Genomic DNA, 144,179 nt, shown 5'->3' with positions numbered 1-144,179 from the left:
TTAAAGGAATGGATGAAAAAACGAATGAATGAATGAGGAGTCTAGAAGTCATGTGGTAGGGTGGAAAGAGTTCAATAATTAAAGAAATTAAAAGACATGAATTGCTCACCCTACTTTACAAAATTATCATATGCATAATCTTGGTGAAGATATTTATAATTTCAGACCTCATTTTCCTCATATATAAAATCTGCGTCACCGAGATATGTGAAAAGCATTTTACCAACAAGAAAATAATGGAGGCCGTGTTACCCATTTAATTGTGATCTCTGGAGTAGCTCTTGAGCTTTTACTGTTCTCTGACTGTACCCCTCACCAATCTGCAGACTTCAAGGACAAGCCTACTAGTCTCCTGCACTCCTGGTTAGCTACCTGCTATGGAGTGATGCTCAGATAATAAAATTCAGAACAAACACCTGAAAAATATGGATACTGCTGAAGCCCAAGTTCTCTTCTCCAACCCCTCCCCCTTTGTTCATTCTACTGTCAGATCATATTAAAATAATCCTAAGGGAAAAAAAAATCAACACAAACAAAAAAGCCATCTGAGCAAGCAGTAAATGTACGCAGATTATGTTAAAATATATTAAATGTGTATTGCCTTTTTCATGAATGTTGCCAGAGCTATTTTGGGGCTTGATTCAAATCCAACCTCTGAGACGTTAAGGTTTTTAAAATGCAGTTTACAAGAGAAGAGAATTTGATTTTGTATAGTATACTTCATCCTTTGGGTTTCTAAACATTTATTTAGTTATTTATTTTTCTCTCTTTTGGTTGTGTCAGGTCTTAGTTGCAGGCACATGGGATCTTCGTTGAGGCATGCAGGAGCTTTTTCTTGTGGCATGCAGGCTCTTCGTTTCGCCACTCGGGCTACTCTCTAGTTGTGGCGTGTGGGTTTTCTCTCTCTAGTTGTGGTGCGTGGGCTCCAGAGCTCGTGGGCTCTGTAGTTTGCAGCACGTGGGCTCTCTAGTTGAGTCCTGTGAGCTCAGTAGTTGTGGCGCAGGGGCTTAGTTGCCCTGTGGCCTGTGGGATCTTAGATCCCTGACTAGGGATTGAACCTACGTCCCCTGCATTGGAAGGGGAATTCTTTACCCCTGGACCACCAGGTAAGTCCCTATCCTCTGGGTTTCTAAAAGAGCATCACAAAGCAACATGTTAGATCCTTGCCTTGTGGGAAGTGCAGTCAGAGCCAAGAGGCTTTGTGACTCCATTGGTGGGTCATGTTGAGCTCTGATCAGCTGACTATCTTACAAGGTGGCAATGGCATGTCTTGCTAGGGTTCAGACTACAGAGAGGGCCCAAAAGTGGGAAGTCAATTCACAGCAGTGGTGCAAAGTGGAGTTTTGAGATGAAATCAGACAAAGACAAGAGGAAAAAGCTGTGGAGATGAGAAATGACAAATATCCTAAGAGTAACACAGTGAACTGACTCATCTCTGCTGAGGGTTCTGCTGTTGTTCTACATGGATAGGCCAGAATCCATCAGCTCTTCAGATCTAGCTGTGACCTAAACAATGCAATTAACTCATCATAAACACTTGCCCAGCTCTTCGCCTGGTCCCAAACATTTAGTCAGGACATTTCTCACATAGATTTGACATTATGTCCCCCTCTTTCGTAACCCCTCACTGATCCTACAGTTAATTCCTTTTTTCATACCTTCGGTGCTTCTCTCCTGAAATATTTCACTGGTTCTTTTAATGGTCTTCTTGCCCCCAAATCTACAAAACTCAAGTCATTTGATTATGTGACTCATGCCACTTTCCAGTACCCATAGTTGACTGTATCTTCCAACAATCCTTTGGAGTAGGTATTATCATTCCCATTTTATGCTTGAGGGACTCACTCATGAAGTTTTGAATGAAAGGGGAAAATCTATTCACCCTGTGTGTGCTTCCACTGTATTTTTTCCATATTATTGTTACTACATTGTTTTATGTTCTATCCATCCAAATGTCCATCTTCTTTTTTTTTAAAACAAAGTTTGCAAGCAAGTTTAGTGTTATTTATTTATTTATTGGCCATGCCACGTGGCTTGAGGGATCTCAGTTCCTTGACCAGGGATTGAACCTGGGCCACGGCACTGAAAGCCCAGAATGCTAACCACCAGACCACCAGCGAACTCCCAAAACGTCCATCTTCTAAATAAGAACATAAACTCCTTAGGGACTGGGTCTTATTCATCTTTATATCTCTGGTGCCTAGAACACAGTGAATGCTATTTAAAATTTTGAATGACTATGTAAAAACATGCATGAATGAATGAATTAAAATCAATAGTGTTGGTGGTTCTATAGTCCTTTAAAGGGCAGGAGAGTGGATGTGCATTATTTCCTGTAGTATGTTTTATAAAATTTTAGTTTAATGAGATAATCTATGGCAAACTAAAAGCTCTTGAGTCCAACAAGATTGTAAAATTTGAAGAATCTCCTCCAGAATATTCTCAAATCGAATCCAAGAAGTCACAAAGCAGAGACATTAAAAACATTTTTTTGTTGGGACTTCCCTGCTGGCCCAGTGGTTAAGACTTCATGCTTCCAATGCAGGGGCACGGGTTTGATCCCTGATTCCGCATGCTGCATGGCCAAAAAAAATTTTTTTTGTTGAATGAAAGGTTTTCCAAGTTCACTGGACTACAGATACCTCCTTCTCTTCTTCCTCCTCTTTCTTTTCTCCCTCCTGCCTTCGCCTTCTCCTTCTTCTCCTTTCCTTTTTACATAAGAGGAATTAACATCCCTCCAAAATAATCACTATACAAATATAAACTAAGAATCATAGGCCCAAAATGATACGTCTTCTGAGTACTTTAGATACTGTCTGTAGGCAGAGACCTCTCCAGGAGGTATCTTCAAACTGAGATTCCATATGTCTAGACAGAAGACACCTCAGTGGTTCAGAGGTTTGGTCTTGTGACAGCCCTACTCTGAATCATTTGTCATGTTCTTGAGAGTCTAATATAAGCTTTGATAGCGTACCTTTTTCCAATGGTTGGAAGATTCCAGAGAATGTTAAAAACAACAGAGCTGAAGGATTAGGTATGCAGGTGAGGCACAGTCTTGGTAGCTGCATCAAACACTAGGAATGTTTTATTGGAGAAGAGAGGCATGCACAAAGCTCTGTGCATTTTCTAGTCTGAACAAAACTGAAGAAATCACAAGTCAGTTCTCAGCACTGACTCACAGTCCCTAAAATGGTGAGGATGGAAAATCACTGCTCTGAGTAGAAACAAAATGAAATATTTCTGAACACCTTTCCCTGACAGGTTTAAAAAAGCAAAGGAAGCAAAGGAAGGGGGTTGCTGGCTGTGAAAAGTCTTGGATGAATGTATTGAGAGCAGTTATTTTAGTGGTGCTGGTGATAAAAATTAAATGGGGACCTTATGGGAGATGTATGTTTCATAGGAATGTGTTGGGACAAATGCAGGTTTTTAGAGGCACTCTCAGAAGCTGGGCAAAGGTGGCAAAAAATACAAAGTCAGAAGAGGGACAGGGTGAGAGGAGGAGGGAGACCAGAAAAGACACACTTTGCAAAAGCAGAGGAGATCACATTTAAGGATATCTGGGACAGACAGCCTGTAAAATACTCAATTCTAGCAAAACAAGGGGGCAGGAGTTAGATAAGAAGGAGGAATCAAGGGAAGGAGAAAGAAAGAAGAAAGACAAAAGGAGGAAGAGGGATAGAGAGGAGAGAATTCAGAAAGAACATAAGGTAGAGAGGAGAGAGAGGAAGGCATGAGTGTGTATCACTGCAAATTAATAAGACACTGCTTAATAAAACTGCAGAGACCCTAGGGGGTCACACGAACCTGGGTTAGGAATCAACCTCTGCTATTTAGTAATTGTAGACCTTAAACAAATACATAAATTCTCTGAATATTTGTTTCTCTTTTTTTTGAAATGGGGATAGGAATATCTATCTCACTGAGTCATTTTATTATTTAAATTAAATAATGTTCATGAACGGTCTAGTACCAAGCCTACTGTATTGTTAGCATTCACGCATAGTTACTTTAAAAAAATTAGTAACATAAGTATCTAGGCAAAAAGTGGAGAAGGTCCATTTCCTTACCATAATGAGTTCTAGGCATATATGTTAGCTTATATTATGATTATTTTTAGTAAAATAATGTCATCATTAATTATTTCAGACAAAGATAATCAATCTTTTGCCTTGTGCCTGTGTGTATGATATTCTGTGGAACCTTAATCCTGTTGGTAGTTCATGAAGAGGCTCATTGATTATATCATCTTTAACTAAATCTGAGTAATGGTTTCAAGAAACAGAAAAACATTCTGACTAGCCTTGGCCAAGGGGATTGTAAGTATGATGGAGGGTTGGGCAGGGAACTGAAGTTCAACAAGGGCTGCTAGGTCTCTCAATGGTCCAGAACCAGACACTAAGAGGACCTCCAGACAGAGCAGGTTTTACTCTGGGTGGGCACAGTTTCTCACTGTGTCTGCTTTTCTTTAAACACACCAACCCTCTCTACCTCCAGATGCAAGTGGACTGAACTCTACTGCTCTGTCTTGGAGATGGCCATAGTTCCCTAATGTTTATAAGCACCATTCACAAAAGAGTCCCAGTTTGATGGTGTCCCAATTTCCTACCTTCAGGACAGAGAATATGATCTTCCCAGCAAGAAGAAGGAAACTTGCATCATTTAAAAAACTTGCATCATTTAAAAAACTCCATTAAAAAGTGGAGGGCGTAGGGAAAAGTTCTTGGGAATGAGTCAGATCTCTGAAAAAAAACTGTTTGCTCTGAGTTTTTGGTGCGTCATTATACCTATTTGTGTATTAAAGACATCCAAGCATCTACACAGAAATCTGTTCAGCATTGTTTAACTCAGCCTTTATGAAACTTCTTTTACGCACAGCCTTTTATTAACATGAGAACAAATGATGGAGCTGTACGGGATTTCACAGGACATGTGGGATTTTAGAGCCAAGCGGTAGGAGGAATAGAAACCTTAAACATAGATGGGCCATAATGATCAGTGGTTCTACGTGGTCCCATTTCACAAGTGAGGAGAAGTGAGACTCAGAGAATGAAAATATCCTAGGTCGCATAGCTAGCGGGTGGCAAACTGGTACCCAATTCTCTGAATCCCCAGTTTAGTACTGTTCTTTCACAGCCTGCTGATCCCCAAGGGCTGCCATTGTTGACGTATTATCAGTTAATCTATGAAGCTGGCTGCCACCTGAACCCCTAACCCATTAAGCCCTCAGGATTGGCATGTTGAGATTGGATTTTTAAAGAGGAGCCAATGGAAAAAAATCACATTTAATTCACTTGGCTGGGGCACAGCTATTCTATGAAGTGAAGGATGCCTGGAGAATGAACCCAGTACGATGCTCTTCCAGACTACAATGTCTTCAGCTACCCTATTCATGAAAACATTTTTAATTTCTCTGAGACAAGTTGGTAGCAATTATCAATCACCAGTGATGTTTTATTGGATGGATTCAGAGATGAGCAAGTGAAAAGTACTAGAATGTGGCTGAACTCACTACCCAGACCACCCTCTTCTCCCAATCAGCCCACCCCTATATATAAACATTTCAATATCCTGGCTTCTTAATTTTGTTGTGAGTTTTGATCATAAATCTTTAAATAAATATGCTTCAAGATAAGCCAGTAAAAGGCAATTAGATGTTTCATTTGCAGCCAAAGTATAGTTATTTTGCAGAATTTGGCTGTTTAGCAGAAGACGTTTTGAGATATAAGATTAAGATAACAAAGAAATTAGTCTGTACATGCTCAGTTACTTCATGTGATGCTTTGCCTGGATCCTGCTACCTTCAACTTTTCTTTACTCTGTTGCATGATTTGGCTCTCAAAAATACATGCTTGACCACATAAAAAGTATTGGGACCATCTAGCCTCATTGTAGAAGGGCTCATGAATGTTATTTCAGTCATTTGTAAGACTAAACAGAAAGTTGGTTTTACTGGGATCTAGCTCTGATATGTCTTGCTTTTAGTAATTGGGCTTCTGCTTTATTTTTCTGATTGGATGTCCATCTTATATTTAAATTTGAATAATTCAATTACATTTTTGCTCTTATGTGCCTGAGTCCCAGCTTGTATAACATGCCAGGTAGTGGTGTGGTTCTGCCATTGGAATTAGACACTTGGATTTGAATCTTATACTAATATTTGCTAGCTTTGTGACCTTGGGCAAGTTACACAACCTAACCTAGACTCAAGTTTTCTTTTTTGAACAACGGGGCTGATTATTTCTACCTTAGAGAAGTTAAAGATAGATGTTTCATATAAAGCACTGTTGTTCTCTCTATATATTTAAAGATGCTAATTACTCATTTCTGTACTATTTTAGGTCTTTGAAATTGGATATTTGTTCACCTTTTTTCCCTCTTTTTCCTCATCATCATACTCCACCTATTCTTTGGTACACCTGTCTACCACCTCCACCTAGACCTCCTGTACCACAGGGCCACAGATCCTCTGGAAATGGGTTATTTATTCTCCATACTCACTGATATTTGCCCTCCACTTCCTTTCAGTGGAATCAGTCTGTGTCTGCTGACTCCACTGACGATGTCTAAATTTCCAACCTTAAAACCTTCCAATCTGATGGTACCACACAAACCATATGCCATTGTCTGAGAATATAGAAACTGGTTGTCTCATAAAACATATACCAAAATTTTAAGAAAACAGAATTGATAAATATAATGTTTATATTATCTGTGATCCATTTTCAAAATACAGTTACATATTCAAATCAGGCAATTTATACCTTCTATTCAAGTTTTTCAGCAATTAAATTATTTGAAAAATTCTCCCATGATAAGATCAGGGAGCAGATGCAGGTGCTATACAAGTCACTTCAACAAGTCTTTGAAATAAACAATAAACAGGCAAAATATATGTGGTTGAGAAGTCCAAGATGAAGGTGCTGGCAGATGTGGTGTTTTGTGAGGACCAGCTTCCTGGTTCGCAGATGACTGTCTTTTCCCTGTAACCTTACATGGCACATGGGAGAAAGGATCTCCTTGGAGTCTTTTTTATAAGGGTACTAAGCTCTTTCATAAAGGCTCTGCCCTTATGACCTAAATCACTTCCCAAAGGCCTTACCTTAAAAATACCATCACATTGGGGATTTAGTTTCAACATAAGAATTTTGGGGGGACACAAACAATTGTTCTACAGCATTGTGGAAGTAGTTAACCTCAGGATTGCAAATTAAAGCATTCCCGTTTTGATGAAAACAGGTTACTTTCAAATGCAATCTGAATGGTGTGGTCAACGAAAAATAAAAAAGAAATAGTATAAGACTTTTCAATTTCATACCTATGGGATGGTAGAGGAATGATGCTGGAGGAATGGTAGAATATAAAATAATAATTATTAATTAATGACAGGATACAAGAAAGGAGAATGGCTAAAGATTTTGACCCAGAAGCCTATGATGAGGAGATGAATTTTGTATATGTGATTGAGGACACTATCATACCATGAAGGCATCAATCTCCAAAATAAAGCCAATACACAACTGGTATGGTATTGAGTGCTAGAAATATGAAAAGGAGTCAGTATTTGCCTTCATTTTCATAAAGCCTACAGTCTAATGAAGAAGACAAAAATTCAGTTGAAGTAGGAGTGAAGGCAGAGGGATCACAGAGGTCAGAGAAACGTGCACTGATAGTAAAGAGGAGGAATCATATCTGGCACACACGATAAGATATGGGAGAGGGTAAATGTCACTGAAGAAAAACAATAAAGGATCAATAGTCATCTTCATAAGATGGCAAGAGGATACTCCAAGAACAGGGGACAATTTTAAGGATAAAGGAAACTTCGGTGAAGATGATAAAACCGAACAAACAAAAAGTCCAATTTTCACTAATTTACAAAAGGCTCTATTGTTCCCAGAGCTTTATTCAAACTATTTGAAACTAACTTCTAGATCAATGCTATGGTAGCAATCCAAGACATGGTGTGGGTTGAAAATATAAATTGCCTCAATAAATGCTGGGGTGGGAGGGGTGAAAACATAGGTTATTAAGGGAAACCATGTCTCTGGAACATAATAGGCAAGGTATTCATGGAGTCAGCTGAGGTCATGGGTACTTTACCCAAATGATCTCACTTAATCCTCACAACAGTCCCATGGCAGATGTGGAAGCTGAACTAAGAAACAAAATAATTCACTCAGAGTTAAGAAATTAATACTAATCAATGGTGAGAGCCAGTCCAGGTCTGTTGGACTCCAAGGTATTTTTCCTGTACAATGATATTCCCATGATGTCCCCTAAAATAACTGGAAATATTGAATGAGGGAGAGAGAGCGGGTGCAGAAGGACATAGAGATGAGAGGGAAAGAGAAAACAAGTGATCTTTATTATGGTGTGTATCCTGTAGTTAATTTTTGTAATATTCCTTTTTAGTGTCAGTCCCTCACATCCAGTTGAGCCTCCCAGAGGGAAATGCAACTCATATTTTTGTTGAGCCTCATGAGGCCTGGCATGTGGCAATATTCAATATATTGATAAAATAAGTAATTAATAAAATAAGTGTAAAGATGTGTATAAATGTGTTATCAGAATTTCTACATATTTTTGACTTGGAATTAAAAATTGTGTCCCTAAAAAAACAAAGAGAGAGAAATCATGTCTATTTTGGAGAATGACCTTTTGAAATATACATCAATAAAGATAGACATGTCATTTTACAAACTATTTCTCAATGTGCCTTGTGGATAATGCCTGGGACATTATAGAAAGATTGGATGTTGTCATAATACGGAGGTTGGCCTTTCACTCCTGGAAGAACTAGTCAGTTATGGTTCCTAATGTGAATTTTTCATCACTGAGCTGAGACTATAATCTTTGATCCACTGAATATTATTCATTAACATACTTCAAGTATTTGATCAACATTGAACAATGCCTGAATGCAAGTCTGAAGTCTTTGAGAATCCATTCTCAGGACACAAGTCCTTCAAGAATAATACAGCTTTCATCCATACCACTCCTCTTATATTGGTCCTTCAGTGTCACCATGACCTCCACTTTGGGAAATCTAATGAATGAGACTGGAGCAAAACTGTTTGACCTATCAGCATAATTTGACACAGGGGATCGCTCCTCCCTTTTTGATACACGCTCTTCACTTCTCTTCCCGAACATCATACTCTTCTGGTTTCTTCCATGCTCACGGACTCCTTAGTCCTTCTTAGTCCCCTTGGCTAGCTCCGCTTCATCGCACTGACTACTTACGTTCAGTGTATTTCCAGGCTTAGTATTAAATATCTTCTTTGTATCTATTCACTTCCACATGACTTTGAATACCATGTATACTTCATAACTCTCAAAGTCATCCATTTAATTCTGAAAATTAGATTTATGTCTAATAATGTCTACTGAACGTTTCCTTAACTTGATAACAGTCATCACAAACATGAAAATCCAAAACTGAACTCTTGATCTACTGCTTTTCTACCTCCAAAACTATTCCATTTAGAGGCTTTCTTGTCTCAGTTAATGGTAACTCTATCCCTACCTTCTCAGACCAGAAATCCTGGAGTCATTTTGAGTCTTCTCTTCCTTTCAAACCTCATTTCCAATTTGGTAGCTAATTCTGTTGGTCTTACATTTGAGGTTATATCCAGAATTTAATCACTCCTCACTACCTCTACTGCTACTCTTATGATTCAAGCCACTCTTATCTCTCACCTGGACTATTACAATAGCCTCGTAACTACTTTTTCTCTTTCTACCCTTACCACCCTTCTCCCCTCAATGCTAAACACGGAATCCAGATTAGTTTTATTCAAATGTAATTCAGATAATGTCACCCCTTTGCTCAAATCCTTCCAACAATTGAGTCTTCATGTCATTAAGAGTGTAATGGCCTACAAGACTCCAGGTGACCTGAGATTCAAACCTCTCTGATCTCAACTCATTTTCCTTACCAGCCACAATGACCTCCTTGATGTTCATTAAACATCAAGGAACATGTATATCCTGATACACTGAACTTGTTCCCTTTGCCTGGAATATTCTTCTGGATATGTCACACATACTACCTTGATATATTTGCTTAAATCTCACCTCCTCTTTGGTGCCTACCTTGGCCACCATATTTTAAGTTGTATTCATTACTCCCTGAACTCTCCATTCTTATTCCCTACTTTATTTTTTTCTATGGTATTTTTTACCTTCTAATACATTATATACTCTAGTCTATTCTTTTTATTATGGGCCTCCCAATAAAATGCAAATTCTATGAGGACAAAGACTTTGCTTTTTGTACTGTATACCCTGTGCTTAAAACTGTTATTGTAACATCCATAGTGGGAGCTCAATAAATGTTTGTTGAATGAATGAATGAATAATAGATCCTAAAGTTACAGAGTGTGCTAGAGGCAGAAGTAATCTTAGGAATTATCTAAGGTAATTTACTTACATTTTTTTACAGATGAAGAATCTGAATCTTTGAGAAATAAACCGACTCATCTGAAATAGGAAATAGTTCTCCTAGTATATAGTTCAGATTATCATTTTTCTTGCCGTGACTACAGAGTCAGGTACACTGCTTGGCTTGAAGCAAGTGCTCAGTGAGTCTCTTTTGAATGAATGGGTCCAGGGTTCTTTCACTACACCATACTAACAGCCTTAACTTGTAATTAGGTGGATCTATGGGAAGTAGTTGGGTGCAATAGATTACTTCCAAAGTTTATTTCAACTATAAATTTCTATTGGATGGGCATTCTAAATAACTTGCTAGTTATTATATAATCATACTTTCTTCTCTCCCCCATACTTCTCCTTACTCCCTTTCCAATAGTTGTGCACAACTTCCACCTCCTCTCCTGAAAAGGAATATAAAAATATCTCTCTTTGGACTGTAGAATAAATACCTTCTAAATAAAGTACGAAAATTATGCATTCCTAGGTACCTGGACCAGATTATTGGCCATGGGTGGCATGATTTGGGAGAATTTGAGGTGATTTTAGTTAGCTCATATTTATATACTATTTTAATTCCTAAAATCCCATCTTTAACAAATTATCACATTCTCTTCTTCTTAAGCTTCTCTTTTTAATGCAAAGAAAAAGAAGTTCATTCACTCTTTCATTCAACACATTTTAAAATATCTAATGGTCTTTGTGTGATAACATTGACCATAACAGACACAGCATTGTCTTCATGAAGTTTACAGCCCAGAGAAAGGCAGATATTAATAAAATAATTACACAAAACATTACTAATTTAAAACTGTGGTAAGTGACTTAGTGAAAATTACAGGTTGCCATGAGAATATAGAACTACTCTAGGAGTGAAATGGGTCATGAAAAAGCCACAATGAAGCTAAGACATGAAAGATAAAGAACATTAACTAGGTTTTTTTTTTAACATCTTTATTGGACTATAGTTGCTTTGCAATGGTGTGTTAGTTTCTGCTTTATAACAAAGTGAATCAGTTATACATATACATAGATCCCCATATCACCTCCCTCTTGCGTCTCCCTCCCACCCTCCCTATCCCACCCCTCTAGGTGGTCACAAAGCACCGAACTGATCTCCCTGTGCTATGTGGCTGCTTCCCACTAGCTATCTATTTTACATTTGGTAGTGTGTATATGTCCATGCCACTCTCTCACTTCGTCCCAGCTTACCCTTCCCCCTCCCCGTGTCATCAAGTCCATTCTCTACGTCTGCGACATTATTCCTGTCCTGCCCCTTGGTTCTTCAGAACCTTTTTCTTATTTTTGTTAGATTCCATGTATATGTGATAGCCTACAGTATTCATTTTTCTCATTCTGACTTACTTCACTCTGTATGGCAGACTCTAGGTCCATCCACCTCACTACAATAACTCAGTTTCGTTCCTTTTTATGGCTGAGTAATATTCCATTGTATATATGTGCCACGTCTTCTTTATCCATTCATCTGATGATGGGCACTTAGGTTGTTTCCATGTCCTGGCTACTGTAAATAGAGCTGCAATGAACATTTTGGTACATGACTCTTTTTGAATTATGGTTTTCTCAGGGTATATGCCCAGTAGTGGGATTGCTGGGTCATATGGTAGTTCTATTTTTACTTTTTCAAGGAACCTCCATACTGTTCCCTGTGGTGGCTGTATCAATTTACATTGCCATCAACAGTGCAAGAGGGTTCCTTTTTATCTACACCCTCTCCAGCATTTACTATTTGTAGACTTTTTGATGAGGGCCATTCTGATTAGTGTGAGGTGATACCTCATTGTAGTTTTGATTTGCATTTCTCTAATGATTAGTGATGCTGAGCATCCTTTCATGTGTTTGTTGGCAATCTGTATATCTTCTATGGAGAAATGTCTGTTTAGGACTTCTGCCCATTTTTGGATTGGGTTGTTTGTTTTTCTGATATTAAGCTGAATGAGCTGCTTCTACATTTCGGAGATTAATCATTGTCAGTTGCTTTGTTTGCAAATATTTTCTCCCTTTCAGAGGGTTGTCTTTCATCTTGTTTATGGTTTCATTTGCTGTGTAAAAGCTTTTAAGTTTCATTAGGTCCCATTTGTTTATTTTTGTTTTTATTTCCATTTCTCTAGGAGGTGGGTGAAAAAGGATCTTGCTGTGATTTATGTCATGGAGTGTTCTGACTATGTTTTCCTCTAACAGTATTATAGTGTCTGGCGTTATATTTAGATCTTTATTCCATTTTGAGTTTATTTTTGTGTATGTTTTTTGGGAGTGTTCTAATTTCATACTTTTACTTGTATATGTCCAATTTTCCCAGCACCATTTATTGAAGAGGCTGTCTTTTCTCCATTGTATATTCTTGCCTCATTTATCAAAGATAACATGACCATACGTGCGTGTTTTTTTCTCTGGGCTTTCTATCCTGTTCCATTGATCTATATATCGCTTTTGCGCCAGTACCATACTGTCTTGATTACTGTAGCTTTGTAGTATAATCTGAAGTCACGGAGCCTGATTCCTCCAGCTCTGTTTTTCTTTCTCAAGATTGCTTTGGCTATTTGGAGTCTTTTGTGTTTCCATACAAATTGTGTAATTTTTTGTTCTAGTTCTGTGAAAAATGCCATTGATAGTTTGATAGGGATTGCATTGAATGTGTAGATTGCTTTGGGTAATATAGTCATTTTCACAATGTTGATGCTTCTAATCCAAGAACATGGTAATCTCTCCATCTGTTTGTGTTGTCTTTAATTTCTTTCATCAGTGTCCTATAGTTCTCTGCATACAGTTCTATGGTCTCTTTAGGTAGGTTTATTCCTGGGTATTTTATTCTTTTTGTTGCAATGGTAAATGGGAGTGTTTCCTTAATTTCTCTTTCAGATTTTTCATCATTCATGTATAGGAATGCAAGAGATTTCTGTGCATTAATTTTGTATCCTGCTACTTTACCAAATTCATTGATTAGCTCTAGTAGTTTTCTGGTAGAATCTTTAGGATTCTCTATGTATAGTATCAGTCATCTGCAAACAGTGATGGTTTTACTTCTTTTCTGATTTGAATTCCTTTCATTTCTTTTTCTTCTCTGATTGCTGTGGCTAAAACTTCCAAAAGTATGTTGAATAATAGCGGTGAGAGTGGGCAATCTTGTCTTGTTCCTGATCTTAGTGGAAATGGTTTCAGTTTTTCACCATTGACAACGATGTTGGCTGTGGGTTTGTCATATGGCCTTTATTATGTTGAGGTAAGTTCTCTCTACACCTACTTTCTGGAGGGTTTTTATCATAAATCGGTATTGAATTTTGTCAAAAGCTTTTTCTGCATCTATTGATATGATCATATGGTTTCTCTCCTTCAATTTGTTAATATGGTTTAACACATTGATTGATTTGCGTGTATTGAAGAATCCTTACATTTCAGGGATAAACCCCCACTTGATCATGGTGCATGATCCTTTTAATGTGCTGTTGGATTCTGTTTGCTACTATTTTGTTGAAGATTTTTGCATCTATGTTTATCAGTGATATTGGCCTGTAGCTCTTTTTTGTGACATCTTTGTCTGGTTTTGGTATCAGGGTGATGGTGGCCCTGTAGAATGAGTTTGGGAGTGTTCCTCCCTCTGCTATATTTTGCACGAGTTTGAAAAGGATAGGTGCTAGTTCTTCTTGAAATGTTTCTTAGAATTTGCCTGTGAAGCCATCTGGTCCAGGGCTTTTGTTTGTTTCAAAATTTTTATCAGGTTCAATTTCAGTGCTTGTGATTGGTCTATTTATATTTTCTATTGCTTCCTGGTTCAGTCTCGGAAGGTTGTGCTTTTCTAAGATTCGCCTGTTTCTTCCAAGATGTCCATTTTATTGGTTTACAGTTGCTTGTAGTAATCTCTCATGATCCTTTGTATTTCTGCAGTGTCAGTTGTTACTTCTACTTTTTCATTTCTAATTTTGTTGATTTGAGTCTTCTCCCTTTTTTTCTTGATGAGTCTGGCTAATGGTTTATCAATTTTGTTTATCTTCTCAAAGAACCAGCTTTTAGTTTTATTGATCTTTGCTATTGTTTCTTTCATTTCTTATTCATTTATTTGTGATCTGATCTTTATGATTTCTCTCCTTCTGCTAACTTTGGGTTTTTTTTGTTCTTCTTTCTCTAATTGCTTTAGGTGTAAGATTAGGTTGTTTATTTGAGATGTTTCTTGTTTCTTGAAGTGGGATTGTATTGCTATAAACTTCCCTCTAAGAACTGCTTTTGCTGCATCCCATAGATTTTGGGTTGTCGTGTTTTCATTGTTATTTGTTTCTAGGTATTTTTTGATTTCTTATTTGATTTCTTCAGTGATCTCTTGGTTTTTAAGTAGTGTATTGTGTAGCCTCCATGTGTTTGTATTTTTTTACAGATTTTTTCCTGTAATTGATTTGTAGTCTCATAGCGTTGTGGTCAGAAAAGATACTTGATATGATTTCAATTTTCTTAAATTTACCAAGGCTAGATTTGTGACCCAAGATATGATCTATCCTGGAGCAAGTTCCATGAGCACTTGAGAAGAAAGTGTATTCTGTTGTTTTTGGATGGAATGTCCTATAAATATCAATTAAGTCCATCTTGTTTAATGTGTCATTTAAAGCTTGTTTTTCCTTATTTATTTTCATTTTGGATGATCTGTTGATTGGTGAAAGTGGGGTGTTAAAGTCTCCTAGTATGATTGTGTTACTGTCAATTTCCCCTTCTATGGCTGTTATCACTGGCCTTATGTATTGAGGTGCTCCTATGTTGTAAATATTTACAATTATTATATGTTCTTCTTGGCTTGATCCCTTGATCATTATGTTGTGTCCTTCTTTGTCCCTTGTAATATTTTTTATTTTAAAGTCTATTTCGTCTGATATGAGAATTGTTACTCCAGCTTTCTTTTGATTTCCTTTTGCATGGAGTATCTTTTTCGATCCCCTAACTTTCAGTGTGTATGTGTCCCTAGGTCTGAAGTGCATCTGTTGTAGACAGCATATATACAGCTCTTGTTTTTGTATCCATTTAGCCAGTCTATGTCTTTTGGTTTGAGCATTTTATCCATTTTCATTTAATGTAATTATTGATATGTATGTTCCTATTACCATATTCCTAATTGTTTTGGGTTTGTTATTGTAGGTCTTTTCCTTCTCTTGTGTTTCCTTCCTAGAGAAGTCCCTTTAGCATTTGTTGTAAAGCTGGTTTGGTGGTACTGTATTCTCTTAGCTTTTGCTTGTTGTAAAGGTTTTAATTTCTCTGTTGAATCTGAATGAGATCCTTGCTGGGTAGAGTAATACTGGTTGTAAGTTTTTCTCTTTCATCACTTTAAATATGTCCTGCCACTCCCTTCTGGCTTGCAGACTTTCTGCTGAAAGATCACCTGTTAACCTCATGAGGATTCCCTTGTGTGTTATTTGTTATTTAGGAATCCGCTCTTCTCGTGCACCCAGAAACAATGGTCTCTTGACTGTTAGGCAGTTCCAGACTTTTTCCTGGACTCCCGCCTGGCTAGCTGTGGCGCACTAGCCCCCTTCATGCTATGTTCACGCAGCCAACCCCCATCCTCTCCCTGGGGTCTGACGTCCAAAGCTCGAGCCTCAGCTCCCAGTCCCCGCCCATCCCAGCGGGTGAGCAGACAAGCCTCTCGGGCTGGTGAGTGCTGGTCGGCACCGATCCTCTGTGCGAGAATCTCTCCGCTTTGCCCTCTGCACTCCTGTTGCTGTTCTCTCCTCCGTGGCTCTGAAGCTTCCCCCCCCCGCCCATCCCCCATCTCCTCCCGCGAAGGGGCTTCCTAGTGTGTGGAAACTTTTCCTCCTTCACAGCTCCCTCCCACTGGTGCAGGTCCTGTCTCTATCCTTTTGTCTCCAGTTTTCCTTTTTTCTTTTGCCCTACACAGTTACGTGGGTAGTTTCTTGCCTTTTGGGATGTCTGAGGTGCTCTGCCAGTGTTCAGTAGGTGTTCTGTAGGAGTTGTTCCACATGTAGATGTACTTTTGATGCATTTGTGGGGAGGATGGTGATCTCCACGTCTTACTCCTCAGCCATCTTGAAAGTCCTCCCAACTAGGAAGTTTTTAGGAGTGGGAAATTCTTCCAGGTGGAGGTGGACACCTATGCAAATATTCTGAAGGTAAGTGATGGGGAGGTGACAGCTTGGCTCAAATGAAAACCAATTACCAATTTTTTGGAAAAGAACAGAAGAGATTGAAGACAAGGTTGCATATGTAACACGGTCTAGATTTTCACTCTTTAAGAGTAATGGGGAGGTTTTGAGATGGCAAAGAGTTGGTCTTCCAAATTAAATTATGTACATGAATATTTAAGTGATTTAGGTTTTCAGATAGAAAGACTTGTAAACAAGATGAGTTGTTAGTGGCTAAAATGAGAAACTGTTTTTGAACATTGATTTTATCTGCTTCAAAATTTCCCCAGATACCATTCCAAGTCTGTGTATACACTGGTATTTTTTAGCATTGCCACAACATATGCACTCATCTTATGACTTTTTTTCCCTCCTTTTATAGAATCTCAGTTTAAACAGATTTCCCTGTCATTGTTTTCCAGAAAGGCCTCCTAGTGTTTGAGCTTAAAAAAATGAGTTCAATCTTAGTTCAGCTTGAGGTTTCTGCACTAGTTCAAGTCAGGTCTTGATTTGCCTGAACCAGTTTCTTTTCCTTGGGCAATATTAGTCTTGCCTCGATCTGTTCTTTAGATGAAATAGAGTTGATAGTTTCAATTTCACAAGAACTCATATTAGAAGCTATTTCTCTTTTAAATAATAACAGAATTCCAGGCAAAGATGGTCAGGCGGCAAAGTTTCATACAGCTGTGAATGATAGGCTAGTACTGGAATTGATTCAAATGTTTAATTATTCGTTGGGAGAAGGTTGTCTGGAGGCTTCACAGAATAAGAGACTTTATTGATTTTTATTATTCAGGGAAGGTAATAATTTTGATATAAAAAAAACAAGCTCCAATTCCTCTGTTAAGCAATAATGACAAAATGTTTGTCCAAATAATGCTAGCAACTGAGAAATCGAAGGGTCCAAAGAGACCCTCTTCTTTATTTCATGTCATCAATCTTGTGGTCTCCAAACCTGCAGGGAGTGTCCCAGTAACACAGGTTGCACTGAAGTTGTTGTTTTTTTTTTTTGCGGTACACAGGCCTCTCACTGTTGTGGCCTCTCCCGTTGCGGAGCACAGGCTCCAGACGCGCAGGCTCAGTGGCCATGGCTCACGGGCCTAGCCGCTCCGTGGCATGTGGGATCTTCCCAGACCGGGGCACGAACCCGTGTCCCCTGCATTGGCAGGCAGACTCTCAACCACTGCGCCATCAGGGAAGCCCTGAAGTTATTTTTGAAGTTGAGAAAAGATACACCAATTTCTTTTTTTTTTTTTGTATTTATGTCAGTATCAGACTAATATCTTTGACAGAGTACACTGTAATAACAAGCCCAGTAACTTCAGACATCAGTCTATATTTTTAAGGACTCTTGTGGTCCTATAGCAAAGGTAGGTCATAACCATATGAGGTCCAAGGTACGAAAAGATTAATATATATTATATATTGCGAGTGAACAAAAGCAAACTGAATTTACAGAGGGATTAAGAATAGATAAAAGATGAAACAATAATGTAACGAATAATCCAAAGTACTCAGAGGCAGCCTCATGTAAAGAAAAGAACATTTGCTGAGTGAATTGAGAACACCTAAGTTTTAGGTCTACTCCTGCTTCTAAATAGCAACGTATTTTTGGGAAAACTACTTTGTCTTTTCAGGTTTCAGTTTCGGCAACTGTAAAATGGAGTCAATAAAAAAAAAAAAATGTCTGAAGCCCTGTCCCAGATCTATGATTTTACAAAGATCATTGAGAAAATGATGGGAGGGTTTGGGAGCTATGACTGTAATTGGCTAGAGGGAAATTGGAAGAGTAATGAAAAAGGAAACATCAGTATATTTCCCAGTAATAAGAGGAGAAGGAAGTGAAATGAGGGAATCAGAAGGCTAACTAGGAGGATGGATGGAGTTTGCAGTTATACAAGAATTAAGGTTGATTTACACATTTACACATTGATGCAGTATGGCTAGAAGTCTAAAGAAAAGGCATCAGCAGAATAGGTGTCTTTCTGCTTTCCTCTCATGAGTTTTCAATCAGATTTGTACACCATATATTCTTCCCCCCACTCCATATTTATGGAACATTAAATACAGGACAATGTGCCAAGTCCTTATCCCATGTAATCTTGAAACATAAGTATTAATATCCTCACTTTATACATGGATATGTGAAATGCTAAGGAATTAAACTTGTGATAGAGCTGAAATGTCAATGCATATGCCATGAACAAATCCATAACTCTTTCCAGAACCAGGCAAGGACTACTTTATCCCCCCTTGCTGGTCTGTACCCATGGGAAATGCTATGGACCATCTAGATCACTGGCTACTTTAGGCATGCAATCAGGAAGTCTTCAGTGAAAGATATATAAATCTGCATCGGATAATAGCTGAGATCATAAGAAACATTTAAGCAACTTTATCTTATACTGTACCCATTGATTTCTTAAATAAATTTTCCTATGCTAACTTTCCTGTGAAGGTTATAGGAAACTGATAGTGGAAAACCCCCAAAGGAGACTTTCTTAATAATAAAGGGGGGGGCATGAGTTAATGATCTTCATTGCAGATATGGTAGTGGGACTGGAAGAGAGGTGAGATATAGGGCATACAGGTTAAAGATGATTGAACGGAATTTAGTGGTTGATTGGATAAGAACAAATGAGGGAGAGGGAAAGTCAACAGGATTTTTTGACTTGGAAAGTGGGAAAGATAGTACTTATAAACAGGAGGAATTCAGTGGTGTAGGGAGAGATCCTTTCCTTTACTACCCATTCTGCCTTATAAGCTGTTCATGCTTACATGCTAGTTTCAGCTCGTGATGATACATATGTCACCACTTTTCACTTTTCTGAATAAATCGAGTCCAGTCCTGCTCCAGACCACATTCCTGGCTTGGCCTGATTCGCAAGCTCATTGAACCCAGAGAGTTACCCTAAAGCCTCACTTTCCTTTACTTGTTTAAAAATGCAAGCAAAGGAGGTTATCCACTGACAATTGAGTTGGGTCTGTACCTGTCAGAGTGAAATAGAGGTTGGCAATTATCCCAGAAATGTCTTTGTAGACCATCAGCCTAAAAAAAGTAGACCCTTAAATTTTACTTAAGTAATTTGAGTAAAATAAGATTTTTACTCACATGATTTAAGCCTTTGCAGCACACTTAAGAATGCATTTCCCCCTGTTCTTTAGTTTTCTGTATATTATAAGAGATAATCTCTTCTGTGAGGGCTTTCACAGACTACTTCCTGAGACTATCAGTCTTTAATCACTTGAGACTAGGCAAGTGTGAACAAGTTTAGTCATTTCTCCAAGGTTTCAGAGGATGTTCCCGGACTCCAAGTATTAGAATACGACCTTGCCTCCCAAGAAAGTGACTAGAATTCCCTGTAGTTAATATTGATACATTACATAAGAAAAGCACCTGGCTCTGTTCATTCCTTATTATTCTGAAGAGTGACAATGCCCAAGGATTGAAAAAAAGACTCCCATTATCATTGGACATTGACATGACGTCAAGGACTTATAGTAGGTAACAGTTTAAAGGAAGAGGAAAGGGAATAAGGAAAATCATAATAATATGGGTTCATGTGATTTGGGAGAATGAAAACAGTTTAAATTATTAAACTGTCAAGTTGTCAGGATAGAGACAAACTCAAGTCTGGAGCTGAATCCCTTTGTGGCCCTTGCCCAGAGAGTGGAGAGCACGGAAGGAAGGGGGGAAAGAGGTGGTTTTAAAATTCAAATGCTTCCTGTCCTGAGTGTGCCTTTCTATCATAATTCCCCAAAAGTCTGATAGCTAGTCTGTCTCTTTGAATTATAGATGTATTTACTTATTCTGAGAGCAGTCCTCAGGGAGAAGAACTATACAAGATTGGAAGCATGTTCTGGAAGAGAAGAGGAAAGGAAGACATCATGGCAGTGAAGAACGTTAGAAAAAAAAAAAAAAAAAAAAAAAGGTTGTTTTTTAGGTTGGCTTCTTCTCCAGAATGAGGAAAGAAGTATTCCTTTAAATGCCATGGGTTTATGACATACAGCCCCAAAGTTATACTCCCACACCAGTACATGTTATAAAATGCATTTTGAAAACCTTGGAAACTAAAACCTAGCCACAGTAGGAGGCTTATTTAAGACCACAAAGCAGTCTATACAATAGGAAATATAGATGTATATATACTAATTCATATATATATATATATACACACATATATATATATATACATATAATATGTGTAGATAGATGGATACCTAGATATCTTTATACTGATATATTGTATAATAGCACTTTCAGGGAACAGGACAGAGCTCTAACCACCAAACTGCTACCATGACAGCCTCCCCTACCACAAAGTATTTGTGATTCTGAAGACTTTTTCTGTGTGTTGGGAGTTGGAATACATGTATATCTGGAGAATCATCTTGAGAATTTGTGAAAAACTTTCTCCCTTCCAATCAAATAAGAGAAAAAGAGAGGATGGGGAGAAAAAGTAATTTGATTTTTAGAGTGACACCAAGATCATGGCAATGTGGTCTTTGTACCTTGTTTAAAACTTACTGTGAATGATCCTTTCTCTAAACCTTGTCATGTTTTTCCTCTTGGAATGATCTCTCCTCTCTTATTTGCCTGACCAATTGCCCCACCTAAAATGAATGAATGAATGAGTAAAGCAGTTAATGTTGTGAAATTATTTGCCATATTTGAGTATCATGTCTTAAGTGACTAAGAAACACAACATATAAACTAAATATCAGGCATTATAGAATTTTTTTTTTACCTTGACAAAGCTGTTTCAAAAAGGAAGGCACATCTCTTGTGTGTGTGTGTATGTGTGTGTGTGTTTTTCCTGGAACATTTCCCCACGTTAACACAGCAAACATATGGGCACATCTCATTGTATATGAACACCCATTCAACACACGAATGTTAAGTCTTGAAACTGACATAAGTGTTAGTGAGTTTATGTCTATGGGTCTGAGTTTCTATATTTCTCTTCACAGTTTTCATAGCAATAGATTTGCACCAGGATAATCAGATCATCTCCCTTTTTATTCTTTGATTGTTTGCTGTATGCTGCTTTTCATCCTTGTGTTATCTCTTGATGGTGGAAATGTAATTACCTGTCTTGTATTATTGTCAAATTGTAGTCACAAAAGTTTTATCAAACTGCAGCCTCAACCACTGAAGTTTTAACATGAGAATAATTTTTTTTCAACTAGAGGTGGTTGGCTCTCTTTTTGATTTATTTATATAATATTTTCTAGCTTTACTGAGATATAACTGACCTATAACGTATAGGTTTAATTAAGGTGTACAGCCTGATGAGCTGATATATGTATATATTGGGAAATGATGACCACAATAAGGTTGGTTAATATATCCATCACCTCAAATAGTTACAGTTTTTGGTTTGTGAGTGGTGAGAACTTTCAACATCTAGTCTCTTAGTAACTTTCAAATATACAATATAGTATTGTTACTATGGCTACTAGATTGTATGTAACATCCCCAGAACGTATTCATCTTATACCTGCAAGTTTATACCCTTGGACCTTGGACAACTTTCACCCATTTACCACCTCCCCCTTACACACATGCACTGGGAAACCACCAACCTGATCTCTATTTTTGTGTTTGGTTTTTTTAGATTCCACAATTAAGTGAGATCAGACAGTGTTTGTCTTTCTCTGTCTGACTTATTTCACTTGGCATAATGACCTCAAGATGCGCTCATGTTGTTATACAGGGAAGGATTCCCTTCTTTTTAGGGCTGAATAATAACCCATTGTATGTATCTTATATACATACAATGGATATAGATAGATATATGTTGTTTTCCCAGTTTTGTTTAGTTGACTGTGTGTTCTTGTAGTTCACTGAACTCCTTTAATAGAATTATTCTGAATTCTTTGTCAGACAGTTCATAGATCTCCATTTCTTTAGCGTCACTGGTGTCATCTTTGCCTGATTCTTCATGATCTTTGATTCCTTGCATTGGTAATCTGTACATTTGAGTAAGCAGTCACTTCTTCAAGATTATACAGGTTTGCTTCAGCAGGGAAAGACCTTCAAAAGTCAGCTCAACTTGAGGTACTGCACAGGTCAGCTGTTGGCCTCCATGGGCAGGCAGTATCCCTATTTGGTCAAGGCCACTGCTCAGGCTCTGAGGTCAGCGGTAGGCTGGACTCCGCAGCGAGGCTGGTTTCTGAGGCTGCCCAGGGTCACTGTTCAGGCTCCCTGCTTATGCAGGGCCAGTGGCTGCACTTAACACTTGGGCAGGGCTGCTGACTGCTGTGGGATGGGCTCTGTGGGTGTCCACGTTCTCTGGCCAGGCTCCCTGGTCAGGCAGGACTGAATGCTGTACTAAGCAATCGAACAGGGCTGTGAATTAGCTTCTTTGCCCAGGCAGGGCCATAGAACAGGCTCCATGGCTTGTATATCTTGTTGGCTAAGGACCCAAGATGGCAAAACTGCCAACTGAGCTCCCTGGTTAGACAGAACTTCCAGGTCATCCCTGCAGGTGGGCAGAGCTGCTGACAAGGATCTCTGCTTGGTTGCTGCTATAAGCAGGAATGCCATCTGCCAAGATCTGAGCACTGGTTGCTGTAAGACCTGACCCTCTGCTCTGCCTCTATCTGATCCCCAGTGGTCATGTCCTACAGATTCCCCTAGTGATCCCTGTGAGGTGAGACGGTGGGTTTCCTGAGAAGTGTCCCACAATGCTGGGGGAGCTGGATGTCCACCTTAGTCTCTCTTTTTTCCCACTGGAGAAACCATAAGCCCAGAGGGGCCCTCTCAATGTGGTGCTCTTCCAGCTGAGGAAGGGACAATGCTGTCAGTGTAGCTGTTCCTCTTACCCTTCTAATGTGGTCCTTCTAAGTCTCTGTGGTCCAGGAGGTGCTCCAGATTTACCCCCCAATTCTGAGATTTTCACAGTGGTGTCTTGTCTATGGATAATTGCTAGTTGCCCTTCTTGGGAAGGGGACCAAAGTCAGGAAAAACCTATGTTGCCATCTTGATGACATCACTCCAGATCTCTTTTTAAAAATAATATTCTCTCTCCCTCCTTTCCTTGTCTCTATCACTTTGATTCATTTTTTCTGTGTTTTTTACTCTCTTTATCTCTTATTCCTTCTGTGACCTTTTCTGTTTCTCCTCATCTATTCTCAATACATTTTTCTTTTATTGTCTTTTGTATAAGACGTAAGAATTATAGCTAGTTTTTTTTTCACTTGTTTGTCTCTTTCTAATACATACAGACACTTTGAAAGACAATATTTTGCATCTGAAAACCAAGCCCAACACCTTCCAATGATTAGTTTCCAATAAGTGTTGATTAAATGGCATCCCTGAGGTCAGAAGATCAAATTAGGCAACTAGTTCTGATAGTGTGTGAAATTTTTGAGCTGTTGTCCAGCTCATATTACTCTGAGCTGGTCATGCAAAATTATCTTCAATCCATTGCAAACATAATTTTTTAAGTTTTGGCATTTGCACATGGTTTTCCCTGTCTCTGGAATACCCCACTTTCAGTTTTCACCACACCTCCAGCTTTGCCTGTCTAATTCCCATCCTTTCCTAAGGTTTCAAAATAGATGTTATCTTTTCCAGACAGTCTTCTCCACTTTGTCTAAATCCTCATTACAGTAAAAAAAAAACAACCTGCTTGGTGCTCATATAATATTCTGAACCTTTATCATCACAGTCTGTGAACAAAACACTGTGCTATTATGTTCTTTTCACTTGTCCTTATTTCCTATAAGGGAGTAAACTTCCTGTAAATGTGTGTGTCAAAGAGGTGGTGGTGACTGTATTTGTTTGCTCACAAAATAAGTCAAAAATGTATCACACATTTGGCCTATAGAAAGTTTAACTATATCTGCAAAACACATGAATGATTGTTAAATTACCAATGGTTGTGAATAGGTTACCTCTCTATCTGAAAATATACATCAGACCAGATGCAAAATGATCTCTCTGATTGTTCTACTCTCATTCATCTGCCTTCAGATGAGATTTCTTGTATTAATAAAGTATTATTTAGTTAGTCCATAGAGATTATACATAAGCCTGGATATACTTATGGAAGTGAGTCCTGCATGCGAGTATCATCTGTCAGGTACATATTTTTGAAAAAGAATTAAGAACTGTTAGATTACACAATGTGGTGGAAGTGTTTGATAGACATTGAAATCTCTATACATGGACAGGAATGTGGTTAGTGCTATATGTTGTGAGGCCAAGTGACTAAGATTTTCTAAAATGTGGCTGGGAAGCACAGATTTTCTAAAATGTGGCTGAGGTTTTAGGGCTGATACATAGAATATTCCTAAATAAAGGCTTCATACAATTTATAAAACTGCCTATTATTACTGAAATTTTAATGCTTACCCTACAGAGGACTGCCAACCATATATATATATATACATATATATATATATACACACACACACACATATATAATATATGGGAACTGACACTTATAAGCATACAGGTATTATTTTTTGATATTTTAGATAAAGATTGACCACATCATTTTTGCTATTCAATCTCACTTAATTCAAAGACTATGACTGATTTAATTAAAATCACCCAAGACATTTTTTAAAAAAGCACTACTGATAAGAAAAGCTTAATTCAGGTAATAATGTGGCCTCCAAGTGCAGAGAAATAGAAAAAGGATGAGAGAGAGAGAATAATTCATTAACATATGAATGGATAAAATAATCCATCCACATTTGTATGTCCAGTGGAATGAGGAAAGGGATGGATATTGGTGAAGAAATGAACTGTGAGGTAAATTCCGATGTTCATTTATCCTTTGCCTTGATGCTAATGATCGGTTCTATAATGTCAGAATCCGCCTGACATTACAATTAGTGAGTCAAGGTATGGGTATTCTTTACCTCCCAGGACTGCCTTTCAAATCTACAACTTTTAAATCCTTGTTGCTTCTTTATTAGTTTAAATACTACTTCTACTGTTGAATATTTTCCTTACTCTGCAAAAGAAAAAAATAGTTGTTCTCTTCTCTGTGGTTCCATAGTACTTTCCACTATTACTATAGCATTTTCATGTTTCATTCTTTTCTAAAAAATTATTCAATCTATCCTGCTGGACTCTGAAGGTAAGGTTTAAATGCACAATTGAAAAAGGATGAGCAATTTATATTCTAAATCTGTTTATTGATAATTGAATGATTCAACTTTGTTCTACCCCTATCAGACTCTTGATAGATTAAGGCCCTGGGCAGATAATGTTCATTTGGATTGGGAGAGAGAAAAGAAAAATGATGGAGGTAAAAGAGAAAGAAATTAATACTTATTGAGATAATAATATAAACCATCACACTCTGGGGGTGTCTTGTATATCTCTTCTGTTTATATTTTCTGACAGCCTTATAAAATTATTTTATTATTCTTGTTTTACAGACGAGAAGAACAAATAAAGGCAAGTTTCAGGGGCTTGGGGGATGTGATAAGGATAAGCTGATGGAGAATGGGAAAGTGAGAAATAACAGGAGAGGGAGTGAGGGGAAAATAAAAAAGGAGGATATTGAAAACAAAATTTTCATGCAAATAGGCACCAGCACATGTATTGCTGCAAAATAAAATATAAATAGCTACAGGAGAGGACTCCAATGATTAAGGTATCTGAAGCATATTTCAAAAGCTCCATTCCTTGACCACATGGCAGGCAAAAATCAATTTTGTATAAGCTAGAGGATGGATTGCAAATTGGCTGTCCACTAGTTGAATCCAGACCACTGTGGCCTACACCTTGCTCTAAAAGTTTAGATGTTTCAAATAAAACTTCAGTTGTTGGGTTTTCTTGAAGATGCAGCAATACCAGCCCACATTTCCATATGGTAACAATCACCTCGATAAGAGTATATTTGCCCCTTTAGATAAGGCATGCACTCTTCTGTTTGTCAATATCTTTACTAAACTTGAATAATTATTTATGTTGCTTGTGTGACTCCTAGGAGATTCTGAGTTTCCATTGGCTTCAAAATATACCTTTCAGGAATTAGGAGGATATTTGAATACCTGTGCATCACAGCCTGTAAGAGATATTGAGTGGGGGAGGTAAAGATAATTAAAATGTATGGTTCTCTCACGGAATCAGAGTTCAGCAGGCTAGATTGAATAATTTTTTAAAAAACAATGACATATGAAAACACTACAGTGAGTTAGTAGGAAGTGCTATGGAACCACAGATGAGAGAAATTGATTTTCCTTTTGCAGAAGAAGGAAAATATTCAACAGTAGAAACAGCATTTGAATTAGTAAAGAAGGAACAGGGATTTTAAAGTTGTAGAAAGACATTCTAGGGAGGAAATAGCAAACACAAGGCATATATGCAAATATATGGCACATATAAGAAAATATATAGCATAGGTAGCATGTACAGGCATGAAAAAATACACTATGTTGAGGGGGAAAATTGTAATAGAATGTGGCTATAGTATTAAGTTAAAATTGAGGGGAAGAAGTAATGATAAATAAGTCAATAAATGGAGATGAAACAAAGACTTCAAAGGTCCTTAAAGGTCATACTAACTCATTTAGACATTATTCTCTAAGCGGTAGTAGCCAATGGAAGGATTTGGGGGGATTGTATTGATTTAAAAACTGTATTGGAAGGATTTGATTTTTGGAAGTGAGACATGAGTGAGATAAGAGGCAATCATAATTTCTACCAAGGTTGGCAATGGTTAAAACAGAGAATACAGATTTAACAGTCATTTCTCAATTAATCTAACACAAATTAATTCATTGTAATATTAATCAATCCAATATAACATATATCGATCATACCATATGTGTCAGAAATCATGGTGGATACTGGTATTAGAATTCTGAGTAAGCCCCATGCCACATCCATCACCATGTTGCTGAGACTCTAGTACAAAACCCAATAGAAGCAATGGGAACAGTTGAGACTGAGAAATGAGGAAGGTAAACAAACAAGCTTCCTTTAAAATTTAAATACTATTGAGGTCCTTTTAAGCACTCTAAAATCATACCTCTCTAACTCCATTGTTCTCCCAATTGAGGCCTAAGAAAATTAATGAAATATTGCATGGTTGGTTTAATAGTCTCAAGACTTGATGGGAAATACAATCTCAGATGTGGCCTGTGATTAGTCCGAGAACTGTTCAATTCAATTTTTCTGCTACAGTTTTTCTTGCTTCCAATTTTTACCTCCAAATAGAACAAATAGAAAGGCGTGTGAATATACATGTATATATGATCTTATGTATGATTTTCATGGCAATTTTGCCTTTATGTTGTATTTTGTTATCTAGTCTTATAATAATGTAATGGTTTTCCAAAACTGATGCCTTAGCTTGGAGAGCAGTGCTTTGCTGTGTTTTTAGCACTTTTTTTTTTTTTTTTTTTTTTGCTCTTTATAGGCAAGAAATGTATAGGGGGATAAAGAAAGAAAAGAAAATAGAGTTTTAGCTTTTCATCAGTGATTACTCTTTGACCATATTTTCTTGGTAACTAGACATATGTCTCAAATCCCTGCCTTTGCAGTGTCTTCCTTACTACTTCTTTATTCTTGGAAGAAAAGCTTTAAGGAAATGAAGACTGGATATGTTGGATGAAAGTTTCTGCTCTTTCAGCAAATTCTAATGCTATTTTGCTCCGAGCTTTGTGGATGGAAAATAACAGAAATAGTAGTGACTCATTATCACCTGGGTGTCAGGTAGGACTGGGTTTCAGGAGCCTCTATACTTTCAGCTACATGATCCTAGCAAGCCACTTCTCATCTGTAGAGGGCAGTTGCCTCAGATGAGCTGAAGGAGGAGGTTGGATGATCTGTAAGGCAGCTCTGGGTTCATGTATAAGAATAATTTGAGAATTATATGGCATGTGGTTACACCCCTTTGCCAGAAAGGATCAAAAATCCCCAAGCCATTGTGTAAACAGGAAGATTCTCTCCAAAAGACCCTGTTAAGAAATCATTAGCTGGTTATCTAGGTTAAAATGATTACTTATCCCTAGTTTATATTAATAAATTCTTCTTTTAAAGTGTACATATCTTGGGACTTCCCTGGTGGTCCAATGGGTAAGACTCCGTGCTCCCAATGTAGGGGCCCAATGTTCCCTGGCCGGAGAACTAGATCCCACAAGCATGCCTCAACTGAGTCCGCGTGCTGCAACTAAGAAGTATGTGTGCGGCAACGCAGATCCCGCATGACGCAACTAAGACCCAGTGCAGCCAAAATAAATAATAAATAAATAAATTAATTAATTAATTTAAAAGAAAGAATTGACTGAAATCCCAATTTTTCTTAAAAAAATGTACATATCTCGGGAATAACTGTCAGGGGGCTTTTAGTAATTCTCTCTTTAATTACATTTTCTTCTGATTACTGCTATAAAGCATAAGGATCCCTGGCTCCATAACTTTCTATGCCTCAGTTTTCTAGTTTGTAAAATGGAATTGATAATAGTATTCGTTGTGAAGACTGAATGGGTTAATTTATGAAAAACGTCCAGACCAGTGCCTGGCACATGTAACTGTTTGCTAGTAGAGTTATCATCCCAAAGCATAACATGCCAAGGGAAAGTGCCAATGCCATATGATCAGTTTGAGGTGCACAGTGGAGAGTGGTGGTCAGTAATGGGTTGTAGGCTGGGAGATAAATTCACTGATGGTCAAACTAGGATTTTGAAAGGTGATTCTTAGGGAGGGCAGAGATTGGATAAAGTAAGTAAAAGGAATTCAGACGATGCTGAATGAAATTAGCAACAGCCAGTCTTCCATTGTCTTCCATCAGTCCAGATAGCCACTACCAGCGAGCACGGCCAGAACCTAAAGATCAACAACAGCTGGATGAGCTAAGAGTCCCTCAAAGTTTAGCTTGAGGAATGTCTTTCTGCTCTAACTTAAAATGTTTTGCCTACTCAGAGTCTATGTCTCCTCCTAGATCAGTTTTTCAATTACTCTTTTCTGTCATGTAAACTCCTGACTACTTCAGAAAACGTGAATCTTTTCTTCTTTTTAAAATTTCAAGGCGTACCCAGTAGAATAAAATTCAGTAAAAAGTTATCAGCTATGGCCATTGTCTTTTGTGCAAACGTCTCCTGCAATGAAGAATAAATATAACCTGAGAATTGGATTTGGGTAAAGTTACATATTTATCAATATGATACCTAAACCTTAAGGAATTGGCCCATGTCCTCTAACTGGTAAATTCCAGAGCTTGGGTTTAAATATAGATATCTGGCACAAAAATCCATCCTGCCTCTTAAAATATGTAGGTACTGTTTGTAAAAAAGTTGCCTGAAGATTAGAATAAACCTGGGTGTTAGTTAGAAACATAAATTCTTGACTTGGACCTGGTGAGTCAGAATTTTTGTAGAGACACCTGGTTACCTACTTAGTGAACAGGCATTTCCATGTGGTTCTTATTATCAAAGAGGTTTGGAAATAGTGGGTGAAGTGGTGGGGAAGGAAAGGATGAACATTGCCATTCATTGAAAGGGACCTCGACATGCCAGATATATCTGCCTCCGTGTCCAAATAAGCACATTGTGAAAAAAAATATGTTTAAGTAACGATAAAAAGTATAATAAACCACTCCTAGGAGGGCAAAACACAAAGTGAGTCATAGAAATGACAGAGCCCGTATATATATAAGACAGTCTTGGGAGGCTAAAGTCTCAGCAGACATTGGGGGTTTCCTGGATCTCTGTGAGGTGGTCAACCACTTCCAGGAGACATAGCTCCTCTCTAGGGAGGTACAAGGCTTTGAACATCAGGGGTACAACTGCAATAATGCTTCCAAAGAAGAGTGTATACAAATGTATCCCAAGATAGTTTTCCAAGCTGATGATGGGGGTTGAAGGGAAGAGAGAAAGTCATTTCCAGGCCAATAATCACCATTGCACAGCCGCTGTGAGCTCTGTGAATCACTGAGCACATATCAAGGAATAGCTGTCATGTGTCACTAACTGATTCTCACTGCGGATGGACTCCAGGGTACTCAGGATCTATTTTGGGGAGGCCACAAGCAGCAAAAGCCTGCTGGTGCCACTGTAAGGAAATCTCAGCCACTCTTGAAAATACAGGAAAATAAAACCTTAAGTCCCAGCACATTTTCCCCTGCTTATGATTCACATTGCCTGTATTTCTTCTCCTCCATTCCCCATTCCCACTCTCTCCTCTCTCTGCTCTCTTCTTAGGCAACACCATCATTTTTCCTCTCACCTAAGTCTCTGGGCAATGCATGCAACTTGGAGTGTTCCATATACTCAGAAAGAAAAGAATAAAACAAGAGTTAGTACACATATTGTATGTTTTTTTGTCAGTCCAGTGGCATAAAACCCTCCCAGATGCAATCATTTCCCATTTTTTCCCATTTCCCAGCTGGATGTTGATATCCAGGGCTACCTTGGAAAACTTCTACTGAAGTTGGAAAATCCTCCCATAGCTATAGTTCTAGCGGTAGGCAGAATAATAGCACTTCTTTCCTTTCCCTTCAAAGACTTCATGTCCTAATCCCTGGAGTCTGTGAATATGTTAACTTCCATGGCATATGGACTTCACACACGTGATTATATTAAGGATTTTGGGATTGAGAGATGTTCCTGTATCATCTGAGTGAGCTCAGGGTAATTATAAGCATCCTTATAGGAGGGAGGAGAGTCAGAGTATAAAAAGGAGATATGACAACAGAAACAGAGGTTAGAGTGAGAGTGGACTCACTCATACAGGTCCATGAGCCAAGGAATGTGGACAGCCTCTAGGAACTAGCAAAGGCAAGGGAATAGACTATTCTCCAGTGCCCTCAAAAATAATGCAGTCCTGTGGACTTATTTTAGACTTTCAGCCTCCAGAAGATTTGTAAGAGAACACACGTATGTTGCTTTAAGACACTAAATTTTGGTAATTTATTAGAGAGAGCAGCAACAGAAAACCAATACAGCCCCAATGACAAAGAATACTCATATTGATTCAACGTGTGAGTAAGAAATAAACTTGTACTGTTTATTTATTCACTGGAATGTTGGTGTATGCTTTTAAGAGTGGGTCATGTCATTGTAAATATTGTAAACTGTAGACATTACACTTCATGATATCCTGAGAAGTTAAATGTTCACCAAATTGAAAAAAAAAAAAATGTTCACCAAATTGGATATTACTCAGTCTGGCTCCATTCTTATCTTCCCTGATCCTCCATTTTCTTCCCACTTTCTCGTAGTTTCAAGTTCAACTAACTCTTATGTCCTCTTCCAATGCCTTTTACAACTATGTCAAGTTAGAATAAGTTTTGCTAAAGTATTTAAAACAGGCATGCACTTTCTTCTATGCAAAATAAATAAAGTGGATAAATATGGTAAAACAAATGGAGCATCTCAACACGGAATTACCAAAGAGACAATTTTAAAATGCAATTATCTGTGGTGCATCTGTACAAACACCCTCATTACCATTTTTCCAAGTTTCAACTTTTCCTTCTGGTGGACCACTTTTTCTTTTTTAACATCTTTATTGGAGTATAATTGCTTTACAATGGTGTGTTAGTTTCTGCTTTATAACAAAGTGAATCAGCTATACATATACATATATCCCCATATCCCCTCCCTCTTGTGTCTCCCTCCCACCCTCCCTATCCCACCCCTGTAGGTGGTCACAAAGCACCGAGTTGATCTCCCTGTGCTATGTCCCTGCTTCCCACTAGCTATCTAGTTTACATTTGGTAGTGTATATATGTCCATGCCACTCTCACTTCGTCCCAGCTTACCCTTCCCCCTCCCCGTGTCCTCAAGTCCATTCTCTACATCTGCATCTTTATTCCTGTCCTGCCCCTAAGTTCTTCAGAACCATTTTTTTTTTTTTTAGGTTCCATATATATGTGTTAGCATACGGTATTTGTTTTTCTCTTTCTGACTTACTTCACTCTGTATGACAGACTCTAGGTCCATCTACTTCACTACAAATAACTCAATTTTGTTTCTTTTTATGGCTGAGTAATATTCCATTGTATATATGTGCCACATCTTCTTTATCCATTCATCCGATGATGGACACTTAGATTGCTTCCATGTCCTGGCTATTGTAAATAGTGCTGCAATGAACATTGTGGTACATGACTGTTTTTGAATTATGGTTTTCTCAGGGTATATGCCCATCAGCTGGATTGCTGGGTTGTATGGTAGTTCTATTTTTAGTTTTTTAAGGAACCTCCATACTGTTCTCCATAGTGCGTGTATCAATTTACACTCCCACCAACAGTGCAAGAGGGTTCCCTTTTCTCCACAGGCTCTCCAGCATTTATTGTTTGTAGATTTTTTGATGATGTGGTGGCCCACTTTTATCAGGCTTTTGAAGAGGTTTTGCTGGAGGCTGGGGTGGAGTTTAGGCAAGCCAATTGAAATTCTTTATATGCCAATATCATCTCTCTAAGCTGTTTGGTTCTGTATGAATATGGAGATAGAGGGGCTCATTGCAGAAGCCAGAATGCATTTTCAAAGGGTTTTACAATTGTTCCTATCCACCCCTTCACATTCTATTTTTATCTTACCTTCTGTATCTGTGCCAGTCAATGTAGGTTGGAAGCAATATATACCAAGGCTCTACGTAACAGCAGAGTTGCATGATATGAAAAGCCAAGGTGCCTGAGTCCCCAAGGAACTGCTTAAAGATGAAATACCTGAGGCAGAACCCACATTTGAATATTTGCTAGAGTGAGAACTAAGCTTTCATTATGTCAAGTCACCAAGTTTTGGAGTTGTATATTTTAGTAGTTGTCCTGCTCTTCCACACACAGGTGGGGAAAAACTGTATAGAGAATTGTTTGTATGGTCTAACTTTGTCATTGTAATATACAGGATGATCAAAGTGAAGTGACTTTCCCAAGGTCACATATATGACACCTGCCAAGCCAAGAATTTCCAAGTCTCTTGACTTCATTCAGATGCTTCACCCACATACCCAATATTTGATTCCCTCATATAACAATTTTCCATCATTCCCAGCCCTGAAGCAGCCAGAGAAATGTCTTCAAGCCTAGCTCACATAGCAATCTCTGTTGCATTGATTTTCTAGGAGATTTATGGCATTGACCTGATCTCAATGAAGAAACTAAATCCAATTCACTAAGGAATTACAAGCCTGTCTGATCAATAATCTATTTATCTCCTTCACTTTGCCATCTTTAGACACTCCAAACTTGTCATAGGAAATTGAAGGCATTTAAAAAATATAATTATGCAGCCTCAGGAAAGGTCTCCAACATCTCTGAAGATTTTCAATTGCCTTTGAGGAAATACTACCCTGGTTTGGGTAATAAAGATCACATTCTGGTCACCATCCAAGTATCTAGCCTGGGCTTATTAATAGAAATACAGTGTCAGGATAATAGGGTACATATAATTGCAGCCTTTTCCACACTGGTGCTATTGTATTTGGGATATTGGGTTCAGTTCTGGGAGCCTGGTTTTAGAATCACCTGACTGAACTGATGCATATCCAAAGGAAAGCAACCCAAGTGATAACGGGAGTAAACTATTTTGAAATATGAGGAATATTTGAAGATGTTGGATATTCTGTTGATGTAGAAACAAACTGAGGAAACTTGAAAGACAACCTTAAACAATCAAAGGCTGGTACATAAGAAAAGGAGCTTATTCCATATATACCCAGATAGCAGACATAGAACATACTCAGACAATTTAGCTAGGATATTTTTGTTTGGTATAAGAACAACCTTTCTTATAATTGTAGTTCTCATAAAATAAAATTCCCTTTCATGGTAGTAGCCATCTGTATGCCATAGGAGAAATGTAAACCAAATAATCATCTCTCTGGAGTGGACTATGGATTTAAAATGGGAAGCAGTAGGATTAGGGCGAGCACACCAGATGCTGCTCCCCTCTGGCACATTGATGCAGCATCTAATCCTGCCTGTTGCTACATCCTCATTTACATTAGCCCACTTATCCTTGCTCTTTTCTTCCTGATTCTTGGATTTCTGGATACATACTATTGCTGTGAGATGGACTTCTGATCTCTTAAGAGCAGTGATGCTTGAGATCCCTCTCTTGGGCTCTTTGATCTATGATAGCTGGATCTGTTTTTTCCCATAGCTGTAAGCATGGGTCTACATGACATGTGTGTCCTGAATTCTTGAGTAAAAATGTATATGTCCTCCCTCCAAATTATGTAAACTTAGTGTAGTGGTTGATACAAAAATATGAAAATAAACATGAGGTATTATATTTATTCTACAAAGGTTTTACCTTCATACTTAGTTCCTTCTTATTGCACACCATTTCTGTTATCTGTCGTTGTCACTTTCTTGACTAATAAGAGTATCATCTTGGGCTTCCCTGGTGGCGCAGTGGTTAAGAATCCGCCTGCCAATGCAGGGGACATGGGTTCGATCCCTGGTCCGGGAAGATCCCACATGCCATGGAGTAACTAAGCCCGTCGCCACAACTACTGAGCCTGTGCTCTAGAGCCCGCAAGCCACAACTACTGAGCCCACGTGCTGCAACTACTGGCCTAGAGCCAGTGTTCCGCAACAAGAGAAGCTACCGCAATGAGAAGCCCTTGCACCACAATGAAGAGTAGCCCCAGCTCACTGCAACTAGAGAAAGCCCACATGCAGCAGTGAAGACCCAACAGAGCCAAAAAAAAAAAAAAAAAAAAGTATCACCTTTACTGCTAGATTAGCCATCCTAGAAACTAACTTGGATCAGTTAAGTCAGCTACTCAAAACTATTTAAATCCATATCCTATCTGATCCCAGTTTTTCCTACCACTCCTCCTCTTGATATACCCATTTCTTGTACTTATCATTCTGTACTTACCAGGTCCTAAAGCAGTGGTTTTCATATTTGATGAAACATTAGAAGCACACGGAGAGCTTATAAACCACAGATTTCTGGGGCACATCCTAGAATTTCTGATTCAGCAGGTCTGGGGTAGGGACCAAGAATTTGCACTTCTAATGACTTTCCTGTGGATGCCAAGGTTACTGTTTTAGAGAGGATCAACTGGTCTAGACTGTAAATGTCTGGTATATAGGGCCTATGATATCTATTAATAAGATTTCAATGTTAGTTCATAGCACCATTAGCATTTTGAGCTATGTAATTCTCCATCTGGAGGGGGGATTGTCTTATGTATTATAGACAGTTTAACAAGATCCCTAGTCTTTGCCTACTAGATTCCAGGAGCACCCCTCTCCAACTGTGATAACCAAAATATCATCATACATTGGCAGATGCCACCCTTCCCCCAGTTGAGGACCACTGGATTAGAGGATACAGAAATACGTGATTCTCTTTGTTGTCAGTTTTCACCCTAAGAAAGTTATACTCACAAAGATAACATCAAGTAAGAATAATATTTTGTTAAAGCAAGTGTTTATGCCATATTCATTCCAACATGGGGCTCCTGCAGATCCAGTTGAAGCCCACAGGGTTCCACCTCACTGCAAGTCAATTACTAGATCTTGAAACTTTACCATGATATGACTAGCTTCATGGTACAGGAATCTAAGCTATGGTCAGTCCACTTATGTGGTGTTGGTATAATTGGGCACAACCTGCTTGCCTGGGCCCCCAGACGGAATTCTCTGTCCTTTCAAATAACACCAATTGCACAAATTTGGGAGGGCAGTAGAAGACACAAGCATAAAAAGGAGCATAACAGTTTAATACACAGCAATTCTGTCTAGCTGTAAACACGGTCCTATGTGTTTCTTGCGATCTGACAGATTTCTACTTCCTCTCCTTGGAAAAGAATGAAAAACAGGTAGACAAAGAGATGGTGAATGCTTCCTTCTCTGATGTCCCCTTCCCCAATGTTTTATACGAACAGATGTTCTGTGTTTGGTGAATAAACAACTGAATGAACAAACACAAATAAATGAACGCTACGGAGGAAGCCTGTATAACGTTATCTTGAGAGTGACGGTCAAATTGAAAATCCTGTTTTTCTATGAACATACTGTCTGACTTCTCAGAAATGCGTCACAATTTGCTTAAATACAAATAAAAGATTGAAAACTGACTTCCTATAGGTACTTAAATTATGAATGTGTGCCAGGCTCTGCGTTAACTATCTTCTCATTTAGCTTTACAAAAGCCCTATGAAATTAGTATTAATGCCTGTGTTTCACTATGAGAAGAACAAAGCTCAAAGAGGTGGAGACTTGCCTGAGGCTGAGCGACGGGTTGACAGCAGGAACAAAATCTGGGCCAGCATTTTCTGGTGCCAGTTGGTTGTTTCACCCACCATGAAGTCCTCTGCGATCAACGCCACTGAGCAATACACACTTTCCCACATGGCTGGGCTCCCTCCACTCTGACAATGCTTTACTGAGTTAGCTCCAGCTCTGATGATGACAGCATTTGTGCTTCTTGATTCAGGCTTAGATCGACAGTCCTCCTTTTCCCAATGAAGTCTCTAGAAAACACAAGTACTGCCAGTGCCTTGAAACGCATCAAAAGATGTGAAACCCCAAATTCTACAGGTCTGGAAAGTTCAAAGTGTGATTCAAAATCACTAATAACAATAGCTGGGACTTACTTATCGAGCACTCCCCACCCTCCAGGCACACCCCCAAGACTTTTATGTCAATAATTCCTTGTGATCCTGGGGACAAGTCTGTAAGGCAGGCACTGTCACAAACCCTATTTCAAATGAGGATACCAAAGTTCTGTGTGGTGATACTATCTTCATTTTACAAAGGCTCAGGGTAGGTGAGTCACTTATTCAAGGTCAGAGACAGAACTCAAACCCAAGTCTTCTGATCCCTATTCTTACAACTATTTCTACCACAGCACAGTAAAAAAGAGTAGAATCAGGCTACTTGTTGACTTCTGTTTCCACCACCTCTCTTCATGGGGTGACACAATCTAGGGTATACAGATGAGGCACACTGTGAGCCCTCAGGGGTTAACGATAGTGAATATAGACCTAAAAAGTGCAGGCTTTTAAGTCAGTTCTGTGGGCTCAAATCCCAGCTCCAATTTATTACCTATAAAACCTTCAGAAAGCTGCTTTCTGTCTTCAAGCTTCAGTTTCCTCATTTGAAATGTAAGAAAAATGTGACCTCCTTCATCAGGTCACTATAAGAATTAAATCAGGGCTTCCCTGGTAGTGCAGTGGTTGAGAGTCCGCCTGCCGATGCAGGGGATACGGGTTCGTGCCCCGGTCTGGGAAGATCCCATATGCCGCGGAGCGGCTGGGCCCATGAGCCATGGCCGCTGAGCCTGTGCGTCCAGAGCCTGTGCTCTGCAAGGGAGAGGTCACAACAGTGAGAGGCCCGCGTACCGCAAAAGAAAAAAAAATAATTAAATCATTTGCCCAGCTGAACACACAGTAAGTGTTCAAAGTTGAATTGATCACTACTCTAGTACCCACATCTCTGCAAAGAGAACTGAAAATATTCAAAAAGTTGATATGAACTAACATACTTTCAATTCTAAGAGCTACCAGGAGGGATGTCTCATGATGAGCTTATATGATTAAAACATTTTAGCCCTAAAGTATTCTCTTTCCCCTCTTTAGATAAGAAAACCACGGCTCAGATACAGAAAATGACTTGCTTAATCTTTTATTGCAAACTAGTAACATTAGGGATTTCAGTTCTGTCCTTCTGCTTGCTTCCCGTTTGGTATAAGTATGATCAGTGAAGACTTCGTGGATCTTAAAAAGATGTAGAAACCCCTGAGTACAAAGATATGTGACTCTATATAAAGAACGGCCAAACATGTAAAGACCTACAGTTAAGGTGTCCTTTCTAATTTTTTTTCCTACCTCCAATCCTCTACATAGATGAAATCTATGCCAAGAGAAAAATATGTATTATATCATTTAATTCTCAATGCACCCCTGTGAGGAGGGTATTACCTCTATTTTAAAGATTGAAAAAGTGAGTCCCAGGTATATTAAAGCACTTGGCCAAGATTTTGCAGTGAATAACTTTCAGAGCCTGGATTCTGTCTCTCTAAAATTCATGCCTTTTCTGTGTTAGGATTTCTTTCACACTACAGAGTCTGCTCAAATTTTCTGTTGTACCTGCTTTCCTAGGCCAACTATACCATCTCTTTTTTCTCCCTCTTTCTACAGGGGTCCTTAGCTATGTCATATTTTAATATTGTAAAGAAACCCTGGAGAATTGACAACTAGCCAGAGAGAGAGATATTGGACCCTTTCTTCCAACAACTTTATTTTTTTTTCTTTAACTTCTAATAATGTTTACCACAGAGGCCTGTTCATTAGGTTGCTGTTATAGGCAGTGGCACATATGGGAGAGACTAACTTTGCTCTGGAAGAAACAATTGGAAAATATATAACAGCATATTTGGAGCTGCACAGAAAGACTGCAATTCACAATGTCCCATATGTTCTCAAGTATGTTCCCATGGACATCTTTGATGTTGGAATGCTAATGCAATATATGTCCCAGCTTAGATCAAATTGTTCATGCATTACAACTGTGTTGTGAAAAATAATATATCATGTTCATGAAAATTAATATATCCTGTTCCTAAAATGTAATTGCTATTGTTCATTCAGATACATGCTAGGTACTTATTGTGGTTCCTTTAGATACAAGTTTTGATGGGTCCCTAGTAACTAGAAGACAAAGTGGGTATAGAGGGAATATACCTCAACATAATAAAGGCCATATGAGGCAAGCCCACAGCTAACATCATACTCAGTAATGAAAAGATGAAAACTTTTCCTCTGAGAACAAGACAAGGATGCTCACTATCTCCACTTTTATTCAACATGATATTGGAAATCCTAGCCACAGCAATCAGGCAAGAAAAAGGAATAAAAGGCATCCAAATTGGAAAGGAAGAAGCAAAGCTGTCATTATTTGCAGATGACATGATACTATATATAGAAAATCCTGGAGACTCCAAGAAAAAACTCTTAGAACTAATCAATTAATTCATCAAAGTCACAGGATACAAAATCTATATACAGAAATCTGTGGTGTTTCTATGCACTAAACAGACTATCAGAAATAGAAACTAAGAAAATAATTTCATTTAAAATTGTATCAAAAAGAATAAAATAACTAGGAATAAATTTAACCAAGGAGGTGAAAGACCTATACACTGAAAACTATAAGATACTGATGAAAGAAACTGAAGAAGACACAAATGAATGAAAAGGTATTCTGTGTTCAGGGATTGGAAGAATTAATATTGTTAAAATTTCCATACTACCCAAAGCAATCTACAAATTCAATGCAATCCCTATCAAAATTCCAATGGTATATTTCACAGAACTAGAAAAAATAATTCTAAAATTTGTACGAAACCACAAAAAATCCCAAATAGCCAAAATAATCTTAAGAAAGAACAAAACTAGAGGCATCATGCACCCTGATTTCAAACTATACTATAAAACTATAATAATCAAAACAGTATGGTACTGGCACAAAAACATACACACAGATCAATTGAACAGAATTGACAGCACAGGAATAAATCCACACATATGTGGACAATTAATCTATGACAAAGAAGCAAAGAACATACAATCGAGAAAAAAATAGTCTCTTATATAAACAGTGTTGGGAAAACTGGACAGCCATTTGCAAAAGAATGAAACTAGACCACTATCTTATACCATACACAAATATTAACTCAAAATCGATTAAAGACTTGAATACAAGACCTGAAGCAATATTATTCCTAGAAGAAAACTTAGGTGGTAAACTCACTGACATCTGTCTTATGAATATTGTTTTGGAACTGACTCCAATGGCAAGGGAAACAAAGGCAAAAATAAACAAATGGGACTACATCAAAATAAGAAGTTTCTGCTCTGCACAGTGAAGAAAACCATCATCAAAACTAAAAGACAATGTACTGAAATGGAGAAAATATTCGGAAATCATATATCCAATAAGGAGTTAATATCCAAGATGTATAAAGAACTCATACAACTCAACCACAACAGTTGTTAAAAATGGGCAGAGGATCTGAGTAGGCATTTTTCCAAAGAAGACATGCAGATAGCAAATAGGCATATGAAAAGATGTTCAATGTCTCTAATTATCAAGGAAAGGCAAATAAAACTACAATGAGATATCCCTCACACCTATTAGAATAACTATTACCCAAAAGACAAGAAACAACAAATGTTGGAGAGGATGTAGAGTACAGGAAACACTCATACACTGTTGGTAGGACTGTAAATTGGTATAGCCTCTATGGAAAACAGTATGGAGATTCCTCAAAAAATTAAGAATAGAACTACCATATGACCCAGCTATTCCACTTCTGGATATTTATTTGAAGAACACAAAAACACTAATTTGAAAAGATATATGCACCCCTATGTTTATTTCAGAACTATTTACAATAGCCAAGATATGGAAACAACCTAAGTGTCCATCAATGGATGAATGGATAAAGAAATTGATATAATTTCCTAAGGCTGCCATAACAAATTACCAAAAATTTGGTGGTTTGAAATGACAAGAATTAATTTTTTCATAGTTTTGGAGGCCAGAAGTCTGAAATCAAGGGGTCAGCAGGGTTGGTTTCTTTGGAAGCTCTGAGGAAGAATCCATTCCATGCCTCTTTCCTAGCTTTGGGTGGCTACTAGTAAGCCTTGGCATTCCTTGCCTTATAGACCCATCACTGTAATCTCTACCTCCATTCCCACATGGCCTTCTCCCCTGCCTGTGTCCCCAGGTCTTAAATCACCCTCTGTTTTTCTTTTATAAGGACACTTGTCATTGGATTTCAGACAAGCATAATCTCATTCCAAGATCCTTAAATTAATTATATCTTCAAAGACCCTTTTCCAAATAAGGACACATTCACTAGTTTGGGGTGTATATATCTTCTATTGGAGGGAGGGCTACAATTCAGCTGTATCATTTATCAGGAAATGGACGAGAAGCTAAAATTCTAGTGGGTATAATTTTGGAAAAATTATAGTGGATGTTCATCAAATAACGATCTATTGGTTAAATTCTCTTTTAATGGCTTGGAACCAAATCCTTCCATTCTTTTTGGCCCAAGTTTTATAATGCTATGAAATTATAACTATGCTTTCCTCTTAAAATTAAATTTTTTCTTTTATTTTCTTGATATTTATTTATTTTATTATTTATTTCTACACAGACTTTTGTAAGGTTCTGCAAAATTACAATTTTAGTGGAAGAAATTATGTCTGTTTTTAAAGTGCTCATGAACTGAGGAATCAGACTTGTAACATGTACTATACTTATAACTGGAAATTGGACACCTATTTTCCAAAGTTTTCTCATTCATCCAAAACAACTGCTGGGCATCAAAGACACTGTAAGCATGCACCAAATGACATTACCAGTCTTCTGCTTCAGTCTTCCCTATCACAACCTATAATCCAGTTGAATGGGGTGACTTGAAATACAGTTGACCCTTGAATAACAGGGGGTTATGGGCACTGACCGCCACACCGTCAAAAATCCACATATAATTTTCCAGTCAGCCCTCTGTTTTCATGCTTCCACTTCCGCAGATTCAACCAACTGTTGATTGTGTAGTATTGTAGCATGTATTTATTGAGAAAAATATGCATGGACCCACACAGTTCAAACCTGTGTTGTTCAAGGGTTAACTGTATTCTAATTAAGTCTAACAGCGTCCAACACCTGTGCCTTTTCACAAACTGTTCCTTTTGGGTACCATTACCCTCACCAAGTTCTATTCCCTGGGTAAATCTTTTTTTATTGCAGAGATATTATTGGCTTCCTATTCAAAGTCATCCCCTTACTTCCTAAAATAACCCCAGTTTGTGGTTCAGTAAATACCATACTCAACATCACCATGGAGAGTGAATCATGATGGGTTTAAGCTAATACAGCTGTCCCATAACCCTTAATAGTTATTAGTTTAAATATGGCCTTATGCTTGGTTCTGGCCAAGAAGACCATAGAAGAGGTTTGTTGGAGAAGCTTCTGGGAAAAAAAAAGTTTCATTGCTCTTAAAAAGAAATGCATGAAGGGACTTCCCTTGTGGCACAGTGGTTAAGAATCTGCCTGCCAATGCAGGGGACATGGGTTCGATCCCTGGTCTGGGAAGATTCCACATGCGCCCATGTGCTGCAACTACTGAGCCTGCACTCTAGAGCCCGCAAGCTGCAACTACTGAGCCCATGTGCTGCAACTACTGAAGCCTGTGTGCCTAGAGCCTGTGCTCCACAACAAGAGAAGCCACCGCAATGAGAAGCCCGTGCACCACAACAAAGAGTAGCCCTCGCTTGCCGCAACTAGAGAAAGCCCACATGCTGTAACAAAGACCCGATGCAGCCAAGAAAAAAAGAAACACATGAAAAGGACAATCCCTTTTCTGTCTTAGGGAGTGGTGAATCAATATGACCACTGGAACAACTGCAAACAACTTGCATCCACGAGGGAAATTTTATAAGGGGACAAGTTTACATGTTGTATGTGGTCAAGGAGAAAGATGTTAAAAAACATGAGTCTTTGATAATTTGTTGAGCCACTGAATTTAATAACCAAGCCCTATCTTAAACACTTTGTAAGTGGGAAAAAAGTCCCAGTTACTTTGAATTAGGTCTTTAGTTACTTAAAATCTATAACATATCCTTCTGTATATGATATTATTATCATATGTATTCATCTTATATATTGATAAAATTATCAAAGTCTAGTTCTAATTCTACTTCTCCTTTAAAGAGTTCTCTGCCCCTCCAAATTTAGAAATTAAAATCTATAGTCCTATATTGAATTTTTACCCAGATATTCCTGTACCCAGGTCTGGGTTCTTAAGCACTAAGTATTACATTTATCAAATTACTTCCTTTCAGCTCCAAATACAGCCTTCTTCACTTGGCTTTGTGGTGTTGGAGCTGGTCTCTGTAAACATTCTTCTTTCTGCAGAGTTCTATATTCTTCAGAGTTCTCTTTACCCCTCTTAGCATTAATCCCTATTTACTTGTTAATAAATATTTATATTGAAAGTTTCCCATTCAACTTACAGATGTATTTTGTCTCTTGACTGGACCCCTGATCAATACACGATGTCTGAAGTGATAGTGATGAGTACCTACTTTCTATAATGGGTTGCTCTTTCATTCAACTTAATAGGTAATAGCCTTAGTTATAATATTGGTGATTAGGTGATAAACAAGCAGACCTAGTCCCTGCCCAGTGACTGAACAGTCAAATTATTCTTCCATTTAATCAATAGTTGAGTGCCTGTTGTGTACTAGGCACTGTTCCAGGTGCTGGAGATAGAATGGTGAAAAAGGACGTCAGGTTTACCAATCTAGTGGAATTTACAATAAATAGACAACTAAATATATGCTCTAAAATAATGAAATTTTTTTAAAGTATAAAAAAAGAAAATTATGAAAGAAGAGATCTGGGTACTATAACAGATAATATCATGGGGAGTGTAGATGAGGAAAGGTCTCTGTTATGGATTGAAGTGTGTCCCCTCCAAATTCAGGTATTGAAGACTTACCCCCAAATGTGACAATATTTGGTGATAGGATCTTTAAAGAGGCAATTAAATTTAAATGAGATGATAAGAGGGGGGCCCTAATCCAATATAATTGGTTTCTTCATAAGAAGAGGAAGAAATAACAGGGATGCACAAACATAATAAAGGCTCTATGAGGATGCTGAGAGAAGGAGTGAAGCTGGGCTAAGTCTCTCCATCTGCAAGCTAAGGAGATAAATTTCAGGAGAAACCAACCATACCAGCACCTTGATCTTGACCTTCTGTACTCCAAAACTGCAAGAAAATAAATTTCTCTTGTTGAAGGCACCCAGGCTATGGTATTTTGCTATGACAGCCCTAGCTGACTATTACAACCTCTATAAAGATCAGAAAAGACATTTATGAAGAAGAGACATTGAAGCTGAGGTTTGAAGAATGGGTAGAATTTAGTTAAGTAAGGAGGTGGGGAAGAAGATTCTAAATAAAGCAAAGAAAATGTGCAAAGGCACTGAGAAAGGAAGACACTTTCTTTTTTCTTGGATTTAAAAGACACACGGAGAAAAATGAGTATGGGGAATGGTGTCATGAGGTGGGGTTGAAGAGTGGGTAGGTTCCAGGTCAATCCAGGCATGGTAGGTCATGGTGAGAAGTTGAGAATTTACTATAAATGCAGTGAGAAACCACTGGAAATTTCCAAGAAAGTTGATTACCACGATCTGACAAAGTGATGTTCTTTGAAAATCACTCTGGCTATTTTTGTGGTGAATGGATTGAAAGAAGTAAGAACTGAAAAAGTGAAATCCGTTAGAAGGTTACTGGAGTAGCCTTGGAGGGAGTAGTATAAGGGGAGGGGAAAATGTTTAGTACATATGTCTAGAATAAATATGGGCTCAATTCTTAAATAAAAAGCATATAAGCATAATTATGTAATGTGGGCTGAATATATAACCAAGAGGATGGGCAACAGGATCAAGATTGACATCACCGAGAGGTCATCAGGAAGACAGAGAGAGCAGCTTGTTCACACTCTATGGAAGTCAGTCTCTACACCCCAGGGACATTCAGGCAGGCTTTGCTCTGTTTCTCCTCTGCAATCACTGGGTTCCCCACAGGAGAGACACTGCTTAATACAACTGCCTTCCCCTTACTCATGATTGTTTGTGGTTCTGATTAAATAGCCTCCTGGCAGGAGGAAGTCCTTTCTGGGAAGGTCAGTGAGAGGTTTGCCATTTCCCAGAAAAACCTGGCAGTCATTAGGCCCTGCTAATAGTAGCTGATGAGTTAATCGTCCTCCCTAACAAGCCCTCCTCCAAGAGGCAGAAATAAACACTGGCAGGGGGTTGCATAAAAGTTGCCAAGGGCTCTGCTCCAGCCCTCCCAGGTCAGCAAGAGACATGCAATTGGCTGTTCCTCCTTAGGGTGAATGTGCTGGTCAAGGTCAGCAAGTTCAAGATGGTGAGGGGGACAATTTAAAAGCAAACGGAAAGCCATAGTTTTCTCTCTACATGGTACAAGTGCCCCTTGGCAAAAATCACTCCTGCCCTGTCATTTAAGCATCAGGCTTTCCCCCTTGTGCACTCTCCTGGTAACTGGCATCTACAACAGAGAGTGGCAGCTGTGGGCCCAGATCAGGTCTTCTGACCCACTTTGCTGAGCCTGGCCTCTACTGCCCCCTTTTGGTGAACACACAGCATGTTCTCTGCTCAGGACCACATTATTTATTTCAAGTTTGCTTTTAGGTCTCGACTTGACAAATGGACAAATACTATTTACTTTCTGGTTTCCTGAGTCTAAGGGACCCTCTTTCTAAAAGGGATTGCTCTCATTCACAGAAGGATAAAATGTTAAGAGTAGGTAGTGAACTTCCTTAAAGTTCATTCTAATACAAAAATTTCAAATACACAACTTCTGTGAATATCATCTTTGTCACTTTCTGTGCCCATAAAAAGCATCTCTAATTAATCATACTATACTTTCTTGCTGATCCCAGACATGGTCTCAGTTCTTTTGTTTTCACCATTAATCTTTTTTTTGAATTAGATCTGAGATAAAACCTATACATTGCTTAGTTACTACCTTAATTTTACAGATAAGAAGGAGAGACCAAGAGAAGTGATAAGAATTTGATAAGAAAGTGCTCCCAAAGGAGAGCTCTTTCCATTCGAAATCACTGTATCCTTTAGAAAAGGGAGTCCTTGTAGAGCATTTTTTATGGCCCAGATTCTAAGGCCGTATTTTCAGTCATCATGGCTTATCGTGGTATTATGGACTGAATAATGTCCCCTGCAAATTCATACGTTGAAGCCCTAACTCCTAATGTAAGTGTATTTGAAAATAGGGTCTATAAGGATGTAGTAAAGGTTAATTAACATCACAAGGGTGAAGCCCTAATCCAATAAGACTGATGTCTTTCTAAGAAGAGGGAGAGACACCAGGCACATGTGCATAGAGTGAAAAGGCCATGTGAGGACACAGCAAGAAGGTAGATAGATCACTTCCCTCTGCAAGCCAGGAAGATCACTCTCATCAGAGACCTACCTCAACAGCACCTTGATCTTGGACTCCTGGCCTCCAGAATTATAGCAGAATAGTCTGTTGTTTAAGCCACCCAGTCAGTGGGATTTTTTTATGGCAGTCTGAGATGTCTAATACAGGTGGTCACTCATTTACTCAAACATTTATTTTTTATCTAACATAGTACATGGTAGAATCCTCAAATGGGAAAATTTTTCTTTCTATATTTCTCCCAGTGGAATAACTCTGGGTCAAAGGATTTGTGCAGGGTGCTGGTGGACAACATTTACAGTTGTTCTGAAGGAAACCATTGGTAGACACAGACAACTGGGAGCAGAAGGGAACCTAGAGATCACGTATTTCAACCCTCTTACCCTTTAGATAAAACCTCAGAGATTTCTCCACAGGTCCTAGTCATCAGTACTGGAACTGAGGCTACAACACAGTTGTCTGATTCCATACAGAAAAAGCCCTGTGATCTCACACTTTCTTTATCGCACATAGCAAATCAAACAGATGAATTTATCGGTCGTTTGAAGTCATCCACCGTACTCAGTGCTTTATGAACAGCATCTCAAACCACCACTAAAATCTTGTGAGAAAGATTATTCTCCTTTCCCAACAAGAAAAGTGAGACAAAGAGTTTCTATAACTGGCTAAGGTGATTACCTGTGCTCATTTACATGAAGCCCCCTCTCCTTCCTGGGCACAGGGAAAACTTGTCAGGCTCTTCGCTTTTTGGCAGGGTCATTCCATTAATTTTGAACAATGAACTGTGAACAGAAATAACACGTCTAGGTTGAGACATTGAAAATCCATGCAAAACCTCTGAGCTCACTTTTCCTCTTGCAACAGCAATTTATGGAAACCTCTTACTGCAATGATGAAGCCACCAGATAGAATCTGCTGGGGTCACCAGTCGCTTCTTGTGAGGGAGCTGCCCTGGAGCTTCCTGGGCCCACTACTATTAGTTGTCACTGATATACAGGGTTTGTTTATTCCCGTAGCATAGCTTACGCCATCCTGATTAATATAAACTACAAAGCAAGTATATCCATTTAAAAACAAAATCTTGCTGGGTTATTTTCTCTCTGCTATATTGGAATTACATCTTAGCTCTGCCAATTAGGCTACTTCTAAATAATCTCTGAGCCTCATTTTTTCCCCAAATGTGAAAGGCTTACAGTGCCACCTACTTAAGACAGTCGTTGCAAAATTAATCGAGAAAATGTATGTGAAGTATGAGAAACACAGTAGATGCTCAAATTTTACTTTGCTCTTTCCCCAGCTTCATTACCCTGTTGAAACAAATCTGTCTCTTCCCCTGGACACATTACACTTTTCAGGGGTCACTATTTCCGGGGTTACATGATCAAATGTACTGAGGGACCAGGTAGTTCCAATAAATCAGTAATTTAAACTGGATATGGTGAACTAGAGAGCCCTAGATCCTTTCAGAATGGGCTACTACTGCTCACAGGCCGCTCATGGTTGCTGGATAGGATTTTAAGGCCCGTGTAAGGGAGATACCCAAAATCCTGACTTTCTTATGAGATCTACTTTTATTTTAATTTAGGAAATTACTGATTTTTATCTTTAAACTTGGGAAGTTTGCAACAGAATTCAAATCAAATACACATATCTGTAGGCCACGCAGGCCTACTAGCCAATGGTTTTAAACCTCTGGATGTCATTTCTAATGTTAATTTTCTAAATCTAGAATGAATCATGTCCCTTGAATGCTGGGCTTCCCAACTAGAGAGTGAGTCCTTGGAGGAGAGGGACTCATCCTTTCATTTCTATGACGCCCCCTGCCCATAGTTTAATAATGAACCTGAAACAAAGTAGAATGAAGGGCTGAACTGGGTTAAATTCATAATGCCTTATAAATGGTAGACTTTTGGAAGTAAGAGTTTTGATTTAAGCAAATTAGAAATCATCTTTTCCAAACTGAGAAAATAGTTGTATCAAGTTGCTCATCCCAACAAAAAGCTAAGAATTACCCCTACTGAGGTTTCAATTAAACTGTACCCCATCCCTTTCTCCATTCTGATGTCAGAGGGCAGAGGCATAGCCTGCCTTATAACACAAGATAAAATTCAAAGGGACATTGGAGAGCTAGTCCCATGTTCTCAACTGAAAAAGCACGGTTCCCTGAGGGCATGTAAGAGAATCCCTAAAGAGATGGTAGGGTCAGGAAACATGCACTCTAAAATATCTATTACTTAAAATTGTCTTCAGACACAATCCTTAATTAAAATGTAAAGTAATATTAAAGGAGGATGTTGAATTTGAATGCAAGGGGTCTAATAATAATAATAAATCATATAAATTTCCGTTCGTAGAAAGCCACCATGTGCCAAGCACAATCCTAAGTGCTTTATCGACATTATCTCATTTAACCCATAATGCCTTCTGAGGTCTGTAATGGTACTTTATTCATTTTAAGATGAAGAAACTGAGGCTCAGGAAGGTTAAATAAATCTTGAAAAATGCTTAAGAGGAAGTGTTAACTCTATCCAGTTCTGAAGGCCACAATTTAATCAAGAGTGCTTTTCTGTTATAATTAGAGACCTCTACTCACACCCCTCTCTTCCAGAACAATCTCTCAGTAGGAGTCCTATGAGGGGCATTAATAAAAACTATTCACTTCACATGGAGGCTTCACAGACAGCTCTTAGTGATATAGCCTTAGGCTGATATAACATTTTCCTTCCCTAAGTTCTCGAAGCCCTTCTAGCATTAATACTACTATATTTTCATATCATCACCCCAATTTCAGATGGCCAAATTCAAGTATGGGGCAGTTAAGTATCTTTTCCATAATGTAATTCATTTAAGTACTACCAAATAATTAAAATATAGGCTCTTATTCTACTAAATATTAAATGGATGTTTGGTACAAGTTAATTATTCTATCCATGACTGTTTTCTTGTCTGAAAAATGGGCCCCTATGTCATAAGATTGCTTTGATGATTAAATGACATAAGAAAAGCAAAGCCATTTACTAATAGATGCTATTGGCATTTGGTACATAGTAGGTGCCCCCAAAATGCTAATTATTATTATGGTTTTAAAATTTTTACCAATATTATAATTACCTGAGTATTTTAGCATCTATTCCTGAATGCCAGCAACTCTTAAATATTGACATATATCTAACAAATATTGCAGATGATCAGTTATAGGGTCAGAGAGAGAAAAATGATTATTCTTTAAGGGTGTGGAGTTATACAATGAGGACATTACATTTTGAGTTTAGGAAAGTATTGTTAAAGATTCTGTAAGATGCTCACCCATTAACGTTATCCCTGCCTTATGTTGTCTTTGAGTCATTTTACAACCCTGCAAGTTGTAGAAAACTGACAGTAATACAAATAATTTTTATTTATAGAAACGGAAATTATACAATGGAATGCAATGGATTATCACTCTATGGATATTGAACATTTTTGCAAATTTAAAATTTAAAAGTTCATTTGTAAATTGATTTCAGCATTTCTTATCTGATTATAATGTGTGAAACTTTTGAGTTTTCCTTTGAACCAGTTGTGACATCTTACGGTACCCTAATTAATTAATGAATTAAATAAAATAAATAATGTGTTCATTTTATATTTGTATGAGAGGTGTAATTTTATCTTTTAAAAAATATGTATTTTTTGATAAGAGTCAAAAACTATGTGTTCAAGGACATACATACTTCATAATTTATCGCAGTCTAACCTTAAGCAATCATTTGATTTATCATCCTGTGCGTTTCCTCTTCAGTAAAGTGATTTTAAAAATCTATATCTATATCATCCTTCTCTCTTCATAGGGTAATTCTGAGATTCTAATGAAAAAAATGAACATAAAAGTGACTTAAAACTGTCGATTTCTACACAAATGCCAGGGATTCGAACTACTCTATTCAGTGAGTGGTACGGTAAAGGCAGAGAGTGTAAGTGGCTCGTTGTCAGCAATTTGTTGGCGATAGAAATGCAGCCAGGCTGGTTGCTGTCTAGTCTAGTATCCTTACTGCATCACTATGTTTCCCTCTAAAGACCACAGTATATTAACATGAAACAAGAGGAAGCTGGTAGCAAAATGATTATGCATATTATCAACAACAACAATAATTCCAATAAACAGTCCACTAGGATAAGGCCTGCAAGTGAAATGGATTTCCTTTGCAAATGATCCATCGCAACCTCAAAAGCAACCACTTCCTTCTACATAGCTCAGGCCCACAGAGAGCCCTGATGGAAAAGCCAATTCCTTCCAAAGGAATGAAGATGCTGAATTCAGAGCTCACACATGCAATTTTCAAGTTTAAAAAAGCTCACCTTATCTCCTGTTTCTCTTCAACTTACCAGCTTGGAGCTGCTAAATTTAGTGAAACAATTTTCCCAGAGGAGGAAACTTCTGGAGCCAGGAGAAACTTTAATATCATAATACCCAGCCCCTTTGGGATGCATATAACCTTCACCTTCATCAGCTCAGCCTTCATCGGAGATGATGTTTATATCAGATCCTTTAACATTTTTTTTCTGTTTTTGGCCAGATACATCACACTATAGATTCATATTGAGTTTAACGTTGGGTAGGGGTCTCAGTTCCTAAACCAGATGAGGTATTGTGCAGGGTCACAATTAGACTACTGCATCTCACAACTGAACTTCTATACAAAACAGAAATAGACCCACAGACATAGAAAACAAACTTATGGTTAGCAAAAGGGAAAAGAGGGGGAGGGATAAATTAGGAGTTTGGGATTAACATATACACCCTACTGTATATAAAATAGATAACCAACAAGGACCATACAGGGAACTATACTCAATATTTTGTAATAACCTATAAGGGAAAAGAATCTGAAAAGAATAATATATATATATTATATTATATTTTATATATTATATTAACTTACATATATAAATGAGTCACTTTGCTGTACACCTGAAAGTAACATAACACTGTAAATCAACTATACTTAAAAAAAAAGACTACTGCAACTCAATCATGGAGAAAGCAAAATTATCTCAATGCTTGCTCCCTGTTTTTTTTTTTTTTTTTGCAGTACACGGGCCTCTCACCGCTGTGGCCTCTCCCGTTGTGGAGCACAGGCTCTGGACGCACAGGCCCAGCGGCCATGGCCCATGGGCCCAGTCGCCCCACGGCATGCGGGATCCTCCCGGACCGGGGCACGAACCCGCGTCCCCTGCACTGGCAGGCGGACTCTCAACCACTGTGCCACCAGGGAAGCCCTTGCTTAAGGGCTTGTTTAAGCCTGACTTAATTTAATTTTACAGTTATATTGATCTAACATCAGTAACTTTTCACCAGCAGTGAAGTCATGGGAGGAGAGAGAAATAGAGACAGAGAAGGGAGTGGGGAAAGAGGGATGGGGGAAGGAAAGAAACAGAAAGAAAAGAAAAGAAATACATCACCTGGCCTAAAGAGCTCACTTAGATAACTAGCTGAGTAAGGACGCTGGGAAGTCAGGACCCCTTCCTGGTCTATAGTTTCCCCACTGAACCAAAAGGACCCTCAGAAGTATGGCTCCGAAGTTCTAATCTAGACCATGAAATGACTATTGCTCGCAGGAATGCACTTCACAGAGTATCAAAATGCAGAGGCATTCTCCACAAGCACCATCGGAGAGGGATATTTACTACCTCTGGGTGTGGGAAGAGACCAAAGCTCTACAGAACTCACCGAATGCTAAATGGCTCACTGAAGCTCCGGGTAGGCCTCCTTCCCGGCTGCTAATTTATCAACCCCGAATTACCCTTTACATCACGTGACTATGTGCATAAAGCAACATGCTATGTGGAGTGAAAAATCGAGCTGCATTTAGGGAGCTTTTTACAGTGGAGTTAAAGGGCTGCTCTGCATCTATTTCCGGGAAATATTCAAGAGCCCCACAGGAGCACAGTGGAGGGATGCAATTGAGAGGAGGAACCCACCTCGACTTCCACTGAATTCAATTTTGTGCATGCTCTGGAGTTAAGACATTGACACGCTGAAGTGAGGCTCAAGGGTCAAAATTCACAGAATGAGACTAGAAATGCTATCCTCCTCCTCTTCCGCTCTAGGAAACCTCTTTTCCTTCAGCTTCCCTATCTTTGCCAACGGCATTATCACTCCAGGCAACCACCTGGCTGACTATAAACTCAACCCTTTTCCCTCTGTCTCTTCAGTGGCAACAATGTTGTGGATTATTTAATCCTAATGCCTTTCCTTCCCATGCCCAACTTTTCACTGCCAACACCCACCTAACTTCCACATAACAAGTATTTCCTTGCACTCTAGGAGACAGGCACTAATACCTCACCGGTTTATGAACACGTCGTTTATAACTTGCCGAGTTCCTCCAGCTTAATCCAGTTCTCTCTGATCCAAGTGCCTTGATAAACACATCAATCTGCTGCCCTCTGCTGTAGGATCCTCCTTCATCATATTAGTCAAAATAATTCCTCCTTCCTCTGTTCCTCTTTACTGCGTTTCAGATTTCTTAAATGTCAGTGTGGGTACAAACCTCCCGAGGATCTGATTAAAGTATCGATTCTGATTCAGTAGGTCTGGGGCGCAGCCTGAGAATCTGCATTTGTAACGAAGCCCCTGCCCCAGGTGTTTGCTGCTGCTGCTGCACCAGAGCAAGGCTCTAGACAAAGTTCATTTTGTCTGATATCTGTAATCTTTGGGTGACTTCCACTGTTTCATGGAAACAATCAGGGTTCATTTCACTGGAATGTTTAATTAAACTATTAATTATCATACACATAGTTATCACACACTGATTTTTATTGTATATATTTGAATATTAATTATCACCTGCCAAATATGTTTACTGAACCAAGAAAATAGTGTTCTACAATTGTGTACCCCCAAAATACCTTGTATAGGATTTTCTATTTATTAGTCACCCAGGAAACTTTGCTGAATTAATAAATTATGAAGTTATATAGGTAAGAGGTTGCTAGTGACAGGAAGGTGATGAGGTTTTAGATAGAGATGGTCCTGACACATATCCTGGTCCCTATGATCTATCCTCTGAAGGAAACTGTAGATTTCTTTCAAAGCATAAGCAGTTATTGGAAAAAATGTCCCAAGCACCAGTGAAGCAGAGAGGCGGTATTCAAATAGAAAGGACATATGATTAAGATTCTAGTGACCTGACATGTGGTCTTAGCTGTGCTTCTAATTCCCTGTATGATTATCAGAGCATCACTTAAGCTCTCGGGGCCTCCTTTTCCTCATCTGGCAAATGCTGAGTTTGGGCTGCATTAGGTCTCATCCAGCTCAAACCATCCATGAGCCTCCAGTATCCCTTGCTGTGGGAATAGGATGAGAGGAACATTGTCAGGGCCAGAGTGCAGTATGGTGGTTCATTCTGTCTCTTTCATTCTCCAAAATGGTAAAAAGGGCATCCTGTGCTCTGGGCATCAAGGCGGCTGCAATTGCTGTGCTCTTTTTGGACTTAATCTGTCACAGCTGCCTGTAAACTGCGGCTGAGTGGTGGGTAAAGGGGGCTGCTTGAACAAGCTCCATCAGCGATCAATTTACTATCCTACAGCTATTCAAGATTGCACCTCATTTACTCAAAGAATGAACTGTTGCAAGACAAAATCTCTGCTGACATGACTGAAGTAGGTCATGTTTCCACTGTTTCTCAAGCAGCGGGTGTTGTTGGATTCCCAGGCCCTACAGGGGCTGCACTAGAGGAGGGGTGTGGATGATTCATGGTGCTTGGCGCCTAGGGAAATTATTCCAGGCGCTCAGCAAGGCCTGATTGGGATAAAGAGCCTCTTGATCAAGGCCAAATGAGGGTCAATGATTTATAGTCAAAAGATTCCTAACCGTTGTAACTAAATGCTATCATTTGTGAATTGAGAAAGCAATCTCCTTTTATTTTTCTCAAGACACATAGCAGTGCTGCAGTATTTAGCACAGTACTTAGTACACAAAGAGTGTATGTTGAATGGATGGATGTAGCAAATATCAAATAAGCCTTAAGCTAGGCATTCTGTATACTAATATGTTGGTTATCTATCGCTACTTAGCAAACCACCCCCAAACTCAGTGGCTTAAAACAACCATTTTAAACCTCTCACAACTGTGGGTTGAGTGGATTCAGCTGGGTGGTTCTTTTGTTCACGGGGTCTGGTCAAGTGGAGACTTAGCAGGGCTGGAATGGCTAAGAAGGCTCACTCACATGGAGCTGCCTATTGACCGTATATATACACAAAACGATATATTGACTTATGGGGAAAAATGCACTGAATTATGTAAAAGAGGCATAGAGATGGGACTGGCTATATGTGTAGGTTACTCTAGTGGGTTCATATCTTCTTTTTTCCCTCTGGGCTTCTTCTTCAGGTGGTTTCTCCTATGATAACAACAGTGACTGTTGTAATTCCAGACCCATATCCTCATTCTGAATCACTCCAAACAGTAATTTACACTATAGGCTGTGTATTAGAATCACCTGTGGTTCTTTTAAAAATAAAAGTTCTTAGGTTAGAAGCTAAATGTGCACTCTAAACCCACACACACAGTGATTCTAATGCACACTCACAGGGTAGAACTACTGACAGAGAAAAATATATGAAAAACCTGTGTACAGACATTCACCTTCACTCATAATTAGAGGTATATACATTGAAACTATTTCTTACCTATTAGATGGACATAAGTATGATAACACATTCTATTGGCCAGGCTGTGGGCAAGCTGATACTCTCATACATTGCTGATCGGAATGCAGGTTGGTACAATCATTTTTGGATGGGAATTTGGCAGTATCTAATAAAGATTCATTTATTGTTTGACCCAGTAATCCTGCAATAGAAATTTACTCTGATTTTTATCTTCCAGATATACAAAAATATGTAGATATACATTGAAGCATTGTCTGTAATTTTAAAATATTGGTAATAACAACATAAAAAGTCATATAGTAGAGTGGCTGCATAAACTCTGGCACATCTACAAGTAGAGTGCTATAATGTACAGCTGAAAAAGAATTGAGGACAATCTGCATGGACTGATATGAAAATATTGCCAGATATATTGTCATTTAAAGAAAGCAAAAGGCAAAAATAAAAAATCTGTAGAAGCTCCCTTTGTGTAAGAAAGAAGAAATAAGAATATACAAGTTTCTGCTCAACCATACATAAAGAATCAGAGGACGGAGAACTTAGAAACTACTACTGAGATTGGTTACCAGTGGGCTTGAGTGGGAGTTGGGTGAACAGAATGTGGGTGTAGTAGCACTTTTCTAGCGATAGCTTTGTGTATAGTTTCACCTTTGGTACCGGATTCATGTATCACATAATCAAAAACTATTAACAAGGATGGGGAAGAAGGATGAACCAGAATACAAACAGAAACAAAAGCTCCTTACTGAATTTGAAATGAATAGTATAACCACGCTGAAAGGGAAAAAGTAACTAACCCAACTATTTTTTGAACACTGTAGCCGAAGATGATCAGGTGATTTTAACATACAAGCAGGACTGTGAGCTACTGACCTAGGAAAAAATAGTACATCTTCCAATAATTTTCACAAAAAGAATATATTTCTTTCTTGAAATCAACCTTTTCCCCATTCCCCATGTCTCTTTATTTCTCACTGACCAAGTTAGATCAGTGGTCATTCCTGAGCTATTAGTCAGGGAGATGGCATGTCTTAATCCACTCAAGCTATTCAGGCTCATCTCAGAAACCAGAGGTGGGGTCAAATCCCACCCAAAAGGCATGAGTGCTAATGAAATAAAGATGATCCCTCCCAAATTATGGGTGAACATCATTTAGGAAAAAGAAGAAAAAATGGCGAAATATATTTACTGATGAAAAGGGGAGGAAATTGACACATCCAGCCAAGAATTGTGCACACTGAGGGGCAGGGATGTAATGAAGTCTGGTCCAGGAGGCAACACATGCTATTTTAAATGAATGACAGTAAACAAAGGATGGAATTCAGGAGAAGAGTCAGCTTTGGAGGTTCTAACTTTGAGTAAAGAAGGTGCTTGGTAATTACATTAAACACAAAATGGAAACAAAGGCAGGAAATTTTCAGAGACCCAGAAAACTAAAAACGGTCCCACTAAAATCAATAGGATGGGGTCCCACTAAATTCAATAGGATGGGTTAAGTCCCAGGGATCTCATTTTAAACAATCTTCTAAGGAGATTCAGATGTAGGTGGTCTGACCACCACACTTTAAGAAACCATTGCACTGGAGAAAACATGATGACATTTACCTAGTTGGTTTCAAGCACTGAAAAGAAAATAAGAATCAACTGACAAAATTCAGGTTCAGATATGAACCTGACCACTGGGCCTGGCTAATATTATCTATCCCAATGTTAATCATATCTAGTATAAAAAAATGCACCCATTACTGTACACTTTCCATGAGTTATGTCATTTAAATCTCACATCTGGAAGAAAACTTCAGTGTTAACATGTTTAGTTAACATGTTTAGTGTTATCTCAGTAAGTGGAAGACTTGGGGGTTCTGCCTGCCTGTAGAAACAGAGTTTCACCACTATGCTATATGCTACTTCCTTAAGAGAAGAAGGTATAGAGGTAATAGCAGAATCAGAGGTAACTCAAGTCTAAAAAATTTGGGATTGTAGAGTTTTGCAGAGATCCTGACTGGAATCAGTCTTAGTTTCACAGATGAGTGGAAGTAGGGATGGTGGTAAAGACTTACCTTACAGGAAAAAAGTTAAGCAATTACAAAAGTAGAGAGAGTCCTGGATAAGACGCTGAAAACACAGGTAACAAAAGGTTAAGTAATCAAATGGGACTACATCAAACTAAAGAGCTTCTGCATAGCAAAGGAAACAATCAATAAATTAAAAAGGCAACATACAGGGCTTCCGTGGTGGCGCAGTGGTTGAGAGTCCGCCTGCCAGTGCAGGGGACACGGGTTCGTGCCCAGGTCCGGGAAGATCCCACATGCCGCGGAGCGGCTGGGCCCGTGAGCCATGGCCGCTGAGCCTGCGCGTCCGGAGCCTGTGCTCCACAACGGGAGAGACCACAACAGTGAGAGGCCCGCATACCGCAAAAATAAAAAAAAATAAAATAAAATAAAAATAAAAAAAGGCAACATACAGAATGGGAGAAAATATTTACAAACCATGTATCTGATAAGGGATTAATATCCAAAATATATAAAGAACTCATACAACTCAATAGCAAAAAAGCAAATAATCCAGTCAAAGAATGGGCAAAGGACCTGAATAGACTTTTTTCTGAAGATGACAATAGGTACATGAAAATATGCTCAACACCGATAATCATCACGGAAATGCAAATCAAAACCGCAGGGAGATATATCATCTCATACCTGTTAAGATGGCCATTATCAAAAAGACAAGAGATAGCAAATGTTAGCAAGGATACAGAAAAGAGGGAACTTTTATACACCATTGGTGGGAATGTAAAATTATATAGCCATTATGGAAAACAGTATGGAGGTCCTCAAACAATTAAAACTTGAACTACCATATAATCCAGTAATCCCACTCTTCGGTATATATCCGAAAGAATTTAAATCGGTATCTTTAAGAGATATCTGCACACCTAATGTTCATACAGCATTATTCACAATAGCCAAGATATGAAAACAACCTAATTGTCCTTGGATGGATTAACTAATAAAGAAAATGTTACAGACACACAGACATACACACACACACACAGGAATATTATTGCATATTATTCAGCCATAAAAAAAGAAGAAAATTCTGCCATTTACTACAAGATGGATGAACAACATAAATGAATCTGGAGGGAACTACACTAAGTGAAATAAATCATACAGAGAAAGACACATACTGTATGGTAGCACATATATGTGGAATCTAAAAAAAAAAAAAGTTGATTTCATAGAAATGGGGAATGGAATGGTGGTTGCCAGAGACTGGGAAAGGGGGAACCAGGGTGATTTAGGTCAAAAGGCACAAATTTTCAGTTATAAGAAGAATAAGTTCTGAGGATCTAAGTACAGCATGGTGACTATAGTCAATAATACAGGATTGTATACTTGAAAGTTGTTGAGAGTAGATCTTAAGCATTCTCACCACACACACATACACACAAGAGTTAACAAATGTTAACTGTGTGAGGTGATAGATGTGTTAATTATCTTGATCTTGGTAATCATTCTACAATGTATATGCACATCAACTCATCAAATCATCATGTTGTGCACTTTCAGTGTATACAATTATATTTGTCAATTACTCCTCAACAAGGTTTTAAAAAAGGGAAGAGTACTATATCCCCAAAGCATTTTTTTTTGGCTGTACTCTTTTTATTTTGATGGTTCTAAATCTCTAAGATGTGGAAGAAGCACATTCGGTGCACATTGAAGATACAAATTTCCACGTGCTTCTCCAGAGATTCTGGTGTAGTAGTCTGGGGTAGGAAGCTGTATTTTAAATAGATTCTCAGGGCATTCTCTTATCTCTATTTGAGAAACTGCACTAGATTCTAGCCTCTCTCTCGCAGCAGTTTTTTAAAAACATATAGTTGATATACAACATTATGTTAGTTTCAGGTCATTTTAGAACAAAGAATGGGCCTTCAAATTCTGGTTTTATCACAGGTATCTCATGATGTTGAGCATGTTGATTGATATTTCTGGTCCTCAAACTTTCCCATTTATGAACTAAGAGGGCCAGCCTATGTACTTTACAGAGAAATGTGGAGAAATAGGAGATGTGAAACTGACTCATGGTTTTCAAAGAAAACAAAATTAAAGCCACCCAAGATAGAAACCCATCAATTCATAACCCTACTGAATTAGAGCACCTCTAAATTGATAATTTCATATACAATAGAAAACATTCTTATAGCTTATAAATAAAAGGTATATTTCAAAATAAGAAAAATGTTTTAAATGCAACATAATCAAGGGCAGGCATTTTTTTGTATAAGACACTGTATAGGGCTTCCCTGGTGGCGCAGTGGTTGAGAGTCCGCCTGCCGATGCAGGGAATACAGGTTCGTGCGCCGGTCCGGGAGGATCCCACATGCAGTGGAGCGGCTCGGCCAGTGAGCCATGGCCGCTGAGCCTGCGTGTCCGGAGGCTATGCTCTGCAGGGGGAGAGGCTGCAGCAGTGAGTAGGCCTGCGTACCGCAAAAAAAAAAAAAAAAAAAAAAAAAAAAAAAAGACACTGTATAGAAAATTTTAGAAACGATTCATTTGAAAATGTTCACAGGCTGCCATTTTATTTCAAGATAAAACACTGATCCAAAAATTGGTTACGAGAAATATTTTGAAAGCATGTCAGCAATGCTAAAATTAGCTCATGCCTGGTCAACCTCTTTTTTTTTTTTTTTTTTTTTTGCTGTACACGGGCCTCTCACTGTTGTGGCCTCTCCCGTTGCAGAGCACAGGTTGCAGACGTGCAGGCTCAGCGGCCATGGCTCACGGGCCCAGCTGCTCCGCGGCATGTGGGATCTTCCCAGACCGGGGCACGAACCTGCATCCCCTGCATCGGCAGGCGGACTCTCAACCACTGCGCCACCAGGGAAGCCCTGGTCAACCTCTTTTAAATGTCTATGTGGAAACATCACCCAGAATGAGAGAAGACTCCCTCTGGTCTTTCCTTAGTGCCATTAACCCTGTACCTCCTCTTACGTAAAATAATATAGTCAGATCCCAGAGGAAGAAAAAGTAGAGTTGCAACCCAGATTCTCAACACAGACAAATGAGCAAACAACCGTTAACAGTACCCACTCCACCCTAAATATCTACCTCTTCCTCCAGAAGCTTCTGAGTGTCTAGCTAAATTTCTACATGGCAGAATAACAGAAATCAGTGTGTACAAATGTGCCCACTGAAGTGACAGAACAAACATCCCATCTTTACTGACATCACTACCAAGTACTGAGTGTCTAGGTCCTATAATATTCAGCATACACACATTATTCTATTTAATCCAAAATTAGCTCTGTCTCTTATTATATTTCTGGTTTCCTTGGCTACCAATCAGTAACTTCTGTCCTTAGCTATGCTGTTGCTGATACCTAGAGAATTTCTGGTCTCCTAGCACTGGCGTTAGCCTCATATAACTTGACTTTTACCCTCAAAAAAATCTAAGGTGAAGAAAAAAGCAGATATGTAAATTAACTGGTGTGATACATATATATATATATATATATATATATAACATCTTTATTGGAGTATAACTGCTTTACAATGTTGTGTTAGTTTCTGCTGTATAAGAAAGTGAATCTGCTATATGTATACATATATCCCAATATCCCCACCCTCTTGCATCTCCATCCCAACCTCCCTATCCCACCACTCTAGGTGGTCACAAAGCATGAGCTGATCTCCCTGTGCTATGTGGCTTCTTCCCACTAGCTATTTTACAATTGGCAGTGTATATATGTCAATGCCACTCTCTCACTTTGTCTCAGCTTAGACTTCCCCCTCCCCGTGCCCTCAAGTCCATTCTCTATGTCTGCGTCTTTATTCCTGTCCTGCCCCAGAGTTCTTCAGAACCATTTTTTTTTTTAGATTCCATATATATGTGTTAGCATACGGTATTTGTTTTTCTCTTTCTGATTTACTTCACTCTGCATGACAGACTCTAGGTCCATTCACCTCACTACAATAACTCAATTTCATTTCTTTTTATGGCTGAGTAATATTCCATTGTATATATGTGCCACATCGTCTTTATCCAGTCATCTGTTGATGGACACTTAGGTTGCTTCCATGTCCTGGGTATTGTACATAGTGCTGCAATGAACATTGTGGTACATGACTCTTTTTGAATGATGGTTTTCTCAGGGTATATGCCCAGTAGTGGGATTGCTGGGTCATATGGTAGTTCTATTTGTAGTTTTTTAAGGAACCTCCACACAGTTCTCCATAATGGCTGTATCAATTTACATTCCCACCAACAGTGCAAGAGGGTTCCCTTTTCTCCACACCCTCTCCAGCATTTATTGTTTCTAGATTTTTTGATGATGGCCATTCTGAACTGGTGTGAGGTGAAACCTCATTGTAGTTTTGATTTGCATTTCTCTAATAATTAGTGATGCTGAGCAGCTTTTCATGTGCTTCTTGGCCACCTGTATGTCTTCTTTGGAGAAATGTCTATTTAGGTCTTCTGTCCATTTTTGGATTAGGTTTTTTGTTTTTTTGATATTGAGCTGCATGAACTGCTTGTATACTTCGGAGATTAATCCTTTGTCAGCTGCTTCACTTGCAAATATTTTCTCCCATTCTGAAGGTTGTCTTTTCATCTTGCGTACGTTTTCCTTTGATGTGCAAAAGCTTTTAAGTTTCATTAGGTCCCATTTGTTTATTTTTGTTTTTATTTCCATTTCTCTTGGAGGTGGGTCAAAAAGGATCTTGCTGTGATTTATGTCATAGAGTGTTCTGCCTATGTTTTCCTCTAAGAGTTTTATAGTGTCTGGCCTTACATTTAGGTCTTTATTCCATTTTGAGTTTATTTTTTTGTATGGTGTTAGGGAGTGTTCTCATTTCATTCTTTTACATGTAGCTGTCCAGTTTTCCCAGCACCACTTATTGAAGAGGCTGTCTTTTCTCCATTGTATATTCTTGACTCCTTTATCAAAGATAAGATGACCATATGTGTGTGGGTTTTACTCTGGGCTTTCTATCCTGTTCCATTGATCTATATTTATGTTTTTGTGCCCATACCGTACTGTCTTGATTACTGTAGCTTTGTATTATAGTCTGAAGTCAGGAAGCCTGATTCCTCCAGCTCCGTTTTTCTTTCTCAAGATTCTTTGGCTATTTGGGATCATTTGTGTTTCCATACAAATTGTGAAATTTTTTGTTCTAGTTCTGTGAAAAATGCCATTGGTAGTTTGATAGGGATTGCATTGAATCTGTAGATTGCTTTGTGTAGTATAGTCATTTTCACAATGTTGATTCTTCCAACAAAAGAACATGGTATATCTCTCCATCTGTTTGTATCATATTTAATTTCTTTCATCAGTGTCTTACAGTTTTCTGCATACAGGTCTTTTGTCTCCTAAGGCAGGCTTATTCCTAGGTATTTTTTTCTTTTTGTTGTTATAGTAAATGGGAGTGTTTCCTTAATTTCTCTTTCATATTTTTTGTTGTTACTGTATAGGAATGCAAGAGATTTCTGTGCATTCATTTTGTATCCTGCTACTTTACCAAATTCATTGATTAGCTCTAGTAGTTTTCTGGTGGCATCTTTAGGATTCTCTATGTATAGTATCATGTCATCTGCAAACAGTGACAGTTTTACTTCTTCTTTTCCATTTTGGATTCCTTTTATTTCTTTTTCTTCTCTGATTACTGGGGCTAAAACTTCCAAAACTATGTTGAATAACAGTGGTGAGAGTGGGCAACCTTGTCTTGTTCCTGATCTTGGTGGAAATGGTTTAAGTTTTTCACCCTTGACAACGATGTTGGCTGTGGGTTTGTCATATATGGCCTTTATTATGTTGAGGTAAGTTCCCTGTATGCCTACTTTCTGGAGGGTTTTTATCATAAATGGGTGTTGAATTTTGTCAAAAGCTTTTTCTGCATCTATTGAGATGATCATATGGTTTTTCTCCTTCAATTTGTTAATATGGTGTATCACCTTGATTGATTTGCGTGTATTGAAGAATCCTTGCATTCCTGAGATAAACCTCACTTGACCATGTTGTATCATCCTTTTAATGTGCTGTTGGATTCTGTTTGCTACTATTTTTTTTTTTTTTTTTTTTTGCGGTACGCAGGCCTCTCACATTGCAGAGCACAGGCTCTGGACGTGCAGGCTCAGCAGCCATGGCTCACGGGCCCAGCCGCTCCACGACATGTGGGATCTTCCTGGACCGGGGCACGAACCCATGTCCCCTGCATCGGCAGGCAGACTCTCAACCACTGTGCCACCAGGGAAGCCCTTGCTACTATTTTGTTGAGGATTTCTGCATCTATGTTCATCAGTGATATTGGCTTGTAGTTTTCTTTTTTTTTGACATCTTTGTCTGGCTTTGGTATCCAGGTGATGGTGGCCTCATAGCATTAGTTTGGGAGTGTTCCTCCCTCTGCTATGTATTTGGAAGAGTTTGAGAAGGATAGGTGTTAGTTCTTCTCTAAATGTTTGATAGAATTCGCCTGTGAAGCCATCTGGCCCAGGGCTTTTGTTTGCTGGAAGATTTTTAATCACAGTTTCAATTTCAGTGCTTGTGATTGGTCTGTTTATATTTTCTATTACTTCCTGGTTTAGTTTCAGAAGGTTGTGCTTTTCTAAGAATTTGTCCATTTCTTCCAGGCTGTCCATTTTATTGGCATATAATTGCTTGTAGTAATCTCTCATGATCCTTTGCATTCCTGCAGTGTCAGTTTTTACTTCTCCTTTTTCCTTTCTAATTCTGTTGATTTGAATCTTCTCCCTTTTTTTCTTGATGAGTCTGGCTCATGGTTTATCAATTTTGTTTATCTTCTCAAAGAACCAGGTTTTAGTTTTATTGATCTTTGCTATTGTTTCCTTCATTTCTTTTTCATTTTTTTCTGATCTGATTTTTATTTCTTTCCTTCTGCTAACTTTGGGGGTCTTTTTGTTCTTCTTTCTCTAATCGCTTTAGGTGTAAGGTCAGTTGTTTATTTGAGAGTTTTCTTGTTTCCTGAGGTAGGATTTTATTACTATAAACTCCCTCTTAGAACTGCTTTTGCTGCATCCCATAGGTTTTGGGTCATCGTGTTTTCATTGTCATTTTTTTCTCGGTATTTTTTGATTTCCTCTTTGATTTTTTCATCAATCTCCTAGTTATTTAGTAGCGTATTGTTTAGCCTCCATGTGTTTGTATTTTTTACAGTTTTTTTTTCCTGTAATTGATATCTAGTTTCATAGCATTGTGGTTGGAAAAGATACTTGATATGATTTCAGTTTTCTTAAATTTACCAAGGCTTGATTTGGGACCCAAGATATGATCTATCCTGGAGAATGTTCCATGAGCACTTAAGAAGACAGTGTATTCTGTTGTGTTTGGATGGAATGTCCTATAAGTATTGATTAAGTCCATCTTGTTTAATGTGTCATTTAAAGTTTGTGTTTCCTTATTTATTTTCATTTTGGATGATCTGTCCATTGGTGGAAGTGGGGTATTAACGTCCCCTACTAGTATTGTGTTACTGTCATTTCCCCTTTTATGGCTGTTGGCATTATTTGCCTTATGTATTGAGGTGCTCCTATGTTGGGTGCATAAGTATTTACAATAGTTATATCTTCTTTTTGGATTGATCCCTTGATCATTATATAGTGTCCTTCTTTGTCTCTTTTAATAGTTTTTATTTTAAAGTCTATTTTGTCTGATAATGAGAATTGCTACTCCAGCTTTCTTTTGGTTTCCATTTGCATGGAATATCTTTTTCCATCCCTTCACTTTCAGTCTGTATGTGTCCCTAGGTCTGAAGTGGGTCTATTGTAGACAGCATATATATGGGTCTTGTTTTTGTATCCATTCAGCCAGTCTGTATCTTTTGGTTGGAGCATTTAAACCATTTACATTTAAGGTAATTATCAATATGTATGTTCCTATTACCATTTTCCTAATTGTTTTGGGTTTGTTTTTGTAGGTCTTTTCCTTCTCTTGTGTTTCCTGCCTGGAGAAGTTCCTTTAGCATTTCTTTTAAAGCTAGTTTGGTGGTGCTGAATTCTCTTAGCTTTTGCTTGTCTTTAAAGGTTTTAACTTCTCCATCAAATCCGAATGAGATCCTTGCTGGGTAGAGTAATCTTGGTTGTCGGTTTTTCCCTTTCATCACTTTAAATGTGTCCTCCTACACCCTTCTGGCTCGCAGAGTTTCTGCTGAAAGATCAGCTGTTAACCTTATGGGGATTCCCTTGGATGTTATTTTTCCCTTGCTGCTTTTAACATTTTTTGTTTGTACTTAATTTTTTATAGTTTGATTCATGCCTGTCTTGGCATGTTTCTCCTTGGATGTATCCTGTACGGGACTCTCTGTGCTTCCTGAACTTCACTGACTATTTTCTTTCCCATATTAGGGAAGTTTTCAACTATAATCTCTTCAAATATTTTCTCAGTCCATTTTTCTTTTTCCTCTTCTTCTTCTGGGACCCCTATAATTTGAATGTTGGTACGTGCAATGTTGTCCCAGAGTCTCTGAGACTGTCCTCAAGTCTTTTCATTCTTTTTCCTTTATTCTGCTCTGTGGTAGTTATTTCCACTATTTTATCTTCCAGGTCACTTATCTGTTCTTCTGCCTCAGTTATTCTGCTATTGATTCCTTCTAGAGAATTTTTAATTTCATTTATTGTGTTGTTCATCATTGCTTGTTTGCTCTTTAGTTCTTCTAGGTCCTTGTTAAATGTTTCTTGTATTTTCTCCATTCTATTTCCAAGATTTTGGATCATCTTTACTATCATTCCTCTGAGTTATTTTTCAGGTATACTGCCTATTTCCTCTTCATCTGTTTGGTCTGGTGGGTTTTTACCTTGCTCCTTCATCTGCTGTGTGTTTCTCTGTCTTCTCATTTTGTTTAGCTTACTGTGTTTGGTTTCTCCTTTTTGCAGGCTGCAGGTTCCTGGTTCCTGATGTTATTGGTGTCTGACCCCAGTGGGTAAGGTTGGCTCAGTGGGTTGTGTAGGCTTCCTGGTGGAGGGTACTTTTGCCTGTGTTCTGGTGGATGAGGCTGGATCTTGTCTTTCTTGTGGGCAGGACCACGTCTGGTGGTGTGTTTTGGGGTGTCTGTGAACTTATCATGATTTTAGGCAGCCTCTCTCCTAATGGGTGGGGCTGTGTTTCTGTCTGCAAGTTGTTTGGCATGGGGTGCCCAGCCCTGGAGCTTGCTGGTCGTTGAGTCGAGCTGAGTCTTAGCATTGAGATCGAGATCTCTGGGAGAGCTCTTGCTGATTGATATCACATGGGGCCGGGAGGGCTCTGGTGGTCCAATGTCCTGATCTTAGCTCTCCCACCTCAGAGGCTCAAGCCTGACCCCTGGCCAGAGCACCAAGACCCCGTCAGCCACACGGCTTTTGGGACGTCTGAGGTCTTCTGTCAGCATTCAGTAGGTGATCTGTGGGAGTCGTTCCACATGTAGATGTGTTTTTGATGTATCTGTGGGGACGAAGGTGGTCTCCACTTCTTACTCCTCCGCCATCTTGAAGGTCCTCCTAAAGATATTTTAGACATGCCCATCCTTTGGGGCCACCAACGTAGGTGAAAGTTAAGGTGGAGTCTGAGTACCTGAAATCGGGCAGGGCGGGGTCATGGCAGGGCCAGGTGTGCTCAAGGCGTGGGGGTGGTGTCATGCATTTTGATATGGGACACAAAAGAAGATTCAATGTGTCATAGGAACTCAGGAGAAGTTGCAACTTGCTTTACAAGTTAGAAGAAGCTTCACAGAGGAAAGTTTATAAAGAATGACTCCTGTCCAAAAATACCTTCTCCACCGATGCCTGAAATTCCAACATCATTCACTCAGCTGTGCACAGCAACCTGGAAAGAGTTTTAAGCAGGAGATCTTTAGTAGATATCTCCTCTCCTGCCTCCACCTCCTTCCCACTTTCCCATCTCCACCTCTTCATCTCACCACTTCTCAGGCTTAGCAGAAACCAGTGTGCACTTAGCAGATTTCTAGCACTGGCCACAGTTCCATTTCTATCAAATACAATATTGTTTTCTAGGGATGATACGACAATCACTTATCATGCTGGTTGTGACAGTGGCCCCCTCTTAAGCTACTGGTGAGAAAATTTGGGGTCACTCCATTATCGAGTCATTGATTTTGAAATTCAGTTTCTTCTCTGGACATCTATTTTCATGGAGAGGAAAGTTGTTTAAGAAATACAGAAGGGCTTCAGCCCTTCTTTTTTCTTGTAGCACTCCCCACCACACACTTCTTTTTTTTTTCCCAGGCAGATGGTAATTTGTATAGTAGCTGATATAAAAGCAGCTTAACAGATGAAATCTATGGTCAAAGCCTGTGGACATCATCGAGGAGTTAATGAAATTTCTGTGCTTGGAACAGATTATTAGGCAACAGCTGAGATTGGAAAAAAGATTAAGCTACTGAATTGCTGGCAGAACCAGAGGAAGGAGTCTAAAGTCAGCATTCATCATGCCTCATAGAAGATGAACAATTCGGGAAATAGAATTGGGTGATTTGTTCTGAGCTATGAAGGCACTGTGCCTTGTCCTTCTCCGACCTAAATGGGTGGACATTGTTTCTCTTGCCCAGTGCATTCCATCACTCCCCCTGCTCAAAACCCTCCATAAGCACCCAGTCCTCATGCACTCATAACCTAGCATTCTGGAACCTCCAGGAGCCTCCCTGAAACCCCTTTCCACAGTATATCTATCTCATTGCTTTGCTACATAAAGTATCATTTTGGGGTCATCAGGCTGCTTTTACACAAGACGTTTTGCATAGACATTCACTGTGCTTTACTCACTGATCTCTATTTCCATATCTTTGTTTACACTGTTGCCTCATCTAGAAACAATCCCTCCACACGTTATATTTAGCTACAAGATAAATAGTAAAATTGGGATTTTGCCTTAATTATAATAGGTAGAATTGTAAGAGTGCTTGCCTATGTGCTGCACTGCGGATGCTTGTGTGGAAACAAAGAAGACTCAGAAATGTTTTCTGCTCACAAGGAAACTAGAGTCTTAGAAGAACAATGACATAATCAGAAAAAGTCACTTTTCAGTGAACTCTTATGGTGTCTTAATAGCTTCCATTTATTGAGTGTTTACTAGGTGCCAAGCATTGTAGTAAATGACTTCCATGAACCATCATTTTTGTCACAAATGTTTTGTTAGGTAGGGCTGTAATTATTCCCACTTTACAGATGAGTAGATGCTCAGAAAGGTTGAGTAACTTGCCCAAAGTCAGTAAATAGCTAAGTAGAGATGCAAAGTGGAGTCTCTGACACCAAAATATGTATTCTTTCCACCATATTGTGCTGAGGACTAATTTAGGTTTAGTGTACAGAATGAACTAGAGATGAGAGTAAGACTAAAAAAGGAGTGCAGAGTTAAACTAAAATCCTATAACATTCTGAGTAAGAGTTAATGAGAATATAGATATGGGGGTGGCCTTTAGAATGGGGAAAAGTGACTAATATGCTAAAATAGACTCTTTAAGGATTATTGACTGCTTGGGTGCAGGGTGCAAAGAGAGAGCTGTCAGAGATAACACTAAGATCCAGTGAGAGTACAGTCTGTATCTCTGGGTTCTGCATCCACAAATTCAACCAACCAAGGATCAAAAATATTCAGAAGAAAAAAATTCCAGAATGTTCCAAAAAGCAAAATTAGAATTTGCCACAGCCAGCAACTATTTACATAGCATTTACATTATATTTACAACTATTTACATAGCATTTACATTGTATTAGGTATAAGTAATCTAGAGATGATTTAAAGTAAATGGGAGGATTGCATAAGTTATATGCAAATACTACATCATTTTATATAAGGGACTTTAGCATCTGTGGATTTTGATATCCATGGAGGTCCTGGAACCAGTCCCCCATGGATACCGAATGGTGACTGTATATGCAGAGAAAGGAAAATCTCTTTGGAAGAAATGGTTTCCCTGTAACATAAACCCATTGGCCCAAACTTTCCTCTGGATAAAAGTCCTTCCTAGTCACTAAAAGAACAGTAATACCCACAAGAGTCTTTAATTCTTTAAGCTAATAAGCATCAGTCACCCTTCTTGTTTGTCACAGGTCAGGACTCTCCCGTCTCTTACTCCCACAAGACTTCTGCTTCTTCTCTAAGGCACAGGTAAGAAAGAATCAGAAGAGATTCAGAGGGAATGGTTCCTCTTCTTTCAATTCCAGCCACAGTGGAGTAAAGCCAAGTGGCCTGCACTTGATTGTTCATTTAACTTGTTTGTGCAGTAAAATGCTCTGGATGCAGATTAACTTCCCCCGCTCAATACTATCTAATTGATTCACCTCCCTTGAAGCAGAAGCTTGCAAGGCTTTTGATAAATAGATTGAAAGGCTTTCTTTGCTTCATAACTGCCTCCATAAGCCATACCTCAACTAGGACAAAGAATTCTAGGTACCCTCCATTTTTAAAAAAAGCATCAGCATTGGGGTTGGGGGAATAAGCAACTCCTCCTCCACTAGAGGTGCACTCATTTTATTGGGTAACTATAAAGGTTACGGGAGAGCTATTCCAGAGACAGTGCAGGGGATCACTGTGTGTTGAGCAGAGTATGGGCCAGACACTGTGTTTGTAAAGCGTACAGTATCTTGTATATCCATCAGGAGAATCTTATGAGATGCGTATTGCAATTCAAACTCTGGGGCTATAAAAACTGATGCACCGAGAAGTTAAGTAACTGGCCTGTGACAGCACAGTTAGAAAAGGCTAGAGCTAAAATTCTCCCTCCTTGTCAACACAGAGTTCCAGTACATTCCTCCTCTAAAAGAAATGAAACCCAACAGTTGTTAAATCAGGGAATTTAAAACTGAGAACAATGTCAAAAACAAATTGTGACAGGATGAATGCTGAACAGCCAAACTCAACTGCTCCTTCTCTGCTAAGAAATAGAAGCAGCTGAGGGAAGGGGGGAAAACCCTCTCTCCGGGGGTATGTGACAAAGAGGCACTGAAGTGTGAGATGTGGAAATGGAAGGGGTCTTTGATCACTGCACAAAGCAGTTATGCTCACAAGAAAGGATGCTGGAGCAATCAGCTGCTGTCCCTGGTCCCAGGATCAGGCAGCGGCCTCAGGGCCTGTCTCCAGTACAAAGGCAAACACCAGATTTCCTCTCCGAACCTGACTGTGTACCTCCTATTTGATCACCAAATGGATGTACCTCCTGCAAAGAGAAAAGGCATCTTGTAGACTTTGCTCACAGTTGTTCTGCTCATTCTCAGGTCCATTTTCCATCTTTTCCTGCTGTGTTTCTTCCATAGTTGTGTGTATACTCAAATGCACATGTTGTACTGCACTAACTCACAGGCCATTATACACATGAGTGTGTACTGAGAAAGTTGCATACATTGGGAATCTCCCCTTCATTCTTTCTGCCATTTATCAACACTCATTCATCAGTACTACTGGATACCCAATGCACTGTTATATGCAGTCTAAAACATGGCCTTCACCTTCAAGATGTTCACAGACTAGTGTGGACTGAAAAAAATGCACAACCTAAAAGTTGAGAATTCTGTTTTATTCGGTGGACAAAACTGAGGACTTAAGCCTAGAAGACAGCCTCTCAGATAGCTCTGAGGCACTGCTCCCAAGAGGTAAGGGAGGAACCAGGATACATAGGCGTTTTGCAACAAAAACCAGGTAGTTGGAACATCAAAAGATTACTGTTAATTAAAGAAAACCAGACATCTTAAGTTAATGAATTTAGCTCTTTTCTATGTATGGGAAGATGCAAGAGTCTGGGCTCATTGAAATCACTCCTTTGATATGCACCTTAACTGTCTAGGGCCAGGTTTTGTTCTTTCCCAACCTGAATCCCCTCAGGGTGCACAGTCTGGTGGCTGCAGTGGCTGATGGCTTGATGGCCACAACATCCTTTGTCTACTGATATGGCAGGTGACATTCTTAGTTCACACTAGTAAGAGAAGATGTGAAAATATCGGCTACGATGTTGTATAATATTGGGGATGAGTGTGGTATTTTAGATGGTCTAAAGAAGGAGGATCCACAGTGAGTGATAGAATTAGAAGAAAAAATAACTTTAGTAATGATAACATTTACAGGGCATTTGATTCTTTCTAGGCATTGCTATCAAACACTTTCCAGGCCTTGGCAATAGAATGGTGAACAAGTCAGACTAGACTCCTGCTCTGATGGGGTGGGGGAGACACACAGTAAACAGGCACTCAAATATATAAGATAATGTCCGATAGCAATTCAGGCTACAAGGGAAATAAAACAGGACAATGTGGCATTGAGTTGCTCAGGAATGAGAACACTGAATGATGCGGTCAGAGAAGCTCCCCTGAAAGGTTGATATTCTAGTTAAGATTTAAATAAGAAAAGGAGGCAGAGTAAAATTGACTGTCGCATCGAAAAGTCATGAGAAAAGACCTCGGGCCAAAAATATCTCATAATGATGCCTTAGATCCCACTATTGTTCATTGACTTCATGTGGCAGACAGGAAAATTCAACTTTCAGATCTCCTACTGCAGGATGGCTTAGCAGAATGATGTCCCCAGCTACTGCCCTATGGATCCGCCATGCTTCCCACGGACAGATCCTAGCCAGTGACTGAGCACAATAAGGGTATTATACAAGGTCCATGCTAGTGAGACAGGGACTAATCAGACGGATGACCATGGCTCAAGGTCTTCCTCTTGACCTGGATAAATCTTTCCTGGAACCATGCTGCAATGTGAAACCCCTGCCACTCCAGTCTTCCTTTCTTTTCTTTCTCTTTCCTGAGGAATCAGACCTGTATCACCGTCTGAAGGCTCTGTTGTTTCCTGCTCCCTTCCCCAGTAAACCTCTTAATCATTCCTTCTAGGCTTCTACTTCTCAGTAGACGCCCAAAACCACAGCTATGAGTAGGAGTTACCCAGTAGATATTCTGCCTTGGGAGAAACAAACTAGAAAAAGACAAGGTAAGTGTTAAAGACTGCAGTATAATGTGTACAAATGAATAGTAATATGTATTTAGATAAAAAGAATAAAAGTACCAGGGGAGAAGAATGATTGTGGGATCAAGAGACTAAGTAAGAAGTAAAATCCAGAATCAGGCAGCCCATGGTTAGAAACTAGGCGGAGGTGAGAGGCTCACAATAGCGTCTTGAGCTCAGAATTCAGTGGAAGACTTGGGTGCCAGAGACTGACTTTGTTAAGGTCAACTTCCCTAATGAATTGAAAGTGTTACTCTGAATATGCTGCTTAAGTACATGAGAACTGGAAAAAAATTCTGCCTAACATTTCTTGTACTCTCATTTTCAGCATGAAGTTCTCCTGCAACATCTTTTAGCCCACATCCCTTATTTTGCAGCGTAAACTCAGTGAGATCCTAAATCTCCTTTAGTCTTTCCCTCAATTGATGCATGGGGTTTAGGCAACTCTAATAGTTGGCTGATGATTGATGCTCAATACATAAGACTTAAAAGACACTGTAGGTACTGATAGGTTGAGTAATGCCAAAATCTAGAAAACGATTCGAATTTAAAGGTGGAGGTTGCATGTCATAACATAAAGTCTCCAAAGTAAAAGACAATCCAAGATTGCACTGACAAGCCTTTTAAAAATTATTATCTTCTGGTAATCTTCCCTCTGGGGAACAACAACAGATGTAGGTTGTTTTGGTAATGGTGGTGAGGTAAGAGGTCAGGGAGAGGGAGCTGTATGGAAGAAGGGCTTTATTATGTATATAAGGCTTAGTCACAATATATTTTTGGACCAAACTGCAAGTTGTCCAGAGCAGGGGTCCCCAACCCCCGGGCCACGGACTGGTACCAGTCTGTGGCCTGTTAGGAACCTGGGCCGCACAGCAGGAGGTTGAGTGGTGGGCGAGTGAGCAAAGCTTCATGTGCCGCTCCCCCTCGCTCCCATAGCTCCCCACTGCTCCCCATCGCTCCCCACCGCTCCCATCGCTCCCCACCACTCCCCATAGCTCCCATCGCTCCCCACTGCTCCCCATCACTCCCATCGCTCCCCACCACTCCCCATCGCTCCCCACCACTCCCCATCGCTCCCATTGCTCCCCATCACTCCCATCGCTCCCCACTGAACCCCACCACTCCCCATCACTCCCCATCGTTCCCCACCACTCCCCATCGCTCCCAATCGCTCGCATTACTGCCTGAACCATCCCCTCACCACCCCCGGCCATGGAAAAATTGTCTTCCATGAAACTGGTCCCTGGTGCCAAAAAGGTTGTGAATCGCTGGTCCAGAGTCTTGCTTCATGATGTCATGGTCATAATGACATGACTAAAATAACCTAATATTCTGACAACCAGAATAGTTTCGTCTTTTCTGAAGGATCAAGGGACTGCAATTATGAGGGGTGGGGCTAGGTTCTGACATCAGTAATTGACATGATAATGGGGGAAAAAAAAAACTGAGGACAAAATGAAAACTCACCAGGCAGGCAGGTATTCCATGAAAAGTATGTTGAGAAGACACAGGAAGATAACTGAATTCAGGCCTCAGTTAAGAAGTGATGTACAGAGATCCAGGTAGCCGGTTCACACCAGGGATGAGATCCTGCAGAATCAAAAATGAGATACTTATTTTCTAAGGCAAGCCCTTTGAATATCCTAGTATATGATACACTATAGAGAAGTTGTAATTACAATGACAATTTCAAACATATTACAAGGTTATGTGATAATAATTAAAGAAGAAAATTAAAACAAAAATATAAGTTAGTAAATAAAAAAGAAACATAAGAGAGCAATAAGTGAGTAAAAGTGATAGAAATGTCATGCACACATGAAAATTACCAGATCGCGATTAACTGAGAAACGGATACAGCTAAAGACACTCTCTAAACTCCAAGTAAAGGATAAGGCAACAGTCACCAATAACAATAACAAGACATCGCTTATGCAATGTCTCTAAAGTGCATACAGAGTTGACAACGATAAAGAACATCCCAACAATAATGGAGGCTGGGTGAACATAGGTGGAATAAATAAGAGTATTATATACTCATTGGCTTCTAACTCTCGTGACATAAAAACCTAAGACAGAAGTTGTGTACCATATTAACAGAATAAGAAAGGAGGACTTTTCCTAGAAAAGAGATATAGTGGTTGGAACTTATGAAGTTGTTGAGAGAAAAGGGTTAATGGTAATTAGAAGTAAAGGGTGAAAAGCCTTCCACCCCATTTTATATCTTCCAGGTAGTTATTTCATTTTTGTATTATTCCCTTTCCCATTGAAAACCAATTGTTGGGAATATCTTTCTTGATGGGTATAATTATGTAACTGTTCTGGAAAGTTTCTCTACCTCTTTCTCATAAATACTGAAAAGAATGAGAATTTCCCCTCAGTCCCATATGGCTACCATTTTTCTGATTTTTTCCTTGAGGCTTTATTCTTGTCTGTTATGTTCCAAAGACTCTCCCTGAAGCACTGGTCCCTCTTAAGCAGTCCAACTTTCCTTCATGATTTATAGTGGGAGCTTTTGTTTCTCTATAAAAATGTACCCCACAGCACACTGGTGTACAGCAAGCCCATCCCAGGTGAATCACCAGATGCTGATTTCAAATTCCTTTTGGCTACAACCATAGAGAAAGATCACGAGGTGATGCTTGTCTGACGGAGCTCAGGGCAGAGAGGTTTGTGCAATGCTCACCTCTTGCTACCAGTAAGAGGTAAGAAGTGCAATAAAGCAGCAGACCAGCAAAAGAGAATGATCAGGCATTTACTGAAACATTTGAGTATTAAGTCTCAAGATTGTAAGAAAGTTCTACAGAGCTGTAAAGTTCTCCTCAAATAGCAAAACAGTGCCAAAGGGTGACCAGGTGAATGGTGTAATAACTGTGGATGCTTTTACAGAAAGAATCTGTGAGTCATTGTTATGCCACGGTAGTGATGATGTTGTAATTGTTGCTGACTTGTTTAGTGTTGTTTTGAGTTCTTTTGTGCCTTCAAGTGAGACAACAGAAATTCTAGTATCTGAATGTGTGCTGCCAACCACAAATGTTTCTCACCACTGCTGTGTAGATTTGACCAGACTTGTGTGTTCATCACGACTGTCATTCATGTAAGCAGGAAGGTGCATGCATGGCTGAGTGTCTGCAAATGACATTTTCTGACTGGGGAAACTAGAAAATGAGAAAATTGAGTATGTTATCACCATTAGAGGCTTTGTGGGCTAGAGGCTGCAATACACCATTTACGTAATTGAAAAGAATTCTGAGAATATGCCCAAATCACTGGGAGAGAGCCCTGGGACCAAATGGCAGAATCTGCTTTGATGATAAGATGGCAAGTGGTGGCAATTGTGCTGTGTGCTTACCATGGACTAAATGTTTCTAAGAGAACTTCCATTTATTCCAATGCTTCTATGACCTTCCCACAAACTTATACAACCAGGTGGCCCTTAAATTAGACTATGATATTCATAGTATCACCATGAGAAACTGCAAATTTCATTCTACCTCATTCTGTAATATGTCCTCCCCTCAGTCTTGTTTCCAGACAATAGCTCAGTGTGAATTTTTGGTTCTAGCCAGACTGACCTCCTTCACATTGGCAATACCATCCTTCATACACTTAAGACACCATGCTAAGACATTACATAAATCATCACTAATCCTCAAAACAGCACATGTATAGATATTATGTTATTATCACAATTTTATAAGCAAAAAAACTGAGATACAAAGAAGTTATGTAATACAGCAAAGGTCACACGGATAATTCAAGTCACAAAACTTGAATTCAAAATGGTATAGTCCGAAGCCTGGACTTTTTCCTTTTCACTAGCCCATGAGTCTCTCCTCCCAAAGATCTTGTTTTCAAAAAGATAATAGGTTTGTTTGTACATTTTGATTTAATTTTGGATTCCTAACCATTTTCCTCAGGAGTTTCCAGAGAAATAATAGTTTTCCAGGTCTTGGGAATGGTGGGGCTTGGGTGATTGAGTAAGGGCCCCAGTCTAAAAGACACTGGGGAATTGAGCAGTTTATTCAGTTCCCCTGTAATTATGAGGGTATAAGGCAGAGGCCTAGTTACTGGAATTAGTATAAGGTTAAGGATCACTCAGTTGCAAGAAAGTATTCTAGGTAGAATAATTTATGCATATATATGAAGAAAAAATATCACAGCCTACACAGGGTTGACTATGTTTACCATGGCAGGGAGCAGGGATGCCTTCTGCTAAGGTATGTATGTAATGTTAGGACAACAGTAGAGTGAACTGGTGTCTGTGTTTGATGCTTTAATCCTGTGGAAAAAAAAAAAGGCCAGACAACCATGTTTCGCATTTTGTTGAAAACATTTTGCAAACCTCCAGATAAAGAACATGGTGATAAAGAGACTTATTTTGCGGTTTGTTTTCTTGGAAGAAGATAGTGAAAGATGGGAGAAGACGGAGATACTTAGAAAGAGGGATTCGAGCAGAAGCATCATGACAATTGAGTCCCTGAAAAGATGGGAAAGCCAGAACAGGCCTCCGGGGGAAGTTTCTGGAGCTTTTCCAACACCATTCCTTTCTCTAGCCATCAAGTGATGGATATTTGTTGAACATGACACCTGGCTGCTCTGCATTATGGATCTGAATGGAGAGACAAAAGAGAGAGCTAATTGTTTTCCATGCATTCAAGTTTAATTTGGGCTCTGATGGGACTGGGAATCATTTCCTTCTGCACAGGCAGCTCCTGACAGCAGGTGACTGTGTAGAGGAAAGGGATTATTACAGAAGCCACTCAGGTCACGTTGGCATCAACATAGCAGTTGCGGAGGATGTACTGGGAAATGTCGACCCTGATGTCAACAGTGACCCATTCAAGATGAAAAGCACTCAGCAGGATGTGGTGCATCAGGGCTTAGCCAACATGGAAAAGCTGGTTTCAGAACTGGTAGAAGAAGGTCACAAATAAAATCATCTCTAAGGAAGAAAAAAAGTAACTTTTATTGAGCAACTTTTATGTGGCATAGGAGCATGGAGCCATTGACTATAAGTTCTTTCAACACTCATAATTATCATTCCTGCTTTACACCCTTTTACAACGGTGGAAGTTAAGGTCGAGTAGTGATAAGGGGCTTTTCCCAAGTTTACACAATTAGTAATGACTAAAGTCAGGCATCCGACTCAATTCTGTTCCACCCCCAGGTCCATATTCCATTCCTTGTCCTCTCAGTTCCCTACCCCAATCCCTAACACATCCCATCCTTTCTGCCCTCTACAGTAATCATAAAGATCTACTGTCACTTACAGAGAAAAAAATGAGTAAGTGTGAGTTTGGTGTGAGTAAGTTATCAATGTCATTTATTTGTAGATATTAATTAATTTTGTAATAATTTAATAATTCAATTTGAATTTAAATTTTGGATTCAATTTATCACATATTTGCACAGCAGCACTGGTAAATAAGACAGGTCCCTTCTCTAATAGCTAACAACCTACGATATGTGTTATAATCATGGATTTGTGGAACATCCATAGGCAATGCCTTGTCCAACCCTTTTCCCCAAAATTGAAATGGTCTCCTCCAATATGAACTAATATATACTAGTTTAAAACTAATCTGGTAATATACAAAAGTCTCAAATCGTAATTTGGCCATTATGACTCTCAAAAGTCCTACTAAAGCAGTGCCTGTCAGTGACGATTTTTATCAGATTGTGCTTATTCATTTAAAAAAGGTAGCTATCTCACTAACGTGTGCAGCACCCCCAATGGAACAGTTTGATGCGTCAATCAAGTAGGTAAGTGTTTAGCTTTAAGTCCAAACGCTTATTGGTACATCTGTCTCCACATTCCTTTCAGTGTCTTGAGTGTTCGTCTATAAGGAAGAAGAATGCAGCCCAAATGATTTCTCTCTTTCTCTGAAGTACAACAGGGAATCCTGCTAAACTCCTTCTCCATCGTCATGCCTAGGCTACTTCGCTCCCTAACCTGGGTCCTTGTTTTTAATCCTTGCTCCCCTTTCAACTAATCTCTTTACAGAAGAACAAATATTATATTTAAGTATTTTTCCTTGTAAAACAAAAGATTCAAAAAAACCACAAAACAAATATAGAGGTTAATGGATTATTGTAAGACAAACGCACTTGAAACCATTACCAAGGACAAAAGTAGAATTTCGCCATCCAGCTCAGAAGTCCCTCTCTGCGTCTGGCTGTTTCTAACTCAAATATCTCACTGAACCAAAAGCAGCCACTCTCCTGACTTTTATAGTAATCTTTTGTGTGTGTGTGTGTGTGTGTGTGTTTAATGTTTTGTCATCAGATTTCCTTGATTAGTGTTGCCTATAATCTATAACCACAATGACCACTTCTTCCCTTTCTTTCTCTTACAATTTATCTGTTGAATAGCCCAAAGACTTTAACTTGTAGAGTTTCCCACAGCTTGGCTTTTGTTTATTACACATCCATGGTACAGGTCACCCATTCTTTCACCCTTCACTTTGGCAGCTGGATCCAGAGCCCAGGTCACACTCATGTTCAATCTCTTTGGCAAAACTAGCAGTGGTGGTGTGTGCTTTCGTCAGGAGACACATCACTCCTGCTATTTCTCTTTTTGAGAAGTTCTCAGCTGTTTCAGCTCAGTGTCTGGATCCATTAATTCATTAGGAGTTGCCAAATGTTGATATTCAAATTCTTTCTTTTCTGTCTTTATTGAACAGTTGGTGTACTTTTGTAAAGAGATGCTTGCTTGTCTACTGTGTGGTTAGCCAGTGGTAGAGTTCGTAGGGGACCTGTAGAGACAGGTAGGATAAACATTTGAATTTTTCCCTTTAATTACCAGTTTTCTAGATAAAGATTTGGTGCCCTATTATGGCCAAATGTGACCAATTACATTTTGTCGTTGTTTTGTTTTGCTTTAAATGTCATCCAGAACTCATGGATTTAAACGTATTTGATAGTTTTCAATTAACTGCACTTACTATTCATTTTGAAGCTCAGTTGCCTCTTGTTTGGCAGTGAGGTCCTCCTTTTGATGAGTCTTGAGCCTATTTGACATGCCTTCAGTGATCTTTGACTGCTTCCTAGATACCCGGAATGGCAAGATATTCTAGGTTCATCTTGAACATTTCCTGCCCCAGACCTGGTCGTAGCCATTTCTCCAAGAAGTCTTGCTATATGTTTTTTGTTGTTGTTGTTTTTCTTTAAATGAAATGTGATATTTCAAGTACATTCTCTGAGCTCATCACTACTGGTCTGGTCATTGGTAATGTCTTTTCTTTAGACAGAACTTGAAGAAAAAAAAGGTATAGGTATAGACATAAAGATGTCGATATATATAGACATAGATGTAGAAAAATGCTGCTGGTAATTTCAAGTCTAATTTAGAACTATAGGCCTTTTTGTTTGAGTGCTTGTTTCTTTGTAAAAGTGCTACTTCCTCTGTGTAACATCTGCATCACTCCTCTTGCACAGCAAGAATCGTGGTCTTTGAGGATACATAAAATAATATAATTAAAATAATTCATATACTTTCATTTACTTATCCCACATTATCTACACAATGTTCTTAGAATAACAATACTAATACCACCACCACTAAGGGTAAAAAAAGTCACATTTTTTTCCCTCGTTATCTCCACCTCCCCAATTTTTATTTTTATTTTTTTATTATTATTATTTTTTTTGCGGTACGTGGGCCCCTCACTGTTGTGGCCTCTCCCGCTGTGGAGCACAGGCTCCAGACACGCAGGCTCAGCGGCCATGGCTCACGGGCCCAGCCGCTCCACGGCATGTGGGATCCTCCTGGACCGGGGCACGAACCCGTGTCCCCTGCATCGGCAGGCGGACTCTCAACCACTGTGCCACCAGGGAAGCCCCACCTCCTCAATTTTTAGTTATTTATTTTTTAATTTTTAAAAATTGTTTTCCCAAATAAAATTTATTACCTAATAGTATACATATATAAAATTATTTTCAGGTTTAAACAATTGTTTTTTCTTTATTATTTTTCACAATAGATCTTCGTTGGTTATCTATTTTAAGTATAGCAGTGTGCACATGCAATTCGAAACTCCCAATCTATCCCTCCCCTCCTGCCCTTCCCCCCTGGAAACCATAAGCTCATTCTCTAAGTCTGTGAGCATAACAATTCTTATTTTTATGCTCTCATTATCTGAGCATATAGCTATTGCATACTATATCCATTGTTCTAGACCTCATATAATTTTAAGTCTATAAGTAACTATAGTTGACTCTTGAATAAAGTGGGGGTAATGGGGGCCAACCCTCTGCACAGTTGAAAATCTTAGAGTTAGCCCTCCCTTACTTGAGCTCTGCATCTGTGGATTCAACCAACCATGGATCGTGTAATTCTACAGTATTTACTAATGAAAAAAATCCACATATAAGTGGACCTACACAGTTGAAAACCATATTGTTCAAAGGCCAACTGTATATGTTTTATGTTCTACACCAGTAATATCAATGTGTTTCCAATTATTTTGTCTTCAGAAGTTCATTCTCTAGCAGATTCTTTAAGAAGAGCTCATCAGAACAGTATTTCCTTGATTCTTGCATGTTGATAACAGTTCACACTCTTTAGAGTCAATTTTGCTGGATAACAATTCTTAGCTCACTTTTTCTATCTTCAAATATGAAATACGATACTCTATTTTCTTCTGACATAAAGCATTGTTGTTGGAAGTCTGAAGATGACTTTTCTTTTTCCCTTATAAGTCACTTGATATCTTTGCCTAGATGTTCAAAGGATTTTTCTTATTGAAAGTCTAGTAATTTTATATGTCTTCGTATGGTCTTCTTGGGTCAATATCCTCAAGTATGTAATTGCTAGTGAATAATTCAGTGCTGATTACCTGCTCAAGCTCTGTTAGTCTTGCCATAGACTCCTTGTCTTCATCTGACCAAAATCCCTTCAACTGCCGTTCTCAAACTGACATGCTGTATTTCTTCTAAGGAATATCTTTTGACTGTTTTGGGTTTTGATTCTTTGTTGTTTGCCTCTGTTTTCTGCCACACAGATGTTGATATTACACAGGTCCTATGGATTCTGGCAATTTGCTTGTAGTTTTGTGTTCCTGGAAATATCCTGTCACCTACTTTTGTTGTAAATATAATCCAGTGGTTTTTGGTTTCCCTATCTAGTTTCTTTGTTTTAGATGATGATTGAGAGAGAATACAAGACTATGCTACTACTACCATCTTTTTAGAACCCTCCGAAGTAATTTTTTAACACTAAACAAATTATGTAAATTTTTGTCTAACACCCTCCTATGACTTCCCAATTCATTTATAATAAAATTACAATTTATTAACCTAGCCTATAAATTATTATATGTCCACTATTTACCCTCCCAGCCTTATCTATTTCACTCTCCTTCCTTAGTAGGTTCTGGGACTTTCTCCTCTAGACACTTTGCATTCTCCTTGTATGTTCTTCCTTCTGATTTTCATGGTTGCTTCTCTCATTTTATTAAAATTTCAGCTTACATTTCTAAAAGATCCTCTCAATCCTTACAACCTAAAGAAGACACCGTAAGTCACCATCTGTGACATTACCTACAGTAATCATTTACTTAGCACTTAACCACTAACTAATATTGTTTTACTTTACGTATTCATTTCTGTGTCAATTCAAGAGTCAGCAAACTATAGCCTGAAAGTCATATCTGGCTGGCCACTAGGTTTTATACATAAAGCTTTATTGGAACCCAGCCATTTATTTTTTCTCTATGACTGCTTCTGCACTTTATAATAGTTGCATGAGAGAACATATGGCTATCAAAGCATAAAATATTTACTGTCCGGTCATTTACAGAAAAAAGTTTTCCAACCTTCTTGTTAGTTCATTGTTTATTTCCTCCCACTAGAATGTAAGTTCCATAGTAACTTGAGTGTTGCCAGTATTTTCACTACTTTATCCTCATCAAGATTAGTAGCTAGCATATGGTAAGTAATCTCTAAATATTTGTGAATGACTAAACCCTGATCTTACATTGTCAGTATCATTTTTAGGCTATCAGATAGTCGTGTTTTTTTTTAATAGGTTATTAATACCTTAGTGATGATTGTAATTCAATTCATCACCCAAATAGCCAGATGACAAAATTGAAACTAGACCCTTCAAGGCAATGATTCTAAGAAGGGAATTTACATTTTGGCAGTGATTAGCAAATACACAAATATATACATGTTTGAGAGCACACCAGCTCTGAATACAAGATAACTATCTACAACTCCGTTTTACTCCTAACTGGTTATGTGTGTTGGTTACTTCACTCCTCTGTGTCTCTATTTATTAATCTGTAAAACAGAGTTAATGAAATATCTACATTAAAGAATTATAATGAATATTAAATAGGAAGAGTGTCCAGCCCATAGTAAGAATTCCACATATATTAGAAGATGATGGAGAGAATGAGATGATGATGATCATGATTGTGATCATGATGACAACTATGGTAAAAAAAAAAAAAAAGGAGGTTGAGGAGGGGGAAGGGAAGAAAACAGAAGAGGAGAAAGAGAAATTGATAATGTGGGTAAAAATAAACTCAATAAATTCAACTTATTGAGCTTATACTATGTTTCAGGCACTATGATCTCTGGTTTCCATAGACTGCATAATTTAACTCTTCCAAGAGCCTTTTGAGGAGAGCACATGAATATTCCAATATTACAAATGAGGAAACCATACCTTAGGCTAAATTATGTGGAAAGGGCCTCCAAAGCCTTAGTTCTTGACCTATGTAGACTTCTTCTTCCATATCTAAATATATCCCTAAAGATCTATCCACTTCTTGTTTAAAATGTGACAGGCATAGGTTTTTGCCAGCAGGAGTCTTCCACCTAACCTTCCCAACACAGTTTAAAAATGCCCAGTTTCATGTTTTGCCATCTGAAAATACTGCTTTGAATTCCAAAATCATCCTTGTCTCCTTCCCTGGAAATTCTCATTTAGTCTCCCAACCATAGCCAGCTGTCAGAAGAAATGAACTGGAGAGAGTGATTTCCACTGAGGTGCTCATAATGAAACCTGTTTAAGTGCTATTAATTCTCTGCTCAGATATAAGCTCTTGTAAGTTTGGATTTTGTAACTCCAAACTTGTTGGCATAGGAAAGGTGCCAACCTAGTGGCAGAGAACATCAATTCAGTTGCTCTGTAGTAAAAAGAATATTGACTGCTCAGAGCCAGGAATAGCTGTAATCTCCCTTCTCTCAGGACTCCCAACTCCTGCCTTGCACTTGGTAAAGTGAGGAAGTTCATTAGTAGTAATAGCAGTAGGAGTATTAGAAGTGGTAGTAATAGAAGTGTTGGTAGTAACAGAAGTAGTAATAGTAGTAGAAGTTGTGATATGAATTGACTACTTAGATGCCAGGAAGTGCGCTAAGCACATTACATCATGATCTAATTATCCTTCACAGTCATTTTATGAGAAAGTGATATACTAACCCTATTTTATAAATAGAAACATGGAGTTAAGACTAATTAAAAGACTCATCTAAGGTCACATTGTTATTAAATCACTGGGCCTGACCCCATATTAAATGTTGTCAGATTCTGAATCTTTTTTTTTAATCATTATGCAATATTTTCTTAGAAATTCATACAAACATACAGTCATTTCTAATGTCATATTCTAATCTGAAGTGTAGCTAACACCCCATTTTACAGATGGGAGAATTTAGAATCATCAAGAGTGTGTGTTTTTTCCCACAACCCATCAGCACCATGATATTTGTTTTATGCTGTACACCCAAATACTCACATTATAGATCAGAATGTCTATCGTTTGATCAAAGACCCCACCATAAGCTATTACTCACCCCATACACACACCCAAATCACTGACCAAATCTGTTAAACAGTGTGTTGGTAAATAATTCATAACTGGTTCTTTGGCATGGGGGTAGGGTGGAGTGGGCCCTGATTTCTCACATTTACCAATTTGCGTGTTGTAAATATTCCCACTATAGCTAATTTTATGTCATTGATGTGACATTATCCGAACAGAGTCACAAGGAGGTGCTAACAATAGGCTTGTGTACATTGGTATAAGCAATATGTATCCTCCTCCTCCTCACCATCTTCTCTCCTTTCTATCATACACCCATATTCTTAGAATGTAAGAATCTTTACTTGTAGGTTTAACCTAGAAAATACTCCAAGCCCACACTCAGTGAAGACACCTATGTGAAATATACTGTGATGCATGCTCATAAAGGAGTACTTGCAGCACGTTTCCCACCTCCTAGATGCTGTATCTTTTTAAACACCAATAAGAAAACTGGTACTTGCATTTGTAATGGATTGAATGTTTGTGTCCCCCTAAAGTTCCTATGTTGAAACCATAACCCTCAGAGGACCTGTATTTGGAGATGGGGCCTCTAAGGAGGTAACTAAGGTTAAATGAGGTCATAAAGATGGAGTCCTGATCCAATAGGATTAGTGTCCTTATTAGAAGAGACACCAGAGCTCGCTCACGTGCCCTCTCTCTCCATGCACATACTTGAGGAAAGGCATGTGAGGACACAGCGAGAACGCAGCTGTCTACAAGTCAGAAAGAGAGCTCTTGCCGGGAATGGAATTTACCAGCACCTTGACCATTGGCTTCAAGTCTCCAGAACTGTGAGGAAATAAATGTCTGTTGTTTCAGTCACCCAATCTGTGGTATTTTGTTATGGAAGCTCTAGCAGACAAATACAACATCTGACAACATCATTATGTGATCAAACAAGTCTCTTATTTCCTTTGAGACACATGTCAAAGAAAGGATTGAACTAAAATATTTACAGGATGTTTTCTTGATTTAATTTTCATGATCTTGTGTTTCTTGGTTGCCATTTGCCTTTTCTAGTTCTGGTCTTTTTAGGGAGAGTTGGGCTTCTAATACAAATGCTCCAAGCTGTCTTGAGTCCTAATAACAATATGCTAGAGTAATCATAATTACGTTATTTTAAATATAGAGTGAAACATTTATAAATGCAAAAATAAATTCCTAAGAGGGTCATAATACCTGGTCTCTGATAAGGGAGACTGGAGTTGGAACTTCCCACTGTTGGTTGTGGACCTGTATCAGGGCAGGTGCATTATAATCACCTGGGATAACTTATTAAAATATAGATTCTGTGGTGAACTACACAACTACAAACCTAAAAAGTTTATGAGGTCATTTTTCATTATTAGTGTGAAACAGCTATACAGTAGCAATAGCATAAAGTTGGGGAGTATAAACAGAAACTGACAATGGACATAGAGTTAGGAGAGCTATGTTATAGTTTGAGCTCACAACCAAATAGTTCATAATCTTGGCTAAGCCATTTCCTTTCTCTGGGTCTCAATTTCCCCATCTGTAAAATCAATGAGCTGAGTTAGATGATCTTTAATCTACCATCTATCCCTAAACACTTTAACTACCTTGTGATTAATATAAGGATATTAGACACTTTTTCAATGTGAAGGTGAAAAATAGTTTAGCAGGGCATGGATTAGTGGAGATGTTTCAAGCACAACAAATCATAGCATATTGACAACCGTGTCTTCTAGCTAATCTTAAATCTGGCCTGGGCTTAATATCCACTAACCTTTCTGTTCAAAGAGAATATCTGGGCTCATGCATTATTCCCACCCTGAATCCTATAACAAGATACCCTCTTGTTTGCATGAGTAAAAAGTCAATTGAGAAGTCAAGTGAGGTGACTTTCAGTGTATGATCCAGCACCCCAATGGACTTCTCTTATTTCATGGTAAGAGCCTTTAAGAAATTCTCTAGATTTGGGGGGATGTTATATATGTTTGTCAAGCGTTTCCAAAAGGTTAAGAAATGTCTCTTTATTAAAAGAACTCAGTACAATGACTGGCACATTGTAAGCAGTCAGTGAACTTTTGTAAATGCAGTGGATGAATCTTTCTTTGTTGTTAATTTTACTACTCCCAAGAACTATATAATTCCTGGAACCATAAGGAGAGGCATGGGTAGAATGGAAGTACCATAGAATCTCTCAGGTTTGTCGTAAAACTCAAATAAGGAGATGACGTTTTGCAAACTATAAAACCTTGGTTAAATAAAATTTAGGTGATGTGGTTACATATGTTTTCCTCTGAGAATGTTCTCCCTTTCTTCTTTACCTTGCTAGACAATGGTCAGAATTTAGTACCTAAAAATATTAATAGCTTGAAACATTGATTGCAATGCTGAGCAAGTGAATATTAGAAGCTCAATACCTTGAAAAAAAGAAAATTAAATAAATTTTCATCAAGGTGCAATGGTTTAGACCAGCTGAGCTCTAAAGACATAAATTCAAGTATGAAATCTAGCCAAGCAATGTCAGGAGGTGAATCAAAGCATCATAAGCAGAGAGCATGAGGACTTCACCCCAAACAGTCTTTTATTCAGGGTTGAGAGGCTACATGCTCATAAGTGGATGTTTGTGTGTGTGTTTACATTTTCCAACTCCATACAGTATTTGTATAGCTCTTTGAAATAAAGTGCTGTTTACAGAGAAAAGAAAATTCTCTTCTGAGAAATTTATTTGAAATTAGGACTTCTATCTTTATAATTACTTTACAGGTATTGACACTTTTTGCTCCTGCAGAAGTCTGTATACCATTGACTATTTCTATAAATCAATGGAAAATAGATTTTGCCAATGTTGAGTACAGAGCATGTCTTGTGTTTGTGTGGTTAAGTCTTTGATCACAGATATAATCTTAGATTATTAATTCATACACTATTGAAGAAAAAAAAAAACTAGGGTAAGCAGTTTTCCTCAAATTCATTACCAACGAGATAAGGGCTCCTCAGGCTCTAATAGGTCTTTGAGCCTCTTCACTCCTACTGAGTGTTGTAACTGCTTTTATTTCCACAAGGTTTCACTGGCTTCCTTGAAATCCCCTGGAGCCTAGTCATGATTGTGTGGGATAATGGGATAACCAGGAGTTCATAAGCCTTGCTGTTTTTTGTCAGATAGCTGGGTTAACTGAGTCCTTTCTGAATGTGCTCAGTTACCTCGAAACTGAGCAGCTTGGATAAGGTTGGAAGTTACAAACACTGGTATGAGGACTGACTATATCAAAATCACCTTTAAAATTGTCTTTAAAATATAGACTCCACTAAATGAATTATCATATCCTGGCTTGAATCCTGGAACAGAAAAAGAACATTAATGGAAAAACTGGTGAAATCTGAATAAAGTCTATAGTTTAGTTAATAGCAATACACCAGTCTTAATTTCTTAGTTTTGTAAACTGTACCATGGTTATATAAAATTAGGAGAAGCTGAGGTGAAGGGTATAGGAGTACACTCTAAACTAGCTACACAACATTTTTGTAGACCTAAAATTATGAAAAAAATAAGTTTATTAAAAATACAGAATCCATATTCCTATATCAAAATGAGTATGGGGCTTCTCTGGTGGTGCAGTGGTTGAGAGTCCGCCTGCCGATGCAGGGGACACGAGTTCATGTCCCGGTCCGGGAAGATCCCACATGCCGGGGAGCGGCTAGGCCCGTGAGCCATGGCCGCTGAGCCTGCGCGTCCCGAGCCTGTGCTCCGCAACGGGAGAGGCCACAACAGTGAGAGGCCCGTGTACCGCAAAAAACAAACAAACAAAAAAACGAGTATGAAGCCGAAGAATCTATTTTTGAAAAAAAAAAAACCCCAAAAAACCTTATGTAACTAAGTACAGCCAGAGATAGGACTCATGGATGGGAGATGGAGGAGCCCTCCCAATCCTAAAGAATGCTATTAATTCACAGGTCACCTGGATCAGGTGTTTGTATGATCTACGCCACTGGAAGTGAACTTTGGCCTTGCGTTAGAATCTCAGGGGAGAATTTTCAAACTCTAGATTCCATGACTCCCTAAATCTATTAAATCACAATCTCAGGGGGTGGGACCCTGGTCTATATAGTTTCCTAAAAATATCCCTAAGTAATTCTGACATACAAGCAGAATTGACAGTTACTAAAATGCAAGTTTCATTTAAGGGATAAAAAGAAGATTCAGACAATCAACTACTATAGTAACAGCAATGCCCATGAATGCAAGTACATAAACAGCTGCAACTAGAAAGTGAGTAAAGTGTAACTCTCTATTTCCAGAATATCTCAAGTTCTCTGGGATTCTGTGGAAATACTTTTATTTAATACCCACATAAAAATGGCTCAGACTGTTGGAATTCCAGCATCTCTTTCATCACTCCCAACAATATTTCTATGATTTGTTTTGGGTTGTGGTGATGAGGAAGTTTGTGGTGGGCTGTGCTACTACCAGCTTCTTCAAGGACAAGTTTTGACCCTCATTCCTAGCACCTGTATGTTCAGGATCAAGATCAGGGAACCCAAATAAGTAGTCACACTTGGTGCACAAAGGGCTCAATATTTTTGTGTATAATCTGGGTGAAGCAAAGCAATTCAATTCTATTTCCCTTACTCTCATATACTGGCTTTGCCCAAGTCTGCAAATGGAATTTACCCCAGTACTTATGTTGGCCTCTGTTCCTTTGTGGGTGCTGATGGCTTCATGTATGCTAAAGGTTTATGCTTTCCCTTTTAAATCAGAGGAAATAATTCCACCCATCTTTCAAAGCTTCATTAAATTCCTACTCTGTCTGTTAGACATTTCCTGGCATCCCCCTTCTTCCTCTTGTCCAAACTGCAGCATTATATGTGGTACTACGTAATTAAGCAATTAAGTACACTCTGACATGTTGTTGTTCTCTGCCCTTACACTTGTGCCAGGAGGCAGTGAGACATGGTGGAGAGACGGAAATCATCGTAGCCATTTAAAACCAGGTAAATGCAATCTGTACCTGAGCCTTTTGTTGTCCTCCTGATAATTGAGAGATACTAACACTTATTTAAAAATGCTATTGTTTAAATAGTAAAGCACATATAAAAGTGTCTAGTGTATGATTCGGGGCTACTCAATAATTATCAGTTTTTAATTTATTTATTTCCTCATTTATATTTCTTCACTCAGTGCTGCATAAGTGCTAAATTTATAATAGTACCTAATATCTGTGGAAAACTTTACAGCTCCTAAACTCATAAAGCAATCTGGTGAAATATGTATCCAAGCTCCATTTTAAAAATGGGAAAGGTGGTGAGGTCCTAAAAGGTTAAAGTACCTTCCACAGGCCACAACATTGATGGGGAAGTCTGCTAACACAGCCTGGACCTTGTGGCTCCAATGCCAGGACTCCCTCCAGGGTATTACATTAAATATTTTGTAAATTGATTAAAATAATTCATTCATCCAAAAGTAAAGGATTACCATCTATGTGCCAACACCTCAGCTAAGCATTCAGGATATAGTAATGAATGAGACCAACATAATCTGTGTCCTCGTGGAATTTAGAGACCAGCAACTGGGACAATGACTCATCAAGTTTAGAGCAAACGGACCATCTGTTTTGATGCCGAACTCTTTCTTGCTAACTCCTATACTGTGGAGCATTATTATAAGAGTGATGGGTTAACTAGAGGCAGCCACACTTCTAATATCTGTGGCCCTCCTAATCAGTAATACACACTGACAGTATTGATGGCAGGACTAAAATGAACTCACTCTTCTGTCCATCAAACCTGCAATCTTGTCCTCATTAGCACATGTCAGAAACTTCCAGAAGCTAAGCACTATAACAAGAAAGATTGCTACAATTATTAGAAATAATAATCATTAGTGTAGCCTCTTCTTTACAAGAGAGAAAGACAGAGAGAAAGACCTTCTTGTACAGAGAGAAAGACCTTCTCTCACATAGTCTTACCGTTCCCTTGGGCAAAAGTGCATCCCGACCTAGAAATGTCCTCACTTGTGCTTGGTGTCTTGTCACAATAGGGCTCTAAAAGACCCTCAGCAATGGGTGTCATGAACAGCCTGTCTCTACTGCCATAGTATTCGGCTATTGGTTGTGTTTGTGTTGAAACGACTTTCAGATGGAGGTATGAATCTGCCTCTCCTCAACCCTATGTATGCCCCAGATTGGGGACATTTGCTCTTCCACTGAGAGTCATGGCTAATGTGAAGCCACAGAGCCAGCTTTCCACCACTCTGCTAGTCCAAGATTCAGTAATTCTAATATAGGATTTCTCTAGATACCTACCTTCAAGCACTTGCTACTTCTCTCATTGGCACATTTTCCCTAGCTTCCACCAGCTTAGAGCTGTATATGTTCTGGGAGCAGGATGTTTATGGAAATACTCCCTACCTTTAAAAAACACTAACACTTTATCCAAATTTTGTCCTTTTTATAACCTAGCTTTTTTTTTCTTTCTTTCCCTTAAAGAGGAGTGTCCCTCAGGACGTTTAGTCTACCATGTTGCTGTAAGACAAGAGCTGGGCAAATCCCCTGCCCTCTTAGGGTCTCAGTAACCCCAAGAGGAAAATTATAGGATTTAATGGTATCTCATATTTCCGAGATTATTTGACTAATAGTAAAAATGGAAGAAGTAATGATGAAAACACAGTTTAGCAGTTACGGTAAGAAAATAAATTTTGATAATTTAGAAGTTGCCTCAGGGAATAGAAGATACCCTGGAGATCATTCTCAATAATTTTTTTGCACTGTTGCTCTGGTTAATTAAAGGACTTTACCATGTTTTGCTGTATGTGATTCATCTCCTCTATGCGCGCTTTTCAATTTGAGTTTACGTGTAGTGGCTTGTCTGTGAATTAATCCTACAATTACCATATAAAGAAAAACAAACACACACACAAACAAAAATAGCTAGCAATGATTGTAATAGTGTACCAGCCTCAATTTTCATTTTACAAGGCTTGAATTCTTAAAATTTTTGATTCCCAGTACTGCTTAGACTCTAAAAGTATATCCCATATCTATGTACATGTCTATGACTGATTTTGTAAATTGGTCCAGTTTGACCAAATAGTTTAAGATGAAAGCTTAAGAATTTAAGATAGACACAGGGTTCAACTCTTAAGCCATTATGGAATATTGGGTGTTTTTTGGTTAAATTTGCCATCAAGTGGTGATTGTGTACCTATCAGAGACAGAAAGAAAACATAATCTAGGTTGGGGTTGGGGTACACTCTTGAAACCAAATATTACAGAAAGTGGATTAAGAATAATTAGGTGGGCCCATCACGAGACACTAAGCAGCAATAAAACCTGTTTACCCAGCTGAGTCAGTGCCATAACAGAATAGTCCCCGGAGATCAATGAGCATAACCGTTTAATCAGCCCACTTGGAGTCATGTCACATGAATGGGCCCTGCACAGCAGGTGTGCTCACACCATGCTGAGATGGAGCAAAGTAATCATTTTGTATACCATTGGGCTCTTTCCATCAGTGTTTCCCCATAATGCCCATTCTGGCCAGTGAGGCTCAGGGAACCAGGAATCATGTGTGAGACACCGACAGGTGGAGACTGAGCCCACCCAGTAGAGGGGGTCCTCAGGTGCCACGGATGGCACCATTCTGTTGACCCAACCTGCATTAAAAATGCAATTGGGATGGAAGCTGAATAAGTACAATGATTTGTATTCCTAGCCCATTTCTCACTTTTGACTTGCAAACCTGCACCCTAGAACCTTATATGAGACACAGATAAAATTAAACTAATACTCTTCTGTCCCATACCTGGTTTTGCTCCTGCATTCCCTGGCACAGCAAATGACAGGCCCATCCACCTTGTTTCAGATCTAACCTCTACCCTTTTCTTCACTATGTAAGCTTCAGGAGGAAAGGGAATCCATCTATTCTATGTACATCTTACCTCAGGAAATCTAAGGAAATATTCATGGAATGAATGATTAATCAGGATCCAAAAAATGAATGCAATATACATTTTCATTAAGAAAAAAAAAAGTTGAATCAGAAAAGACAAGCATCTGGGTTTTATCTGATAGAAATTACTCAAACCAAAGAAGAAATAAGCCTCTTCTGTCAATGTATTAGTTTCCTATTGCTGCTGTAATAAATTACCACAAACTTAGTGGCTGAAGACAACATGTTTTATTATCTCATACTTCTGGAGGTCAGAAATCTGAAATGAGTTTCACTGGGCTAAGTGCAAAGCGTTGGCAGGGCTGCATTCCTTTCTGGAGTCTCTGAGGGAGAATCCATTTGATTGCTTTCTGGCTTCTAGAGGACACCCACATCCTGTGGCCCGTGACACTCTTCCACCTTCAAAGCCAGCAATGGACAGTCAAGCCTTTCCATGCTGCCGTCTCTCTGGCTGTGTTCCTTCCGACTCCCTCATCCCCCATTTAAGGATCCTTGTGATTACATTGAGCCCACTGGAATAATCCAGGATAATCTTTTTACCTCAGGGTCAACTGATCAGCAACCTTAATTGCAACTGTAATCAAAATCTCCCTTTGCCATAACATAGTCACACATTCTGGAGATGAGGAGAGGGACATAGTTTGTACGGCCATTTTTCTGACTACCAGAGCAGAACAGACTGATAAACACAAATTTCACAGTGTCATATGAGAAGAAATTATCCTGATCATGAAATGGCTTGATGAAATCCGTGTCCTCCATAAGCCCTCCTCCCATCTTGGCATGTTGAAGTGAAACCCACTCTTCGAGGGTTACCTTAAATGCCACCTCCTCTGTGACTGGCCTTGTGGGTATCTGTGTCTTCCTCCTTGAATTTCCACTGGATTTTATTTATATAGCGAGTCACTTTAAATCTTGTATAATGGATAGATCTACTTGCATAATGTATCTTTTCTCATTGAATGTAAGCTTCTAGAAGGCAAAATTTATTTCTGAACCAATATTAATATGCAATTTCTTCATAACACTCATGATTTTGGGAAGACACTCCACTTCCTGGGGTCTCAGTTTCCCCATAAATTTGTCAAATTTCCTCACAACAAACATTAAGCACAAGCACACATGGCTCATGGGGGCTGCTCAATGAATGTTATCTCTCTTCCCCACATATGTGTGTGATAAGCTGACATATATTTTTGTGAGGAAATATTCTAGGACAAGGAGTTTGCACCTATACATTTTTTCCTAAATGACTGTGAGCTCTGCATGTGCAGGGACCCCCTTCTATGTTCATTGCCATGTTTCTGGTCCCCAAGTTCCACTTAACAATAAATATTTGCTGAAATAATGAATAATTCTTAGTACAATAGATAAGAACATTTCTCTGTCTTCCAGGGGTGTGTTCTCCTAACTATATATCTTGTCACAGATTTTCCTGGTTCATCTGACTCAGTCCATATTCCTAAACCATCCACTCCCATATACAAAATAAACCCTGACGAAGTTAAAAATCTTTGCTTAGCTAAAGCTTTTGACTTTTTCAATCTGCTTTCCTCCTGCTGCCACTACCCCTCCCTGCAGACATCCACTTTTCTCCCCTTATGGGAAGGAAAAGACAAAAAAGAAGTGTAATTCCTAAAATGAATAATTGATATTTCTTCAGAGCAATCTACCCTATTCTACTTGTTCTCTTAATTTACTCAGTTTATACCATCTGATGACAGAAGCCCATTGTTTTGCTGAAACATTAACTTCACAAAGTCATTTCACTCCCATCTGCAGCACTAAAATTAATGATTCCCTCTGCAACATCTGTTTAATTAACTATCGGCACCATAGAAGAGGCATCCAAATACCCCAGCGACTAAATCAGGCTCAAATTAGGGAAATACAATGTTAAATTGTATCAGGGAGAAGCCGAGTTTATCCTTCCAAGCACTGGCATTCATTAGCTAGAAGCCAACCCATGCATCTTCATAATGAAGTAGTGTCAACAGTGCTTGGCTGTACAGTTCTCATTTAGGGGCTGCACAGGTCTCTCCTGTCATGCTCACTTTGGGGAGTTCGAAAGACGGTCTTAGAGAGCCCCAGAGGTAGCACATCATTCCATCATCTTTGTTCCTGGGAAGAGCCATGGAGCTTCAACTGGGCATGTGCAGGCTGAGGGATTCTGGGAAACAGTGGTAATGGAGACATCTGTGAGTCATTTCTGTTAGTAGGGGTCCACCTTCCCTGAATCATTTTAGTAATATTTGCATACTTATTTGCATTGATCTACATAAGCAGGAAACTTGTCTGGCCTCTTCAGATGCACTGGACAATCTCTATAGTTCATAAATTTGAGAGATCTTTGTTGAACAAAGATCTGCAAAGAACCTACTATGTTCAAAGCATTGTACTAGGCACCAGAGAAAGGCAAATTAGAGACACATCCCGCTCACCAATAATTTGCACCAGATAGAATACACTCTAACCATTAGCATAAACCTGTGTGTTCTCATCTGTGCATATAGAAATAATAGCAACTAGAACTGCTCTAGTTGTGGGAGTTAGAGTGAACTGGATATCATCCCTACCCTCACACAGTTTGTAAGTTTGTGTACCCACACACACACCAACTGGAGTACCAATTTGAATACAAAGAATAAAGCAAGCAATGTATCAGGAGAAACAGCGATCAACAATTATAACTGTACAGAAGGGGTGGACAGTCCTATTTAATTTTGGGAGTGGTGTAAAAGAAAGAGTCCAAGGAGCAGATGTCCCATTAGCTGGTTTTTTGAAGGATGATAGGATTTGCATATTTAGCTAAATGGAGAAAAGGCAATTTAGAGGTACAGCAAGACAGAAAACTGTTGCAGAATCCGGGAGCAGTGAGTCATCTAGTTCTGTGGATGGCTTTAAAGGATGCCTGCAGAGAAAAACCTTTACTTTCTATTGCCCTCCTAGTCTCTGGCCCAAAGCTGGCGTTAAGAAATGAGAGCTCCCTGGGCAGTAGTGAAGGAGATCCTTACTGAGCTACAGGTGCCTGCTCTCTTTGTTCTTTGAGTTTGCCACACTGTGCGGACATGAGCACCTGGTCTCCCTACCTGAGCCTGTCATTTTGAACAATCATCTGACTGACTGGGCTTCTCTCTCAGACTGTGGCCACCACCATGCCTCACTTTAGCTTTACACTAAACTTTGACTTTAAGCACAGACTAACTAGTTGGTTCTTGACACTCATTTTCAGGATCTCCCTGACTATAATTAACATGTAAATCTCTCTCAAGTTATAGTATTCAGATTTAGATGCAATTATGTCCATGCTGTTCAACCAACACCAAAGACTATGTATGATAAACACTACTTAAACATTGATTAATTCAGTCTGGGTTCATTTTGTACACCAGAGGAAGACTCACTGAAAGCAGAACTTGAAGTGTGGATGGGGAAAAAGTCTTCTTGGCCAACTACCAAGCCGGGGTCAGAAGCAAACAAGGTCAGTGAAGGAGAGATTGCGACAGCTGGAAATTGAAGTTCAGGCTCTAACACCCTCTGGAAACATACCAGTCCATTGCACAGATTACCCAAGATGCAGGCATGTGTTTGACTCGACACCTGCAAGACACAAATCTGATGGCTGATTCAACAAATTTTCCACTTTGTAGGGTTTTTTTGTTGCTATGGTGACAAATGTGGTGTGAAATTGCAAGTTGGCAAACTGTACAGTGAGGGAGCTCCTGAAAGCAAGGGCCCGGCAAAGCCAAAGACGTGAGAGGAGCTGAGGAAACAGAACAGGGTCAGAATGGACCAAGAAATCATTGAGCTTCCCCACAGGAGCATCCTCACGACTTTCCCTTCCATGACTGCTGCTAAGTCTGCAGATCTAAGCGGCCATGTGAGACAGAATATTAGATGCCAGATGCGCACATCTGTTAGTTGTCACATGCACGAAAGGAAGGAGGTCATGTAAAGTTCTAAGTTTATTTTTTAAAGAATTTCTGAAGTCTGGCAACTTGTAGCAATGAAAAAGTCCTAATGAATTAACATCATTATATCAGTGTTGTTGCCTAGTTGTTGCCTGCAGGGGACAAGAGATCTTTTTCCTCCCTCCTTTTTTTGTTCTCTTGCTCTACAAACCATTGTGACTCATTGACTCAATAAATACATATTTAAATACATATTCTACCTAAATTGGTCAAGAAGCAGGGATCTTTGGTGGAAAGGCAACCGGGCTGTAATGTAACATCAACAGACCTGGACTCCAGTTCTGCTTCTTCTGCTTAGTCATAGAATGTATTTGAGCAGCTGATCTAAGACTCAAGTTTTTTTGTTTCATTTTAATCTGAAAAATGGTGGTAAAAAAAGTACTTACTTCATAAGGTTATTCTCATTATCAAAAGATATAAGGGTCATAATGCACTTAGTACAGTGTTTGTCATAAGGTAAGTACTCAATACATTTTAGTTATAAGGTTAGGATCAGCTAACTTCTAGTATGTGGGGTATGGGCATTCACTTTTTTTTTTTTAAGTGAAAATTAAGCCTCATTGTGATTAATGGGAAAAGAGTAAAAAGGGACTTTTTTTTTTTTTTTTTTTTACTTCTCATATGTAATGACAATGACTAACTGAACCTGTCTGGGGGTCTGACCCCAAAGTTGGGATGCCCCAGAATTGGTGATTCAGGCACAGATGATGAAAGCAAGTCCAGAGTGACAAACAAAAATAATCTCCAGCTTGGACAGTGATGGGACACAGGAGGGCAATCTAGAAAACATGTTAACATCAAGACCTAGGAGAATATTCAGGCAGGAAAACAGATGGAGCGTAACCTTGGAGACTCCAGAAGGCTTCCTTAGAGATCCAGATATGGAGGCAAATATTTGACATCAGGCTATCTGTCTACAGGAAAGTTTCAGAGCAAGTTCAGAGCAGGGTCCAGAGCAAGTTTCTAGACCTGGATACAGAAATTACAAAAGAAAGACATGACCTAACAGTGACAAATATGAATCTAGAGCAAAAAGGTAAGTACGGGGGAAAGGCATATTGCAACAGATTCTAAAAGGGAATAAATGTCTAACTGTTGGAAATATTCCAGAAATGTTAAAAATACATTTGATCAGGAGCTTAAACAATGAAATAAAAGCCATAGTTCTATTTTTATGAATTTGTGAAATACAGAAAAAAAAATAATCAAAGTAGAAAACCAAAACATAGAAAAACTATGAGTGTAATAATTGCAGTCTTAATATTTATCTACCACATCCAAGTACCTGTGTTTGTTTCCTTTCATACTGGAGGGGTCTTTGTGGGGATTACAAAGCAATGACTATAATTTTGAGCATGTAAAAGACTGGTCTCAGAAGCCCATGTTTGGATCTTCATTGCATGGTTTGAGAATGAGGTGTTTTGGTTTCATTTGTGTTCTGGTCACTTGTATTGTTTCCCCCATAGCAAGAAATGGGGTCCCATAGAGGACCTTAATTATTGGTTTGTCAGTATTTGTGTAGGGAGGCTAGGGAGAGACAATGACAGAGAAAGACCACTGAGAAGCGGGAAGAACTCTGACACAAGTCCAAATATTCCTACTAGAGAGATTTTAGCCAGAAGATGAGGAGGTACTGGGTTCTCATATCAAACTAAACTAAAGCACTGAATATAATGGATAACCTTAAAGAAGGTGGTTATCATCATAAGGCTTAAAAGTTGGTTTAGAAACAAACATTTGGGTCATTTGCATTTAAGATCAAGAACACAATTATCTTGAGCTATTGCTATAGGCAAGGTTTTCTGAGAAAACTTATAGATAATAGAACTAAATTTTACTTAAAATATGCTCACTCAATACTTGCTAATTAATAATGAATGCAAAATGAATGATTTTTTTTTGTATTAGCCTGCTCTTTAGACTAAATGGACACAAAGATACATTACAATCACTTCCAATTTGTATCTTAATTGCAGTTTCAATCATTTCAGCAGCTGAAACTACATACAGGAGAAGCAAAATGAACCAGTGAGATTTCACACCTTTTCTGTGATTGACAAGGTGTTCTGATATGGAGATGTGAAGATATTTAGTATGTGTTCTGTACATTGGTTTCATATAAATTTCCCATTTAAACTGCACTATTACCTTATCTAGTAGGCATTATTTTCTCTATTTTACAGATGGGAAAACAGAGCATGACTCCAATGTTACTTGGCTGCTAAATGGAAGTGCCAAATTTATGTTAATCCCTATCCTTTGCTCTTATTTAGTACGCAAGGCTATCTGAAATGATAAAGTACTAAATGACTGAGATTACTAAGTAACTGAATGACCCTAAAATTGGGTTTTTTTGGTTTTAAAAATTGTTTAATAAAATTATTAGAATTTTCCCATACCAACACTAGACTAGGAATTCAGATAACTGATCTGCTGTCAAAACTGAGGACCTCTGGGCTTCCCTGGTGGCGCAGTGGTTGAGAGTCTGCCTGACGATGCAGGGGACACGGGTTTGTGCCCCGGTCCGGGAGGATCCCACATGCCACGGAGCGGCTAGGTCCATGAGCCATGGCCGCTGAGCCTGCCCGTCCCAAGCCTGTGCTCCGCAACGGGAGAGGCCACAACAGTGAGAGGCCTGCGTACGGCAAAAAAAAAAAAAACAAAAAGAAACTGAGGACCTCTGATAAATATAACAATCTCCACTGACCACACAGTTTCCCTATAAATCAGGACATGAGCTAGATAAATTCTAAGGCACAATCTTTGGTTTACAAGAAATAAGTACTTTGTAGACCTTGAGAAGCATCCTTTCCCCTGAAGGAACTCTGAGTTGAATTTGAAGCCATTTTGTGTGGGTCAATTTATGAAACCATAGATTACTCACATTCTGGTACTTGAAAGCCATTTGGCTGGTAATTGAACTACTCCATACATCTGCATCTCATGTCTTGCCATGATGTGTGTATTTTTTAAGGCTAGGCATCTTGTCAGCACTTCTCTTCCCTCTTATGGAATTTTGGGATTAATACACAGATGCCTGTTCAATGAAATCTTGACTGTTCAATGGGCTATTTTTTGGAGTTTCATTAATCATGCTTTGCTTACTAAAAACTACATTTAACATAATAAAATGGGAGCTATCTCATAATCCAGACTTCAGATATTCTAATTGGCCTTCTGTATTTGTCTGTTTGGGCTGCTATAACAAAGAGACCATAGATCTGGTGGCTTAAATTACAAAAATTTATTTTTCATAGTTCTGGAGTTGGGAAGTTCAAGATCAAGGCACTGTTAGATTTGGTGGCTAGTGAGGGCCTGCCTCCTGGCTCATGGACATCTCTCTGTGTCCTCACATGGTAGAAGGGGGCAAGAGAGCTCTCTGGGCTGTCTCTGATAAGGGCACTAATCCCATTCACGAAGGCTCCACCCTCATGACTTAATCATCTCCCAAAGATTCTACCTCCAAATAACATCACATTGGCTTCAAAGCATGAATCTGAAGGGCACACAGACATTCAGTCTATAGCACTTTCCTATAGATTATATGAATCAGCAAGAGCCATAAACCTGACTATATTTTTAATTATTCCAAAGTTCACCAAGCTATGCATGAGTTCGTCTATACCAGGGATGACGAATATGTGGTACACTGGCATTCTCTCTCATCTGTTGCTGAAGTGGTTATTTTTAATCAATCATAGTACAGACACATTACCACACTATTAGACCTCAATAAAGAACCACAAGATTCTCCCTATCTATTGATTAAAGATGGTACATAAACTGAACTGTACTTACCTTTTCTAGGCTTTCAGAAAAAAAATGTTAATAACCCACATCAGACCAGGGCCACGATATTGGACCAGAAACTCTTTTTTTCTTAGGGGTCAATATCAATAAGCATTAAGAATCAGAGGGCATCAGCCTCTCATCTCTTCCGAAGAACTGTATGAAATATGGGGGAAGTCAAAGTGAAGAATGTACAGGAGCTGGGTAGCTGTCCATAGCTTGATATTTGCTATTGGTCTCGTTTAAGCCGTTAGGAGCATTTTTCTTTCTGGTGGGAATTATAAACCTGGCACATACCAGGAGAGTCATAAAATCCCCTCTGGTATCTTTAATCAGTCATGACTAGTATATCTACCATACATTCTCCAAGTTTAAAATAGAATAAAGTCACGTAATAATCTTTCTCCCAGCAGCCAGACTGCCTTTCAGCACAATGACCCACACTCTATGGCTGTATTAACAGATACGATCTCTTCTTTAATGGAGCTCAGCCATGGGGATTAGCTACCTGTAATGCAGTTTGGGCTGTCAAGCACTCTACCAAACTGCTAACACATTACAAGTTACAGGCATCAATTCTTTCTAAGTGAAAAGGCATTTCACATTCAAAACACTTCAAACCTAATAATGGGAAATTATCATGATGGATCCCCTTCAGCTGCCAAAAGGTAAAGAATGGAGAGAAAAAAGACAGGCACCCAATCAAAAAATTCATATCAATTCTTCTTGATCTACCTGGGGCAGATTAAACTCAAGTAGTGGATAACCTGTCAAAAAGATTGCAGAAGCTCAGCTGTGGATCAGAAGTGTTTCTGTTTGATGGGAAGAGGCAAATCCTAATAGGATAGGGATAGAGTCCAATGGCTAGAGTCAGAGTGGCCTAGGCAGTCCAGGAAGACCAGGTAACATGCATCATATTTAATTTCCCTCATGTTCAGTGTTACACCGGGACATTAAAAACACTCGGGGAATCTGACCTGGAACAGGATCCTGGAAGACAACTGCAACTAAGCAAGGGGAAGCTGAAATGTTCTGTGTTCCCTGTCCTATTTTATATGGCCTTCCAAGTGTGGTCAGACCCTCAACTGACTATAGAATAAACCAGAGGACAGAGATGCTTATACTACCTGGCATTTTAGGTTTCATGTCAAAATTAAGAGTGAAACTGCTATTATTCCCATGTGACTCAATTATATTCATTCATTCATTCATTCACTGTTAAATTCATTTATTCAATTACTTATCCAAGTTTGGTTATATATTCATATGGGTGTACTAGATAATATGCATTTGAGGGGCTTCAAGAAAAACCGAGGAATCCAAAACACACTTGAAAAAAGCTAAGCCAATACTTTCTGGTACCATTGCCACAGAGATAGTATAATAAGTATAATATTTATTCATCATTGTTCACCATTCAAAAAATCTTCTTGTTCAAATATTTGCTAGAAGTGGCAAATGGGTTTCAACTAGTTGTTGGAGAGTTAGTTGTGTTGAGAAGGACCAATCCGTGCTTAGTGGGAAAGAGTGTTAGGAGTGACTAAAAATGTCTGCAGTGGGAAGAAAGAAGGGTATGAAGCCCTCTGCCAACTCTACGTCTCTAATCTGATTGCATTTCCATTTCAGTTCTCCTTCTTTTAAACCTTTTTTTTTTTTTTAAACACTGCTACCAATTTAACATCCTAGCATTTGATGGCTGGATGACCTTGAACAGATCATTTTAAAATTTTTAATTTCAATTTTTTTCAGAATATTTAAAATGGAGCTATAGCACAGTGCCTTAACAAACAATTATTTAGTGCCTTCCAAACAATTTCAGGTCCAGGGAAATAAGAACATGTTCAATAGACAAGGTGCACACCCTCATGAAGAGGGACTGAAGGATAGTCAAAATAATCACACCAATGCATAATTTTTAACTTAGGTGAGTGCTAAAAGAAAAAAAAAAACATGCAGTAAATAAATCATATAAAAAAAGGGACTCTTTATTATCTGAGGTGGGGCAAGGGGAGTGTTAATTAAGTTTTCCTGGAGTAAATGATGTTTAAATGGATATAAACACACATAGAATTAACTAGGGAAAGAAGTTTGTGAACAACATGTGCAAAGGCCCTGAGACAGTAAAGAGTGACTTCTTTCAGAAAGAAAGACAAGCATGGTTAGAGGCTCAAGAAGAAGGGAAGAAAGGCAGCATGAGGTGAGGAGCTGGATCATTTAGGACATCTTATGTCACGTTGAGGATTTTGCTTTTTATTCTAAGAACAGTGGAAACACACTGAAGGATTGTAAGCAGGAGATAACTATGATTGGATACGCATTAAAAAAAAATATTATGCTCAGGGTATTATGTACATAATATTGGGGAAGGCAAAAAGAGGAAGCTGTTTTAAGTTTGCTTGTTTTTCTCCAGTAGTACGGGGGGAATAATGAAGTTATATAATTGTTATGATTAGACCAATGTTGTGACTTAAGAATAAAACTTAGTAGAAAAATTGACGCCCAGGATTAGTCACAAAAAGACCAGGTCGATGATTTTAAATATTGAAAAGAACTAATATTTATTTACTACTTACTTGGGGTATTGCATTACGGTACACCACGAACCAGAAAAATGCGTGGTCTCACTTAATTCTTATATGAGCCCTATCAAGTGGTCATTAATCTCCAGTTTATGAAAGATAAAAAATAAACACAAAAGGTTAAAAAAAACACCCTGTGGAAAGCAGATAGGATTAGGCCTCTGTTTCAGGGGATGGAGAGAATTAAACCCCAGAGCCACAGCTGAACTGCAACCCTGCTCCAGTCTCCTGACTCTGGCTGGTTCCCCTCCACCCAGATACTCTGGAATGGGTCTTCTGTTCTGACCCTCTGCACTTTATTAATGCCTGCATATCCTCTGAGTCCACATGAAGTCCAGTTTTCTTGGTACCTGAATTCCCATCCTCATACCCCAGTGCATCTTCCAGAGAGGAAGCGACAATGCAGCTGACTAGAGAGACAGGAGGAATGAAGTTCATTTTTCTTAGAATCCATGTTCTGCAAATGCCAATGATTATAACACTGATTCTCTTTACTCCTCTGACTCTGCCAGAAGCCCAAAGGTGAGGACAAATTTTCATTCTTGTCAGAAAGTGGCCGAGGAAACCATGCCTATTTAGCCTCATTGGAGGATACAGTTTAGGAGACTCTGTTAAGACTGTCTCATTAGTCATACAGCATTTGCACATTGATGACTGAAGGCAGAAGATGACCTTAATTACATTATCATCCTAAACTTGATGTTTTCCTTCAGGCCCAGGGCACAAAGGGAGAGGGACGGAGGGACGGAGGCAGCAGCTATGGGCCAAGGATAGAAACCTCCTTGATACTATGTGACTGGTAGTTAAGAGATAGGAGTGGGGAGAGGGCATGAAAAAGGAAAACAAATAACATGTCTTTTTGTTTCCCAGGCACTAAGCTATGCATTTGTACACATTTTATATAAAATAATTAGTAAGAATACCAGTGAATTTATATTACAAAAACACTGATGAAATATGACAATAAATATGCTTATTCTAATGCTTTGGGGTTTGCAAAGCACTTTGAAATAGGAAGGCATGTTGTGTTGTGGTTTAAGGGGGCTAATCAATAACATACCTTTCTTTCCCTTAAGTTCAGAAATAACAGAAATAGTTCCAGAACTTAGACAGGTGGGAATCAAAATACAAGTTTGTTATTGTTAAAGCAGTTATTGCAGGACGTTTTGGGCTTGAGGCCATTATCAAGCTTCCCTATAAAGCACCTTCTTCTCAGATTTACCCTTACTCACCTGGGTACAGGCAGAGGGGCAAAGGACAGGACAGTTAACTCACAGGGGCACCTGGAGGCATGATGTTCCCAGGAGCTCCTACCTGGAATCCCTTCCCGCATCCCATCATTTGTCCCTCCTCCTCCTGGGGGGAGAAGCTGGCTGTGGGCAGAGCCCTGAAGCATTCTCCTAGAAAAGTTCCCTCAGGAAACATGACGTGGTGAGAATAAAGTTTCTGCAATCACACAGCAAAGTTTAAAAGCATGGGCTTTAGAGGAAAACAGGCCAGACGCTTAATATGTTACCTTCTATAATTCCCTAAACAAGTCCCTAAGCCAGGAATCATCATTTCTGTTTATAAATAACTGATGCTGTCTTTATTTAAAATGTTGATGTTTTTGTGGCATATGAAAAATAAAACAAAAAGTGAATATAATAAAAAAGAAGCAGACTCATAGATATAGAGAACAAACTAGTGGTTACCAGTGGGGAGAGGGAAGTGGGGAGGGACAAGATAAGGGTAGGGGATTAAGAGGAACAAACTATTACTATGTATAAATAAATAAGCCACAGGATATATTGCACAGCACAGGGAATATAGCCAATATTTTGTAATAACTATAAATGGAATATAATTTACAAAAATTTTAAATCTGTATGTTGTATACCTGAGACTAATATAATATTGTAAATAAACTATACCTCGATAAAAAAAAAGAATAAAAAGAAAAATAAAGAAAATGATGTTTTGTGTGGAGTCTTGGCATTTGTTTTGATTTTAATATTTTTCAACTATATCAAAATACTATAGTATTAAAATATTTTATCTTGATTACTGAGATTATGGTGCCCTAGCATACCATCTTGCATAGAGCAGGTCTCAGCAAAGGTTCTTGAATACATTGCGTTGTGTTAAAAATGGTTTCTCTACCTAAGGGCCTAACAGTGTAAGATGCGGCAGTGTTTTGCAAATATTGGTATGGATTTGATATAGACTATAAGAATTACTGATAATATTCCAAATGATTTGAGGCTATACATTAAACTAGTTTAAAAATTTGATAGTTATGTATTTATTTTGATACACTTCCAAATATATAAACATATATGCATGCATATAATTACATTAAAATTTTAATTTCATTGATGTTATTGCCTAGGATGAGGTTAAAGAAGAAATGTTTCTACAAGTTGCTAAACATAAAGAGAAAATTAAATAAATAAAGTATGGACAGCATGCAGATTTGGCAAAATATCTCATATGCACAGATAACTGGCATTTGAGATGCTCCATAAAACCATAATCACTTTAAAGTCAAACACTATAATAAATAAACTATAACAAATAGCCTAGTAGATGCAGGAAACATCAACAGCAGTTACTGAGAGAAAGGGAGAATTAATTCCAACTAGTGGGAATTTGGGAAGGCTTTGAAGAGGAAACAGTTTTTGAACTAGGACTTGAATGCTGGAAAGGATGTCAAGAAACAGATGTGAGATCCTTCTCTAAAAATCCAAGGTCCAAACCACATGCTGCATTTTATTCTGGGGTCTAATTCTGTTTCATTTTGGCTGGCCACATCTCTAAGCCATTCAGGAATAGCTGGTGGTGTTTCTAATCCCCATAAAGAATAATTTGTATTGCGCTTTAAGGTTACCTAGTTGGTGACAATAATTTCCCAGTTCTCCTTTAACACTGCCTGATTGTCTCCTAAATTTGTTTGTGACACATTTATAGCCAGGAACCCAATTAAGGGTGTTCATAACCCACACAAGTGTAAGCAGCAGCACCTGGAAACAATAACAGTGCCACTCCCTCCACCAACACGCACCCTTTTTTCTTGTAAATTTTACATCACAAAATGTAAGTCAGTTACAGACCCATTGAGTGAGGGTTGTGATGGGACGGAAGGGCAGTGAGCTCTATCTGGGTTGAAGAAGATAAGCTGCATAAAGCAGCACACCTTGCCGCTGAGCATTTCTTTAAATAGCTGAACAGGAAAAGAACACGCTTCTGCTATTAATATCACCGGCCTGCCCTCCTGTCTTTAACGGAAACCAGCCTGAAATGTTGGGATGGGGGAAGTACAACTGCCCTATACTGAAGTTCAACAAATTCAACCATGATTGTGCGTCTGTCACCGCTGCAGTATTGAAGTTGTCCCTGGGGCAGAACCTGTCCCAGAGTATTCTTGGAATCTGTCCTCCCTTATATCCCCATCTCATCCAAATCTACCCATTTTTGTATTTTAATTTAATAGGTTACCTTGCTCTTACCTGGGGACTCTGAGTCAACTAAATCATAGGGTTGGCTAGTTTCAAGAGGCAACATACAAAGCCATACCTGGACTAGGCAATAGCTTTCTCAATCATAAAACTTTTTTTTTTTAATGCATGTAATCGTAACTAAAGTTTTAATTTAATTTACATGTTATTTTATTTATTACCAAGCCACCTACTATAGACTTATTATAATTATAGAAAGCAATAATGTATAAGATTCAACTGAGCAAAAGAGGAAAAAAAATTAGTCAAAATCATACAAACCAAAGATAATAGTTTTGTTGTAAGGATAGTAAAATACGTCCAAAATGCCTTATGTAAAAAACCTTGTGGTTGGATGTGTTTCAGAATTTGTTTAGATTCTAGAAAGTTAATTTAGAGCATATTCATTATATGACATATCATCGCAGCTTCTGAGGCAGAAATAGTGAAAATTATGAATATTCACATTATGTGGTGCTAAGGTCTATAAATAAACTCATGTCAGTTCAGGTTAGGTTTTGTGGCCAAACGTGTTTTGGCAACAAAAATGAAAAAAGTACATTTAATTTGCAGAGTGTTTGGATTTCCAAACTGAACATTAACGCTTACATTATTACTATTCTAAACTGCTCTCCGACATGATGAGTATATTATAAACAGCTTTCAATGTTCAAAAAAAAATGTATCTACACCATCACTGAATATCAAATTTTCACTGTTAAAATTTTAATACATACATATTTTAAAATGCAAATTATGCAGAAATGCAAGACAAAGATGATAAGTGCCATTTCATACCACTTTCAGAGACAACCACTACTAACTGGCATATACCTTTCTCTGCCCTCATTTTATATATATACAACCTGATATAAAATTATTTTTAAAAACTGGAACGATATTATGCACGCCGTTCTGAAAACTGATTTCTTTCTGTAACGTATTTTAGAAATATTTCCATATCATGACTATAGATCAGCCTCATTCTTATGAATGACCTCATAACAATACATGTAATGGATGATCTTCTCTCCCTCCCTTCCTTTCTTCCTTCCTTCCTTTCTTATTTTGACAACTGTCTATTTTTTCCAGCACTGTTCTAAGTATCAGGATTACAGAAAGAAATCAGTCAAAAATCCCTGACTTCAGGAAACATAGTTTCTAGTGGAGAGAAAGGCAATGAACAAGATAAAAGATACAGTTTATAATATATTAGATAGTAAGATGAAAACTGAATCATGTAAAGGGATAGGAAACATCAAGCTGAGACTGCATATTTAGATGGGGTGGTCAGGAAGGAAGGAAGGCAGGATGGCCACAGCTTAGAAGGTATATTTGAGTAAAGTCTTGAGATAAAGAGGAAGTGAAGGGGTGAGCCATGCAGATATCTGGAGGAAGAATAGTCCAGGCACAGGAAATATCAAACACAAAGACTGTGTAAGAACAGGCCTGGAATGTTTCAGTAACAAAAGGGAAGCCAGCATAGCTGGGGCCAATTAAACAGAGAAGAGAATATATATGTCAGAGATGAAATCAATGGTCAGATTCTGTGGGCTTGGTAGGCCATCAGAAGGACTTTGGATTTTACTGTAAGTGAGATGGGAGGTTTTCAAAAGGTTTGGAGCAAAGAAGGGAAAGATCTGGATTTTATTTTAAAATGATATCTCAGTGTGTTGAGACTAGATAGAGGATGCAGGAGGAGAATCTGGGAAACCATTTTAAGAGGCTATCGTGATGATCTAGGTGAGAAATGTCTTGGATGAGTGTGATAGCCATGGAAGTGGTGAGAAAGGAACAAGTTATGCATGCATTTTGAAGGTATCGGTGACAGAATTTGCCAATGGACTGGACATGGTAAGTAACAGAATGAGAGATGTCCAGTGCTTGAGCCACTAGAGGATCAGAGTTGCCATCAGCCGAGATTGGGAAGATGCTGGAGGAACTGGTTTTGGGGGGGGAATATTTGGAATTCACTTTTGACCATGTTAGATTTGAGATATATGTAGCACATTCAAGCAGAGACCTCAAATAAAGAGCTGAATGGAGAGGAAAGATCCAAGCAGGAGGTATATATTTATAAGTCATCAACATTTAAATGGATTTAAAAGGTAGGAGACTAGGGCTTCCCTGGTGGCGCAGTGGTTGAGAGTCCGCCTGCCGATGCAGGGGACACGGGTTCATGCCCCGGTCCGGGAAGATCCCACATGCCGCGGAGCAACTAAGCCTGTGCGCCACAACTACTGAGCCTGTGCTCTAGAGCCCACGAGCCACAACTACTGAAGCCCACGTGCCACAGCTACTGAAGCCCATGTGCCTAGAGCCCATGCTCCCAACAAGAGAAGCCACCGCAATGAGAAGCCTGTGCACCGCAATGAAGAGTAGCACCCGCTCGCCACAACTAGAGAAAGCCCGCATGCAGCAATGAAGACCCAATGCAGCCAAAAATAAATAAATAAATAAACTGCACCCTAAAGGCTGCAAAGATTTGCACCTGAAAAGAGTGGTATAGAGGGAAAGCACATTCAGGGTACAGAGGGAACATAATATGAACAGATATCAGATAAGGAAGGAATGTAAAATTCCCTAAGAATAACTGAAGAAACACATGGAATCTGGAGAGCAGCACGTCATGGGAAAGTGAGTTAATTTGGGAGAATACCCTCAAGGATTTTACATTCTAGCTAAGGAATTTTGTTGGAAATAGGAAGGGTTAATTTTAAGGGATAAGCACTGGATCCAGGGCTGCTGCAATAGCCTCTTTCAGAGATAAAAAGAGCTTGGACAACAGCAGTGTCAGGGCTAGTGTGTGTGGGGGAGATGACTGTGACATTTCCACATCTGGGCCTGACCTTTCATTGATGCTCATTCCTCAACATTCTGAGCCAGAGTTTCCGGCTCCATCTCTGTGATTCTTCAGTGCCCCTCACACACAAGGCTGGGGTCTTAACTTTCACAGAAGTTATCTGATTAGTGAAGCACCTGATTCAGAGATGCAGTTTTGTTTTTGTTTTGAAAGCAGAGCTCTATTTATTTTCAAGCATGTATAGTAATTACGGGCAGCAGCCAGTGCAATGGCGATGACTACACACTGCAACCCTCTCTGGACCTTGTCCTGCCTCACCCCTTGACCATGTTTAAGGTTAGCTTAGACAAGTCATCAAGAGTATATGAGCCTCAATTTTTTCACTAGTGAAATGGGCTCCATAAACTCTCTTACCTACTTCAGGAAATGTGCTATGTGAATTAACTGAGATACACAAACAGATGTCCTTTGTAATTAAATCTACAAATGCATGGTGTTCCATTGAATTGGGCTAAAAAAAAATGATATTAGACACTTCAAATTTCTTTTAGAACAAGAAACTGTATAAATAAATAACTAGATAAATAAGGTTCTGGCTACTGAAAGTTTTTAAGGAATCTGATTCAACAAACATGTATCAATGAATTGCTAGTGGCATTATGATGATCACAGGTAAACTAAAATTGAAAACATCTTGTCAATTTTTAAGTATATATTTCTCTAATATAACCACATTATTTCTCTTACCAAATCATGTCTTCATAGGCATGGGAATGTAAATTTCACTCTAGCTCAGACTGAATTCTAACAAAATCTGATTTAAATACCTTTTACTATTTAATCAACCCACTTTGTAGAGTGACAGTTTTATGTCAGTTGACTTTCTCATACAGTCCTGGTTCTTGCATGTTAATTCCTTAGAAGGCACTTGTCTTCTGAAACAAAAACTGGTTCCAGGAAACTAGGACCTTCCAAGTCAAAGGAAGACCCTCTGGATTTAAGAGATGTAAAGTAGATTAATTCAGATGGGATTGGGGAGAAAATAAGGATAGCTTCAAGCAGAATATTGAGTTGGGTTTTCTGTTGCAACCTAAGAAAGTTTAGCTTACAAAGGTTCTTTTAAAGACCTGGAATCAAGCTTTGGTGGTGTACAGTTCATGACTCATACTCTTTTTCTTTCTCCAATTTTACTGAGCTATGATTGACATATAACATTGTGTAAATTTAAGTTGTACATAATGATTTGATTTATATATATATACATGTATATATATATATATACACACACACATATATATTATATATATAGTTTTTTTCAGTTCTGTCCTTGTATTCTTCAGCTCCAGGATTTTTTTTTTTTTACATCTATATTCAAATACATCTTCCAGCCTTTAAAGACAGGTTTCAGCAGGTAAAGACCTTCTCCTGTCTGTTCCCCAGTTGATGGAATTACACCTAGAACTGCAGTTGTCTGGGGTTAGAATTGGTTACAAGGCTGCCACTGGGTCTGCAGTGTGGTCTGCAGATGTCAAGCTTGTTACCAGGGGCTCGAGTGGGCATGGATCCTGTCTATCTCTGGGTGAACTGGACTGCCTCCTGGTACCTTGTTCAGTAGGATAGCAATGGGACAAGTGTTCACTTCAGGGTCCACAGTTGAGATCTCAGACAGCCAACCTATTACCAGGTGTACACTCAGGCATGGCTCCAGCAGGTCTCTGGTAAGGCTGCTGCCTGATCACTGTAAGTGTCCCTCGGTGGGCAAGACTAGCCCTGGACTGTGGCTGAGGGACTAGAACAAAGTCTCAGGGCTATTTCAGTTTCTGCAGCCAAGACTGAAGTCTGCAAACCTGGCTCTGGAAGCATAGATGGGTGTGCTGCTCTCAGGTCCCTGGGCAGACTGATCTGGTCCCTGTCCAAAGCTTTAGGGATGCAGCTGATGATAGAGCAGTTTGAGGATCTCCTGAGATGTAGATATGGGTGTCTTCTGCCTGGTCCCTGTACAGGTAGGACTGCTCACAGACTGTGTCTGGGAAGGGCTTAAACTTAGTATAAGGCCCTTTCAAGTTCTCTAGGGGTGTATACGGATTATCTCCCACTAGTTCCCTGGGCCAGAGTACTGCTCCGTGGACTGTGGCTGGGAGGGTCTGGAGCCGAGTAAAGGGCCTGTTCAAGCTCTCCTGGAGTGCAGGCTGAAGTGCCTCTTGCTTGGTCCCTGGACTGGCAGGTGTGCTGGCGCACTGTGACTTTGACAGGGCTGGAGCCCAGTTACATGGTCCTTTCAGAATCTACAGTCTGACAGAATTGATCGGTTTACCTCCAGGGGCTCTTGGACTGTGGCCAAGAGAGGCTGGGGCAGTTCACAGGCCACTCCAGGGTCCACAGCCAGGATCAAGGTCTGTATGCCCATTATCTGATACATGAATGGGCATGACCTCTAATGGGTCCCTTGGTGTATGGTGCTGGAGACACGACCAAAGCCAAACAGGGTTGTAGCTGAGTCTTCAGGGGTATGGAGCTCTTTCCATGCCTGTATCTGGGACCACGGTCAGCGAGTCAGCTTCCTGGGTGCCAGGCAGCCTTCTCAGAATGGCTCTCCTTGGTCTTGGGCTGCACTGAGGATTCACAACCTCCTACTTGAATCCCAAAGCCCCAACAAATGCACTTCTATCTGTTGATAGATGTTGATAATTATCGTTTCTGATGGGGGGATATGAGCGAAGGGCATCTTATTTGGCCATCTTGCTGAGGTCACTTTGCTCTGTTTTTTAATTTCATTCAACAAACACATAATAAGGATTTGTCTGGGACAGCCAATTTGATAGGCCCTGAAGATATAAAAAATAAGTGTTTCTATCCCTCCAGAGATGTGCTTTTCTGCTCTTTCCTGTAAGACTATGGATTATTTTAGACAAGAACTATAGTGTATAACAAAATAATGGGAGTACAGTAGATGGTCAATAAATCACTCCTGTTCTTTGTTCGTAATAGAGATTGGCAAGGTTTTCCTGCTTGTGAATTTGGACATCTCTGATTGGTCCACGGTCTTAGCAAAATTCATTAAACAGATAACCTGTGACGTTTTCACATTAGCTTATATATTACTCAAACCTCTTCAGGCACTCAAATGACCTTCAATTCAATTAATGTTTGCTAAAGATTGTTTTAAATCATGTCTTATGAAATATTGGTGGAAAGAACAAATTTAAACATTATTCTTGCTTTCAAGGAGAGGAGAATCTAGTGCAGAAGCACATTTTTTTTTCTTTTTGACACCTAAAACAACACTAAATGTTTAATGCTCTGTTAGAGGCAAAAGAGATATTCTAGAAGATACAGAAAAAAGGGGGTAATTAAATTAGGCCACAGCCAGAATGGAAGATTTTGTGGCAGGTGAAGCCTGCAAGCCCTTAACTGAAAGGGACAGTGTGGGTAATGGTGAAGCCTTTGAACTTTTAGAACTTTCCACAACTGGGTTTAAATTCTTGCTCAGATCGTACTAGATTTGGATAAGTCACTATTGCTCTCTGGATCTCTGTGTCCTCACCTATAATATGTAGATTATGATAGCCCCACTCACCCACAGTTGACTTAATGTTAAAATAAGACACAAATGCTTACGACAGTACCTAGTATGTATGAAGAACTAAATAAATAGAACCCTTTTATGTTGTTTTAAACTGAAACATCTTACTTATATTTCCCCTTTATATGTTGCAAGACCTTTGCCACTCTAGTATTGTGCTAGGATCTGAGAAGAAAATATCAGACGAAGGCCACTTCTCTTACATCGCTGAACTGATGCAGAAGAGAGGAGTTAAGAAAATAACCCAAGGAAACCTCTCCACAGGACATAGCCTACTCAGTTCGGGGGTCTTGCCGATGTTCAGAACACATCTCAAAGTTTAAGTCATGAGGATCTGGCTTTCTTGAATCAAAGAGAAACTCAAAACTATTTAGCATTCAGAAACCAGCTCCAGCTGTGTCCTCCTGGAACAAGTTATTCACCTTCTCCTTCTGTTATCCTGGTGGCCTTTGTCCCACTTTGATGGCATGTCTGTTAGTCTGGGTCACATCTCCTCTGTATCCTGCACAATGCCAGAAACACTGCTGGATTTCATTAAAAGTTGCAACAATTGGGACCCTCATCACGTGAAATCTCTAAAAATGTAAACATACTTCTTCAACTTTGCTTTTCCTTTATTTATAGAAAGAAACAATGCCAAAAAGTAGTGCCTATTCATTCATCCATTCATTCACTCATTCATATAAGTCACTGAATAAAATGAGCTTCAAACGGAACAAAGCCCCCTGGCTTTGACACAGCCTAATGGAGTTGGCAAAATGTCTCACATGCTTAAATTTCATTATGCTATTATTTAAGCCTCATTATGTTATTGTAAGATAGACGGTATGAATAGATTGTTTATTATCCTCTCATTTCCCACCATGCCTGGCACATGGTAGATGCTCATTATTTATTTGTCAACTGAAAATGGTAAAATCACCTAAATTCTCTGATCCCCAGTTTTCACGTCTGTAAAAAGAAAATATGGTAATACTGTTTACATCTCAGGATCATTCTGAAGACTTAATGTATTAAGAACTGTGCCTTGCTTCCAACTGGACACAAATCAGAACACTCCAAAGAAAATAAGAATTTTTAAATAAGGTAGACAAAATCATTTACTAAAGTAGAGGCCATGAAATCAACCCATGATGGGTATGAGTAAGAAAATGCCAAGAAACTTTAAAAATACAGAATCGTTCCAAATCAGTTCAGTAGTCTAATGGAAGGTAAAAACCCAACTACAGAAAGGATGTGTAAAAATAGGTTGGAAGTATTCTTCAGTGGAAGTACAGAACCATCATTAGACTTCCTCTGCCCAGGAAAGAACATTTTCTAGCCTAAAAATATCACCTGTCTGGTTCCAGTTGCTGGAGTATGCCTATTGTGGGGATGGATACATCAGAGCCTATTAAACTGAGGCAATTAAGTATCTGCGTCATATAAACTCATCTGCCTTGTGTCAATCCTGTGCTGATCAGGCATACTTTCTTCTAATTTATCTTCCCACTTATCTGTTCTGTAGAGAGAGAATGCACTGCCCAGGCTGACATAAAACTCAATCTATGTTAGATTTATATTTCTCAGTGTAAATTAGTACATCGTTATTCTGGCTTTATTCATCAGCCTCTTGCGAGCTTCATTAGTGTGAACCAGTATTCCTGAAGTTGATACACTCTGAAACACTTGTAACAATGAGTATGTGAGACCGGCAAGCCCAGGGACAGTCCCTGAATGGCTGTGGATCTACAAAGGTGGCGCACCCCACCGGGATGCACTTGTGTGACCAGGCAACTGGCCTTTGCTAACTGAGCCCCTCTGATGTCGTTATTTTTAAACTCCACAGCACCTAATGGGTGGTTGTTACACTTTCCATGTCTATAGTTCACTTTCTCTTGCTGTCATATCAGGCAGAAATTTCATTCAATAGGAAATAAATTTATTTATCCAAAATTGATATAGTCTGAATTTCTTCTCTGGAAAGGGAAGTCTAGGAACATGACTGGCTTTCAGGAGTTCAGGAATGAAAGAGAAAGGGAGCTTTGAAAGGTGCTCTATCTCTCCCTTAATTAAATTATAAGATGTGAATAAGAAGCCTGATTCTTTATGTAGAGAACACACATATGGACACCAAGGGGAGAAAGCAGTGGTGGAGGGGGGGCGGTGGAATGAACTGGGAGATTGGGACTGACATATATACACTAATAAGTATGAAATAGATAACTAATAAGAACCTGCTGTATTAAAAATAAAATAAAACAAAATTCAAAAAAAAATTCTGATTCTTTAGATGAAGAGGGAACAGATCATCGAATTTTTGTTCATCATTCTGGATTTTCTATACTGCTCTTCAATCCAGAATTAAAGAGAAAAAGACTGAACTTGAATATCTATCCAGTGATTCTGAACTCCATTTCTTAAATTCCTCTCTGCTTTCTTCCCTTTCCAGTGAGGTATTTCTATTGACGGCAGAAAAAAAATGATGCTTCATTGTATCAAATTTGTACTGGCAGATGACACGATTATTAACACAGAAAATCCTAAGGAATCAAAAAATATCTATTGGAATTAATAAGTGAATTATCAAGGTTTCAGGATAAAAGAATAATCCAAAAATCAATTGTATTTTTACATGCTAGCAGCAAAAAATTGGAAATTAAGATAAAAAATATATTTACAATAGGATTATTTATGGAAGAATTAGGGATACTTTTAATAAGAGTCATGTAAGACCTATACGTCAAAATCCACACAACATTGCTGAGGGGCATTTTAAAAACACCTAAATAAGTGGAAAGACACATATGTTATGGATTGGAAAACTCAATATTTTTAAGATGATTCTCCCCAAATAATTCCAGGAGATTGTTTTTTAGAGGTTGACAAGCTGATTCTAAACTTTACATGGAAGTACAGAGGACCAGGAATATACAAAACAATCTTGAAAAAGAGTAAAGTTGGAAGACGTACACTACCTGATTTCAAAACTTACTAAAGTGCTCTAGTAATCAAGATAGTGCAGTAATAGAACAAGGATCAGTAAATGGGTCAGAGCAACAGAATAAAGAACCCAAACTATTTCAACAAAAGCAGTGGAGGAATCCAATGTAGACATATCCCATATAGACAAATGATTGCAAGAAACAGTGCTGGTATAACAAGGTATTCATTTAAAAAAATGAATTTCAACTCCTCCTTTGCATCATACACAGAACTTAACTCATGAAGAATCACAGACTTAAACATAAGAGCAAAAATACTACCAAGACTTTACAGGGAAACAGAGGAGAATATCTTCACACCTTGCAGGTGAGCAAAGGTTTTTTAGACACACAATGGAAAGAAATAACCATAAAAGAAGAAAATGATATATTAGACTTCATCAAAATCTAAAACTTCTGGACATCTGAATAAACCATTATGAGAATGAATAGGCATTTTAATAAAAATGGGCAAAAGTAATAAACAGATATTTCACAAAGAAGAATGTACAGTTAGCTGATAAGCACAAGAAAAAGTTCTCAACATCATTAATAATTAGGGACTGTAAATTAAAAACACAGTGAGAAACTATTATACACCTACTAGAATGGCTAATTAGAAAGAGTGACAACACTAAAGTTTGGTGATGTTGCAGAGCAAGTGAAACTCTCAAACATTTTTGTTGAGGATTTGTAAATAGTACAATCATACTGAAAAACAATGTCTAGCATTTTATTATAAAAGCAAACATATTCCTATACCTACCCTCTGACTCAGGAATTCCATTTCTAGGTATTTGCCCAAAAGAAATGAAAACATATGTTCACAAAAAAGACCTGTACAAGAATTTTCCTAAGAGCTCTAGTCCAAATACCCACAAACTGGAAACAGTTCAAATGCCTATCAGTAGGAAAATGGATAAGCAAATTGCAGTGAATTCACTCAGCAGTAAAATGGAATGAATTATGATGCAACAACATGGATGAATTTCATAAACAACTTTCTGAGCAAACAAAGCTTTACACAAAGACCATCTACTGTGTGATTTCATTTATACGAAATTCTGGAAATGGCAAACAAGTATAGTGAGAAAAACAATGAAGGCATTGGTTTCTTCTATAGGGTGGGGACAGGGATTGCCTGGTAAGGGGCATGAAGGAACTTTCTGGGGTGATAATAACACAGTAGGTTAATCTTGATAAGGGTTTAGATTACAGAGCTGTATGAATTTGTGGATTCCACTGTATATAACTTTTACATTAAAAACCATAAATAAATTTCAAACCCTAGATAATGATATGAATGCCGAAACATTTAGAGGGAAGCACATGGATCTCTGCAATTTATTTTGAAATGAAACAAAAATAAGATTGATCAGTGGATGGGGTAGAGAGATGGGTAGGTATGTGATAAAGCAAGTATGGTAAAATGTTAATGATACAATCTAGGTTGTAGGTATATAGGTATTTACTTAAAATTCTTTCACATGTACTGTATGCTTAAATTTTTCAATAACAAAATATTGGGAAAAAGTGATCACTAGCCTAGAAGCCTGCTTACAGGGTCAAGTCCAAAACTCTTAGCATGATATGTAACCCTAAATGAGCTCATAAGGATTCAGTCCAGGTTTACTTAAGTAGTGGTGTTGCTGATGTTAGAAGAAACAACCATTTATCTGAAGTACAAGTAATTGGTGTGTGTGTGCATGATAATGGGGATGGAGGAATGGGGGTGAGGTGGGAGAATTTTTAAGCATAGCTCTAGTTCTCCAAAGATAGGATATAATGTACAGTGAGGACAGACTTTTGGAACTGAGGATCCTGTCTCTTCTCTTTCAGAACCTGAGTCATTCTTGCCCTTCTCAGATTTTTTTTTTTTATTCCTTTGACCCATTTCTCTCCCTCTCCTCGGGCTTCTGCTTATACATCATTCTCTCTAGACTCTTTCAGCTACTAAGAATGAGGTCCACTCTGACCCTGGAGTTCTATGACCTTCCAGCTTGAGAACCAGCCACAAACAGTGATTCCCTTTCACTGGCCTTACACCTCTGAATTGCTCTCCCATTCAGTGTTTTGCATAAGATAGTTCCTCTTTCCTGGACACAGTGTTCTCTATCCCAGTCTGTTCCAATACCTTACCTGTAGGATAAATTTTCTTCTTATCTCCAGGATCTAAGTTCACATTGCCTATCCTGTGACATGAAGTCTAATTGTGTTAGCTAAATTTTTGGTATAATTTAACCTCAAGGCACAATGTTTTATGGGAAGAAGATTTATGGAAATAAGGAAATAACTATTAAGCAAAGTTTTTTAGGACCAAGAAAACATATGTAATTTAGGCACTGGAGAATGTGCAGGCACTATATTAGATCTATTGGCTCTCACATGGCTTTGACTCACTCATGGCTTTTGTTTTTTTAAGGGTTTTACTGTCTCATGGTGTGTCTATTCAGCCTTCTCCCGGAACGCTTAACTCTCCTTGGGTCACAAATTTTAAAATCTCTGGGAGGAAATCTAATTGGTTCACTTATCTCAGTCCTCCTACTGTCTCTGAAGAAGTCTAAGAAAGACATACTTATGATTTAAGTATAAAAATGACATTGAGTTATTACTTAAACCTAGACTGATGGGTTAATTGTAAACAAAGGGGAAAATACAAAATGAGTGAAAAACGTTGAAAGAGGCTAGTGGACTGATAAATGGCATCCTACAAAGATGCTTAACTAAACATCTTTGCTTTGGCACTACAGAAACGGCCTTGAAGGTGACTCAAGACACTTCTAATTATTGGAACTTTGACTCACCTGAATCAAAGACCCTAGAGCTAATAGAGGCTGTCAGCATTACAAAGTAAAGTTGGTCTTAAAAACCACATATTTTTCAAAGGATTTGAATTGTAAGATAAAACAAAAAGAACTTTACCAGTCATCAACTGGACAAGTAGCCATCTGCATAAGGAATAACCAAGGCAAGAGACTGAAGACTTGAATCTTTTGAGAGTCAGACAGAATAACTTGCCTTTTGAAGTTTGATCAACAGGATACAGATAAGTCATATATAGTGTAAGTCTTCTATAGTGTAAGAGTAGTATATGCGTATTTCAAACACAGCACTAAAAATATTTTTCTCTCTACTCATGCTACTTAAACATTACATCCTAACCAAGCTGAATTCTCTAAGCATATTTTGTTTGCTACACACATATATTTAACCAAGCTTCTTTGCTCTGCAATAAAACAGCCCTCCATCATCTTCTCACTTCCTAGTTAAACATTTTTCACCTCCCTCTGTCCTTCTCCCTCCACTAGTATTGTACTTGGGTGTTTCATACATAATACCGACTTCTCACCTCAAATTGCTTGTGGGAACTGCATAGGGTTGCCTTCATCCATGCTCACTACATTTCTCAGCACAGTGACTGCTGCAAAGTGGACAATCAATTAGCATATTAGCCAAATAATAATGCCTTGTATGGCCTCATATTTACTTGCTATTTTGAAGATTCTCTTCAGTAGAATTACTGAAATCAGGTTTGGCAATGTGGGCTTCATTCTTTTCTTCCTTTATTGCTGGTAATTACTGGGTAAAAGAAAAATCATTTTTTATATGCCTGTATTTAAGTTGAGGAAATAAATTCCAATAAGCTAAGGATGAATGGCCAAATAGCTCTCAGTAGGTTGAGTTACACCATTTTGTGAAAAATATCATCTTCTCTCATTTACCTTAGCTGGATGTAATCTTTCAGGTTGCTTACCTGCTGTCTAAAGACATTTTTGTTTCTCTTGAGAATGAGTTCATGATTACGGTAGGGTGGGCATTTGAAGAGGAGAAGTGTAAGGACTGGGTAGAGCTCAGTAATTTTGGATGTCTCCAAGCTAATAATGTCCATGAAAATGCTTTTAGCTGTTTAAAATACTAACTGTATCACTATATTTCTGTCTCTGCTTTTAGTATAGGCCTAGAGTTAAGGCATTCAAAAGATATCTTTTCTTTCTAAAGGTCTCCATGATCTATTTAATTCTAACTCCAATAATAGCAAGATCTCATTATTGAATATCCTTTGCCATCAAGCACTTCCCATTTTGACTTTAACCTATTTTTTTTTGCTGCAACCTAGACATTTGCACGTCCCTTTTCAAATCTGATTCTTAGTTATGCAAGGCTTGAAGCCAGTTGTGTATGTGTAAAACACCTTCTCCTGCTTCCTGCCATCTTCCTCCCCTCCTTTTTTTATTTCTGGCTAGATCCACTATGTTTAAAACTCTATATAAGTGTCAATGCCTCCAAAAAGCTATCCTAATTCTTTAGAGCCATATGAATGTGCTGTGCCCACCACTGCCCTCTTTCTCATGACATCTATCTATGTTATACCTTCTAATATCATTCTTACTTCCTCCATTAAACTATCAGTCCCTTGAAAACAGGCTCCATGCCTTATCCATCTTTGTACTGAGGGCCTTGAAGACAACCAAATAACTGCTTTTTGAAGGCATGATGGATACGAGAAGTACAGTCCAGCCTCTAGTCCAGGTAAATGGGCCAGCAGGGATTGAAAGGAGAAATGAGTGTCCCTGAAACCCACGGAAGGGTTCTAGTTCCAGAAAGAAACCTAGAACTAGGTTTGAAAAAAAAATCATTTATGCCAATAACCATTTATGAGTAAAAGAAAAAAAAAATCTCTCAGAAATTTAGAAATAAAAGGGAACTACCTCAATTTGACAAAGAGCATCTACAAATATCCTACAGCTAATATTTCATGTAATCATATAGAATGGTGAAAGACTGAGTACTTTCCCTTTAAAATTGGGATCAAGGTGAGGATACCCACTCTCACCACTTTTATTTATGATACTGGGAATTACAGACACTGCAATCAGTCAAGAAAAAGAAATAAAAGGTCTATACAGTTAAAAGGAAGAAATAAAACTGTCCTTATTTGCAGATGATTGTCTATGTTGAAAAGCCTAAAGAACTACAAAAAACTTCTAGAACTAATAAGTGACTTCAGCACAGCCACAGAACACACAAAAATGAGTCACAATAAATCATATTGTTATATATTAACAATGAACATACAAAACCAAAAATTTAAAACAATGCCATTTGCAGTCATTCCAAAGAAAATGAAATACGTAGGTTTAAATATGCTCCATCCATTGGGAAAAATCCTGGGGAATGATTCTGATTGGTCCACTTTGGGCCATGTGTCCATCTCTGAATCAAATCCTATGACTACAGAATTGAGTTATATGATTGGTTCAGCCTCGGCTGCATGTCTACAGTGTGACTAGGATAGAGGGTGCTGGGATTGACAGCTTTAAGTAGACCTTTATTATTGAGATAGGAAACGATTCCTCAAAATAAGAAGAATATTCTTCTCAGACTCTGCCTAATGAACAAAATGATAAGTATTGACTAAATCACCATCCCTCAATTCCCAACATTATCATTATACCTGACTCTCATTTTTCTAGGCTTTGGAACTCAGATATTGGTCCCAGAAATTAGTAGGTAGAAACTAAGCAGATGGGGCTGACAGAGATGTGTACTGGCACTATGCGGCCGTGAAATATTCCATTAAGCAAATTAGGTTGGAAAGAAATTGGTTTGGTTGCTGAATGTGACTGAAAGGTTTAGAAAATAATTGTTTTATGTTTTACTTAGCATTTCTATCATTTGGCGTATTTCTTACAGGTATCAGGAAAGAACTCTTGATAATCTAAGCAAAAGAGAATTACTGGAAAGTATATTAAGGAATTTACCATTCTCATGGATATCTGGAGGTCCAGGTTTAGAATTCAGGAGGGAAGCCTGTTGCAGATGGCTAGCCTGCAGGAATACAACAGTTGTATCAGGAATAGTCTTGTGAGAATTTTACATCTATAATTCCTGGCTTCTGACTCTTCTTACTGTTAAAATGAAAAAAACCCACAGGCCCAAAATGGCATCACTTGTGCTACAGCCCATGATATGAAACTTAGACTAAAAATCTGACTTAATTACAGTTTCAAACTTCCCCAGAAATGTAATCTTAATCAACCAGTCTGGAATTTTCTGGTCAGCACCAATGAGGTAATTTGTCACATGGGTCCTTGACATCGTGCAGAAGCAATGTATACATGATAAAACCAAATGGCTCCCTTCCCCCGCAAAGATGTCCTGGTTTAAAACTAATTCTTTTCTTTTGCTAATAGTTCCCTTGCCCCATACTTCTTCCTATAAAAACCTTCCATTTTATACAACCCGTCAGAGTACGCTTCTAGGTGTTCGATGGGATGCTGCCTGATTCATGAATCACTTAATAAATTCATTTAGGTCTTCAAATTTACTCAGTTGAATTTTGTTGTTTAACACTGCCACCCTGGAGTCAAATACAGAATCCTAAGAGGGAATGTCTGGTTGGTTGAGTTTCAATCCTAGGTCTACTCCTGGGTGTACTGGGGTAGACGAAAGTGTCTCTAATCTCTTGAGCTTCTTCAGAGAAAGACAGTCATCCTGAATTGTCCTCTGTATTAACGCTCTATTGCTGTGTAAAGATTACTACAACTCAGGGGCTTAAAACAACACCCAGTTCTGTGAGTCAGAAGTCTCAGTAGGTTCACTTGGTGGTCAACCCAGGGTCTCTCAAGGCCAAAATCAAGTGGTTGCCAGACTAGGCTCTTATACCTGGAGCCTCTGGGGAAGAATCTGCTTCTAAGTGCATTCAGGTTGGTGGCTGACTTCTGTTCTTTGAAGCTGGATGACTAAGGTTACCATCTTCTTGCTGGCTTCCAATTAAGGGTCACTTTCATCTGTGAGACAGCTCTCTAGTCGTTACTTTTACTCTTCTCCATTTTCAGGCCAGCAATGCTGCGCCCAACCGTTCTCACTCTCAATCTCTGTCTCTTTGACCAACTGAAGAAGGTAGCAGAAGGTAGCTTTTAAAGGAATCCTGTAATTAGATTAGACCCACCTAGGTAATCTCCCTATTTTAAAATCAATAGATTCATACCTTAGTTGTATCAACAAAAGCCCCTTTGCCAGTAAGGTAACATAATCATGATAATAGCAAGAGGGCCATCTAAAATTCTGCCTACCACACCCTTCTATCCAAAGAGATAAAGAGAAGATACTGCCAAAGACTATTAAGGCTCTATTAGGAAGGACAATTTCTTGAACAGCCAAAACAAACAAGTTATTAAAGACATTAACATCCACTAATTTAAAAATAGTCTAAACTTTATTTTTAAAAGGCCAATACATTTTTGGTTGAGGTGCAGAAACATAAACATGCAGATATGTGTTTTGCAGCAATAATAAAAAATACACTAACAAGTATTGCTCTTGGATAGGTATGCAAAGTGACTTAATCCATGAGAAGCCCAAGGGACTTAGTGCTGATGTAAAGGACCACTGAACAAGAAGTCAGGTAACCTGTATTCAATTATCTGCTCCAATAGTAATGCATTCTGTAACCTTGAATAAATCATTGGCTTTCTCCAGGACTGTTTCTTGAACTTTAAATAAGAGAATTGGGCTAGGTTACCTCTAGAAATCTTTCTAACAACACATTATGCTATAAAGTTCTTAATTTTAGGTGTGGGGTGCTCTGTGTTTCACCAATTAAATTAAATTATATACATATATAGCTAGCTAATGCTAGAGGGGTTACAGTGAAATTGGTACATACACAATTCTGGCACTGGCATAAATTCCGATATCTCTTTGGCAAACACTTTTGTACAATAAATCAAAAACTATAAAAGTATATTGCAATGGATTGCTAGGAACAGACTTTTTAGTACTGTAGCCAAAGAAAAGAATCGATTACTTAAAGTCTGCATTTATTGAAAGATGTTCATTGTGTCATTGTTTACAATAAAGGAAATATGAATATGATATAAATGTCTCCTAAATGGAGAACTGTTAATTAACTTATAAAACATTAATGAAATGTTATACAGACTGGATGAACTATGTTATAATATCTGCCTTGCAATCCGGAATAGTTTTAGAGCATAATATCATAAATATATTAACTGCAAGTTGTTAAAAAATATATATATAGTTTTTTTAGATTCCACATTATAAGCAATATCATATGATATTTGTCCTTCTCTGTCTGGTTTACTTCACTTAGTATGATAATCTCTATGTCAAAAAAAAAAAAAAAAGAGATACAAATGAACTCATTTATAAAACAGAAAGAGACCCATAGACTTAGAAAAAAAAAAATCATGGTTACCAAAGGGGAAGGGTGGGGGGGAGGGATAAATTAGGAGTTTGGGATTAACATATACACACTACTACATATAAAATAGGTAAGCAACAAGGACCTACTGTGTAGCACAGAGAACTATACTCGATATTTTGTAATAACCTCTAAGGGGAAAGAATCTAAAAAAGAAGATATTCTTAGCTTGAAAACTGTGACATATGGAGGAGAGGAGATGTAAGTTGACTGGTGCTACATTAAGTCTTTAAGCAAAGTTTCTGAGCAATTTGGGGTGGTATATTGACGTTGAATCTTTTTACTTTTCCAATTTTCTGCTATTTGTTACAGTGCATTCTGTTCCAGTTTGGTCCATATTTCTTTCGCTTGTAGCTTCTGGATCTCTCTCTATACTGTGGTAAGCATCTAGATCCTGGATTCTGCATTTATCCACAGCTTTCTTTCACTTTCTGTCTTGAGCTCGCTCTCCTGAGGTACCTCTAGTCACCTAATCTCCAGCTGTAGCCCTCAGTCCTGAAGGATTCTCACCACGGAATCTCTTTCAAACTTAAGCTGTATTCAGCGTGCGTAAAGAGAATGGTATTGTAATTTGCCGAATTACGGGGCCATTACCAGCATGTGAGCCAAGGTCAAGAGAAGGAGATCAGAGTGAAAAGTGAGTAGCAGGAATTACTTGATCAGCTACCATACCTGAAGTTACTAAAAGAAGGAGCAATGTAAGGATTAACCAAGAGTCCACTGTTAGGAATGAAATAATGGAGAGGAAAGCAGATATCTCAGGACTAAGACTCATTGTTCAATATCCTTCAGAGGATTTAGAATCCTGATAAACAGGTCCTAACACACATCACAGAGCTGGAAAGAGCATTCTAAAAGAGCTTAAGACAGGTGAATGGGCCCATTGCAGTGAAGCATGGTACCCTAGGAAGTGGAATTCTCTGCAAACATTATCAGATAGAAAAAAAAAAATACCCCAGAGGTCAGCATACCAGACCTCCCATAATCACTATGGCTAAACACAATCACCCATGTAACATCTGTATCACAGATCAAATTCATTCTCCAGAAAACAAAGCCTAACAGATTGAAAATTTATTAGCATCTGCTGTGTTGTGATTATGGCTTTTAAAATGATTCACATCACATGTGTAAAATGCACAAATACGTTTCACCATTGCAAAATACATGGCATTTCGGTTGTATATAATGAAAGATTTTATCTAACACAGGATGCTGCCTTTTTTTTATTGTTCCCTGCCAGGAGAATGCTTAGAATGCTTTTATTGGTTTAATATAATTATAAAATGAGATTGCACCCAATACAAATGCCAGAAGGACACCCATATTGAAGAAGGTGGATTAATTAATTTCTCTGAGGACATAAAGTACCTTTCCGTGAATTTAGCTTTGAGAAAGAGGGTTGTTTGAATAATCACATTTTGAGGTGTCCATGCTCCAAATACAGTTTTATTGTTATAAATAAAAAAACAACAACTTTTTGTTTCCCTCAAGAAACTGAAAAGATTATATGTTTTTTCATTGATTTCCAAGGCCACTCACATCAGTAGATAAGGCTGTGGGAGCTATGAGCAGAAGACTCTAGGAGTGTAGACTTGGGTTACAATATATATTGGGGTTGGACAAAAGCTGTTTCCCATTTGCTTGTAGGTAAGTAAATCCATGCAAGATGAGGATTCATACTGATTTAGACCACTCAGTGCTTTGTGTCTCTCATAGGAAATTGAAACTCTGAGTCAGTGAAAATGGTTTTCATTTAAATTCAATGTTTTAATCAAATATATTTAAATAAATATCAAGGAATGAGGAAAGGCATCTAAGTGATGTTGTAGCAAATAGTAAGTCTTGGAAAATAGTTGCCGGGATTTCCCTGGTGGTCCAGTGGTTAAGACTTCACACTCCCAATGCAGGGGACCTGGGTTCGATCCCTGTTCAGGGAACTAGATCCCACATGCATGCCACAACTAAGAGTTCGCATGCCACAATTAAGAGCCCACATGCCACAAATAAGAGTCCTCATGCCACAGCTAAGACCCAGCACAGCCAAATAAATAAACAAATAAATAAATAAATATATATATGTATATTTTAAATTGCCAAGTGAATGGATGGATAAGTAAATGGTGTGTACAACAGAAAGAAAAGTGAATGTACTGATGTTGGTTCAGGACAAATTTCCTGCTCCTGAAGTAGAGACTCAAGGCAGGATAACATATGTGGAATACTAGATAGATAGATAGATAGATAAACCAAAGCAAACAGAAGCAAACACATAGATACAGAGAATGGAGTAGTGGTTACCAGAGGGGAAGGGGAGTAGGGGGAGGGTGAAATGGGTAAATGGGGTCAACTGTATGGTGACAGATAAAAACTGAAACTTTTAGTGGTGAGAATGTTGTAGTATATACAGAAGCCAAAATATTATTTTGTACACATGAAACATATATAGTGTTATAAACCAATGTTACTTCAATTAAAAAAAAAAAAATGAAAAAACTTCTGAAGGTATCCTGCAGGGGTTGAAATCACTAGCTCTGCATCTTTGACCATGTGACTTTAGACAAGCTATTTAACTTCTGTGTCTCCCTTCTCTTATCTGTAAAATAGAAAATATTAATAATATCTTCTATAATATCTGTTGTGATAATTATATGAGTTTATTTGAGGTTCTTTGAATAGCGTTGGACACACAGTAAACCCCACATGCACATTAGCTATCATTATATAGAAATTTTAGAACTACCACTTGAGGCTGGATCTATTTCCTAACTTTCTTCCCTACCACTCAATCACACTAATTTTATCTGAAGATACCTAATAGGTGACCTCTCAAATCATGCTTTACAAACTTAAATGTGTATATTTCTACCTTTTTAAAAATGGTAGACAAGAATGAGGTCATTGAAATTCAACATTTCACAAACTTCTCAAAGTATCAAAAGATTTTTATGTGATTTTACATAGAATTTAATATATTAAACATATAAAAGTTGAATCATCCTACTTTAAGTGGAAATAAATGAGGAAGAATTTTATTCCAAAGAGTTTCACCTTTGGAATAAAAGGTATCTCAAGGGCCTATCTCAGCCCTTGAGATAACTTTTAGTAACCTTACATGAACTTTCCATGGGCCTTTCTAGTTGGAAAATGAGTAAGACAACTTGTTCCACTGAGAAAGTCAGTGCTTTAAATGGAAAAGTGAAGACTTAGACCAGAGCAAGAACTACAAGAAAATGAAGAAACAATGAAAAATTATGGCTTATAAATTAACCCTACTGTACCCACATGTGCTTTAAATGTCAGTTTTGTATGGTACATTACAAATAAATGGTTCATATCCGGAGTGTTAAGCATTCTTAACAATTAACCATTTGTCAGGTTTATAGAAGCACGACTTAATTTTTTGAGTTAAGTATTAGTTCATGACTTAACACTGAATTATGTTGGATGCTGGCACAGAAAATTATATTTCTAAATCACACTCATTTTTCTAAAATCTTACTGAATTAGCACCCCGTCTGACATGTAGCAAATTCCCCACCTCCTGTGCCTAAGACTACAGGTCTTTGTGAGTCCTGCAGTCTGCTAATTTATGTCACTTAAACTGTCTAGCTATCTGCTAGATGATATAGATTTTTCTTCTCAGAGGCATCTCTTCTTTGTAGTCTATCAGCCTGCAGTATTTCCTGTAGTCAACTTAGAGTCACAGTTGTGTTTGGCGACTGCTGTGATACGGTGATTTAAAATAAGAAGTACGTGTTTGGTCTTCGTCCCTGTTTCTGGCACAGAGCTCCTAAAACTCTGAAAATCTCCTAAGTGATTAAGAGCAATAAAGCTGTCTTGATATTCATAACAGACCCCTGTCAACCACATGAGTTTATGTTAATGAGGTGATTTTTGGAAATCATCTAAGGTTGGGGGATGGTTGTCAGGGGAAGCAACCATGTGATTAGAGATTTGGAATTTCCATCTCAGCCTGCTGACCTCCAAAGACGAGAGAGAGGCTGGATAATGAATCAATCACTAACGGCCAATGATTTAACTAATCATGCCTATGTAATGAAGCCTCCATAAAGTCCCCCCCAAATGCAATTCCTAGAGGTTCTGGGTTGGTGAACACATAGAGGTACTCCGGAAGTGGTTCACCTGGAGAGGGCATGGATACTCCTTAGCCCTCTCCCCATACCTTGCCTATGTATCTCTTCCATCTGGTTGTTCCTGAGTTGTACGTATCCTTTTATAATAAATCATCAATCTAATAAGCAAAAGTTTCTCTGAGATCTGGGAGCCACACTAACAAATTAATCAAACCCAAGGAAGGGGTTGTGGGAACCTCTGATCTAGCTCATGGGCTAGAAACACAGGTGAAAACCTGGACTTGTGATTGGTGTCTGATGTTGTATATGGTGAGGGAGCAGTCTTGTAGGACTGAGCCCTTAACCTGTGTGATCTGACGCTATCTCCAGGTAGCCTGAGAATTGAGTTGAAGTGTAGGACACCCAGCTGGTACGTAGAACTGCTTGATGGTGTTGGAAAACAAAACGCACATTGGAGCAACCGCATAAGATGTTTGGTACACTTGCCTCCTCAGATATTGTGTTAACCAAATATATTGGCTTCCTACTGCTCCCTGAAGCTAGGTTTATACCCTCACTGACTGCCTTCCACATTAGCTGAATCCAATTCCAGGTTCAGATCCTTTGCCTGCTAATGTCCACACCCTCCCACCCCTAGATGTAACCGAATCAAGCCACATTTGAGATGTTCAGAAATTATAGGGGCAGTGGCCATATCCTGAACACCTGTCCTCATTGCCCCATACAAGCTGATGCTCAGTTAATAATTAGCCCTCAGCTTTCGAATAATTAAATATTCACGGGCGAGCTTGCTTAGTATGTTTACAGGGCTTCACTCCTGCTCCTGAGTCTCTTAGTTTCTTTCAGTCTCTGGAGTATTCTAGGTGGTGAGCTCAGGGGAAAAACAAGGGAGGCTATGTATTTGTCTGTGCCCAGGAATTTAATCTACTCACCTCTTCATCAGAGCCAGCAAAGTAAGTGCAGTGATGGAGAGATACAAAGGACCACCCCAGACAGATAGAGAATCAGACTGTAACGAACAAAACTACTTTCATTCCACCTCACTGCAGGTCAGCTGGCAGCCCAGCCTTTATGCTGTGCTTCTGGTGGTCTGGATGGCCTCATTTACCAGAAAGGTGTTATGGCCTAGGAGACGTGCAGAGGGTATCTGTCACCACTGCCCAAATAAAGAGGTTGATAGAGTCTGATTAAACACACACACACACACACACACACACACACACACACACACATTTTCCCAATGCGCTTTAAAAATCCAGAGTGAAAACTGCTCCAAACCATAAAATTTAAACTGTTACATCTCAGCTGTCCATTCTTTCATTATTATTCATGGTAGACTAAAGGATAGTGAAGTAAAACTGAATGGGTCAGGCAAGGAGAACAAGGCTGACAGTTAATCCCTTTTTTTTTCCTTACTCAGTGAGGTCCTTTGAGAATAACATTTTGGTCAGTGAACGTCCACTTGCATGCTTTCATGAATTTGAAACACATAGCTAGATGTATTCATTCGTTCGACAAGTATTTATTGAGGACCTGTTACATGCCAGTCGCTGTGTTTAACACTAAAGATATGGAGAAGAAAAAAGGATACATCCTATCTTCATGGAGCTTGCAATCCATGAAGTTCATAAGTATTTCCTATACAGCAGATTTTTGTGCTCGTCTTTCAAACATGGATGGAGACATCAACCTCCCAGATCTGAGACCCAGGGAAATATGGAGGCAGAGATGGTAGAAACTGTCTACCCTACTGCAATAAATGTTTTACTTTAACAAAGTTTAGGTGTATATATACAAGTGTCTCACAAATCCCTCTGCTCATATTAGGTATATATCATCTAAAAACAGGGGTTCTAAAGGCTGGCTGCCCATCAGAATCAGCTGTGGAACTTTTGGAGCTCTTAAAAACTACAGATTCCCAGGTTCTACCCCTACTGTCCTGAAACAGAATATCTATGTTCTGAATCCAGGAATCTGTACATGAAAACTATCTCCAGCTGACTCAGATGTGTTGAGTCTAGCACAGACTGGCAAACTGGTGTATAGCAACAAGTAATAAAAGATCCATCCCAATCCTCTGGAGCATCTGAAATCAAATGATCATGAACGACAGTGTGTGTGCCCATGAATACATAAGCTAACTGTATCTTTGTTTATATGTTCATGTATTACGCATGCAACGGTTATGTGTTCCATGGTCCTTCCCTCCCCATGGATGAAATCTTGTGTGCACACCTTCAGGCAATACAGATTTATGTGTGCATCAGTCTCCTGACTTGCACCTGAGGAATCACACTACCTGTTGGAGTGTAAAAGAGCAAACATTAGTAAAACTGATAATACACCTTGTGGTGGCGACTCAACCAAAGCAAGCACATCTGTCACGGAGGAGCAGCCTGCCAGCTTTCCATCAGGGGAAATACAATTGAATAATAATGTACCATACACAAAGCAACTTCAGTGATGCTCCATGGCAAGTTGGAAATGTGTGCATATACTGCGCAAACACACAATCACATAGTATAACCGGCCAAAGACTTTGTACTCAGAATATAACATCTTAAACTCATAGACTCATCTAACAAGCATCAGGCGCTGTGGTGAGAACTGAGGAAACGGTGGTGAGCACAACAGACATAGTCCCTGCACTTCTGGGTCCTTCAAGAAGAGTGGTGGAAACAGATGAGTTAAAGCTAGGGAGGAGGCAAAAGGTGAACTCATGCAGTCTTGTAAGACCAGACATAAGGCATTCGATCTTTAACTTGGCATTGAAAGGAATGTCAGGCCCTGAAGGTTTCACCAAATGGTGTATTTTATTTTTAGAAAGACCACTCAGGCTGCATTGTGGAGAAAGGAGAGAAGCCAAGGCTGGAGGGAAATATACCCATTACAAGACTGTGTAGCAGTGGTGCATTGGAGCCATCCTTCCGGCTGAAGAGCGATGATTGTCAACAACTATCTCCAATGCAGGGACTTCAAGTTGGCAGCATGTAATCTCATGGTGGGAGCATTTACACTATGGAACCTGGCAAAGGCTACGAGAGGCTTTTCCCTGCAGCGATCTGGTTGTCAAACATTGATGAGCACATGACATTCGGGTCAAGCATATATTTTGTGTCTACTCACTGTATGAATGAAGGCACCAATATAAAAACCTAATTCAGAAGAACTTCACTATAGAAGCTGAACAGGGGTAGAGAGCTTTGTTGATGAGAATACTTATCAGTTGTAAAGGGCTTTACCCTTTGCAAAGTACTTTTATATGTATCTTCTATTTACCTTTATTCTTTTCTAAAATGAAGATAATCATTATCCTTATTTTACAAAAAGAAAAGCTTAATGGAGATAACAGAACTTTTGAAAGAACTGAATGAGAAAATTCAGGCAAATTCCGAAACAGAATGCTGGGCACATATTAAGTGCTGAACTCAGAGAATTGAAATAAAGGACTGAGACCTAGATTAGAAATAACAGAAGAGGGACCTTAAACAAGAAGTTTTTTGACTCTTGGCCCAGTGTTATATCAATGGTGCGTGTTAAAGTTTATTCATTTATTTATTTACCCATCCATCTACTCAACAAGTATGCAGTAGATATCTACTGTTTGCAGGTCCTGTCATGGAGAAGCAGCAATAAACCAAATACTACCTTCGCTCTCATGGAAAAACACTGTAGTAGTGACTGGAAGAATGAAAACATTAAAAATGAATAACTAAAAATACAATAAATGTTGGGTGGTGATACCTGCTGTGTATAGAGAATAATCAATTACCTTTGTGAAGGCGTGAAGACGGATGGTGTTTTAGGTAGGGGGTCCCTGCAGGCCTCTCTGTGTAGGCTGTTCAAGTGACTCCATGAAGAGAAAAAGTACAGAGGGCATGGTACAAGGTCCTGAGGTAGGAGAGTGCTTGGTGTGTTTGAGACACGCAAGGAGAGCACAGTAGCTGGAAGACAATAAGTCTAGGAGGGGAGAGTGGTAGAAGACGAGACCAAAGAAATAGAAGCCAGATCATCATGGATTTTTTTATGTCAATGTATGTTCTCTGGTGGCCACCACTGAAATGTGTGCAATTCAATGAATTTAAACTGATTAGAGTGGAAGGTGGAAGAGCTCAATTAATGTTCTGAAAAACTTTCCTGTAAGCTCACAGGATCTTCCCATCAGAACAAGGAGATTGGTTGGTCTCCCTGGATTCCTTCAGTCTTTTTTGTTGGCTAAGTGTGCATGCATGCATGATTCATCATTTATGACACTCCTACTATGTGCCAGACATTGTGCCAGTCACTGGGAACAAATCAGGGAACAAAACACTAAGGTCCTTTGCCCCCAAGAAATTGACAATTCAATAGGAAATACAGACATATTCACAGGTAATAAAGTGCAAAGAGACAAGGTTTATATGCACAAAAATACTTGGAAAATGCATGTGCCTATATATCCCCATGATTCACACTCATTGGTACCCTGGTAGAGGCCATTCTAAAGTGCAATTCTGAGATCCACAAGGGTGATAGAGCTTGTGAATTCACAGCACAGCTTGCTTTGCCAAGCCTGGAGAAATTAGCAATAAAGACAGGAAAATATTATTTTGTTCTTCTGGAATAATATTACCTTTAATGAGGCTGGGGAACTTCCTCTGAGGGATCTAAAGCCCCTTTACCGATGTTATTCCATTAATTCTCCCTGTGTCTGGAACTTGGCACCTGAAGCACAATGTATTATGCAAAACCAAAGCACACTTTGCATAGAGAAAAGACTGTGTTTCAATGTTTCCCTTGCACTCAAGTTCAAAATGCTGGCAGATCTGCCATCAGGATGTGTATCCTATATCCATACTCTTGACGTGAAAAATCATCGTAGACATCATATATCTGTCTTGCTGGGAGAGAGAGGAGAGAAAGGACAGGGAGAATGGAGTTTGGAACATGTAGGCAAAAAGGCACCTCAAATTCTTTATTGGATTCAGGATAAGACTGTGGAAACCATCTAATTCAACAGCAGTTTATGAAAACCTTCTGTAAAGTGCTATTTGAATTCTGCTAAAATGCTAGATAGATAACTGCATGAGCAAGTATCAATAGATTTGATGCACCCACCATGTGCCCAGTCTGGTGCCAGACAATTTGTAAAATGAAAATGAGATAAAGACAAGGTCTCTCTCTCAGGCTGGAAGAAATGAGTGCCTTACATTAAGCACTTAATTTACAGTGCACAATTAGAGCAAGTGCCAGATTGAGCAGTTTAGCCTCTAAGTGCTTCTTGGGGTTCATAGAAGGCAGAGATGAATGTCCACTGGAAGGACAAGAAAATCTTTGTGATGAGTGATAGATTTGAACTGATCTCTGAAGACCAGGAAGAATTCAGAAAGGTGATGTTGCGGGCTTCCCTGGTGGCACAGTGGTTGAGAGTCCGCCTGCCGATGCAGGGGACACGGTTTTGTGCCCCGGTCCAGGAAGATCCCACATGCCGCAGAGCAGCTGGGCCTGTGAGCCATGGCCACTGAGCCTGTGCTCTAGCCATGGTCTGGAGCCTGTGCTCCACAACGGGAGAGGCCACAACAGTGAGAGGCCTGCGTACCGAAAAAAAAAAAAAAAAAAGAAACGTGGGGAAGACTTCCTGGACTCCACATCACATAATTTCCGGGAACCTAGGACTCTTCTCATAATTCTAAGTGTTTCCTGAGTAATCGTGTCAGTGCTTAAAATAATATGTGGGCTGCCTGTCACCTTCCAACTCAAACTCCTTTTGTCTACTTTTTCTTTATTTCCCCTAGGCAGCCTCTGTTCCTCACTTCTTCACACTGACTGCCTACCTCCTACCATCATCTTTATGGCCATTCTCTCTCTTTCTTTTCACTCAACTTCATTCTTCTTCTGTCATGATTCAGCTTCAGTCCATGCATAAGCTTGGCCTCCAACGCTTCAGTTCTCCAGCACCTCAAGTGCCTTGAGGAACCCTACATTATTTTCCTGAAAGGTTAGGGATAATGGAGGGGAAAGAAAGCACCAAGGCAGAGGAACTTAAAACGGCATCAGAAATCACTGCAGCTAAAATTAATGAACAACTCATTCCCCATCCTTTGAATAGAAATCGCTTATTGGTTTCTGGCTCAGTGATCCCTGTCCTGGGCTCTATCCATAATGTCTGAGTCACATACGGTCTTTGCCTGGACTCAAGCTACCTGGGATTGGATCTCGGGACCATCACTTTCTAATTGTAAGAACTTAAGCAAGTTTTTTCATCTGTAAAATGGGGATCACAGTACCTACTGCACGGGGGTTATGCTTGGGATTAAATGAGTTTGTATAGGTAAAACACTTAGAGCCTGGAACATTTCCAAAAATGCCAGTATTAGCTACTAACGTTATCACCTTCAGTACAGCCACTGTGGAAAACAGTATGGAAGTTTCTCAAAAAACTAAAAATAGAACTACCTTACAACCCAGCAATTCCACTCCTAGGTATATATCTGAAGAAAACAAAAACACTAATTCGAAAAGATGCATGCACCTCAAGGTTCATAGCAGCATTATTTACAATTGCCAAGATATGGAAGCAACCTAAGTGTCCACCAACAGATGAATGAACAAAGAAGATGTGATAATGGAATACTGCTCAGCCATACAAAAGAATGAAATTTTGCCATTCACAGCAACACAGATGGACTTGGAGGGTATTATACTAAATGAAATGTCAGACAGACAAATACTGTATATTGTTACTTATATGTGCAATCTTAAAAATACAACAAACTAGTGAATATAACAAAAAAGAAGCAGACTCACAGATATAGAGAACAACCTAGTGGCTACCAGTGGGGAGAGGGAAGTGGGGGAGAGGCAATTTAGGGGTAGGGGATTAAGAGGTATAAACTATTACGTATAAAATAAGCTACAAGGACATGTACAACATGAGGAACATAGCGAATATTTTATAATAACTATAAATGGAGTATAATCTTTAAAAATTGTGAATCACTATATTGTACATCTGTAAATCATATCAACTAAACTTCAATAAAATACAAACCATTATCACCTTCACCAAATTTCTGGGCCTAATATATTTTTCCTAGGAAACCTAGAGGAACCAGAAATTCTTTTAAAGGAATTTTTGTACTCAGAGGAATTTGGCTCTCTGTGTTTTTTTTGGTTTTTTTTTAACATCTTTATTAGAGTATAATTGCTTTATGATGGTGTGTTAGTTTCTGCTTTATAATAAAGTGAATCAGTTATACGTATGCATATGTCCCCATATCTCTTCCCTCTTGTGTCTCCCTCCCTCCCACCCTCCTTATCCCACCCCTCTAGGTGGTCACAAAGCACCGTTGGCTCTCTCAGTTTTAACCTCTCCCAGTTAGATGATGCCAGTCCTTCCTTTTCATAGCCTTTCATGAGGTCCGTGTAAGAGTTTTCGAAAGAAAGTTTTACCCTAACAGAAATGCAGCTATCTTTAGTAACTGTTTTTCTCCTCACCAGAGTTTCATAGAGTCACATAATCAAGAAAATAAAATATCTTTTATAATCTAAAATGTCCCTTAGAGATCCATAGAGGTCAGTGGTTTCATTTTACAGATGAGGAAACTGAGGCCCAGGAAGATGAATGTCATTTGTCACCCGCAGAATTAATAGCAAAGACAGAAGTAGAAATCTGATTTCTCCCTCCTTCTTCCAGGTTTATGTCTCTTTCTGGCTGTGAGCCTTTATTCTACCTTTCCCTAGGATGAAAACACTCATCTCTACTGGTTTTGAAACCAATGCAGGGTAGATTCAGAGCATGAGTGTCCAATGTCTTGAATTAACTTATTTTTTTAAGAACTGTGAAGACCACAGATCAAGATAACCTTAATATTCCCCTCAGCTTGACTAAATTTAGACATGTTTCTTCCAGAGTCTAGGACGCTGACTTCCCTTTTCTTAGAGCATTTACTTTATAAAACTTGTAATTATAAATTCTTTCTCTGCTCCTTTGCGATATAACTCTTTTCCCAGCCACTTGCCATTTTACAACCCGGGAGTGTTTTTCCTCGAGGACCAAGGAGCCACTGCTTTAAGATGTCATCATTAAGGAACATAGCACCCCATCTCCCAGTCTCTGTAGGAGGGTCGGAACCTAACTTCAATAAGCGACAAATCGCACACACATACACACAGATGGCCCAATCACCTTGAACAACTTCCACCCAAGGTCCTGGGGTAATTTTCTATTAACTCACCCCAGTGCTAAGAAAACAGCCCTGCCTTTTGTTTCAGCATAGCTGAGCTCTGTCCTGAACTGAAGTCTCTTTCACCTACTACAGTAGCCTGAATAAAATCCATATTGCTATTTTTAACAAATGTCCGGTACAATTTTACTCTGACACCACACAGTCCAGTACAAAGCGTTGCTCCAGCCCAGCTTCCTCTTTTGTTTGGGAAAGTGCAAGCAAGTTAACTGGAAGCAGCCCAAATACTGCCAATTCATTTGCATTTAAATTGCCCAAATGGAGTTTGGTAAGAGCTATTTGATGTCCAAGGAGGCTTTGGAGGCTTTTAAACTTCAAAACAGAAGGTCAGAATTGATCAGCAGGAAAAGAAACTCAGGGCTAAATGGCTAGGTTGAGTTCCCAGCTTCTGACCTGGGAAGTTAGTTTCAGCTTAAAGCCTGGGGGAAGTGAGTCCCATAGGCTCCCTTCAGGAAGGATGGCCAGGGCTGGACTGGGAGCGGATGTCTTGAGGTTTTACTTCCTAGGATGCTATGCTTCCATGATGTGCTGGGGAAAAAGCAGGAAACAAAAGCTCAACACGGATCCTCTCACTTTCCTAGAAAAGTATGTGTCTAAACCTGTTCATCTTTACCAAGCTCAAACACATCATTGATTCACTGAAGAAATTAATATAATAAGTGGTTAAGTTTTTTTTTTTAATTTTATTAATTAAACAAGGAGGCCATTAGACTGAGTTAGCCCCTAGTGCCCTGGTGGCCTAATAATCAAAGCAAAATCTAAGCCTCTAAAAGCCTCAAGGACACAAAATTGAAACCTAAGGACAACCAATCACAAATAGCCAACTAGGCTTTAAGCTATAGCCAATCAATAATCTCTTTACTTTATTTCCACCTTTTGTCTGTAAGAGTCTCTCCTTGAGCTCCCGATCAAGGAGCACTCCTAGCCACTCTGGTTTGATGCTGCCCAATTCCAACAGAGTTTTTGCTCAAATAAACTCTTACAATTGTTAATATGCCTCACTTTATCTTCTAACAATAGAACCTATCCTTATCTCATAAAGTTGATATACAGGATAACAACAATATAACAAAAGATGATGATGGTGATAATGACGATGAATTGAGCACTTTCTATGTGCTCACTCTTCCATGGAGTCCAGGACAAAGGGTTACTCCAGCCCAGTTTCCTCTTTTGTTTACAACAACCCTATGAGGTGTGCTTTATTATTCCCATTTTAATTAATTAATTAATTAATATAAACTGAGGTACAGAAAGGTTAATTAACCTGTCCAAGGTCACAGAGCTAAGCAAATAGCAGGACCAGAATACAAACAGGCATGTTGGCTCCAGAGAGTTAATAATTTATGCAAAATATTAAGCTAGCTATTTTGTGTACAAGAGAAACTCAAGAATTGGTAATATCCCTAAAAATAGTAACTTGCAATTGTGCCCTTTTCAGTACTGACTTTCCACACCAAACACTGCCTTTGACATCTACCTTCCTATCTAGCCTTCGGCCACATTCACTCTCCTGCTATTGTTCTCTATACACCTACCATTCTATACAGCTACTCTAGATCTGGGTAAGACTTTTCTATTGTCATTAGTTTGACCCCCCTCTCCAACTCAAGGCATGCCTTCTGTGCTGATCAAACCATACAAAGCAAAACAAAACAAAATAAAAAACTAAAAACAAACAAACAAACAATAAGAGTGAGAAATCTGCAAAGTCAGGGGATATAGCACATGAATAAAACGTTCACCCTTGGCTTGACAGTAAGATGTTATGGAAAAAGGATGGCATGGGCAGGGCCTTGAGGACAGGTGAGTGCAAAACAGAACTGAGGCATGGCCATGCCATTCTGGTGGGGCATGGATATAAGCAACTGGGGCAAAAGCGGGGAAAGATGAAGAAAATGGAATGTGAGAGACACACATTGTTGGATTTTTGGACACCATGCTGAAGGCTGCAGAAAGATTGAAGCATTGCTCTCTCAAACACAAGACATTACCCAGATTATCATCACTGAGGAGGAAAAGAAGGCTTAAATACTCAGGTTCTGGTCTAACCTAGCATGCCGCTTAACTTCCCTAAGCTTCTGAGATCCACAGTGCATTTATCTGCCACCTGTCCAGTCTCCATGTATTTAGTTTACCTTCTCTTGCTTCATAGAATAACAACTCTTAAACAAGCCTTAGACATCATTTAGTTCAAATTCTTCATGTTACCAGTAAACACAATTTAGTTTAAAGATAGAAAATGAGGAAGTTAACCAAGGCCACACAGCTCACTGGTGGCAGACCAGGGCAACAGACAGGGTTAAGTTCTTTTAGGTAAGGGGACCAATGAACACCTTGAAATTGTTTGCACTATATTTTAGAAACTTGTTTTATTTTTCTCAATGAAATCCATGAGTCAAATATTTTAAGAAACACTGTTATGTGGTTTTCCAAGAAGAGCTCAAGAGGTGCAGGTAAATTGCATTTATACATCATTGTTTTCATTGACTCGTTGAAAAGCCAAAATGGGAGAAGAAATCTGGGAAGGAAACTAACTTAAATAAAACAAGTAACCTTCCTCTAGTTCCTTCAGTCCACTGACTGGGAAAGATATATTTTCTAGAAATACTGTGCTAATACTAAAACAACATAGACAAATAAAAAAATTAAAAAAAGATTGTTGCTGATGCTGCAGTTAATTGTGAATGATTCCACTATTCCACATTCTCTCTTCTGATGAATGTTTAAGCACCTGGGCCATCCGGTATCAGACCCACCGCAAACTCAACCCAGCACTGTGTGACATCACTCCTGGTTCTGTGTGTTAAAGGAAACAAAAGCTTTACCTGGGTTATCGCTCTTCTACAAAGGATTCCAACAGTAACACAAAAGAAGATAGCAGCTGGAAAAACTGATGGTTATAACATTGTGTGAGGAAAGAGGACTACTGAATCCTCTTCAAACCCAACTTGCAGAGAGAAGGGTATAATCTCTTTTCACTTGGGAGTGTTATGCAAAATATGGGGATTTACTTGGATTTTACTTGGATAAATTTCTTGGATTTACTGAGAGAATAGATTATTATAACTGTTTTTATTAGTAATTATTATTATAACATTTTTTTTTTTTTTTTTTTTTGCGGTACGCGGGCCTCTCACTGTTGTGGCCTCTCCCGTTGAGGAGCACAGGCTCCGGACGCGCAGGCTCAGAGACCATGGCTCATGGGCCCAACTGCTCCGCGGCATGTGGGATATTCCCAGACCGGGGCACGAACCCGTGGCCCCTGCATCGGCAGACGGACTCTCAACCACTGCGCCACCAGGGAAGCCCAACATACATTTTATAATAATAATAAATGTATGCAAGTAGAGACACTGCAAAGATGTAAAGGGATGAAGAAGATGGAGATTTACATAGGAACGTGCAAAAATGAAAATGATGATATAGGATGCTGAGTTCATGATATCACTTGACATATTTCTTTATTCATATTAATTCATTTCTTTAAGAAAAAAAAGCTACAGAATCCTTACTTTGTATCAAGTAGATTCTGTGCATATTGTCTTTATAGGCAATCCTGAGTCAGTGCATGCGGCACGCAGGCATTCATGCCAGAGTTTGGAAAAAGAAAGAACTTAGCCATGTTAATGGAGTAATAATCAGCAAAAGACACATTAATATAGGGTTTTTCCCCAATGGACAAAAGACATATTAATATAGATTTTTTCCTAGGAAGATTTTATTGCCTCCATTTTACAGAAGAAGGAATGGAGACTCTTGGAGAAGTTAAATAACCTGCCCAAAGTCACATGGCTAGTATCCCACAGAGGGAGGACTTAAAACCGCCTTTGTCTATGAAGCCCAAGTACACCCTATGACGTGTGGCTACCTCCCAACGCTAAAACACCTACATCTAATAGACTGTCTTTTTGTCTTTGCTTATAGTTTCCCCTTTGCCTGAAATACATTTTCTATACCACACTGTAGTTACTCAACTATGCCCCATCCTTTGAGACCTGGTTCAAAGTCCATCTTCTCTGTAGAGCTTTACCCAAATGTCTCCAATTACTAGTTTCTTCCACCTTTGAATTCACATGCAATTTTATATCTACATTTCTTTCAGTTGTCTCACTTTCTACTCAGAACCACAGAGAACTGCCACTTACAATCTTCTACAGCAGAAATTATGCAGTATATGAATAAGACCTTTTGCCCTTGTGTCAGAGGTACTGCAATTTCCAGATCTACCACATTACCTAGCAGCATGCAAGTCAGTTAACATCTATGAGTCTTATTTTCCTAATCTCTATAACACAGATAATAAACAATGAATGACTTTCTCTCATCATTAGTATAAGAATTAGGTTAGTTGAAGAGGTAAAAATATTGTGTTTTTATTTTGGGTTTATAATCTTCTCAACCTTAAATGTTTCAAATTGAGTAAATTAATTGGCTATTATAGACTAGAACAAAGATCTTGTCCAACACACTGCAGTGGAAAGTCTGGTCTAGGCTCCCATGGGCCTTTCAGATTGTGATGACTAGGGAAACTTGGTTACCACTGGTATGTAGTTAGGTTTTCCTGGAGCTATCTCTGGGGAGGAAGTTTCTACAGCGCTATAAGCAGTTAACAACTGCTACTCTGGTATCAGTTATACTCCTTCAAAACTTGGCCTCACCATTTTTAATTTGAAGTTTTTTGGCCAGATATTAACCTTTCTATGACTCAGTTTCCTCATCCATAAATGGAGATAATGGTGTGACTCCATAGGAGTCTTGTAAGGACTTAGCGTAACAGCTACTTAAAATGTTTAGTGCATTGTCTATTCCTTAATAAGCATTGAGTAAATGCTTATTATGATCATTTCAACTCTCATTGACTTCAACTCTAATCTAGAGACATCCCAACAGATGGATGGAGCCCAGGGGACTTTCGAGAAGTAAGAATGCAGTCAACCTCAGGATGATTTCTTAGGACTTAGCAGCGTGCCTGAATAAAAATGTACACCTTTCATGTGTGTATTTCCAGCTCATAGTTACCGCACCTTCTTTGGAAACTGGTTCTTTCTCCAATCCCTGAGGCTAGGCAACTAGTATCCATGTTCGAACAGTTACTCTGCTCACAATCCCAGCACTTATTTGTCTACGGGATAATCCTTAAAGATGCCTTCAAAGACATATAAAACTTTATAATATAGCATGTATAACTGAGTGAACAAACAAGAAGTGAAGATAAACATTAGACTCTAGTGAACCAGGCATCTGTCTATGGCATTCCATGAATTTTTTTCTAAGTTTCCTGGTAGTCAAATAGAAAAGGGTAACTAGTTTAGTCAACCAATTGAGTTTACATGTGAAAAAAGCAAGTTATCTACAAATACAAATGTTCTTTGTATGAAAAGCAAACATGAATTTTTTTCCTTAGGTCCTTGTTAAGAAGAGGAAATGAATTTGGAGCATGGTCAAGGAAACATGGCAGAAAATGAAACACGATGGATGCGACACAACATTAGGCCAGAACACCAAAAAAGGAGGATTATGCTGAATCAAACCAAAGAGCCAAAAGAGGGCTGCAACTTCTTTATATCACCCCCTTTTCTATGGAAAGGACGGATCCAACATTGTGCCAGAACCAACACCTTTTTCCATCATTGTCTACTCAATTAACGTCCTCTGCTTAGGACCTCCCTGGGATTTTAGAATACTTAATGAAAAGGTTACAGTATTGCCTATACACCCAAATACTACTCATCCAAGTATATACGAAGTGTCAGAGAGAAGGGTAAAATTCAGATTCCTGAGTCACACCTCCAGGGATTTGATTCAGTTGGTCTTAATGGGCCATAAGAATCCATACTTTTAAAAACACTCCTGGGCTTCCCTGGTGGCGCAGTGGTTACGAGTCTGCCTGCCAGTGCAGAGGACACGAGTTTGAGCCCTGGTCTGGGACGATCCCACATGCTGTGGAGCAACTAGGCCCGTGCACCACGACTGCTGGGCCTGTGCTCTGGAGCCCACGAGCCACAACTACTGAAGCCCGCGAGGCTGGAGCCCGTGCTCTGCAGCGGGAGAGGCCACCACAGTGAGAGGCCCGCACACCGCAACGAAGAGTAGCACTTGCTCACTGCAACTAAGGAAAGCCCAAGCACAGCAACAAAGACCCAGTGCAGCCAAAAATAAATAAATAAATTTTTTTAAAAAATCTAAAAAAACCCCCAAAACACTCCCGATAACCTTGATTCAAATGGAACCTGTACTAGACTTGGAGAACCCTGTCTTAGGAAGTTCTCAGAGTATGTCTTCACTACCTTTACTCCTTCTGCTTCTTTATTTTCACTTTCAGGCCATACTGCCTGAACATTTACTATATTCCTGGTACTACATTAGGTTCTTTCTCATAAATCTATTTAATAAATTTTTATAAAAGCCCTGTGGTAAAAATGATTTCCCCCATTTTATAGGAGAGGGAACCAAGGCTCAGTATCCTAAATAAGTATTTCAAGGTCACAAAAAAGTACGGGTGTTACAAAAATAAAAGACACTTTTTCTTTTCAAAGGAGAGGATGAGATCTAATTATGGAGGAATTCCAGTAGCACAGAGCTGTGGATAACACTGACTAACCTAAGATAGTCAATAGCTCATGCCTCAGTTTCTCCATTGTCAAATTAGAAATGACACTGGTTTTAAATGAAGTTAGAACACTTCAGGGGAAACATGGTTTCCAGGTGCAAAATATGATTAGCATGACAAGAAGCATAACAAATTGATCAAACTGCTGGTTAGACACGCAGAGTTCTCACAAAACATCATCTTGCTGCACTAAATGCCAATCAATGAAGATTAAGTGGATTGAATTTTCCTTGGAGAAACATGAGTTTTTAAAATGAAAAGGAAAAAGGCTTGGATTAATAGCTACTAAGGGTTTTGTAGACACAACACTAAGGAAATCAGTCATTTGATAACCTTCCTATTAGTAGGGAAATCATATCATTCAGAATCATGGAAGCATTGAGTGTAAAGTCTGGAAGAAACTTATTATGTGAAATATCATGATTAACAAAACAAAATCCTCAGTGTATCCTAGACCCATGAAGGCAAAAATTAATAAAATTATTTCCTTAAATTTCCATTTTATGGAAATGTATCTCAGCTGGATATACAAAAGAGATATAACACAATTATATATAATATATGTAATACATATATTAAACATATATATACATAAAAATATATAAATTATATATTCATAAATACATACATAAATTATATATAATATACACACATAATATATATATAATATTTTCTCTTTCTGTGTCTCCATAATGCAAATGCAAGTTTGCAAAAGCAAGCTTAATACTGTGGCTGATAATTGAAGTAAAATTGATGATACTCTCAAAGATTGCTTTCAAGTTCAAAGCAACCTTTGATATGAATTTGGTAGTCATCAGACTTTGGCAGAAGAAGAGGAACTTCCATTTTATTATAGCTCAGGACCAGTGCACTTTTCTTAGTCACTATTAAATTTGGAAAGGTAGACCACCCACAGATAGAGTTGAGTCAACTGTTGAGCTCATTTGGACTATACCAGTGCAGCTATGATTTATCTTCATCGCACATCACACAGTCCCTGTGCAAGGGCCTAAAACTTCCTATCAGATGTCATGAGAGACCTTTAAGTCATCCCGGAAAACAGTTACCTTGTATAAACTAATACAAGCAATTCCAGGTAACAAAAAGGCAGTGTGGTAGAATTAGCCAGATATCAGTGAGGCTGTTGGTTGTAGTTCTTGTCCCCATAACTTCATTGTCTGCCCTGGATCCTTGGCCTAAGTTCCCATTTTCACAGGAAGCATTCGTTCCTTCCTGGTCTAAACTGCTCAGGATTTTCCTTTTGATCTGATGACTTTAGCAGGGTGTTACCAACAGCTGGCTTTTCAGATCATGCTCTGCAGCTACCATCTAGATATTTCCTTCTGGTCTTGATCCTGAAGGTCCATGCCTCCCTTTTTCTCGGGCTTTACACTCAATAACTGATCCACTCTTTAAAATATGTGTATTCAGGGTTCTTGAGTGGGCTCTCTGTGAGCAAGATTACCATATTACCTGTCCCCATGTTACCCTATTACAGTCTAACAGGAAAGGTAGGAAATGAAGCAACCCATTCCCATTAGTGTGTGAAGCAATATGGTGGGAAGGGTACAAAGGAGGCGACCCTGACGTACTCTATTGGGGTCAGAGAAGGACTTTTTAGGCAGGTGAAGTTTAAGCTAAGACTAGAAGACAGACAGAGATAGGGAAAAAAGAAATAGTTGTTCGAATAGGGAAAACAGTACATACCCTGGCCTGGAGGTAAAAGAGAGCCTCTGTCTTAAAGGTAGAGAAGGAAATTCTGTGGTGTGGCTTGAAAAGACATTCAGTTCAAGAATCAGTTGAGAATAGTAAAGGTGTGAGCGGGGACCAGATCTGCAAGGGCCTTGAAATCCATGCGAAGGAATTTAGATTTTATTCTGAGGGCAAGGAAGCCCTGTTAAAGGATTTTTAGCAGGCTCAGGTAAGATGATGAGAAAAATCTTTGAAAAATCATTCCAGTGGTATACAAGAATAAAGTGTTTCCTTTTCCTCTATCCTGCAACTAGTGA

This window comes from Orcinus orca, chromosome 6 (assembly GCF_937001465.1).
Source record: "Orcinus orca chromosome 6, mOrcOrc1.1, whole genome shotgun sequence".
Taxonomy (NCBI): domain Eukaryota; kingdom Metazoa; phylum Chordata; class Mammalia; order Artiodactyla; family Delphinidae; genus Orcinus; species Orcinus orca.
This window is presented reverse-complemented; position numbering follows the sequence as displayed.